The sequence below is a fragment of the Acipenser ruthenus genome, chromosome 35, assembly GCF_902713425.1.
Source record: "Acipenser ruthenus chromosome 35, fAciRut3.2 maternal haplotype, whole genome shotgun sequence".
Taxonomy (NCBI): domain Eukaryota; kingdom Metazoa; phylum Chordata; class Actinopteri; order Acipenseriformes; family Acipenseridae; genus Acipenser; species Acipenser ruthenus.
In genome coordinates, this window is record NC_081223.1 from 3,733,110 (window position 1) to 3,873,592 (window position 140,483).

General features: G+C 40.1%; 2 protein-coding genes and 54 non-coding genes across 57 annotated transcripts; 37 read left to right on the plus strand and 19 right to left on the minus strand.

The window, feature by feature from the left end:
• Positions 1-17,641: 17,641 nt before the first annotated feature.
• On the plus strand, positions 17,642-34,174 carry LOC131705210 (protein JTB-like). Of its 2 annotated transcripts, XM_059007492.1 has the most exons (7): positions 17,642-17,711; positions 18,221-18,378; positions 29,126-29,291; positions 29,929-29,969; positions 30,574-30,659; positions 31,577-31,656; positions 32,533-34,174. In XM_059007492.1, the coding sequence occupies exons 2-7, from the start codon at positions 18,252-18,254 to the stop codon at positions 32,687-32,689; spliced, it is 657 nt and encodes a 218-aa protein (XP_058863475.1). In that variant the 5' UTR covers positions 17,642-17,711; positions 18,221-18,251; the 3' UTR covers positions 32,690-34,174. The 2 variants fall into 2 exon arrangements, with proteins under 2 accessions (XP_058863475.1, XP_058863476.1); XM_059007493.1 differs by lacking the exons at positions 17,642-17,711; positions 18,221-18,378 and adding an exon at positions 25,343-25,611.
• Positions 34,175-44,946: 10,772 nt separating this feature from the next.
• trnav-uac (transfer RNA valine (anticodon UAC)) lies at positions 44,947-45,019 on the plus strand. The gene has a single exon. It is a non-coding gene; the product is annotated as a tRNA-Val (tRNA).
• A 508-nt stretch (positions 45,020-45,527) lies between these two features.
• trnaw-cca (transfer RNA tryptophan (anticodon CCA)) lies at positions 45,528-45,599 on the plus strand. Its single transcript has one exon. It is a non-coding gene; the product is annotated as a tRNA-Trp (tRNA).
• Positions 45,600-46,720: 1,121 nt separating this feature from the next.
• trnam-cau (transfer RNA methionine (anticodon CAU)) lies at positions 46,721-46,792 on the minus strand. Its single transcript has one exon. It is a non-coding gene; the product is annotated as a tRNA-Met (tRNA).
• Positions 46,793-47,324: 532 nt separating this feature from the next.
• On the plus strand, positions 47,325-47,397 carry trnav-uac (transfer RNA valine (anticodon UAC)). Its single transcript has one exon. It is a non-coding gene; the product is annotated as a tRNA-Val (tRNA).
• Positions 47,398-47,905: 508 nt separating this feature from the next.
• Positions 47,906-47,977, plus strand: trnaw-cca (transfer RNA tryptophan (anticodon CCA)). Its single transcript has one exon. It is a non-coding gene; the product is annotated as a tRNA-Trp (tRNA).
• A 1,120-nt stretch (positions 47,978-49,097) lies between these two features.
• Positions 49,098-49,169, minus strand: trnam-cau (transfer RNA methionine (anticodon CAU)). The gene has a single exon. It is a non-coding gene; the product is annotated as a tRNA-Met (tRNA).
• A 535-nt stretch (positions 49,170-49,704) lies between these two features.
• trnav-uac (transfer RNA valine (anticodon UAC)) lies at positions 49,705-49,777 on the plus strand. The gene has a single exon. It is a non-coding gene; the product is annotated as a tRNA-Val (tRNA).
• Positions 49,778-50,285: 508 nt separating this feature from the next.
• On the plus strand, positions 50,286-50,357 carry trnaw-cca (transfer RNA tryptophan (anticodon CCA)). The gene has a single exon. It is a non-coding gene; the product is annotated as a tRNA-Trp (tRNA).
• Positions 50,358-51,478: 1,121 nt separating this feature from the next.
• On the minus strand, positions 51,479-51,550 carry trnam-cau (transfer RNA methionine (anticodon CAU)). The gene has a single exon. It is a non-coding gene; the product is annotated as a tRNA-Met (tRNA).
• Positions 51,551-52,082: 532 nt separating this feature from the next.
• On the plus strand, positions 52,083-52,155 carry trnav-uac (transfer RNA valine (anticodon UAC)). Its single transcript has one exon. It is a non-coding gene; the product is annotated as a tRNA-Val (tRNA).
• A 508-nt stretch (positions 52,156-52,663) lies between these two features.
• trnaw-cca (transfer RNA tryptophan (anticodon CCA)) lies at positions 52,664-52,735 on the plus strand. Its single transcript has one exon. It is a non-coding gene; the product is annotated as a tRNA-Trp (tRNA).
• A 1,119-nt stretch (positions 52,736-53,854) lies between these two features.
• On the minus strand, positions 53,855-53,926 carry trnam-cau (transfer RNA methionine (anticodon CAU)). Its single transcript has one exon. It is a non-coding gene; the product is annotated as a tRNA-Met (tRNA).
• A 535-nt stretch (positions 53,927-54,461) lies between these two features.
• Positions 54,462-54,534, plus strand: trnav-uac (transfer RNA valine (anticodon UAC)). The gene has a single exon. It is a non-coding gene; the product is annotated as a tRNA-Val (tRNA).
• Positions 54,535-55,042: 508 nt separating this feature from the next.
• On the plus strand, positions 55,043-55,114 carry trnaw-cca (transfer RNA tryptophan (anticodon CCA)). The gene has a single exon. It is a non-coding gene; the product is annotated as a tRNA-Trp (tRNA).
• A 1,121-nt stretch (positions 55,115-56,235) lies between these two features.
• On the minus strand, positions 56,236-56,307 carry trnam-cau (transfer RNA methionine (anticodon CAU)). Its single transcript has one exon. It is a non-coding gene; the product is annotated as a tRNA-Met (tRNA).
• A 531-nt stretch (positions 56,308-56,838) lies between these two features.
• Positions 56,839-56,911, plus strand: trnav-uac (transfer RNA valine (anticodon UAC)). Its single transcript has one exon. It is a non-coding gene; the product is annotated as a tRNA-Val (tRNA).
• Positions 56,912-57,419: 508 nt separating this feature from the next.
• Positions 57,420-57,491, plus strand: trnaw-cca (transfer RNA tryptophan (anticodon CCA)). Its single transcript has one exon. It is a non-coding gene; the product is annotated as a tRNA-Trp (tRNA).
• A 1,121-nt stretch (positions 57,492-58,612) lies between these two features.
• On the minus strand, positions 58,613-58,684 carry trnam-cau (transfer RNA methionine (anticodon CAU)). Its single transcript has one exon. It is a non-coding gene; the product is annotated as a tRNA-Met (tRNA).
• Positions 58,685-59,214: 530 nt separating this feature from the next.
• On the plus strand, positions 59,215-59,287 carry trnav-uac (transfer RNA valine (anticodon UAC)). The gene has a single exon. It is a non-coding gene; the product is annotated as a tRNA-Val (tRNA).
• A 508-nt stretch (positions 59,288-59,795) lies between these two features.
• trnaw-cca (transfer RNA tryptophan (anticodon CCA)) lies at positions 59,796-59,867 on the plus strand. Its single transcript has one exon. It is a non-coding gene; the product is annotated as a tRNA-Trp (tRNA).
• A 1,121-nt stretch (positions 59,868-60,988) lies between these two features.
• Positions 60,989-61,060, minus strand: trnam-cau (transfer RNA methionine (anticodon CAU)). Its single transcript has one exon. It is a non-coding gene; the product is annotated as a tRNA-Met (tRNA).
• A 534-nt stretch (positions 61,061-61,594) lies between these two features.
• trnav-uac (transfer RNA valine (anticodon UAC)) lies at positions 61,595-61,667 on the plus strand. Its single transcript has one exon. It is a non-coding gene; the product is annotated as a tRNA-Val (tRNA).
• A 509-nt stretch (positions 61,668-62,176) lies between these two features.
• On the plus strand, positions 62,177-62,248 carry trnaw-cca (transfer RNA tryptophan (anticodon CCA)). The gene has a single exon. It is a non-coding gene; the product is annotated as a tRNA-Trp (tRNA).
• A 1,121-nt stretch (positions 62,249-63,369) lies between these two features.
• trnam-cau (transfer RNA methionine (anticodon CAU)) lies at positions 63,370-63,441 on the minus strand. Its single transcript has one exon. It is a non-coding gene; the product is annotated as a tRNA-Met (tRNA).
• Positions 63,442-63,945: 504 nt separating this feature from the next.
• Positions 63,946-64,018, plus strand: trnav-uac (transfer RNA valine (anticodon UAC)). Its single transcript has one exon. It is a non-coding gene; the product is annotated as a tRNA-Val (tRNA).
• Positions 64,019-64,526: 508 nt separating this feature from the next.
• On the plus strand, positions 64,527-64,598 carry trnaw-cca (transfer RNA tryptophan (anticodon CCA)). Its single transcript has one exon. It is a non-coding gene; the product is annotated as a tRNA-Trp (tRNA).
• A 1,116-nt stretch (positions 64,599-65,714) lies between these two features.
• trnam-cau (transfer RNA methionine (anticodon CAU)) lies at positions 65,715-65,786 on the minus strand. Its single transcript has one exon. It is a non-coding gene; the product is annotated as a tRNA-Met (tRNA).
• Positions 65,787-66,316: 530 nt separating this feature from the next.
• trnav-uac (transfer RNA valine (anticodon UAC)) lies at positions 66,317-66,390 on the plus strand. The gene has a single exon. It is a non-coding gene; the product is annotated as a tRNA-Val (tRNA).
• Positions 66,391-66,898: 508 nt separating this feature from the next.
• On the plus strand, positions 66,899-66,970 carry trnaw-cca (transfer RNA tryptophan (anticodon CCA)). The gene has a single exon. It is a non-coding gene; the product is annotated as a tRNA-Trp (tRNA).
• Positions 66,971-68,091: 1,121 nt separating this feature from the next.
• trnam-cau (transfer RNA methionine (anticodon CAU)) lies at positions 68,092-68,163 on the minus strand. The gene has a single exon. It is a non-coding gene; the product is annotated as a tRNA-Met (tRNA).
• Positions 68,164-68,663: 500 nt separating this feature from the next.
• On the plus strand, positions 68,664-68,736 carry trnav-uac (transfer RNA valine (anticodon UAC)). The gene has a single exon. It is a non-coding gene; the product is annotated as a tRNA-Val (tRNA).
• A 508-nt stretch (positions 68,737-69,244) lies between these two features.
• trnaw-cca (transfer RNA tryptophan (anticodon CCA)) lies at positions 69,245-69,316 on the plus strand. The gene has a single exon. It is a non-coding gene; the product is annotated as a tRNA-Trp (tRNA).
• Positions 69,317-70,437: 1,121 nt separating this feature from the next.
• On the minus strand, positions 70,438-70,509 carry trnam-cau (transfer RNA methionine (anticodon CAU)). Its single transcript has one exon. It is a non-coding gene; the product is annotated as a tRNA-Met (tRNA).
• A 505-nt stretch (positions 70,510-71,014) lies between these two features.
• Positions 71,015-71,087, plus strand: trnav-uac (transfer RNA valine (anticodon UAC)). Its single transcript has one exon. It is a non-coding gene; the product is annotated as a tRNA-Val (tRNA).
• Positions 71,088-71,595: 508 nt separating this feature from the next.
• Positions 71,596-71,667, plus strand: trnaw-cca (transfer RNA tryptophan (anticodon CCA)). Its single transcript has one exon. It is a non-coding gene; the product is annotated as a tRNA-Trp (tRNA).
• Positions 71,668-72,787: 1,120 nt separating this feature from the next.
• On the minus strand, positions 72,788-72,859 carry trnam-cau (transfer RNA methionine (anticodon CAU)). Its single transcript has one exon. It is a non-coding gene; the product is annotated as a tRNA-Met (tRNA).
• Positions 72,860-73,389: 530 nt separating this feature from the next.
• trnav-uac (transfer RNA valine (anticodon UAC)) lies at positions 73,390-73,463 on the plus strand. Its single transcript has one exon. It is a non-coding gene; the product is annotated as a tRNA-Val (tRNA).
• A 508-nt stretch (positions 73,464-73,971) lies between these two features.
• On the plus strand, positions 73,972-74,043 carry trnaw-cca (transfer RNA tryptophan (anticodon CCA)). The gene has a single exon. It is a non-coding gene; the product is annotated as a tRNA-Trp (tRNA).
• A 1,120-nt stretch (positions 74,044-75,163) lies between these two features.
• trnam-cau (transfer RNA methionine (anticodon CAU)) lies at positions 75,164-75,235 on the minus strand. Its single transcript has one exon. It is a non-coding gene; the product is annotated as a tRNA-Met (tRNA).
• A 534-nt stretch (positions 75,236-75,769) lies between these two features.
• trnav-uac (transfer RNA valine (anticodon UAC)) lies at positions 75,770-75,843 on the plus strand. Its single transcript has one exon. It is a non-coding gene; the product is annotated as a tRNA-Val (tRNA).
• A 508-nt stretch (positions 75,844-76,351) lies between these two features.
• Positions 76,352-76,423, plus strand: trnaw-cca (transfer RNA tryptophan (anticodon CCA)). Its single transcript has one exon. It is a non-coding gene; the product is annotated as a tRNA-Trp (tRNA).
• A 1,121-nt stretch (positions 76,424-77,544) lies between these two features.
• On the minus strand, positions 77,545-77,616 carry trnam-cau (transfer RNA methionine (anticodon CAU)). The gene has a single exon. It is a non-coding gene; the product is annotated as a tRNA-Met (tRNA).
• Positions 77,617-78,115: 499 nt separating this feature from the next.
• On the plus strand, positions 78,116-78,188 carry trnav-uac (transfer RNA valine (anticodon UAC)). The gene has a single exon. It is a non-coding gene; the product is annotated as a tRNA-Val (tRNA).
• Positions 78,189-78,696: 508 nt separating this feature from the next.
• trnaw-cca (transfer RNA tryptophan (anticodon CCA)) lies at positions 78,697-78,768 on the plus strand. The gene has a single exon. It is a non-coding gene; the product is annotated as a tRNA-Trp (tRNA).
• Positions 78,769-79,889: 1,121 nt separating this feature from the next.
• trnam-cau (transfer RNA methionine (anticodon CAU)) lies at positions 79,890-79,961 on the minus strand. Its single transcript has one exon. It is a non-coding gene; the product is annotated as a tRNA-Met (tRNA).
• Positions 79,962-80,485: 524 nt separating this feature from the next.
• Positions 80,486-80,558, plus strand: trnav-uac (transfer RNA valine (anticodon UAC)). Its single transcript has one exon. It is a non-coding gene; the product is annotated as a tRNA-Val (tRNA).
• Positions 80,559-81,066: 508 nt separating this feature from the next.
• Positions 81,067-81,138, plus strand: trnaw-cca (transfer RNA tryptophan (anticodon CCA)). The gene has a single exon. It is a non-coding gene; the product is annotated as a tRNA-Trp (tRNA).
• A 1,121-nt stretch (positions 81,139-82,259) lies between these two features.
• On the minus strand, positions 82,260-82,331 carry trnam-cau (transfer RNA methionine (anticodon CAU)). Its single transcript has one exon. It is a non-coding gene; the product is annotated as a tRNA-Met (tRNA).
• A 524-nt stretch (positions 82,332-82,855) lies between these two features.
• On the plus strand, positions 82,856-82,928 carry trnav-uac (transfer RNA valine (anticodon UAC)). The gene has a single exon. It is a non-coding gene; the product is annotated as a tRNA-Val (tRNA).
• A 508-nt stretch (positions 82,929-83,436) lies between these two features.
• Positions 83,437-83,508, plus strand: trnaw-cca (transfer RNA tryptophan (anticodon CCA)). The gene has a single exon. It is a non-coding gene; the product is annotated as a tRNA-Trp (tRNA).
• A 1,120-nt stretch (positions 83,509-84,628) lies between these two features.
• On the minus strand, positions 84,629-84,700 carry trnam-cau (transfer RNA methionine (anticodon CAU)). The gene has a single exon. It is a non-coding gene; the product is annotated as a tRNA-Met (tRNA).
• A 523-nt stretch (positions 84,701-85,223) lies between these two features.
• trnav-uac (transfer RNA valine (anticodon UAC)) lies at positions 85,224-85,296 on the plus strand. Its single transcript has one exon. It is a non-coding gene; the product is annotated as a tRNA-Val (tRNA).
• Positions 85,297-85,804: 508 nt separating this feature from the next.
• Positions 85,805-85,876, plus strand: trnaw-cca (transfer RNA tryptophan (anticodon CCA)). The gene has a single exon. It is a non-coding gene; the product is annotated as a tRNA-Trp (tRNA).
• Positions 85,877-86,997: 1,121 nt separating this feature from the next.
• On the minus strand, positions 86,998-87,069 carry trnam-cau (transfer RNA methionine (anticodon CAU)). The gene has a single exon. It is a non-coding gene; the product is annotated as a tRNA-Met (tRNA).
• A 31,255-nt stretch (positions 87,070-118,324) lies between these two features.
• Positions 118,325-123,960, minus strand: LOC131705225 (cocaine- and amphetamine-regulated transcript protein-like). The gene is made up of 3 exons (XM_059007559.1): positions 123,642-123,960; positions 119,988-120,065; positions 118,325-118,712 (listed from the first exon to the last, which is right to left on the minus strand). The coding sequence occupies exons 1-3, from the start codon at positions 123,789-123,791 to the stop codon at positions 118,605-118,607; spliced, it is 336 nt and encodes a 111-aa protein (XP_058863542.1). The 5' UTR covers positions 123,792-123,960; the 3' UTR covers positions 118,325-118,604.
• Positions 123,961-140,483: the final 16,523 nt, after the last annotated feature.

Consider the following 140,483-nt stretch of genomic DNA (forward strand, 5'->3'; position numbering starts at 1 on the left):
TGAGTTAAGGAGTTCCAACTAAGAGAATGATTGGAATTGTGAAACCCAAATCTCTGAATGTGAGTTCAACTTTTCCATTCCAAGCAGACTTGACAGTAGCAAACCACTGATCGATTCCATATTAACTAACACATAGAATGGTTGACATCTCATCTCTTCCCTCGTTTCCAGAAAATGGAGCACAAAGGGTGCTGAGCTTCCCCAGCAGTCAATTTACACATGTTCGTTCAGTTCCAGCTGCCACCTCAACCTTCAGTTCCAGCTCCCCTTCTGCCTCAATCATGGTATCCAAGTTCCGTCAGCTGGTCCCATCTGCTTCCCCAAACCCCCTCCAGACCCCACAGTTTCATCAGCTGCTTTTCGACTGAACCCTACCCTCCGCAACCTTCTTCAATCTTCTCCACACTACATGTCTGCAGCCCTCACCCCTTCTTCAAGTGCTTCTTATTCTACAGCCTGGTCAGCATTCTTAACCTTCTGCACTCATAATCATATCCACCCTATTCCCTTCAATCAAGACTGGATCCTGGCCTTCATTGTCCATGCTAAGGAATCTCACCCTCTCTCCCCAGCATCCATTAAATCTTACATTTCAGGAATCCAATATCACTACCGCATCATGTCTGTGCCTTCTCCCGCCATCCTCTCCGTGGAATCTTTAAAAGCTCCCACCATGCTGCACCTTCCCGCCTGCCTATATCAACGGACATTCTCCATTCACTCATCTCTACTCTTCGGAAAGGTTGATTCTCCCCCTACGAGAATCTACTCATGGAGACCATCTGCCTCCAGTTCCTTCAGCTTCTAGTTTCCCCGCAGCAGGTATTCGTTTATGTAACAACACTTCTATTTCCAACTCCTACTTTATAATTTGACTGTGTACCTCAAAGACAGATCAACTCTGGCGTGGTCAGTTCATTCAGCTCTCAAGGATTGAATTTTCTATCTGCCCTTTCTCAGCAATGTCAAGATATCTCTCCATCAGGAAACCCTGCCCCCCCCCCGGACCCTCTATTCATCAATTCTTCTTGCTCAACCCACCTCTCCACCCTTCTCTCCAGAGCAGGCCTCCCTCCTCAGCTTTATACTCCCCATTCATTCCATATAGGTGCAGCCACCTCCACCGCAAAGGCCAGCATCAGTCAAAGCCTGATCTAGACCATGGTGCACTGGTCCTCTTCTGCAGTGGATTCTTATGTTCATTCATCTACCTCCGATATAGTTGCAGCCCATTTTAAAATTGCTAGTATGCCTGGAGTGTGGGTTACCTGACTGCCGGGGCCACCAGAGGTTTTCCCTTAATCGGCCTCAAGGGGTTTTTTCCTATCCACTGAGCGGCAGGTATACACATAATCACATCCTACTAATATAATCACTAACCATCCCTCTGTTTGTCTCGTTTGTCCTTCTGGTCTTTTGTTTATGTTATGCGTTGGCATGTGCTGTCTTTTGTTTGTCTCACGGTGTGGGAGTTTTCGTGAGGTGCCGGGGGTCCATCCTTTGGGGGGCAAGTGAGTCTCACTTCCCCAACCTCAGGGCTAGGCATCCACCTCCCTTACCTTCAGGGGAGTTCATGTGAGTCAGAGCGGACCCCCGGCCACACTGTCCTGTTGCAGCTCTTGCACTTATCTTACCTCACTTGAGGCTCTGTTCTATTCTGCCTTTCTTTCAGGACGTGGCCCTCGTACTCGAGTCCCATACTAACCTCTATGCTTTGTCCTTATTTCAGGTCCCAGGCAGCGTGACGTCTCGGCCAATTGGGGGTTTAACGAGCGCCCCTTTACAGAAGTCTCAGATGCTGGGTACCTCTCTCCCTCATCTCCTCTCGTGTCCTGGCCTTCTGGGACCGACTTCGTCTCAAGGGGCGGCTTCCCGAGTCATAACCCTCATATGTGTTTTTGGTCGCTGGGTCCTTTGCCCCTGGGATGTGTCGGCATCATCGCCCTCAGTCAGTTACCACTGTCTGTCCTACTAACTGCTCCTTTCTGCTTCTTCTGCCCTATCCTTACACCCCCCAGCTCACGCCCCGTGAATAGTTTAATATTGTCAAACCAGTTGTAAAGAAAGACTTGTCTATAGTGACCACATCCCATAACAGGATTTCTATGAAGACCAACTGTAATGCATAGCAATATTTGACTGTAATTTTAGAGTATATAATTACTGTCTAACTGTGGTAACCGTCTATACCACTAGCTCGCAGCAAAACTAATAATCCAGATTTAAATGTATTTCCAGTACCAGTAGATGGCGCTCCTCCTTCGAGTAATTTAATTGTGTGCAAAAAAGTCCAAGATTTTAGGAAACCAAACACTCAACTAACCTGGCTGTTGTAAACCTGGTTTATTTTCTTCAATGAAAGTTTTTAACATGTTGAATTCATTGGGCTGATGCAAAAGTTTTTAACATGTTGAATTCATTGGGCTGATGCAAAAGTTTTACATGTTTTGTAAAAATCTTTTTTTTTTTTTTTTTTATCAAACTACAAGTTAATGACACACATAGGTTTGAACTTCACTAGATTAGTTGCTTTGTCACGAAATCCGCGTGGTCAGATTTCTTTACGTACTCTTATGAACTGCTCAGCATACACTCTTATCTCTGGGGAGACGTTAGGAGGAAAGAGATGTTATTACTCCTAGTGGGATATAGTTCGTGCTCTGGACCCGCAGTATATCCAGATGACTAATATAGAACTCAAGAAATTGACAGACTCATGTATTTAAAGTTTTTTACGAATCGGAGTATGATCAGTACTCGTTCGGTTTATTAACGGTTAAATATTGGACAGAGTAGCTACAGGCTACGTCGTATCCCCAGCTGAAAGACACACTGGGCAGTCCAGTGTCTTAACAGATATCAACGTTAACACTTTAATACATGTATATATGTGTTAATCAAGGCCGACAAGCAGGCTCATTGATCTTGCAGTACTGGCTCACAGTTTCCTCTGCTTTCTGCTGCTCTGATATAAAGACATTACAATATCATATATTGATGTGGTGAGCACGTGGAGTTAAGTGTCATTAATCATCAAACCTGGTTAAAATTCTCAAAGCTATTTACTCCAAATCGTCATTAGCATTTTTTTCCTCAGTGGAAAATATTTATGAGAATTACTTATCACAAAATGAATAAAGAAACAAAGTTATACTACTGTAACAGGGGAGATCTGGACTGACTGTCTGGCACATTTGTATTACTGCAGGTAGAGGGCAGCAGTCTCGTGGGTCTTGGCGATGACACGGAGAGAAGAGGGTGTGTGTGCTTTCCCTCTCTCTGAGTGGCTGAGGGGCGGGCCTTGGGAGACTGCTCGGCCCATAAGATCTGGTTTGGTTGGGCGCTCGGGGGGCCGTGTTTGGGGAATACCCAGTGACACTGACGAAATACGTCAGTTTTAAAATAAAATGAGGCAAAACTGGCTGAGAAAAACAGCCGGCCTTAAAAGAATTTAAAGAGGAACAAAATAGCAGAAATCACCACGTACCCGAGGGGACGTGCTTAGTTGTACGGGGAACTCCGGCCATCCCAGTGTATAGAGGGTAACAGAGCGTAGGACAGAGGCTCGTTCTGACCGGCTTAGCGGCAGTGGGGGCACTGCGTAAGCAGCACTTTTTGTTTGTAGTTTTATTACTGTGTTTTATTTTCCCTTTTTCTTTCGTCTGGTTTTCATTATTATTTACGAGCACTTGTGCCTGTACCTGAATTGGTAAACACCGTGGTTCTGGCTACTGTTGTCAGTATCCAGTCCACGGACAACAGCGCCATCTACTGTACCAAATAAATCAGTGTGCCTGAGCGGCGTTACAAATAAAGTACTGTCTCCTTGTGTCAGTGAATTGCCCAACACCCTTCCACAACTACTTAAACACGAACATTAAACTTCCGTGTTGATTTCTGGGTTGCTGACTTCATTAGAAGTGTTTTTTTTTCTGCGCGAATGAAAAATTCGAGTAAAGAATACAGCACTATGTGTGTTAACACTGAAATATATAGCATAAGCAAGCGGGTCAGTAACAGACTTAACCCCCGTCACGTAATAAATACAACATTATTAGAGATATCAATATCATAAAAAAGTAAAATGATGAAAAAAAGAAAGTAAAGACATCATTTAACGTTATAAAACTAGGAAATTTAACTAACTTCAGTGGGTGTTTTGTTCTCGTTTCAGAAGGAAATTGTGCAGAGTAAATGGCTGTGTATGTATGCATAGGCTACTAATGAATCAATGGAAGGGTTTACCTTGGGTTTTCAGCTCTCCAGGTCTCAGCCGAGGAATCTGCAGTCATGAGAACATAAGAACATAAGAAAGTTTACAAACGAGAGGAGGCCATTCAGCCGATCTTGCTCGTTTGGTTGTTAGTAGCTTATTGATCCCAGAATCTTATCAAGTAGCTTCTTGAAGGATCCCAGGGTGTCAGCTTCAACATTTCTGGGGAGTTGGTTCCAGACCCTCACAATTCTCTGTGTAAAACAGTGCCTCCTATTTTCTGTTCTGAATGCTCCTTTATCTAATCTCCATTTGTGACCCCTGGTCCTTGTTTCTTTTTTCAGGTCAAAGAAGTCCCCTGGGTCGACATTGTCTATTCCTTTCAGGATTTTGAATGTTTGAATCAGATCGCCGCGTAGTCTTCTTTGTTCAAGTCTAAATAGATTCAATTCTTTTAGCCTGTCTGCATACGACATGCCTTTTAAACCCGGGATAATTCTGGTTGCTCTTCCTTGCACTCTTTCTAGAGCAGCAATATACTTTTTGTAACGAGGTGACCAGAACTGAACACAATATTCTAGGTCTTACTAATGCATTGTAAAGTTTTAACATTACTTCCCTTGATTTAAAGTCAACACTTCTCACAATATATCCAAGCACCTTGTTGGCCTTTTTTATAGCTTCCCCACATTGTCTAGATGAAGACATTTCTGAGTCAACATAAACTCCTAGGTCTTTTTCATAGTTCCCATCTTCAATTTCAATATCTCCCATATGATATTTATAATGTACATTTGTATTGCTTGCATGCAATACTTTACACTTGTGTCTATTAAATGTCATTTGCCATGTGTCTGCCCAGTTCTGAATGCTGTCTAGATCATTTTGAATGACCTTTGCTGCTGCAACAGTGTTTGCCACTCCTCCTCTTTTTGTGTCGTCTGCAAATTTAATGAGTTTGCTTACTATACCAGAATCTAAATCATTAATGTAGATTAGGAATAGCAGAGGACCTAATACTGATCCCTGTGGTACACCACTGGTTACCTCGCTCCATTTTGAGGTTTCTCTTCTAATCAGTACTTTCTGTTTTCTACATGTTAACCACTCCCTAATCTTTTTAATCTTAATCTTTTATGTGGGACTTTGTTAAAAGCTTTCTGGAAATCTAAATAAACCATGTTGTATGCTTTGCAATTATCCACTGTCGATGTTGCATCCTCAAAAAAGTCAAGCAGGTTAGTTAGATACGATCTCCCTTTCCTAAAACCATGCTGACTGTCTCCCAGGATATTGTTACCATATAGGTAATTTTACATACAATAGAAGTCAGGCTTATTGGTCTGTAGTTACCTGGTTCGGTTTTGTCTCCCTTTTTGTGGATCGGTATTACGTTTGCAATTTTACAGTCTGTCGGTACAACCCCTGTGTCAAGAGACTGTTCATGATCTCGGTTAGCGGTTTGTAAATAACTTTTTTCATTTCTTTGAGTACTATTGGGAGGATCTCATCTGGCCTAGGGGATTTGTTTATTTTAAGAGCGCCTAGTCCCTTTAACACTTCTGCCTCTGTTATGCTAAAGTTATTTAAAACTGGATAGGAACAGGTCAACATGTGGGGCATGTTGTCCATGTCCATTCACAAATTATCTTAAAAGTATTTAAATCTCATAATCATTTACAAGCATACTGTAATCTAGAGCAAATAATTAGAATTTAGCGTTGTCAATAACAGATATGAATGAAAATGGATAATAGATTCATAATTATTAATACTGACAGAGTTTGGAGTCCCCACTTGGATAGTGTGAAACGACGCTCACACAGGGCTGTGTGTGTTTGTGCAATATAAGTACACTATGCAAGTACATTGTAGGTAACTGGTATAAAATAGTTAATAGTAATTAGGCTGCTAACTGTGCTTTCAATTTTCTATCAATATAAAACTTTACCAGGTTCCCCCCCACCCCGCACCACACTGCACATTATAGTCCCCACTTAGATAGTATTGAGTGACACAAGTCCCCACTTACATAGTACAGAATGATGCTCACACACTGAAATAGAAATTACTTTCTCCATTTAGATTTTTTTGTATATAGTGACATATAAATAAATTAATGTATTTTAAAATTGTCATGTGAATATTATGATTTAGATATTAAAATGATATATTTATTGATAGGTATGATAAAAAATAGTTAATTAAAATTAAGTTGAAATAATCTTATGGTTATAATTAGTTTAGCTAAATATTGCCTTTTTAAAACATTCTCATAATCATTTGCAAAGATTCTGTAAAGAGTAAAGAATTAGAACTTAAACTATTAAATGCTGAATGGTAAGAAAGAGGAAGATGAATCTGCAACATGTCTGTGTAATGGTTGTGAACAGCAGGACTCGGAGTGGCTGCGGCTCAGACACAGTCCTACTGCAGGCTGTGCAGGACCCCACTTTGTAGCGTAAACGTGGTTTAAGTCCCCACTTGGTTGTTTATTTTTTAAATGTATTTTTTCTAATTTAAACAAATATTATCAATGTTGAGCTTTTTTCTATATATTTTTTGATTAAAGAATATGTTGGGAAGTCGAGTGTGTGTGTATGTGTGAGTGTGTGTATGTGTGTGTGTCTGTGAGGGTGTGTGTGTGTGTGTGTCAGTGTGTGCGTGTGTGCGTGTGTGACAGTGTGTGCATGTGCGTGTGTGTGTGTCAGTGTGTGCGCGTGTGTGTGTGTGTGAGTGTGTGTGCGTGTGTGTGAGTGTGTGTGCGTGTGTATGTGTGTGTCAGTGTGTGTGTGTGTGTCTCAGTGTGTGTGTGCGTGTGTGTCAGTGTGTGTGTGTGTGTCAGTGTGTGTGTGTGTGTGTCAGTGTGTGTGTGTGTGTGTCTCAGTGTGTGTGTGTGTGTGTCAGTGTGTGTGTGTGTCTGTGTGTCTGTGTCAGTGTGTGTGTGTGTGTGTGTGTTTGTGTGTGTGTGTGAGTGTCTGTGTGTGTGTGTGTGTGCGTGTGTGTCAATGTGTGTGTGTGTGTGCGTGCGTGTGTGTGTGTCAGTGTGTGTGTGTATGAGTGTGTGTGTGTCTGTGTGTCTGTGTCAGTGTGTGTGTGTGTGTGTGTGCGAGTGTGTGTGTGTGTCTCAGTGTGTGTGTGTGTGCGTGCGTGTGTGTGTGTGTGTGTGTGTCAGTGTGTGTGTGCGTGTGTGTCAGTGTGTGTGTCAGTGTGTGTGCGCGCGTGTGTGTGTGTGTCAGTGTGTGTGTGTGTGTGTATGAGTGTGTGTGTGTCTGTGTGTCAGTGTGTGTGTGTGTGTGCATGTGTGTCAATGTGTGTGTGTGTGTGCGTGTGTGTGTGTGTGTCAGTGTGTGCGTGTGTGTGTGTGTGTGTGTCAGTGTGTGTGTGTGTCAGTGTGTGTGTGTCTCAGTGTGTGTGTGTGTCAGTGTGTGTGAGTCAGTGTGTGTGTGTCAGTGTGTGTGCGTGTCTCAGTGTGTGTGTGTGTCAGTGTGTGTGTGTGCGTGCGTGTGTGTGTCAGTGTGTGTGTGTCTGTGTGTGTGTGTGTGTCTGTGTGTCTGTGTCAGTGTGTGTGTGTTTGTGTGTGTGTGTGTAATTGTGTGTGTGTGTGTGCGAGTGTGTGTGTGTCAGTGTGTGTGTGTGTCTCAGTGTGTGTGTGTGTGCGTGCGTGTGTGTGTGTGTGTGTGTCAGTGTGTGTGTGTGTGTCAGTGTGTGTGTGCGTGAGTTCGTGTGTGTGTGTGTGTCAGTGTGTGTGTGCGTGTGTGTCAGTGTGTGTGTCAGTGTGTGCATGCGTGTGTGTGTGTCAGTGTGTGTGTGTGTGTGTCTGTGTGTGTGTGTGTGTGTGCGTGCGTGTGTGTCAGTGTGTGTGTGTGTGTCTCAGTGTGTCTCAGTGTGTGTGCGTGTGTCAGTGTGTTTGTGTGTGTGTATGTGTGTATGTGTGTGTGTCAGTGTGTGTGTGTATCAGTGTGTGTGTGTGTCTGTGTGCGTGTGTCAGTGTGTGTGTGTCAGTGTGTGTGTGTATGTGTGTGTCTCAGTGTGTGTGTCAGTGTGTGTGTGTGTGTATGGGGGGGGTCATTTTATGACACTACAAGTTTCTCACTTTTTATTTACCCTCTCAGTCAAAATTTCAAGTTTCTCAGATTCTAAAACACTACGCTAGTAACATGGTAAGTGTGCATTTACGTCATAGTTTTTAAACAGACCTAATACTATGTAAAATAAAAAATGACTGAAAGGAAAAGTTTTCAATAACAATTAATTTATTAATAGGATTTAGAAAATAAATTCAATAACAAAATTAGAAAACAAATATTGCATTTAAAAGTAAACATTTCAAAAACTAAATGAAATAAATAACACACATTACTTTAAAATATATCAAATACATACTATACATATCTTAATCAACATTTCAAAAACTACATGAAATAACAGGAACATTACTTTGAAAGCAATATATTAAATATATACATATCTTAATCAACATTTCAAAAACTACATGATAACAAACATTACTTTAAAAGTAATGTATCAACATAGATATATTACATACAGTAAAAAATACATAAATTAATTATTAATGATGTCTTTCTTATCTGCTTGCTTGAAAAAACACATTGTGATGTTTCTTGCTTTAATTTCAACAGATTACTCATTTAAAAATATATATTTTTGTCAATTATACTCGTGATACTAATATTATAAGCGGGTAGGCATGAGTGACCAGGGTGTGACTTGGCTAATTTTAAAATCAATAAAATTATTTTAACTGATACCTTATGAACCTAAAATGAATATTTACAGGTGGAAGGTCCCTTGGTCGATAACCTGCTGCAGGCAAAGGCTGAACAGCGAGGCATACTGTTTAAATGAATAGAGAATTTAATACACAAACTATAGCAGGAAAGGTTTTGTTGGGTGTGGTAATATGGCCACGGCAAACTTCCAGTGATTTCAACTCTTGCCATAGCCTGCCAGTGGCATGCGCGATCCAGTGTTTATAGATCAGTGGTAGTAGCCTACTGTGGTTATAGAGATAGGAGTTTATAACGAGGCTCTGATGAAAAAAGCTGTCTGGGTTTCTCCAATTTTAACCCCTGCTCAGATCACATGATCTGCTAGTGCCAGTGCAGCATACTAAAATACCTTCTAAGATCATCCCTGGGGCCGCTGGCCCAGCCTCTCTAGCTGTAAGTCCCACCCCTTACACAGGGTGTATAAATTGCAAGGCTTTGAAAGCTTTATTTAACATGTAGCACAATAGTCAGTAATGAAGGTCCAGAGTCTCTTTGAAAAGTACGAGGCTCCAGGGGCTCTATTACCACTACGAGGCCCCGGGGGCTCTATTACCACTACGGGGACTCTATTACCACTACGGGGTCCCGGGGGCTGTATTACCACTACGGGGCCCCAGGGGCTGTATTACCACTATGGAACCAGGGGGCTGTATTACCACTACAGCTGCTGGGGGACCGGATGCACACTGATGGGAGGAATTTTCAGAACTTGTTTTCTGTATTACGGAGGGTTCTGTTTAAAACTATTCTGATTCTATAAACAAAGCAACAGTAGAACAGTTATGAGACAGCCACACACACTGAACAGGATTAGCATCAGGAGCAGCAGTGTGGAGTATTGGTTAGGGCTCAGGACTCCTGACCAGAGGGGCGTGGGTTCAATCCCAGGTGGGAGACACTGCTGCTGTACTCTTGAGCAAGGTACTTTACCTAGATTGCTCCAGTAAAAACCCAACTGTATAAATGGGTAATTGTATGTAAAAATAATGTGATATCTTGTAACAATTGTAAGTCTCTCTGGATAAAGGCGTCTGCTAAGAAAATAAATAATAATAATGACACCAGGTGGCGCATACTGCAGAATGGAAATGGCCTACTGGCATTACTTCCCTTCCTCAATGCCAAAAGGCTCTGGTCATCTCCTGTATGCAAGGGGGAGTTGACACACATGGGGTCATACTGAGCAAGTAACACTGGGGAGGTCTGGAGAGTAGCTGTGTGCTCTGAAAAATTGATTAAATACCAAAAAAAAATATTTATAAATAGTTGGATTGAGTTTAATATATTGTTTTGTTTGTATTGTTTATTTCTTGCTTAAGTTTTTTTTACTTTCTGATTGAAGTTCAGCAATAAATATTTACATTTTATTACTTCTGTCTGCTTCCTGCATAACATCAGCCACGTGACCTCACTTTCTTACAGTAACCATTAACCTATATACACTATATAAGGAGTTATAAGCTAGATTTACATTTAAACTTAAGGAGAGGTCATTTTAGGATAGGTCACATATGGTTTCCTATATGTGTTCCATAGTAACCATTAACCTATCTGCACTTTGTAAGAATTATAAGCTAGTTTTACATTTGACCGAAGATTTTAAAATGTTTTTAAAGAAGTGCGTCAGGTGGCTATATTGGTTTAGGCATGAATACCATTTTTGAAAAAAGTCAATTGCATTGACACAGGGATGATGCTTGTCAACTTTGGAGTTAATCAAATAAACCATTTTCAACTGAAGTGGTTTTAAATTTAAGAAGAAAATATAGGTCTGGCAGCCATCTTGTTTTAAAAAAGAACACCAATTTTGCCATATTTGAATCCCACTGTCCCCAGGATGACACCTACCAGGTTAGGAGTTGGTTGGTTAAACGGTATGTAAACAGAAGGAATTTGATGTTTAGGCGTGTTTTGGCAAATTTGGTGACAGCCATTGTGATAGTAAAATTTATCGCAGCAACTTTTGCTTTGCAAACTTGAAGCAGGTTTTGTTGCTGATGACATATGCGACGTTTCAGATCAATCGGTTCACCGATTCCCAAGAAGAAGATTTTGAAAGGCTGTTCCAAAAAGTGTGTCAGGCCGCCATTTAGGTTGATGCAGGAATGTAATTTTTTTTAGCTTCTGAACTGTAATCTACACAGGATGATAACTGCCAAGTTTCATGTTGATTGGTTACACCACGTGTGAACAGGAGCAGTTTAAGTTTTTGGGAGGAAAAACGACAATTAAAAAAAATCTTTACAATAACAGGCTTCCCAAGCCAACTTGAAAGCCTGAAAATTACAACCTCTAACTTTTCAAGATGCTTGTGGTCTTTCTGGGTGGTTCTTGTTGCATATCTTTATTATGGGTTCAGAAGATGTTCATCATAGACTTAAATAATGTAGTTACATCAGCCACATTGTATTTATATTAGTGAGTGTCAGCGCTATCTAGTGCACAGCTAGTATATTGCCAGCAAAGCAAAAGGAAACTTGATCCATAGTGGCAGATCACTAGATGGCGCTGGTGTCTACTTCTATAAAGACACTGTCTGGTCTAGCCTGTTTTTATATTTCGATTGCAGATAACCAGCACTGAGGAACAGCTCCTGATAAAAAAAAAAAAAAACCATTAAAAATTACTCCCAGTCGATCAGATCAGTGAACATGGTCATGTTTGTTTCTTGTCATTTGGGAACTAACACTGCGGGCTCAGAGTCTGGCACAGACTGATTTACAGAAAAATGAAAATCGCTCAATACTGGAGGATTTTAAATGCAAACCTAATATAACAGTCATTTATTTGTGGATTAATTTATAGACCTCCACAAAAAAATATCTGCAAATATTTAGATTTACAGTAATGGCCAAACATTTTGCATCACCTAGAATTTTAGGCTTCAGACAAAAAGAAAAAAAAAAAACAACACGTAATCAAAGAAACTGAAAATGAGATCACAAGAGTCTCCCGGAAGCCATAATATTAGCACAGTATTTCATGTTATCAGTTTTTCGTTAATATGCAAAACTACAAAGCAGCACAACATTATTCATAAGGTTTCATTCGACTTTATGAAGCAAAATGAGTTAATTCTATAGGGTACTGCTAAACTTTTAGGCATAGCTGCTGTACACTGATATAGTGTACAATGCACAGGATAGAATGCAAGCTTTGTAGTTGAAATAAGAGCACAGGTTTCAGTCCAGTTAATTCCTCTTCGACACACGATGCATTGCGGCTATTATTATAATAACTGCCGTGAGAAATGAAACTATTTCCAAACTTCCATCATCAGCAAAGTGAAATCAACGCGACCATGTTCTGTAAGAAAACGAGACCAAACACAAAAATAAAATTAAACATCACAACATTACTGTTATAGAGCAGCTTTTAGCATTAGCCAATTTAGTAGGGTTCCAGATAAACACCCAAATTACAATGGTCAATCCTTGAATCGTAATATCCAGACCAGTTGCTTCATTGTGGCGTTTATGGTAGTCCAGCAGAACTTGATTCATATAAAAAAAAAAAAACACATTGTCAACTAAATCACTTCCAAAGAAATAAATACAATTGCACCTAAAGCAAACTAGCCAATAACGTTTGAATAACTTCCACAAAACAAACATTGCAATGACGCCGCAACATGTAGCTAGAAGGGATCACTTGGAACAGCGAGCATGTACGGAAAGCGAGCATGACCAAAAAAAGCGCTCCCTCGAACCAAAATAACGCTAGTCCTCACTTCTACCTTTTTCAAACTTCTCATCAGTAGTAAAGTGAAGTCAAGGGCGGCCATGTTCTGTAAGAAAACGAGACCAAACACACACACACAAAAACACAAATTACTATTATTAATCATGACATCACTCTCATCCAGTAAAACCCCTTACCAATCTTTGTCACGGTTTTCTGTCTCCACTACACACGTGCACACGGCCCCGCTGCTCCAGACCTCGACCGGAATGGTGATCTGATTCCTGATAAAGTCCAGAGTGGACTCACTGGAATCTTCGGACCCGGAGTCGGTCAGTCCGTGTCGAACACTCCCCGCTATGTCCCAGTAGACGCGAGCCTGCTCGGATACCCCGAACACCAGACACACTAAAGTAGCGGAACCGCCGGACTGGACTTCCACGGCAGAGGGGGAGAGGATTGCAATGGATGATGGGGGTCCGAGAGAGCTCTCTACAGAGTGAGAAAAAATTAAATTAAATTAAAATATCAAAGTACTTCATGCTTTAAATTTACTACAGGCTGCACCTCAGTAGAAAAACATTCCTATGAAAAAATAAAAAAATAACCTTTGATGATTAAACCTCTAAACTTTACTTCCAGAACAATCCTACACATTACTTTTGATATAGTGAGAAATCAGCGATGCCGCGTAAAATAAACAAAAACAGCAATGGTGCTTTTATATTGTCTACATAATATTATATTTTTCCTGTTTACTATTCTAGTTTATGAGTCTTCAAACAATGAGTAAAAGGGAATGTCACCCCCAGCAGCGTTCTCTTTTCTTACTCGTCACTATCAGTGCTGATCCATTCCCCAGGTAGATGGAGGAGCCCTTCACGAAAGCGCAGTAGAAGGTAGCCGAGTGCCGTACGCTGGTCAGGGTCAAGGAACACATTCTCTCCGCCTGATTATCCATGAAGTGATCCCCAGAACCAGCGTTCATGAAGGGCTCCATTACCGGGGTGAGGCGCTGCACCCGGAACCACATGATGGAGTAGCAATAGCCGGTGAAGTCTCTCATATCACAGGTCAAGATCACAGTGCTCAGCTCGCACTACCGACGGGTACTGCCAAACCTGAGCCGCCACTACTGCAACACAAACAACAATAATAATAATAATAATAATAATAATAATAATAATAAAATGTTACGTTATTTACCGTAACCCTGGTTCCCTGAAAAAGAAGACGACCACCAATGACATTACATATGGGATATGCCTGCCCATTCAGTAGGTATCACTGAGCTCCTTATACCAGAGCTGCCGTTAGGCCCCTTCCTGGGATGATGCACTCGATCCCGCGCTCCAAAGGGATAAAACTGTCATCCTAAGGAAGCCAAATTCTCTTTTTCCATTGAACCCGTGAGGGCAACCGATGTGACCTCGTGGTTGGCTGTTGTCTTCTCTTTCAGGGAACCAGGGTTACAGTAAGTAACCTAACATTCCCTTTCAATTCGAAGACGACCACCAATGACATTACGTATGGGATCATGTATACCAGAGCTGTCGCAAGAGAGAAGGAATGGCAGCATATGATGCCTAAGCGGTGGAGGGAGTACCATAGGGGGCAACGCGTCATCTCTGCCGAGGCGAAGAGCTCGACCCGAGCCTTCCCAAAACGTTCCCAAATGCGCTCCACTGTCTGAGGGTGGAGTTGCCTCTCTGACAGATGCGGATCATTCGTGGAGAGGAGGTCCGCTGCCCAGTTCATTTCTCCAGGAATGTGCGTCGCCCGTAGGGACAGCAAGTTCCTCTGAGCCCCTGTCAATAGCCTGAAGGCCATGCGATGCAACCCCGGGGAACGTACGCCACCTTGGTGGTAGACATACGTCAATACTGTCGTGTTCTCTGTCCGGATCAACACATGTGTACCGCTCAGCACTGGGAGTAAGTGGTGGAGAGCAAGGGATACCGCTTGCAACTCCAGCATATTTATGTGCAGGGATGTCCAGTCTGGCCAGGATCTGCATACTCCTCTGCCTTCCCAGACCACTCCTCAAACCAAGTTGGAGGTGTCTGTCGTCACAACTTGGCGGTTCAACACTACACCCGTTCGCAAACCTTCGTACAGGTGAGAGGTTGTCCTCCACCAGCGTAGGGCTGCCGGGCACGCATGAGACACACTCAGCCGACGGCTGGCCCAAAGGTATGTCCTGGTGATATAGGTGCGTCAAGCAGTGCAGCCTTATCAGCATCAGAAACTCTGACTTGTGACAGCCACAGCTGTGTATGAGCCACGATCAAGCTAGCCAGGCTCCGACTAGGAGCTTGCCCTAGGAGCACGGTGATCTGCAGCAGCGTGCTGGACAGGAGATGTAACACCGTGGCCACCGGCTCAGGGAGTGGAGCCTCACGCAGTACACCGTCCATATAAGCAGTAAGCACACTCGCTGTATTAGACAGGAGAGTTGCCTGTGCCTCTGCTGCACACGCCTGCTTGAGATGAGGGCGAGGAGCCATCGTCTGCATCTGGAAAACGGACCGACGTGGTTCTGCCGTTGGCCTCCAGGGGACCTCTAATTGTTAACATATAGAAAACAGAAAGTACTGATTAGTGGAGAAACCTCAAAATGGAGCGAGGTAACCAGTGGTGTACCACGGGAATCAGTATTAGGTCTTCTGCTATTTATAATCTACATTAATGATTTAGATTCTGGTATAGTAAGCAAACTTGTTAAATTTGCAGAAGACACAACAATAGGAGGAGTGGCAAACACTGTTGTAGCAGCAAAGGTCATTCAAAATGACAGCATTCAGAACTGGGCAGACACATGACAAATTACATTTAATAGAGAAAAGTGTAAAGTATTGCATGCAGGCAATAAAAATGTGCATTATAAATATCATATGGGAGATACTGAAATTGAAGAAGGGAACTATGAAAAAGACCTAGGAGTTTATGTTGACTCAGAAATGTCTTCATCTAGACAATGTGGGGAAGCTATAAAAAAGGCCAACAAGATGCTCGGATATATTGTGAGAAGTGTTGACTTTAAATCAAGGGAAGTAATGTTTAAACTTTACAATGCATTAGTAAGATCTCACCTAGATTATTGTGCTCAGTTCTGGTCACCTCGTTACAAAAAGGATATTGCTGCTCTAGAAAGAGTGCAAAGAAGAGCAACCAGAATTATCCCGGGTTTAAAAGGCATGTCATATGCAGACAGGATAAATGAATTGAGCTGAAGTTCAGTCTTGAACAAAGAAGACTACGCAGCGATCTGATTCAAACACTCAAAATCCTAAAAGGTATAGACAATGTCGACCCAGGGCACTTTTTTGACCTGAAAAAAGAAACACGGACCAGGGGTCACAAATGGAGATTAGATAAAGGGGCATTCAGAACAGAAAATAGGAGGCACTTTTTTACACAGAGAATTGGAACCATCTCCCCAGTAGTGTTATTGAAGCTGACACACTGAGATCCTTCAAGAAGCTGCTTGATGAGATTCTGGGATCAGTAAGTTACTAACAACCAAACGAGCAAGATGGACTGAATGGCCTCCTCTCGTTTGTAAACTTTCTTATGATCTTATGTTCTTACTTATCATTGCCTAGTTAGTTTCCGCTCGTCTCTGCTCCACCTTACACAGGATAAAGCGTCGGGGCTTGCAGTTATATATGACACTCCAGAAAATCGCACATATCTCTTCAAAGGAGAGCAATTTTAAGCTCTTTGTCAGCATTCGACCAATTCTGTTCACTCAAGCCCTTCGACTAAACTAAACTCTTTAAAATGTGTGCAAATTTGTTTTGCGATGTTAACCAATGCACTACAACAACTTACTTTAAGAATGCACATTAAAACAAACGTCTGGGACTTTTCAACAGACTCAACAGATCTGCGCCAGCTGCCTCACAAGCTGTCAATCAAACGTGGCTTACACATGATTCGTTGTGTGAGAGGAAGATCCGATCCAAATCTTGCATTACAATTACTACTTTGATTTGATTGGCTAAAGCCTACGGCATTTAAAAAACAGAAGCCTATTTGATCTAAACTTAAACACCCGCCTTTGGGGCGCACAGTTGACGTTTATTATTATTATTTTTATATACAAATGTACTTAAACTTGGCATTCACATAGGCGCAGATTTGGGTGGGCCTATGTACAAACTGGGCCCACCCGTGGCTACGCCACTCGTTTGAACAGTGGGAGACGCGAGGACTATTGATTTGTTTTATGGCGAGTGCTTGAAAATCGGCTTCTGTTTAATTGCATCGAGACGTTTTCTCTGCTTGTGCCGATTACGCTATTTTACAACCTTGGAGATCCACAGCTGAAGTATTCTGTATAGATAAGTACTAAATTAAAATTATTGCTGAGAAACCTTACCCTCCACGCTCTGTGTTAGGGTAATGTGTATTGAGTATGTGTTTTTACTTATTGTGTGTAACTATTTTAAGGTTGTAACAACAAGGAATTGCTTATTTTAAACTTGTAATTGTACTCCTGTGCATTGATTCTGATACAGACAGTTTGTTAATGTGATAGCCTGACCAGTCTAAAGTACCAGTTGCTTGGTGGTAGTTAATTAATTATTTGTAGTGTCAGTGCACGTTATATTGTTGTGTGTGAATCCATGTTTGAGATTTGGTTGCTGTTTTATTTGTTTATTTTCTTTATTTCACTGGTTATTATTTGATTTGTGTTTTGTTTCACATTTGATATTTATTTTGGTTTGATTGTGTTTTGTAGTATGCACTGCTGCTAAGGGCTGAGCCTTTCTACTCGTCACCTGATTGCTGCTACTTTGAAACAGTCGCTGCTACACGAATACTATTGCTGTTAAATGGAATAGTTGCCCTTTGTGATAATAAACTTCTGTCAATTTTTAATTGGTCTCTTGGTCACGTGCTTGGGAGTGGTGCTGGTAATGTGTTTTATAAGTCCTTGCTCAATAAAAAAAAACCTTAACGAGGATTTTCCTCTTCTCTCTACTACCATCTTGGGAGCAGCGTAGCGGCTCAACTAAGTATATTTTCGAAATAATTAATAGGTGTTAAAACCGGTTACACTTAAAGAAACTTATTTATAATTCTTTTCATTAATTTTTTCACAGTAAATTATTAAGCCAAATGCACACAAGTAGTGAAAGAGATTCAGGTTGTGTAGATCAATCACTACGGTGATAATTCTGTTCTAACATTTAAAAGAGATACATACACGGTCAGTCTGTACATAACCTATATATTACATAAGAACGGTTCTTTAGAGAAGCTACAATGCAAGGATTCCCACGAAACTCACAGAAACCCAAACAGGGTTCTAGATAAATATTTAGGAAATAAACTGAACTAATAGAAAACATATATCCAAAAAATCAAACAAAAACCCACTGACATTATTAACACTGAACTGTACTTCCCCGAAAAACGTATTGTATCGTAGACACGTTACCGTGTTCATTTAAACACTCAATTTAATGCAAAATGACAAACATGACCAAAGAATGAATAAAACGGTCCGTGTTTTACCTTGCAGGCTGAGAGATGACAGAATCACAAAGGCGAGCATGATGAAGACGGGTGGAAACAATACTTCTTGGCAACTTCACACTTGCAGCGCGTCTTGCTTCTGTTCTCAAGAATTTGTGGTCAAACCGGACAACAGACTGCCAAGTGACATCAGTGGGTGTAAAGGTAATGATGCATACATGTTGTCCGTTTATCTTGGACATATACAATATAACGTACAGATCAGTAAATGTTTTTTTTTCAAACATGATATAGGCCAGTATTACATATTGTCTAATATATATATATATATATATATATATATATATATATATATATATATATATATAATTTAAATACACAAGTGACCTAGATAAAGCAGCACACTCATGTTGATTAACATGAAAAGAAAAAGGGCGCTAACTATTCATTAGAACTAGACCAGGTCTTAACCACAAACCTTCAAAGATTTAACTGACCCGAGCAAGGAAGAGTGAAAATGACAAGATAGTTCGCACTCCTATATAAACTTTAAGAACATAAGAAAGTTTACAAACGAGAGGAGGCCATTTGGCCCATCTTGCTCGTTTGGTTGTTAGTAGCTTATTGATCCCAGAATCTCATCAAGCAGCTTCTTGATGAATCCCAGGGTGTCAGCTTCAACAACATTACTGGGAAGTTGGTTCCAGACCCTCACAATTCTCTGTGTAAAAAAGTGCCTCCTATTTTCTGTTCTGAACGCCCCTTTATCTAATCTCATTTTTTGACCCCTGGTCCTTGTTTCTTTTTTCAGGTCGAAAAAGTCCCTTGGTTCGACATTGTCAGTACATTTTAGAATTAAATGCTTGAATCAGATCACTGCATAGTCTTCTTTGTTCAAGACTGAATAGATTAAATTCTTTCAGCCTGTCTGCATATGACATGACTTTTAAACCCAGGGTAATTCTGGTCGCTCTTCTTTGTACTCTTTTAGAGCAGAGATATCCTTTTTGTAATGAGGTGACCAGAATTGAACACAATATTCTAGGTGAGGTCTTACTAATGCATTGTAAAGTTTTAACATTACTTCCCTTAACATTTAACATTCATCCCAACACTGCATAAGGTTTTTATTTTTAAATGCAGAATTTCTGTTATCTAAAGGTGAGGAGAACTACTTCTTCTAACCTCTATCATATACGTGATATTATTCTATTAATAAATATATATTTCTATTGTGATTTCAGAGGGATGTGAAGCAGGCTTCCTCTGTGCTCTATAATCTCTTAGTGTTTACAATGTATTTATTCTCTATTGGTTAATATGTGACACTGCAGGGGATTTCTAATGTCTAAAGATCATCTTCTGAACCACTGTGGGAGATTCTTCTACTGTAGGCATTATAGTATATGGGTTACAGATTATACTATATGGATTATAGTTTATACTGTAAACTATATTTTGGATGTAATTAAGAATGTGGATTTGTTACCTTAAACATAAACAGGGCTTTCTTCTGTTTGATTTCTGATGGGACATCTACAGGCTTTTGGAATGTCTTTTTTAACTAAAGTCCCGCGGTGCAAATGTGAACATGGAAGGCTCTTTATAGGGCAGTGACTGTAATTGTCAGGACTGGATTGCCAACTATTGTTGAACAGCAACAAGACATATTTTCCATTACACCCCTTCCTGTCAACCTATGGTTCGTGTGGTCAGTGAGAACAGAGACATTTTACAGAGTATGGCACTGAACAAACACATCGCTTTACAACTTACACAACAAGCAGGTATCCGGTTCAATATAAGAGCACCGCGTGTTTCTTTATGGCTATGTCTGAAAGTTTTGCATCACATAGACTTTTATGATTGAGTCATAATTAAAAAAATAAAAAACTACTGTGTATAAACAATTTAGATCTGTTATTTAACATATGTAAGCAAAGAAAGTGCAAGATTATATCGGAAAAGCCGTACAGTATTTCATGTTAGATTTCAACGTCACATTTTTGCATTTATATTAGTTTTTAGTATAATGGAAATAATAGAAAGCCAATATCAGAGACAGCTTATTAAAATCCTAAAAGGTATAGACAATGTCGAGCCAGGGGACTTCTTTGACCTGAAAAAAGAAACAAGGACCAGGGGTCACACATGGAGATTAAATAAAGGGGCATTCAGAACAGAACATAGGATGCACTTTTTCACACAGCGAATTGTGAGGGTGTGGAACTAACTCCCCAGTAATGTTGTTGAAGCCGATACCCTGGGATCCTTCAAGAAGCTGCTTGATGAGATTCTGGGATCAATAAGCTACTAACAACCAAATAAGCAAGATGGGCCAAATGGCCTCCTCTTGTTTGTAAACATTCTTTGTTCTTATGTTCTTAACACAATTATACAGTTGATAAGGTTGCAAAACAAGGTGCCCTAACCAGATCTCTGTGGAAAACACCGGTAGCAGCACTTGACACAAGTACATCCACGCCACTTGACCTTAAAGCAACACAAAAGGAGCTCTGGGCACCGGAAGGTGAACTAGTACCCTCTGTTAAAAAGGCCTCCCTCGTTCGGGTCTCCCAGGGTCTCTTGATGTGGAAGTACACTTGGGTGATTCCACCCTCACTGCAGTACACTCACACAATTGTATCATGAATACCCTCATGGGGGGGGGGGGGGTAGTGCTACTTTGGCTCTGCTGCAACACCACTTCTGGTGGCCTAACATGCATACAGACATGGTGAATGTCTGTAAGCTGTGTTTGATTTGTGCTCAAGTTAAGTCTGCCTGTCTAGACCAGTGGCCCTTGGGAAAGGTTACAAATTGACTTCTTTGGGCCTTCACCAATGGCTAAATGGGGATTACAATACAGGCTTCTGATACTGGACCAATTTACAAAAGGCCCTGAAATCTTTCTGACCAGAAATAACACTGCACTGACGGTAGCGCGTACCCTATGGGAAATATTGATACCCATTTGGGGGATGCCCCTGGAGATCAATTCTGACCAGGGACCGCACTTTACCAGAAAATTGTTTTAAGCATTGTACAAAATGCTAAACATAAAACAAAAATGGCATGTCTCTACCATCGAGTTCTGAGATGGTCGAAAGCATGAACTGCACAATCAAAGAAAGCATGACAACAATAATGCTACAAAAAGGAAATAATTGTCCTCAAACCATTCCAATAATTTTGGCCAAAATACGGGCCACACCCTCCAGATCAACAGGGATTAGCCCACATGAAATGATGACAAGAAGAATAATGAGGCTACCAATAGATCATAATCCAATTGACCTGGTAGTGCTCTCCACAGAATAACGAAAGCCAGATGGGACCCTCCTACTACCATGGTGACGAAGACAAAGTGCATTAAACAAGGGCAATGTGTACAACTGCAGCTCAAACGTGCACTGGGACTACAGATGTGGAAACTTCCCAATCAAAACAGACAATTTTAAAATTTGGAAAATTTTACTTCACGATGCCCCTGACAATGTTTGGAGTTAAAGGTAGGGCTATGGTCCAATAATGATGCTCCAAATGTTTTTATGGTCAGAACAATATGAAGGAACGTATGATGAGGGACAATGCCCGCACCAAAAGAATAAGAACATAAGAACATAAGAACATAAGAAAGTTTACAAACGAGAGGAGGCCATTCAGCCCATCTTGCTCATTTGGTTGTTAGTAGCTTATTGATCCCAGAATCTCATCAAGCAGCTTCTTGAAGGATCCCAGGGTGTCAGCTTCAACAATATTACTGGGGAGTTGGTTCCAGACCCTCACAATTCTCTGTGTAAAAAAGTGCCTCCTATTTTCTGTTCTGAATGCCCCTTTATCTAATCTCCATTTATGACCCCTGGTCCTTTTTTATTTTTCAAGTCAAAGAAGTCCCCCGGGTTGACATTGTCTATACCTTTTAGGATTTTGAATGTTTGAATCAGATCACCGCGTAGTCTTCTTTGTTCAAGACTGAATAGATTCAATTCTTTTAGCCTGTCTGCATACGACATGCCTTTTAAACCCGGGATAATTCTGGTTGCTCTTCTTTGCACTCTTTCTAGAGCAGCAATATCCTTTTTGTAACGAGGTGACCAGAACTGAACACAATATTCTAGGTGAGGTCTTACTAATGCATTGTAGAGTTTTAACATTACTTCCCTTGATTTAAATTCAACACTTCTCACAATATATCCAATCATCTTGTTAGCCTTTTTTATAGCTTCCCCACATTGTCTAGATGAAGACATTTCTGAGTCAACATAAACTCCTAGGTCTTTTTCATAGTTCCCTTCTTCAATTTCACTATCTCCCATATGATATTTATAATGAACATTTTTATTGCCCGCATGCAATACTTTACACTTTTCTCTATTAAATTTCATTTGCCATGTGTCTGCCCAATTTTGAATGTGGTCTAGATCATTTTGAATGACCTTTGCTGCTTCAACAGTGTCTGCCACTCCTCCTATTTTTGTGTCGTCTGCAAATTTAACGAGTTTGCTTACTATATCAGAGTCTAAATCATTAATGTAGATTAGGAATAGCAGGTTGGTTGGATGGTTGGATAACACCTATCTCTTGAAAAATAATGAAACATTTTATGTAGACGAATAACTATAATATGAGCAATCAAAACTGTATTTGGAAATCAATTTGAAATATAGCACTGACCTCCTGCAAAATGATCAACCAAGGTAGTGCCCAAAAATGCACCCACTACTGGAGGAAGACATCATTAAAAACTGTTTTTAATAATGCAATATGGTATTAACACATGTTATGTTTAATCTTACTAATCTTACTGTTATGTTTGATCAGCATTGCAAGTCACATACCAATATCAGACAATCAATTATGAATTACAAAGAAAGGATAGTGGTGTGGTGCACAAAGTATGCTGTTATGAAACTAATACACATGTGGTATGCCAATGTCCTGCAGTCACCCCACTTACCTAGTATCTGAAACGTTTGATTAAAAAGCAGAAGCCAGGTTTGATATTGGTAAAGGTAATTGCATACAACAGACCCCACGTTTAAGCTCAGAAGTTTGTATAAATGACATTGCAAGCATCTGAAATGTTTGCAGTTAATTAATAACTGTCAATATGATTTGATGGACTTAATCCAAGGCCGTAGTGATCAAACAGTGCTGTGGTCATGACATTAAAGAGTGTCACTTAAACTATGATTTTCAGACAGGATATAAATATTGCACATCATTTTAAAAATCCTGATTCAGCAGACTGTAGGTGGAAAGCATCACCACCCCAACACGAGGAGGAGGGGGAAGGAACCCACCCCCCCCCCCCCCCGAGCCAAGAACAAGCGAGAGGTCCAGAGAGGCTCGCTGCCAACAAAGGGTCAGCTGAACTTTGATTACTAAAAGCATGTAATGAGTCCCAACCCGATGGAACAGTAGCCCACTTTCAATGAATGGCTTTATGCATAATTTATTAATCACGTAACAGATTATTGATTTATACGTTTTTTCATTATGTTTAGATTGTGTTTCAATGTGCTTTTCTAGTTACGTTGTTAAGGGTACATAAGGACCTTTTTATCTTATTGTGTTACATGTTCCCGTGTGTTACTACAATTGTTTACATAAGGTATGTGTTTTATTTATTTATTTTTGTTTTTACATTTTTACCACATTTTTTTTAAATGGCGCGGCCATGCGGGTACATGAGAAGCCATCTTGAGGCAGGGAATGCAATTTAAAAGTTTAAAAAAGTGGTCAAAATGTATAAATAAATAAAATAAGAAATAAAACAACACACACGCCTTACATTGTAGCAACACGTTGGAACATGTAACACAATAAAATAAAAAGGTCCTTATGGACCCTTTAATGTGTTCACTAACTCTGCTTTTATATTAAGTTTCTATACATTATTGTGTAAGTTTCGAGTTCTTTCATTTCACATCGGCAAAACCAGCTACGTGCAGTTTTGCATAGCCGAACATGAAATAAAATAACAGACAAGCAGATATAGTGTGAGATGGGGCAGGGGAACTGAGAGACAAAATGGATGCGCTCTGCTATGTACAAAGTGGTATGCAATACGTCATGGACAGAGTGCAACCCCCCTCCCCTCCCTTTCCCCCGCAGAGGGAGTGTGCAGTGATAGAGTGGAAACCCAATCATTGGACAGAAGTAAGACAAATGGGAGGGGAATCACCAGTTGCTTTCGAAGGTATAACTATAAAATCTTGTAAAGTCTGTTTGTCTTTTCATCTCTTTTGAACTTCCGAGGCAAACATATGCACTGAGATGTACTAAGACCTGATTCGAAGTCATTTTGTAACTCGTGCTGATATGATTGTATTGGAGGTATACCTTTCTTTTATATAATGTGTTTTTGAATCAACAAACGTTTGTCAGCTTATTTTTCTAGTACAATCTAAAGAATAACGTTCAGTGTAGACTGTAATGTGGGTATTTGGAACTAATAAATGGTAAACATTTTTAAGATTTAAAACCTGGTCTGTTCTCCTCCTTATAGCATAACAATGTAGTTAATTTTATGTTTACCTTCATTCATAAACATCCCTTACGGAACGAAAATATAGTTTTAATATATTTTCGTTCCGTAAGGATTTTGTAATATATTTATTACAAAATGTATTCTAGAATATTTGCACAATTGTACAATATATAAATCATACTCTAATATTATTGTTTTTGACATGTGAATACTTTTAAAGTAGTTATAGAAATGCAAAAAAAAAAAACGTTCAAGACTATTAAAAACCTTAAGACTAAAATGACAATATATTGTTTGTCAATATATTTACAAAATATATTTTCCTTCCATAAGGGCTTACAACATTCCAGCTCACACACTAGAATATTCTGCATTCTTATATTTGGGAACTACATTAGCGCAATCAGTTGTTCAGTTATCACCAAGTGCAATAAAAACGTAAACTGTAAAATGCAGATTGTTTGATATTACATAAAAAAAATGTGTGTTTTGCAGTATCAATTCTGCAGTAGTAGCTTATGTAGGTTTATTTAGTCTATTTTTTATTGTTTGTGAACTGTGAAAAACAGTGTAAAATATTTATAGTAACTGATGATTTCTTTGACATATTTTTTGATGACCGGTATAAAAAAAAAAAAATGAAACAAAAACAGAAGAATGAAATTCCGTTATTGTACCGCAGTGTGGACACCACGCGCTAGGTGTCTCCCTCCCCGGAGTTTGTAGTTGGAATGTCAAGACCGAGCGGCCTCCACTACAAAGCAAATTTCAAAATGGCTGCAGTTCGAACAAGGAGACGATAATATGAGATAAACTTTCGTTTTCACAGCAAACACAATTATTGACATTAAGAAAATAAAGTAAAAGAAAAAGGATGTCTGGATGCTACGACTGAATGTAAAAAGATGACATTTCCCGCGTAACGTCACTAGTTCAGTCTGGTGAGTTTGTGTACATTGTGTGTTTTAAACTAGTCGCCCGGATATATTTTTATCCGGACAGGTGAACAACGGATTTATTTAAAATATTGGGGTAGAAAAAGTTTTTCAGACTTACGTCTTATATGCTAAGAAATGTAACAATGCTATTGTTTAAAAAGTTGAAATACATTAAATGTGTTATTATTTTTCGAATCATATCTTTTCACACACATATTTTAACTACAGTCAATTTCTGACCTCGCAGCAGTAAATAAATAGATAGCGAATGCAATATCATAAATAACCAGAACGATTAATTCATGTGAAGGATTGGGTGTGGGTGTTTGTGTTTCGTGTTTGTGTTTGAGAATCTGTTATATTGTTTGCAGTAGTTGAGTCATGAGAACGGTACAATCACTAGATATTTAGAGGGGAGGGGTAAGTTTTCTTATATTATTATTATTATTATTATTATTAGCTGAGTAAATAATGTAAAATTAACTAAATATCAGATTTGTAAAAACGCAATGACAGTCGGGGGTAGGCCTAAATGTATCCCGGCTCTACGGTTTTATAAGAACATAAGAAAGTTTACAAACGAGAGGAGGCCATTCAGCCCATCTTGCTCGTTTGGTTGTTAGTAGCTTATTGATCCCAGAATCTCATCAAGCAGCTTCTTGAAGGATCCTAGTGTGTCAGCTTCAACAACATTACCGGGGAGTTGGTTCCAGACCCTCACAATTCTCTGTGTAAAATAGTGCCTCCTATTTTCTGTTCTGAATGCCCCTTTATCTAATCTCCATTTGTGACCCCTGGTCCTTGTTTCTTTTTTCAGGTCAAAGAAGTCCCCTGGGTCGACTTTGTCTATACCTTATAGGATTTTGAATGTTTGAATCAGATCGCCGCGTAGTCTTCTTTGTTCAAGACTGAATAGATTCAATTATTTTTGCCTGTCTGCATACGACATGCCTTTGAAGCACGGGATAATTCTGGTTGCTCTTCTTTGTACTCTTTCTAGAGCAGCAATATCCTTTTTGTAACAAGGTGACCAGAACTGAACACAATATTCTAGATGAGGTCTTACTAATGCATTGTAAAGTTTTAACATTACTTCCCTTGATTTAAATTCAACACTTCTCACAATATATCCAAGCATCTTGTTAGCCTTTTTATAGCTTCCCCACATTGTCTATATGAAGACATTTCTGAGTCAACATAAACTCCTAGGTCTTTTTCATAGTTCCCTTCTTCAATTTCAATATCTCCCATATGATATTAAAATGCACATTTGAATTGCCTGCATGCAATACTTTACATTTTTCTCTATTAAATTTCATTTGCCATGTGTCTGCCCAGTTCTGAATGCTGTCTAGATCATTTTGAATGACCTATGCTGCTGCAACAGTGTTTGCCACTCCTCCTATTTTTGTGTTGTCTGCAAATTTAATGAGTTTGCTTACTGTACCAGAATCTAAATCATTAATGTAGATTAGGAATAGCAGAGGACCTAATACTGATCCCTGTGGTACACCACTGGTTACCTCGCTCCATTTTGAGGTTTCTCCTCTAATCAGTACTTTCTGTTTTCTACATGTTAACCACTCCCTAATCCATGTGCATGCATTTTCCTTGAATCCCAAGCGTTCAGTTTGAGAATTAATCTTTTATGCGGGACTTTGTCAAAAGCTTTCTGGAAATCTAAATAAACCATGTTGTATGCTTTGCAATTATCCATTTTCAATGTTGCATCCTCAAAAAAGTCAAGTAGGTTAGTTAGACACGATCTCCCTTTCCTAAAACCATGCTGACTGTCTCCCAGGATGTTGTTATCATATAGGTAATTTTCCATTTTGGATGTTATTATAGTTTCCATAAGTTTACATATAATAGAAGTCAGGCTTATTGGTCTGTAGTTACCTGGTTCGGTTTTGTCTCCCTTTTTGTGGATCGGTATTACGTTTGCTATTTTCCAGTCTGTCGGTACAACCCCTGTGTCAAGAGACTGTTGCATGATCTTGGTTAGCGGTCATGGGTTATTCGACAGCGCAATTTTTTTGTGGTGGTGACGTGTCTTCTTTTCTTCTTCTTATTGATATCATTAGATATATTTATGTTGCACATTTTAATTAATAGCATTAGCTAATAAGATGTATGGGAGAATGTATTTTCAACTTGTTTCTTATTTTTCAGGTATATTGCCTTGCATGGAACTGTTTGTTTGTCATGTTATATACATGTCCTGTCTTCTTGTGGGGTGGGAATGTGAGGCAGCCTGCCCTGGACTGGAGAGAGCACCCTTTCTCTCAGGGGGGTGAGGCAGCAGTTCAGTCTCCATGCCTCAAGCCTGCCCTGGACTGGAGAGAGCACCCTTTCTCTCAGGGGGGTGAGGCAGCAGTTCAGTCTCCATGCCTCAAGCCTGCCATGGACTGGAGAGAGCACCCTTTCTCTTAGGGGGTGAGGCAGCAGTTCAGTCTCCATGCCTCAAGTCTGTCCTGGACTGGAGAGAGCACCCTTTCTCTTAGGGGGTGAGGGAGCAGTTCAGTCTCCATGCCTCAAGCCTGCCCTGGACTGGAGAGAGCACCCTTTTTCTCAGGGGGGAGAGGCAGCAGTTCAGTCTCCATGCCTCAAGCCTGCCATGGACTGGAGAGAGCACCCTTTCTCTTAGGGGGTGAGGGAGCAGTTCAGTCTCCATGCCTCAAGCCTGCCCTGGACTGGAGAGAGCACCCTTTATCTCAGGGGGGTGAGGCAGCAGTTCAGTCTCCATGCCTCAAGCCTGCCCTGGACTGGAGAGAGCACCCTTTCTCTCAGGGGGGTGAGCCAGCAGTTCAGTCTCCATGCCTCAAGCCTGCCTTGGACTGGAGAGAGCACCCTTTCTCTTAGGGGGTGAGGCAGCAGTTCAGTCTCCATGCCTCAAGCCTCCCCTGGACTGGAGAGAGCACCCTTTCCCTTGGGGTGAGGGAGCAGTTCAGTCTCCATGCCTCAAGCCTGCCCTGGACTGGAGAGAGCACCCTTTCTGTTAGGGGGTGAGGCAGCAGTTCAGTCTCCATGCCTCAAGCCTGCCCTGGACTGGAGAGAGCACCCTTTCTCTTAGGGGGTGAGGGAGCAGTTCAGTCTCCATGCCTCAAGCCTGCCCTGGACTGGAGAGAGCACCCTTTCTCTTAGGGGGTTAGGGAGCAGTTCAGTCTCCATGCCTCAAGTCTGCCCTGGACTGGAGAGAACACCCTTTCTCTTAGGGGGGGTGAGGCAGCAGTTCAGTCTCCATGCCTCAAGCCTGCCCTAGACTGGAGAGGGCACCCTTTCTCTTAGGGGGTGAGGCAGCAGTTCAGTCTCCATGCCTCAAGTCTGCCCTGGACTGGAGGGAACACCCTTCAGTCTCCTATTTTTTCTTGTGTTGTACATTTAATCTCAGCTGAGGGCTAAATTTAGACCACCAAACTCCTTTGACTTAATCTAAATTAAGTACACAATTCCCATCTTTTGCTACCCAGCCAATTCGATGTACCATTTTCAGTTAATTGTCTTTGATCTTCTCCAGGCTGCTTTGAAAAGGGAGTCCCTGTTGAAGAGGCAGTGGAGAGAATGGGGAGCGACTGCAGAATTCAGCCAATGTGGCTGTTCAGCACAAGACTGACTCCAGGACTGAGCTGCAGCCCCCGAAGCATTGCTCTGTATACTGTGCTGTGGCTTTTAACTGCTGCTAGGTGAGAGCATCGTATGAATCAATTTCAGTTCTCCTGCTGTGATACACTGCAGCCAATTTCACTGTGTCCATCAGAGATAAAACCCAAAAAGCAAATTAGGAATCCACGTATTTCAAATTCTGCTTGGTATGATGTGTGTGCAGGGTAGGGGTCAATTCCTGTTTTTCAATTCTGATTCCATTTCCTTTTCCTTTTGAAGGAATTGGAATTGATATTTTAGAGACATTAATATTTGTTGTGAGTGTACAACTGATTTAATTAAGCTAATTTAAGTGACTCGCAAACTGACTTCGGTTAAAGTAATTTGTTGTCACTGTGTGAGGCTCATTTTAACAGAATACTGCTAATTGCAATTGTGATCAATGATGTGTTGATTTAAAAGGGAATTGATTTTAAAAAGGAAATGTTATTGACAAACAGAAATTGATGTGATTTGTAATTCCAATAAGTAGCTAGCTAGGCTTCATGTAGCACTTGAATGCAATAATTAAGTTTATTTTATTTCACGGTGTTTCAAAGATGAGCCAGATGCTTTCATCTAAAAGGGTTTAAAACAATTGATTTCTGGATGTCTTGGTCTTGTTTAGATTCGTTCTAAAAGCCGCTTTTCTCACTTCCTCCTTGAAATTCTTTGTAGAATCTGTGGCGCAGCTGTGCGGAGTGAAGACCGATCACCAGGTGCAGATACTTTCTCATTCATTTCTGCAGAGGGGCGTAATGATTCGCTGTGTATTGATTGAATCGGGATGCTTTATCAAGATAAATGTTATTGTTATTGTTATTATTCATTTCTTAGCAGACGCCCTTATCCAGGGCGACTTACAATTGTTACACGATATCGCATTAATTTTTACATACAATTACCCATTTATACTGTTTGGTTTTTACTGGAGCAATCTAGGTAAAGTACCTTTCTCAAGGGTACAGCAGCAGTGTCCCCCACCTGGGATTGAACCCACGACCCTCAGTTCAAGAGTCCAGAGCCCTAATCACTACTCCACACTGCTGCCCGTGCTGTCAAATGTATCTTGGTGCATAACGCATCGCGACCTGCATCTCGTGATGTTAGTGTATCATTACACCCCTGTTCGCACTCCATTACTGTGTTTCTAACAGCCCTGGCTCTGTGCTTCGTTGCTGTGTATCGAACAGCCCTGTCTCTGTGCTTCATTGCTGTGTATCTACAGCCCTGTCTCTGTGCTTCATTGCTGTGTATCTAACAGCCCTGTCTCTGTGCTTCGTTACTGTGTGTCTAACGGCCCTCTCTCACTTTGCTCTCCAGCGATGGCTGCTGGATCTGCCCCCTGCTGGCAGGTGGAGGAGTTTGTTGTGGCTCAGGAGTGTTCTCAATGCACCGCCTTCGAAGCTGTGAGTACCACTGAATCAAGTGCCGGGTCTCAAGAGGGGGGTCAGGCAACAAGTCATAGCCAAAAATAAAATATTTACAATTGAAATATCAACTTGTCCCTCAGTGGACTCTAATGCAATGCACGAAATAACCAGAAGTTCAGTCTCCTTGCCTTAGAGTAAGTAGCGTAAGTTCCAAAAATTTAGCGTTGTATGTCTCCATGTTGCTACAACTGTTTAAATGACGTACCTGTAATTTCTTTTCATTGTTAACATCCAACAACATTTTACACTTAAAATTTGAAGGTCTGTTTCAAAGGTATTTAACATGTCTGCGCTACTGCACTCTGGTTTGAGGTGAGCCTCTGAGCACTGCAAGAAGAGCGATTAGAAAAAAATTAATAAACTGAATCCAGTCTATAATGCTGAGGTAAACCGAACACATTTAAAAGTTTTGCACATATATATTTAACAGAAAGCTGTTTTTGCTTGTTTGCAGACCCCATAATTTTGTACAGTAAACAAACCAAGACTAAAATTATTATTATTATTATTATTATTATTATTATTATTATTATTATCATTATTATTATTACAGATACTGTAAGGATTATTGCCAAACAGGTAACACAGCAATAACGACTGATGATGTCACACGGAACACAAAGCCAGAGCACTTGAAGCTGCATGTAGACGGTGTTCACATTTAAAACAAATGGATCAGGAAAATAACCTTACAATGAGCTGCTCAAGTGTACCAGAATAGGATTCGATTCCCATGGAGACCGTGGCAGTAGACAAGTTTTACAAACCGGGCAGCTCCATGTCAAGTGAAATAACTTCCACTGTGAATATTTAGTCTTGGTCTGTGTCTTGCATGTAGAATTCCCGTCTTGTCGAGCCGTATCCTTTCTGAAAGGTTGCTCGTGTTTTTTCAGATGTCCTGGCTTGCATGCAGCACAACGGGCTATGTGGAGAAAATCAACTGCGCCAAGTCCAAGAAGGACGAGTACAAAAGGTGAGCTTTCCTTGATAGTCATTATTGTTCACCAGTAATCAAACATATACTTACCTTTTATACATTGAACTAATGAAAGCCTGGTCCCTTCCTTAAACCAGCACCATTTCAGTTTACCTGTTAACTACACTCTCGTACCCTGTTCACTAGACCTGCACCAACTGGTTATTCAATTATTCACATCAAGCTCTCCACATAACTCGGGCTGATAGTCAGGGGAGGGTCATTGGTGTCGATCGGGCTAATTTACCATTCCAAGTGAAACGAGTGAAGAAAAGGCTGCTTGGGTTTGTGATGATTGCTTCTTTTCTTAGACACCCAAGCAGCTGTTTCTTCCCTTTTCACTTGGAATGGTGAATCAGCCTGATCTACACCAATGACCCTCACCTGTGGCGAGCTTGATCCAATAATCAAATAATTGTTTTGTGCAGCTCTGCTGTTCCTGCATTTACACAAGTGCAGTATCTTGTATTAACAGGGGGTTGGATTATATATATTTTCAGGAGGTTTCTTGATTGTGGAAAGTTACATTTTCAGCTGTAATTCGACTATCTGAACCTCCCTGGATCCCAGTTAGTTTGAATCATAGATGATACACTAAATTAACCCTTTAACGCATGGCGACCTCATGGGGACAAATAAAAACAACTTGCTTCTAGTCTTGGGTAATTGATCCCTACTTAATTTTTGTTTATAACCGGGTGTTACATTGTTGTGTCTAATGATAATTCTTAAGCAAATGTATGTATTATTGGAATCGAAAAAAGGAAACGGATACATAAATCAATTAGTTTCATCTCCTTGCATCTCCCCTCCTCTCTCCCCTCTGCCCTCCTCCTTTCTTCTCCTCATACTTCCTCTCCTCTCCTCTCCCAGCTGCCGCTCTGCTGTGATGGAGGAGCGTCTCTTCTGGCAGTTCGAGGGCTCCGTGGTGGGTCTGACCTTCGTCTTTGCCTTCCTTGTGGTCGTCAGGCAGCGGGCGCTTGACCGGCTGGCTTCAGAGAAAGTTCGCAAACAGATTGAATCCATTTAAAAAAAAAAAAAAAACACCTTCCCCAGGACTCACAGTGCTGAGAAGCGGACATGTTCTCAATGAGCCAGCTGCAGCTGGATTTGAAACTTCAGGGGGAAGGATTTCAAAGTGAGTTTGATTACGACTGAAGATGTTTAAGTGTGCAGACCGCAGAGGAGACAGCAACAGGCAAGGCTGCTTGAACATCTCTGAGTGTTTGATGGATAACACTGCCCTCTGCTGTTGGGTTGAGGTGACTCTTCGGGAGTAAACTTGAGGGAGACTTGCGATCAAATCACTTTTTGCTTTTTAAGTTGAATTTAATAGACTGAGGACATTATATAATGAATGGTAACTCAGCCCTGTTTTTACTGTGTATATGTCTCAATTGTGGAGGAGGGGGATGCATTTTAACAGCCTGATGTTTCAATAAAGTAATTGTAGCAAATTTTAACCCATTTTGCTCTTCCATTTGCTACATATTAGTGGTTGGCAAGGATATGAAAATTTGTTTGATGAGTGTTTTGATATTGATAGTATTCTTCCAAAACAGAGAAGCACAACTGAAATAGTCAGGTAAGGCTGCCACTGTGCCCTTACCGGAGCCATGTTCTGACACAAGGCTTCCAGCACACACTGCTTAACTGGAAAAGTTGGCGGGTTCACTTCAGACATGTGTCGTCACCAGTGGGCAGATCAGGTCTAATACCAGAACATTTTTTTTTGTGTGTTTTTTTTGTTTAGTTTTCCAAGTCAACTGTCATGACCATTTCAGTTTTTTTCTTTATTTTTTTTTATTGGGGGGGGGGGGGGGGAGTTGGTTTTGTTTATGACGGACACAAAAACATGTGTTTGATATGGTGGAAAATAAATGTGATGTATGTGTGGCATGGTAATGAACGGAACCCCTAAAGGTACATGGTGTATAAATTATAATGGGAGGGTACAATGTTGTGCGCATGACTTACTAAAATATCTTGTGCTCATGAGATTGTAAGTCGTGTGCTCAAGACAGTAGCCTCCCTTTTTAATTTACATCATGTACCTTTGAGTTCTGTAGTAAGAAGACAAATAATGTTAAACAAGCATTTTTTTTATAAGCAATCAATTGTAAAGGATATCTATTAGGCTGTTTCAGAGAACTTTTGAATCCTTATCTGCCCACTGGTGACAACACATGTTGTCTGAAGTGGCCGTCTTTCCTGACAATTTCCAATCTTTTTCAGAATTGTCAGCTCTTACTGTTAAGTAAAATGCAGTTTTTTGTGTGTTTTAATATCCATTATTCTTTCACTGGAAGGCTGATTTTAAAACAAGATATTTCTATGCAATGGAAAGTAGATCCCTCCATTTATATATTGTAGTCCTCTCTGTATATGCAATGGAAAGTAGATCCCTCCATTTATATATTGTAGTCCTCTCTGTATATGCAATGGAAAGTAGATCCCTCCATTTATATATTGTAGTCCTCTCTGTATGTTAAATACGTTTTTGGTTTGCTATTTATTTGTGGTGCAACTCCAAGTTTTTGTATAAGACAAATATTCTCAATTATGACCACTTTTTAGATACCTTATACACTATACGTAGACTTCTCATACATAAAACAAGCTATTATTAGGCTATTACATTTAACAATTTTAAAATATTAATACTTGTTATGCTTATTAGCCTAGCTATCTGATTGATTATTAATAGCATGAATATATTGATAAATGTATTTATATTTATACCTTGTTTAAAAATGTACATTGATTCAAATGGCGTCATTAGGAGGAGAACGGGACATTTCTATACAATCTATTCAACCATTTTATCGTTTATTATAAACAAGATAATAGCCTAATACTCATGAACAACATGATCTCTCTGATTCGTGTAACTCTGTTAACTAGGGATTTCAACATGTAAACAAAACGCAGGCGTAAATCACTTACAAAGAAAAAAGAAAAACACAAGCGCTGTGTTTTTTTTTTTCTTCTTCAAATGTAGCTACCCAAGTGTATTCACAACTATACTGTATGGATTGTGTGTCACAGTTCACACAGAAGGACTGTTCTGAACATAAATGATCAGTCAAATGCTGCAAATCCATAATTGTTTGTGAGGAATTACGTGATTTGTGTGTTCGGAAACAAGCCCTCAAACGTTTGGTAATATTAATTATGCCCATTATATTGTTTGTAATACGTTATCGTACACAATATTAGTATTACAAATATAGATCTTTTATGTGTATGTTTTAAAGTATTGTAGAAAGGGCGGCGTCGCCTTTAAGAAATGGCGACGCCAGTTGAGAATCTATACAACCCAGGAACCCTAGCATTAATTGGGAAGGCGGGGTTGCTGGGTATAAAGGGAAGTGGAGCGGGACAACGGGGGTGATCGTGGGGAGCACCGCCGGTGTAGACTGCTGACAGGGCGCAAAGAACTGAAAGTGCAATACGTGTTTACGGGAAGGTAAAGTGAACGTTTGATTTCGTTTGAGCAACAGCTGTAATTTGTTTTACCGTGAGCGTTTATCCTCTTGGTGAGGTAGTCTTTTGTTTTGTTAGGGTTTCTTTTGTTGTTAAGAAGTATTGGACTCGAGACGCTGTTAAACGGTAACAACTTTAAAATAATGCCGCAGTTTCCGTGACGATTGGGAACTGTCACAACTGCCGCGGGTGTATGTGGAAGTATGTTTATTTCGGAACTCAGAGGGAAGCGCGCATGAAGGCGCAGCACGATTAGCGATCTGTAACAGTAAGAACGGAGGCAACAGTCTGGAGTTTTGGATGTGGCTTTTATTATACAGACAGGAATAACAGTTTCCACAGGTGGTGTAAACAAACAAGAATATTGTGTTTGAACTCTGAGACACCCCGTATTTCTGTGAAGCACTGGGACATTGGTTGCAGGGGTTCACCCCACAACCTGGATATAATTCTATTTCATTCTTGTGGATCCTTCCCAGTCTTGCAGCGATACTCCAGCAGTGGGTGTCCACGTTGTTCTTATAAATCACCTGTGTTCAGAGATACTCCAACAGGGAAAGGGGAGTCTCTCTGTTCTTATCTGTGTTACAGCCAGATCCCAGCAGAGGGAGTCTGCGTGATCCTGACCTTGTGTTCTTACCTGTGTTACAACAAGATTCCAGCAGAGGGAGTCTGTCATCCTGACCTGTGTTGCCGAGAGATTCCAGCAGAGGGCGCCGGTTCCCTGCTTACCTGAGTGGTGGGAGTACTCCAGAGGAAAGGACGTGCAAAGGCCGCGGCCTGCTGGACTCAGCATTCTGAAACAGTTAGTGAGGGGCGAAGAAGTGAGCCAGTTAGTGACCCGTACAGGGCTATACGCAACATAAAGGAAGTGATAACTTCTGTGTAAATATTGTAAATAAAAAGTCCTTACCTGAACGTTCCTTGTGTGTGCCAGTCGGTGGAAGCGAAAGTAGAGTTTTACACGGGGGTACTCTACGGGTTTGTTACAGTATATATAATGCATATAAACTAAATATATACTGACTAATATCTTGGCTGTAAATATTTAAAAGAGGTACTATTTCATCAACTTCTGGAGACCCCATTGGAGATAGCACTGTCAATCATGGTACTAAGGTCGGAATCAGTTAAAAAAAAAAAAAAAAAAAAAAAAAAAAAAAAAGTTGAAAAAATGAAATGGATAAAGTCAGGATCCACGAAGAACCACAACATAAGTGGCCTAAGGAGTTGAAATTAAATTACCCACAGAGAATTAGTAAACTGACGAATCCCCGCTAACTTACTCTTGGTGGTGGAGCCTGACTGCGCAAGCATAACTTATGAGTTAGCAAAAAATGAACTGCATGCGCAAAGAAAAATATTATATAACTTGCTGAATACTTTATCCATTTTTTCAGTTCCCAAAAAAGGCACTCCTAGCCAGTGAGTACTATCCACCTGCCAGGTATGGTGTTCAAACATGCAGCCGTTTTTTAGTTATTTTTACGCAAATATAAAAACCTGATGACTTTGTCAAAACCCATTTTTCTGTGATTCTGTAACCTGTAAACTATCACACAGATTTTCACAAAACTTGGACATAAAAATGCTCCATCACACGGACGCGGAGCTTATGAAATACTGTCCCAGTAAGTTTTAAAAATGGTCAAGAAAACATACCCCTCAAAATCGAGTTTATACAAGGCTCTGCAGTGTGTGTGTATATATATATATATATATATATATATATATATATATATATATATATATATATACCGTATTCTTTCAAATTTAAGAGGCACTTTTTAAACCATTTTTTTCTTCACAAAAATATCTTGTCTTAAATTCGAGTACAGTATAGTAATGTGTGTAAAATTGCCAAAATTGTGACTACCCTAGTACACAACATGTGACTTACTGCTGAGAAAAGACTAACCAAAATGTTACTGCCCAATCTTGAATAACACATGACACAGGCAGCCATTTTCAAAGAAGCATCATTAGCTTCCTGATAAATGTGAAGGTTTTTACAATTTCAGCGTTTCTAACAAACAGGACCAGCTTGGACAGATCGGAAATGCTGATCAGACCCCAGTATTTTTCGACATGTCAAGCAATACCACAGTTCACAAATTGGGAGAAAAACAGGTGTGAGTAATCATGACTGGAAATGAGAAGCAGCACATACATTGGTTTGCAGAAGTATTCACCCCCCTGCAAAGTTTTCACATTTTGTTGGCACCTTAGTGTACTCCACGATGCTTTCAAATTAAACTTTATATGTAGAATCTACACAAATTACTCCACATGATAAAGTTAAAAAATGCATATAGAATATAAATAAGTAAAATTTACAGAGAAAAACAGATTAATCTGAGTTGCATATGTATTCAACCCCTTTCCTACTGCAGCCCTAAATCAGCTCAGGTGCAAATGATTTGTTTGAAAGGTCACAACATTAGTGAAATGGTTTCAGCCTGTGTGTACTCAAAGTGGTTTAACTTGTAGATAATTTCCCTCAAGTATATAAAGACTTTCAAGTGATCCAACAAAGCAACCATGAAGACCAAGGAGCTTTTGAAACAAGTCAGGGATAAAGTGGTAGAGAGGCACAGAGCAGGAAAGGGTACAAGAAAATTTCAAAGGCGCTGATTATCACTCTCAGCACAGTGAAGTCCATCATTAAGAAGTGGAAGATGTATCATACCACCCAGACACTACCCAGAACAGGTTGTCCTCCCAAACTGAGCAGCCGGGAAAGCAGGAAACTGGTTAGTGATGTCACTCTGAAGCCAGCAATGACCTTGAGAGATCTGCAAAGTTCTGTGTCTATACAAAGCTTGCCTGTATGGACGGTTGGCAAGAAAGAAGCTATTACTCAAAAAGCCTCATCTTAAAGTACGTATGGAGTTTACGAAACAGCATGTAGATGATGCTGCAGACGTAGAAAAAGGTTTTGTGGTCAGACAAGAGAAAAATTGAACTTTAAATTCCAAGCCCAACAATGCACATCACCCAGTCAACACCATCCCAACTGTCAAGCATTGTGGTGGCAGCATCATGTTATGGGGATGCTTCTATTCAGCAGGGAAGCTTGTCAGGATAGAGGGGAGAATGGATGGTGCAAAGTACAGGCGAATCCTTGAGGAAAACCTGTTTGAGTTAGCCAAGACTCTGAAACTTGGGAGGTAATTCACATTTCAGCAGGACAATGACCCAAAGCACAAAGCCAAAGACACACTAGAGTGGTTGAACAAGAAGAGAATTAATGTTCTTGAGTGGCCCAGTCAAAGTCTTTACTTGAATCCAATCAAAAATGTATGGGAAGACTTGAAGATTGCAGTCCATCGATGATCCCCAACAAACTTATCAGAACGGGAGCAATTTCCACATGAAGAATGAGCAGAAATTTCACCATCCTACTGTGCAAAGTTAGTGGAGACCTATCCAAAAAGATTCATAGCAGTACTTGCTGCAAAAGTGCTTCTACCAAGTACTGACTTAAGGGGCTGAATACTTATGCAACCAGTAAATTTCATTTTGTACATTTTCTTTGCAAGTTCTGCTGACATTTAACCTTATAGCGTTCAGTTTAACCACTACAGCTTTGAATAAAAAAAGTTTGTTTGAAAAACTGTGCATACATTATTTGTAATTCAACAAAATGTGACATTATTGGTAGGGGGTGAATACTTCTGCAAACCACTGTAACTGTAATGCTCTGTGTGATAGCAGACAGAAGCAATCTGACTCCAGATGTGTAATTGGTTATGTCTTTGTAAATGCATATTTGATGTTTTATTTTTTCCTCAAATTGAGGGTGGAAAATTTGGGCTATGTCTTAAATTTGAAGTAAACGGGTATATATACATAAGACATTTACATATGAAAAGCAATAACTTACTTTAACTTAGTGATCCTTTGCTTCATAATATCCATGGAGTAACACCCTATGTACACCAGTAGTGCCAACCTTAATGCAGAATGCCAATCAATCAAATAAAGTGCTTCAATAATACTTTAGTGTATGGTGTGTCTTTGCCTGCGAGACTGACAATGATTGGTATGTACAGAGTTTGTTGTATCTCAATATAAAATAAACTTGATTACACTGCTTTGGTATTTCAGCAGCATTAACAATAAAAAGCCTGTCTCTGCAAGCTGGTATTTCCGGTTTCACTATGCTGAAAAATGAATCTGTTCTCTTTAAAAATAAATCCATTATAGTACAGCAAATTAATACTTTTATTAAGTTATTGATTGAAGCAAAAATTAAAAACCCATGATATTGTAATATACAAATTATTATTGATATATATATATACAGCTCTGGAAAAAATTAAGAGACCACTGCAAAATTATCAGTTTCTCTGGTTTTACTATTTATAGGTATGTGTTTGGGTAAAATGAACATTTTTGTTTTATTCTATAAACTACTGACAACATTTCTCCCAAATTCCAAATAAAAATATTGTCATTTAGAGCATTTATTTGCAGAAAATGACAACTGGTCAAAATAACAAAAAAGATGCAGTGTTGTCAGACCTCGAATAATGCAAAGAAAATAAGTTCATATTCATTTTTAAACAACACAATACTAATGTTTTAACTTAGGAAGAGTTCAGAAATCAATATTTGGTGGAATAACCCTGATTTTCAAGCACAGCTTTCATGCGTCTTGGCATGCTCTCCACCAGTCTTTCACATTGATGTTGGGTGACTATGCCACTCCTGGCGCAAAAATCCAAGCAGCTCGGCTTTGTTTGATGGCTTGTGACCATCCTTCTTCCTCTTGATCACATTCCAGAGGTTTTCAATGGGGTTCAGGTCTGGAGATTGGGCTGGCCATGACAGGGTCTTGATCTGGTGGTCCTCCATCCACACCTTGATTGACCTGGCTGTGTGGCATGGAGCATTGTCCTGCTGGAAAAACCAATCCTCAGAGTTGGGGAACATTGTCAGAGCAGAAGGAAGCACGTTTTCTTCCAGGACAACCTTGTACTTGGCTTGATTCATGCCAAATCTGCCCAATTCCAGTCTTGCTGAAGCACCCCCAGATGAGTCCAGTTTTCAGCTTTGCCCAACACCTGGTCGTCTAATGGTTAGACGGAGACCTGGAGAGGCCTACAAGCCACAGTGTCTCGCACCCACTGTGAAATGTGGTGGAGGATCGGTGATGATCTGGGGGTGCTTCAGCAAGGCTGGAATCGGGCAGCTTTGGCATGAATCAAGCCAAGTACAAGGTTGTCCTGGGAGAAATGTTGTCAGTAGTTTATAGAATAAAACAAAAATGTTCATTTTACCCAAACACATACCTATAAATAGTAAAACCAGAGAAACTGATAATTTTGCAGTGGTCTCTTAATTTTTTCCAGAGCTGTATATATATATATATATATATATATATATATATATATATATATATATATATATATATATATTGGGATGGGTGCCCAATCACTACTACATAGGTCTCACATGTGCAGCTTTTAAACAAATGCATGCAAGCGTGCATTTCATTTTAAAGCAGGCCTGTGGCACTGCACGGGGTAAAAAAAAGGTTTTCAGTTTGCTGGCCTTGCCTTCTAGGAAGCCTGCTACTGCTATACTTCCTTCTGCAGTGTCTTCTTGGTCACATCATGTTACTGGTTGAAAGCATGTCACCCAGTATGGGGAAGCAGCTGATTGGTTATTGACAGGAAAGTAGCCAGGGACAATTTCACCCTCAAAGTCTGACCCAGGAAGTGCAAATAGAGATGTCTTGATCTTTTAACCATTTGCTAAAACATGTGTTTCTTTCAAAACTGCACATATACGGCCTATATACGGTAATACATGCATGTGCATGACTTGCAGAATTCATGGATCTGTTTTGTTGGTTACAATTACTTCCAAGGTGGGTGATTGAACTGTGGATCATGTCATTGCCGGAACGGGTGTATTGTGGTTTTTAAATGATTCAGTAATACTGAAAGAGACTTCACTGAAGACACTGAGAAAGACTTGAATTAAGTTTTGGAACTTTGTTTTGGTACAGCTCTGTATGATTTGAATGTTGAGATTGGTGACCCAGTGGATCTTGTCATTAAGTGTCAGTCGAGGGTGTTGCTTCAGTTCTCCTGACTGACTTTTTGGATATTACCAGAGACCTTCAAGAATACATTTCACATGAGGGGATAAAAAGACAATGTTGTAGTAATATATGGACAGCTGCTTCTTTTGAGCAATATTGATTCGTAGACGTAAGTAATATAGAGTAGTAGCTAAAGTGTCATTATATTCGGAAACATTAGCACTATCCAGTGCACAGCTCATCAGCACTATCCAATGCACAGCTCATCAGCACTCTCCAATGCACAGCTCATCAGCACTATCCAATGCACAGCTCATCAGCACTATCCAATGCACAGCTCATCAGCACTATCCAGTGCACAGCTCATCAGTACTATCCAGTGCACAGCTCATCAGCACTATCCAGTGCACAGATCATCAGTACTATCCAGTGCACAGCTCATCAGCACTATCCAGTGCACAGCTCATCAGCACTATCCAATGCACAGCTCATCAGCACTATCCAATGCACAGCTCATCAGTACTATCCAGTGCACAGCTCATCAGCACTATCCAGTGCACAGCTCATCAGCACTATCCAGTGCATGCCTCATCAGCACTATCCAGTGCATGCCTCATCAGCACTATCCAGTGCATTCCTCATCAGCACTATCCAGTGCAAAGCTCATCAGTACTATCCAGTGCATGCCTCATCATCACTATCCAGTGCACAGCTCATCACCACTATCCAGTGCACAGCTCATCAGCACTATCCAGTGCATGCCTCATCAGCACTATCCAGAGCACAGCTCATCAGCACTATCCAGTGCATGCCTCATCAGCACTATCCAGTGCACAGCTCATCAGCACTATCCAGTGCATGCCTCATCAGCACTATCCAGTGCACAGCTCATCAGCACTATCCAGTGCATGCCTCATCATCACTATCCAGTGCACAGCTCATCAGCACTATGCAGTGCATGCCTCATCATCACTATCCAGTGCACAGCTCATCAGCACTATCTAGTGCATGCCTCATCATCACTATCCAGTGCGCAGCTCATCAGCACTATCCAGTGCACAGCTCTCTATTGTCGGCAATAAAACTTGATCCAAAGTAACTGATCACTAGATAGTGCTCACTGGAGAACACTTTAGCTGATCTAGCCTAGGTTACATATGTCTTTGGCAGGAAACTACAGCTAAGACCAAAACTTTTGCATCACCTAGAATGTTAGGATTGAGGCATCATTGAATAATAATAATAATAATAATAATAAACTTTATTTGTTGAACACCTTTCTTACCAAGAGGTTCAAGGCACTTCACACAGACTTACAAAAAGCAGTAATTACAAAAAATATTGTAAAAAGAAAAAGAAAATAATAGTCAATCTAATATAAAAAGACAGGTATATATATATATATATATATATATATATATATATATATATATATATATATATATATATACAGACGTGCTCAAATTTGTTGGTACCATTACAGCTCATTGAAATAATGCTTCATTCCTCCTGAAAAGTGATGAAATTAGAAGCTATTTTATCATGTATACTTGCATGCCTTTGGTATGTCATAGAATAAAGCAAAGAAGCTGTGAAAAGAGATTAATTATTGCTTATTCTACAAAGATATTCTAAAATGGCCTGGACACATTTGTTGGTACCCCTTAGAAAAGATAATAAATATTTGGATTATAGTGATATTTCAAACTAATTAGTTTCTATAATTAGTATCAAACATGTCTCCAATCTTGTAATCAGTCATTCAGCCTATTTAAATGGAGAAAAGTAGTCACTGTGCTGTTTGGTATCATTGTGTGCACCACACTGAACATGGACCAGAGAAAGCAAAGGAGAGAGTTGTCTGAGGAGATCAGAAAGAAAATAATAGACAAGCATGGTAAAGGTAAAGGCTACAAGACCATCTCCAAGCAGCTTGATGTTCCTGTGACAACAGTTGCAAATATTATTAAGAAGTTTAAGGTCCATGGAACTGTAGCCAACCTCCCTGGGCACGGCCGCAAGAGGAAAATTGACCCCAGATTGAACAGAAGGATAGTGCGAATGGTAGAAAAAGAACCAAGGATAACTGCCAAAGAGATACAAGCTGAACTCCAAGGTGAAGATACGTCAGTTTCTGATCGCACCATCCGTCGCTTTTTGAGCGAAAGTGGGCTCCATGGAAGAAGACCCAGGAGGACTCCGCTTTTGAAAGAAAAACAGAAAAAGCCAGACTGGAATTTGCTAGAATTTGCTAGAAAATTGTGCATTCTTCGTTTTTTGTGGAGGGGTACCAACAAATTTGAGCATGTCTGTATATATATATATATATATATATATATATATATATATATATATATATATATATATATATTATATATACAGTATATATATATGTATATACTGTAACAAAGCTTCACTCTCTGCGGTTTGTTGCCCCTTTAAAATCAGACCCAACAGACAGGAATGGAGGTTTTAAAGTGCTTTTGCGCTATTTTTTAATAATAACAAAAACAAAATAAACAAAACAAACATCTAGCTCTGTTCTTGAGCACTAACTAAAACACAGAACAGGAACCTAAACTATCTTGCAGGACAGCTAAGCCATTTACCTGCCAATCAAACAAAACAAACCACACAGGTTTAACAAAGATCAAAAAGGTATTCACTACCTTTTCCTTTTTATACACTTATGCACACAGTCAAGCAGGCTCTCCACACAGCAGCAGCAAACATGCTATCTGCTTTCTTTAAATACCCTGCACCTGGCTCTGATTTACAATGATAGCCAGGTGCAGAGGATAATTACTAATAACCCAATTACCAAATGTAATTAAACAACTAAAGAAATGAAGGCTTTTCAGCCTGTGACCTTCTGGGAGATGTAGTCATTTGCTCCCCAGGACTACACTTTCTCACAATACATAAATTCAGTAGGCTAAATTATAAATATAGGTATGTGGCGGAGTGTCCCGCCCCTATATATTTATTTATTATTATTTATATTATTGTTTGCGGCACGGATAACAGCGCCACGTATTTCTTATTGTTTTTGTATTTTTAAAAACCTCGTGAGGATGCGTGGCAGATCAGCTACTGATTATTTAACTAGCTGACAGTCACGCATCCTTACTAAACGCGTGCAGACTGTGGCCGAGGGGTAATAAGATAATTAACAGCTAGTTAACCCCTCGGCCAGAGTATAAGAACCTGCAGCAGTCCGTGCTGTGAGGTTGAGTGTACAGAGGAGAGTACTGGGAGCAAAGAGAGCGAGGCGAGAGAAAACAGCTAAGAACAATTGCTATATGTAAATATACTTGTTTCTGTTTATTTGTTTGGCCAACGCGCCTATTTGTTTTGTGTTTTGTTTGTTTAAATTATATCAATCCCTGGTCCACTTTGATCACAGGCAGTTTTATTCCCCAGTTTCGGCGGCCAATTCCAATATTCTGTCTCTCGAAAGCATCTTAAATCGTGGAAAGCGCTCTTTGTTTAAAATTACACAGAAGACTTCTTTTGTTCGACCAGGCTTACAATTAGATATTTTCTTCTTTTCAAATAGATTTTTTGAAGCGCATATGGGGCGCTATAGAAAATATATATGATTAATTGATTGAATGTTGGCCTGCGTTCGGTCTGGCAGGGTTAATTCTTAAAAAGACAACGCCGAAGGGTCTGATAAATGATTGCAATTATTTGAGATGCTGCATGTAGACAATAATGTAGGAGCACCACCACTGTTTCGACAAGGTTCCATAGTGTAGTGGTTATCACGTCTGCTTTACACGCAGAAGGCCCTGGGTTCGATCCCCAGTGGAACCACTGCAGTTTGTTTTTAAATTATATCAATCCCTGGTCAAGACAAAGTCTCTCTGGGGTTGGCCTGTCATTAGATTGCCGATGTAAGATCCCTGGTCCCATCGTAGAAGCAGGATAGTTTATTCACAAATAAATACATACACGTTTGTTTATGTTTCTTTTGTTGGTAAATTAACCCAATACATTATTACATTCTGCCACGTAATTAGACAATCAAAGCCCATTTGTGCCAGTGCGCATTCAAAGGAGACGCGCTGAGAGAATCCTAGTTAAATACTAGTTTTACTGATTTAAACTAGTTGATTAATGTTTTCTTTACTTTTAAAGCTGAGAATTAAACACACTTGCGACAACTTCATAGCCCTGCTGGCTACGAACACGTATCGAGTCGGCTGTTTCCTATAACCCTGGTGATAGCGAGTGTTTTCCAAGTATCAGCATCGGCATTACCATGCGTTTGGCATGCTTGCTGTGCACTCTAGCATTGCATAACAAGCATGTAGTATGCCCGGACTTCGTGGCGCAACGGTAGCGCGTCTGACTCCAGATCAGAAGGTTGCGTGTTCAAATCACGTCGAGGTCAAAGCCTTCTTTGTTTCTATTCCGCACTATTTCGTTTTTTAACGTGTTTGGATTTGAATGTTTCCGTGCATTTATTTAAACAATTTAGCCTACACAACATATCGATTGTATAGCGATCAAACAGAGATTTATTGTATTGTGATTCTTTTTTATGTTTCAGTTGATACTGCACAATAAATTAAAGTGACTCCCAAATTAATGTTGGCCAGTCTTCAATGACATAGTTGGGCAATAAAGTCATATTAACACTTCCTTGCATGTTATTTTGAAAACAGCTCTACAAATACTAGTTTTGAAGAAACTTAAAGTACAGCAAGTAATGATTGATGCCTTAAAGCTTAACAGACCTTTACAAATTAACAAAGAAAACATAAAAAAGGGGCACATAGTCGGCAGGATGTGAACATGAGCGGGGAAACTCCAACATCTTTTAAGTCCATCACCTTAACTACTTGGCCAAAACTACGTTGTGTAAAGTACCAAGTTCTATAAACATATCACAGACCAAGAACAAATACACACAGTTTGTTTTTAATAAAACATTGACCAAACCACAATCCCTGGTTTAGGAGGCTAGTGCCTTATCCTTTAGGTGACTGCGGTACTTTCATATGGATAGTAGTCAGCGTGACAAAATACGACCAGAGGGAAAAAAGCAGTGGTTTCCCTGTCGTTCCATTGCCATATTACATTGTGCATGTTCAGAATATGCGGGAATCCTGAAAACAGCATTGTAATATGTGAACAAATCAATAACCGAATTTAATTAACGCATGGATTAAACGCTATTGAGTGTTACGGTTGTTAATTAACTTGCAAAGCAAACGTTTTAGAGCTCAATTTTTAAGAGAGTTCAAGAGCTGACATATGCAGGAGCTGGCAATATTGACGTATTCCCAAGGGCTTTATCTTTTGGTCTTTCTGGGAACAATTTAAAAAGAAAAGAAAGCAATGTCATTTGTAAAGAAACGAATTTGATAGAAAACCTAACGTTTTCGAGGTTAGTTGTCGATTTAAATGTTCCAGTAATGTGCACATTTCCCTGATTGCGAATATAATACGAAGTCTTGCCTTCAGTTAATATTTTAGAAAAACTGCTTTGCAAACAGAAGAAAAACAAGCTAGCAGAGGATGGTTTCGATCCATCGACCTCTGGGTTATGGGCCCAGCACGCTTCCGCTGCGCCACTCTGCTGCTGTTGCCGCATAACTGAATTACCAAGCAGCAGAAAAAAAAAAAAAAAAAACTGAACTCATCGTTTTAACCAGCCACACGGCAGTGGCCGGGCCAAACCATGGAAACGTCGTAAATCAGAGATGATCCGTTTTCTTTTCTCCCAAATACGTTATGCAAAGTATGCAACTTTTCTGCCCACTTTGATCACAGGCAGTTTTATTCCCCAGTTTCGGCGGCCAATTCCAATATTCTGTCTCTCGAAAGCATCTTAAATCGTGGAAAGCGCTCTTTGTTTAAAATTACACAGAAGACTTCTTTTGTTCGACCAGGCTTACAATTAGATATTTTCTTCTTTTCAAATAGATTTTTTGAAGCGCATATGGGGCGCTATAGAAAATATATATGATTAATTGATTGAATGTTGGCCTGCGTTCGGTCTGGCAGGGTTAATTCTTAAAAAGACAACGCCGAAGGGTCTGATAAATGATTGCAATTATTTGAGATGCTGCATGTAGACAATAATGTAGGAGCACCACCACTGTTTTGAGAAGGTTCCCTAGTGTAGTGGTTATCACGTCTGCTTTACACGCAGAAGGCCCTGGGTTCGATCCCCAGTGGAACCACTGCAGTTTGTTTTTAAATTATATCAATCCCTGGTCAAGACAAAGTCTCTCTGGGGTTGGCCTGTCATTAGATTGCCGATGTAAGATCCCTGGTCCCATCGTAGAAGCAGGATAGTTTATTCACAAATAAATACATACACGTTTGTTTATGTTTCTTTTGTTGGTAAATTAACCCAATACATTATTACATTCTGCCACGTAATTAGACGATCAAAGCCCATTTGTGCCAGTGCGCATTCAAAGGAGACGCGCTGAGAGAATCCTAGTTAAATACTAGTTTTACTGATTTAAACTAGTTGTTTAATGTTTTCTTTACTTTTAAAGCTGAGAATTAAACACACTTGCGACAACTTCATAGCCCTGCTGGCTACGAACACGTATCGAGTCGGCTGTTTCCTATAACCCTGGTGATACCGAGTGTTTTCCAAGTATCAGCATCGGCATTACCATGCGTTTGGCATGCTTGCTGTGCACTCTAGCATTGCATAACAAGCATGTAGTATGCCCGGACTTCGTGGCGCAACGGTAGCGCGTCTGACTCCAGATCAGAAGGTTGCGTGTTCAAATCACGTCGAGGTCAAAGCCTTCTTTGTTTCTATTCCGCACTATTTCGTTTTTTAACGTGTTTGGATTTGAATGTTTCCGTGCATTTATTTAAACAATTTAGCCTACACAACATATCGATTGTATAGCGATCAAACAGAGATTTATTGTATTGTGATTCTTTTTTATGTTTCAGTTGATACTGCACAATAAATTAAAGTGACTCCCAAATTAATGTTGGCCAGTCTTCAATGACATAGTTGGGCAATAAAGTCATATTAACACTTCCTTGCATGTTATTTTGAAAACAGCTCTACAAATACTAGTTTTGAAGAAACTTAAAGTACAGCAAGTAATGATTGATGCCTTAAAGCTTAACAGACCTTTACAAATTAACAAAGAAAACATAAAAAAGGGGCACATAGTCGGCAGGATGTGAACATGAGCGGGGAAACTCCAACATCTTTTAAGTCCATCACCTTAACTACTTGGCCAAAACTACGTTGTGTAAAGTACCAAGTTCTATAAACATATCACAGACCAAGAACAAATACACACAGTTTGTTTTTAATAAAACATTGACCAAACCACAATCCCTGGTTTAGGAGGCTAGTGCCTTATCCTTTAGGTGACTGCGGCACTTTCATATGGATAGTAGTCAGCGTGACAAAATACGACCAGAGGGAAAAAAGCAGTGGTTTCCCTGTCATTCCATTGCCATATTACATTGTGCATGTTCAGAATATGCGGGAATCCTGAAAACAGCATTGTAATATGTGAACAAATCAATAACCGAATTTAATTAACGCATGGATTAAACGCTATTGAGTGTTACGGTTGTTAATTAACTTGCAAGCAAACGTTTTAGAGCTCAATTTTTAAGAGAGTTCAAGAGCTGACATATGCAGGAGCTGGCAATATTGACGTATTCCCAAGGGCTTTATCTTTTGGTCTTTCTGGGAACAATTTAAAAAGAAAAGAAAGCAATGTCATTTGTAAAGAAACGAATTTGATAGAAAACCTAACGTTTTCGAGGTTAGTTGTCGATTTAAATGTTCCAGTAATGTGCACATTTCCCTGATTGCGAATATAATACGAAGTCTTGCCTTCAGTTAATATTTTAGAAAAACTGCTTTGCAAACAGAAGAAAAACAAGCTAGCAGAGGATGGTTTCGATCCATCGACCTCTGGGTTATGGGCCCAGCACGCTTCCGCTGCGCCACTCTGCTGCTGTTGCCGCATAACTGAATTACCAAGCAGCAGAAAAAAAAACAAAAAAACAAACTGAACTCATCGTTTTAACCAGCCACACGGCAGTGGCCGGGCCAAACCATGGAAACGTCGTAAATCAGAGATGATCCGTTTTCTTTTCTCCCAAATACGTTATGCAAAGTATGCAACTTTTCTGCCCACTTTGATCACAGGCAGTTTTATTCCCCAGTTTCGGCGGCCAATTCCAATATTCTGTCTCTCGAAAGCATCTTAAATCGTGGAAAGCGCTCTTTGTTTAAAATTACACAGAAGACTTCTTTTGTTCGACCAGGCTTACAATTAGATATTTTCTTCTTTTCAAATAGATTTTTTGAAGCGCATATGGGGCGCTATAGAAAATATATATGATTAATTGATTGAATGTTGGCCTGCGTTCGGTCTGGCAGGGTTAATTCTTAAAAAGACAACGCCGAAGGGTCTGATAAATGATTGCAATTATTTGAGATGCTGCATGTAGACAATAATGTAGGAGCACCACCACTGTTTCGACAAGGTTCCATAGTGTAGTGGTTATCACGTCTGCTTTACACGCAGAAGGCCCTGGGTTCGATCCCCAGTGGAACCACTGCAGTTTGTTTTTAAATTATATCAATCCCTGGTCAAGACAAAGTCTCTCTGGGGTTGGCCTGTCATTAGATTGCCGATGTAAGATCCCTGGTCCCATCGTAGAAGCAGGATAGTTTATTCACAAATAAATACATACACGTTTGTTTATGTTTCTTTTGTTGGTAAATTAACCCAATACATTATTACATTCTGCCACGTAATTAGACAATCAAAGCCCATTTGTGCCAGTGCGCATTCAAAGGAGACGCGCTGAGAGAATCCTAGTTAAATACTAGTTTTACTGATTTAAACTAGTTGATTAATGTTTTCTTTACTTTTAAAGCTGAGAATTAAACACACTTGCGACAACTTCATAGCCCTGCTGGCTACGAACACGTATCGAGTCGGCTGTTTCCTATAACCCTGGTGATAGCGAGTGTTTTCCAAGTATCAGCATCGGCATTACCATGCGTTTGGCATGCTTGCTGTGCACTCTAGCATTGCATAACAAGCATGTAGTATGCCCGGACTTCGTGGCGCAACGGTAGCGCGTCTGACTCCAGATCAGAAGGTTGCGTGTTCAAATCACGTCGAGGTCAAAGCCTTCTTTGTTTCTATTCCGCACTATTTCGTTTTTTAACGTGTTTGGATTTGAATGTTTCCGTGCATTTATTTAAACAATTTAGCCTACACAACATATCGATTGTATAGCGATCAAACAGAGATTTATTGTATTGTGATTCTTTTTTATGTTTCAGTTGATACTGCACAATAAATTAAAGTGACTCCCAAATTAATGTTGGCCAGTCTTCAATGACATAGTTGGGCAATAAAGTCATATTAACACTTCCTTGCATGTTATTTTGAAAACAGCTCTACAAATACTAGTTTTGAAGAAACTTAAAGTACAGCAAGTAATGATTGATGCCTTAAAGCTTAACAGACCTTTACAAATTAACAAAGAAAACATAAAAAAGGGGCACATAGTCGGCAGGATGTGAACATGAGCGGGGAAACTCCAACATCTTTTAAGTCCATCACCTTAACTACTTGGCCAAAACTACGTTGTGTAAAGTACCAAGTTCTATAAACATATCACAGACCAAGAACAAATACACACAGTTTGTTTTTAATAAAACATTGACCAAACCACAATCCCTGGTTTAGGAGGCTAGTGCCTTATCCTTTAGGTGACTGCGGTACTTTCATATGGATAGTAGTCAGCGTGACAAAATACGACCAGAGGGAAAAAAGCAGTGGTTTCCCTGTCGTTCCATTGCCATATTACATTGTGCATGTTCAGAATATGCGGGAATCCTGAAAACAGCATTGTAATATGTGAACAAATCAATAACCGAATTTAATTAACGCATGGATTAAACGCTATTGAGTGTTACGGTTGTTAATTAACTTGCAAAGCAAACGTTTTAGAGCTCAATTTTTAAGAGAGTTCAAGAGCTGACATATGCAGGAGCTGGCAATATTGACGTATTCCCAAGGGCTTTATCTTTTGGTCTTTCTGGGAACAATTTAAAAAGAAAAGAAAGCAATGTCATTTGTAAAGAAACGAATTTGATAGAAAACCTAACGTTTTCGAGGTTAGTTGTCGATTTAAATGTTCCAGTAATGTGCACATTTCCCTGATTGCGAATATAATACGAAGTCTTGCCTTCAGTTAATATTTTAGAAAAACTGCTTTGCAAACAGAAGAAAAACAAGCTAGCAGAGGATGGTTTCGATCCATCGACCTCTGGGTTATGGGCCCAGCACGCTTCCGCTGCGCCACTCTGCTGCTGTTGCCGCATAACTGAATTACCAAGCAGCAGAAAAAAAAAAAAAAAAAACTGAACTCATCGTTTTAACCAGCCACACGGCAGTGGCCGGGCCAAACCATGGAAACGTCGTAAATCAGAGATGATCCGTTTTCTTTTCTCCCAAATACGTTATGCAAAGTATGCAACTTTTCTGCCCACTTTGATCACAGGCAGTTTTATTCCCCAGTTTCGGCGGCCAATTCCAATATTCTGTCTCTCGAAAGCATCTTAAATCGTGGAAAGCGCTCTTTGTTTAAAATTACACAGAAGACTTCTTTTGTTCGACCAGGCTTACAATTAGATATTTTCTTCTTTTCAAATAGATTTTTTGAAGCGCATATGGGGCGCTATAGAAAATATATATGATTAATTGATTGAATGTTGGCCTGCGTTCGGTCTGGCAGGGTTAATTCTTAAAAAGACAACGCCGAAGGGTCTGATAAATGATTGCAATTATTTGAGATGCTGCATGTAGACAATAATGTAGGAGCACCACCACTGTTTTGAGAAGGTTCCCTAGTGTAGTGGTTATCACGTCTGCTTTACACGCAGAAGGCCCTGGGTTCGATCCCCAGTGGAACCACTGCAGTTTGTTTTTAAATTATATCAATCCCTGGTCAAGACAAAGTCTCTCTGGGGTTGGCCTGTCATTAGATTGCCGATGTAAGATCCCTGGTCCCATCGTAGAAGCAGGATAGTTTATTCACAAATAAATACATACACGTTTGTTTATGTTTCTTTTGTTGGTAAATTAACCCAATACATTATTACATTCTGCCACGTAATTAGACGATCAAAGCCCATTTGTGCCAGTGCGCATTCAAAGGAGACGCGCTGAGAGAATCCTAGTTAAATACTAGTTTTACTGATTTAAACTAGTTGTTTAATGTTTTCTTTACTTTTAAAGCTGAGAATTAAACACACTTGCGACAACTTCATAGCCCTGCTGGCTACGAACACGTATCGAGTCGGCTGTTTCCTATAACCCTGGTGATACCGAGTGTTTTCCAAGTATCAGCATCGGCATTACCATGCGTTTGGCATGCTTGCTGTGCACTCTAGCATTGCATAACAAGCATGTAGTATGCCCGGACTTCGTGGCGCAACGGTAGCGCGTCTGACTCCAGATCAGAAGGTTGCGTGTTCAAATCACGTCGAGGTCAAAGCCTTCTTTGTTTCTATTCCGCACTATTTCGTTTTTTAACGTGTTTGGATTTGAATGTTTCCGTGCATTTATTTAAACAATTTAGCCTACACAACATATCGATTGTATAGCGATCAAACAGAGATTTATTGTATTGTGATTCTTTTTTATGTTTCATTTGATACTGCACAATAAATTAAAGTGACTCCCAAATTAATGTTGGCCAGTCTTCAATGACATAGTTGGGGAATAAAGTCATATTAACACTTCCTTGCATGTTATATTGAAAACAGCTCTACAAATACTAGTTTTGAAGAAACTTAAAGTACAGCAAGTAATGATTGATGCCTTAAAGCTTAACAGACCTTTACAAATTAACAAAGAAAACATAAAAAAGGGGCACATAGTCGGCAGGATGTGAACATGAGCGGGGAAACTCCAACATCTTTTAAGTCCATTACCTTAACTACTTGGCCAAAACTACGTTGTGTAAAGTACCAAGTTCTATAAACATATCACAGACCAAGAACAAATACACACAGTTTGTTTTTAATAAAACATTGACCAAACCACAATCCCTGGTTTAGGAGGCTAGTGCCTTATCCTTTAGGTGACTGCGGCACTTTCATATGGATAGTAGTCAGCGTGACAAAATACGACCAGAGGGAAAAAAGCAGTGGTTTCCCTGTCATTCCATTGCCATATTACATTGTGCATGTTCAGAATATGCGGGAATCCTGAAAACAGCATTGTAATATGTGAACAAATCAATAACCGAATTTAATTAACGCATGGATTAAACGCTATTGAGTGTTACGGTTGTTAATTAACTTGCAAAGCAAACGTTTTAGAGCTCAATTTTTAGAGAGTTCAAGAGCTGACATATGCAGGAGCTGCAATATTGACGTATTCCCAAGGGCTTTATCTTTTGGTCTTTCTGGGAACAATTTAAAAAGAAAAGAAAGCAATGTCATTTGTAAAGAAACGAATTTGATAGAAAACCTAACGTTTTCGAGGTTAGTTGTCGATTTAAATGTTCCAGTAATGTGCACATTTCCCTGATTGCGAATATAATACGAAGTCTTGCCTTCAGTTAATATTTTAGAAAAACTGCTTTGCAAACAGAAGAAAAACAAGCTAGCAGAGGATGGTTTCGATCCATCGACCTCTGGGTTATGAGCCCAGCACGCTTCCGCTGCGCCACTCTGCTGCTGTTGCCGAATAACTGAATTACCAAGCAGCAGAAAAAAAAAAAAAAAAAAAAACTGAACTCATCGTTTTAACCAGCCACACGGCAGTGGCCGGGCCAAACCATGGAAACGTCGTAAATCAGAGATGATCCGTTTTTTTTTCTCCCAAATACGTTATGCAAAGTATGCAACTTTTCTGCCCACTTTGATCACAGGCAGTTTTATTCCCCAGTTTCGGCGGCCAATTCCAATATTCTGTCTCTCGAAAGCATCTTAAATCGTGGAAAGCGCTCTTTGTTTAAAATTACACAGAAGACTTCTTTTGTTCGACCAGGCTTACAATTAGATATTTTCTTCTTTTCAAATAGATTTTTTGAAGCGCATATGGGGCGCTATAGAAAATATATATGATTAATTGATTGAATGTTGGCCTGCGTTCGGTCTGGCAGGGTTAATTCTTAAAAAGACAACGCCGAAGGGTCTGATAAATGATTGCAATTATTTGAGATGCTGCATGTAGACAATAATGTAGGAGCACCACCACTGTTTTGAGAAGGTTCCCTAGTGTAGTGGTTATCACGTCTGCTTTACACGCAGAAGGCCCTGGGTTCGATCCCCAGTGGAACCACTGCAGTTTGTTTTTAAATTATATCAATCCCTGGTCAAGACAAAGTCTCTCTGGGGTTGGCCTGTCATTAGATTGCCGATGTAAGATCCCTGGTCCCATCGTAGAAGCAGGATAGTTTATTCACAAATAAATACATACACGTTTGTTTATGTTTCTTTTGTTGGTAAATTAACCCAATACATTATTACATTCTGCCACGTAATTAGACGATCAAAGCCCATTTGTGCCAGTGCGCATTCAAAGGAGACGCGCTGAGAGAATCCTAGTTAAATACTAGTTTTACTGATTTAAACTAGTTGTTTAATGTTTTCTTTACTTTTAAAGCTGAGAATTAAACACACTTGCGACAACTTCATAGCCCTGCTGGCTACGAACACGTATCGAGTCGGCTGTTTCCTATAACCCTGGTGATACCGACTGTTTTCCAAGTATCAGCATCGGCATTACCATGCGTTTGGCATGCTTGCTGTGCACTCTAGCATTGCATAACAAGCATGTAGTATGCCCGGACTTCGTGGCGCAACGGTAGCGCGTCTGACTCCAGATCAGAAGGTTGCGTGTTCAAATCACGTCGAGGTCAAAGCCTTCTTTGTTTCTATTCCGCACTATTTCGTTTTTTAACGTGTTTGGATTTGAATGTTTCCGTGCATTTATTTAAACAATTTAGCCTACACAACATATCGATTGTATAGCGATCAAACAGAGATTTATTGTATTGTGATTCTTTTTTATGTTTCAGTTGATACTGCACAATAAATTAAAGTGACTCCCAAATTAATGTTGGCCAGTCTTCAATGACATAGTTGGGCAATAAAGTCATATTAACACTTCCTTGCATGTTATTTTGAAAACAGCTCTACAAATACTAGTTTTGAAGAAACTTAAAGTACAGCAAGTAATGATTGATGCCTTAAAGCTTAACAGACCTTTACAAATTAACAAAGAAAACATAAAAAAGGGGCACATAGTCGGCAGGATGTGAACATGAGCGGGGAAACTCCAACATCTTTTAAGTCCATCACCTTAACTACTTGGCCAAAACTACGTTGTGTAAAGTACCAAGTTCTATAAACATATCACAGACCAAGAACAAATACACACAGTTTGTTTTTAATAAAACATTGACCAAACCACAATCCCTGGTTTAGGAGGCTAGTGCCTTATCCTTTAGGTGACTGCGGTACTTTCATATGGATAGTAGTCAGCGTGACAAAATACGACCAGAGGGAAAAAAGCAGTGGTTTCCCTGTCGTTCCATTGCCATATTACATTGTGCATGTTCAGAATATGCGGGAATCCTGAAAACAGCATTGTAATATGTGAACAAATCAATAACCGAATTTAATTAACGCATGGATTAAACGCTATTGAGTGTTACGGTTGTTAATTAACTTGCAAAGCAAACGTTTTAGAGCTCAATTTTTAAGAGAGTTCAAGAGCTGACATATGCAGGAGCTGGCAATATTGACGTATTCCCAAGGGCTTTATCTTTTGGTCTTTCTGGGAACAATTTAAAAAGAAAAGAAAGCAATGTCATTTGTAAAGAAACGAATTTGATAGAAAACCTAACGTTTTCGAGGTTAGTTGTCGATTTAAATGTTCCAGTAATGTGCACATTTCCCTGATTGCGAATATAATACGAAGTCTTGCCTTCAGTTAATATTTTAGAAAAACTGCTTTGCAAACAGAAGAAAAACAAGCTAGCAGAGGATGGTTTCGATCCATCGACCTCTGGGTTATGGGCCCAGCACGCTTCCGCTGCGCCACTCTGCTGCTGTTGCCGCATAACTGAATTACCAAGCAGCAGAAAAAAAAAAAAAAAAACTGAACTCATCGTTTTAACCAGCCACACGGCAGTGGCCGGGCCAAACCATGGAAACGTCGTAAATCAGAGATGATCCGTTTTCTTTTCTCCCAAATACGTTATGCAAAGTATGCAACTTTTCTGCCCACTTTGATCACAGGCAGTTTTATTCCCCAGTTTCGGCGGCCAATTCCAATATTCTGTCTCTCGAAAGCATCTTAAATCGTGGAAAGCGCTCTTTGTTTAAAATTACACAGAAGACTTCTTTTGTTCGACCAGGCTTACAATTAGATATTTTCTTCTTTTCAAATAGATTTTTTGAAGCGCATATGGGGCGCTATAGAAAATATATATGATTAATTGATTGAATGTTGGCCTGCGTTCGGTCTGGCAGGGTTAATTCTTAAAAAGACAACGCCGAAGGGTCTGATAAATGATTGCAATTATTTGAGATGCTGCATGTAGACAATAATGTAGGAGCACCACCACTGTTTTGACAAGGTTCCATAGTGTAGTGGTTATCACGTCTGCTTTACACGCAGAAGGCCCTGGGTTCGATCCCCAGTGGAACCACTGCAGTTTGTTTTAAAATTATATCAATCCCTGGTCAAGACAAAGTCTCTCTGGGGTTGGCCTGTCATTAGATTGCCGATGTAAGATCCCTGGTCCCATCGTAGAAGCAGGATAGTTTATTCACAAATAAATACATACACGTTTGTTTATGTTTCTTTTGTTGGTAAATTAACCCAATACATTATTACATTCTGCCACGTAATTAGACGATCAAAGCCCATTTGTGCCAGTGCGCATTCAAAGGAGACGCGCTGAGAGAATCCTAGTTAAATACTAGTTTTACTGATTTAAACTAGTTGTTTAATGTTTTCTTTACTTTTAAAGCTGAGAATTAAACACACTTGCGACAACTTCATAGCCCTGCTGGCTACGAACACGTATCGAGTCGGCTGTTTCCTATAACCCTGGTGATACCGAGTGTTTTCCAAGTATCAGCATCGGCATTACCATGCGTTTGGCATGCTTGCTGTGCACTCTAGCATTGCATAACAAGCATGTAGTATGCCCGGACTTCGTGGCGCAACGGTAGCGCGTCTGACTCCAGATCAGAAGGTTGCGTGTTCAAATCACGTCGAGGTCAAAGCCTTCTTTGTTTCTATTCCGCACTATTTCGTTTTTTAACGTGTTTGGATTTGAATGTTTCCGTGCATTTATTTAAACAATTTAGCCTACACAACATATCGATTGTATAGCGATCAAACAGAGATTTATTGTATTGTGATTCTTTTTTATGTTTCATTTGATACTGCACAATAAATTAAAGTGACTCCCAAATTAATGTTGGCCAGTCTTCAATGACATAGTTGGGGAATAAAGTCATATTAACACTTCCTTGCATGTTATATTGAAAACAGCTCTACAAATACTAGTTTTGAAGAAACTTAAAGTACAGCAAGTAATGATTGATGCCTTAAAGCTTAACAGACCTTTACAAATTAACAAAGAAAACATAAAAAAGGGGCACATAGTCGGCAGGATGTGAACATGAGCGGGGAAACTCCAACATCTTTTAAGTCCATTACCTTAACTACTTGGCCAAAACTACGTTGTGTAAAGTACCAAGTTCTATAAACATATCACAGACCAAGAACAAATACACACAGTTTGTTTTTAATAAAACATTGACCAAACCACAATCCCTGGTTTAGGAGGCTAGTGCCTTATCCTTTAGGTGACTGCGGCACTTTCATATGGATAGTAGTCAGCGTGACAAAATACGACCAGAGGGAAAAAAGCAGTGGTTTCCCTGTCATTCCATTGCCATATTACATTGTGCATGTTCAGAATATGCGGGAATCCTGAAAACAGCATTGTAATATGTGAACAAATCAATAACCGAATTTAATTAACGCATGGATTAAACGCTATTGAGTGTTACGGTTGTTAATTAACTTGCAAAGCAAACGTTTTAGAGCTCAATTTTTAAGAGAGTTCAAGAGCTGACATATGCAGGAGCTGGCAATATTGACGTATTCCCAAGGGCTTTATCTTTTGGTCTTTCTGGGAACAATTTAAAAAGAAAAGAAAGCAATGTCATTTGTAAAGAAACGAATTTGATAGAAAACCTAACGTTTTCGAGGTTAGTTGTCGATTTAAATGTTCCAGTAATGTGCACATTTCCCTGATTGCGAATATAATACGAAGTCTTGCCTTCAGTTAATATTTTAGAAAAACTGCTTTGCAAACAGAAGAAAAACAAGCTAGCAGAGGATGGTTTCGATCCATCGACCTCTGGGTTATGGGCCCAGCACGCTTCCGCTGCGCCACTCTGCTGCTGTTGCCGCATAACTGAATTACCAAGCAGCAGAAAAAAAAAAAAAAAACTGAACTCATCGTTTTAACCAGCCACACGGCAGTGGCCGGGCCAAACCATGGAAACGTCGTAAATCAGAGATGATCCGTTTTCTTTTCTCCCAAATACGTTATGCAAAGTATGCAACTTTTCTGCCCACTTTGATCACAGGCAGTTTTATTCCCCAGTTTCGGCGGCCAATTCCAATATTCTGTCTCTCGAAAGCATCTTAAATCGTGGAAAGCGCTCTTTGTTTAAAATTACACAGAAGACTTCTTTTCTTCGACCAGGCTTACAATTAGATATTTTCTTCTTTTCAAATAGATTTTTTGAAGCGCATATGGGGCGCTATAGAAAATATATATGATTAATTGATTGAATGTTGGCCTGCGTTCGGTCTGGCAGGGTTAATTCTTAAAAAGACAACGCCGAAGGGTCTGATAAATGATTGCAATTATTTGAGATGCTGCATGTAGACAATAATGTAGGAGCACCACCACTGTTTCGACAAGGTTCCATAGTGTAGTGGTTATCACGTCTGCTTTACACGCAGAAGGCCCTGGGTTCGATCCCCAGTGGAACCACTGCAGTTTGTTTTTAAATTATATCAATCCCTGGTCAAGACAAAGTCTCTCTGGGGTTGGCCTGTCATTAGATTGCCGATGTAAGATCCCTGGTCCCATCGTAGAAGCAGGATAGTTTATTCACAAATAAATACATACACATTTGTTTATGTTTCTTTTGTTGGTAAATTAACCCAATACATTATTGCATTCTGCCACGTAATTAGACGATCAAAGCCCATTTGTGCCAGTGCGCATTCAATGGAGACGCGCTGAGAGAATCCTAGTTAAATACTAGTTTTACTGATTTAAACTAGTTGTTTAATGTTTTCTTTACTTTTAAAGCTGAGAATTAAACACACTTGCGACAACTTCATAGCCCTGCTGGCTACGAACACGTATCGAGTCGGCTGTTTCCTATAACCCTGGTGATAGCGAGTGTTTTCCAAGTATCAGCATCGGCATTACCATGCGTTTGGCATGCTTGCTGTGCACTCTAGCATTGCATAACAAGCATGTAGTATGCCCGGACTTCGTGGCGCAACGGTAGCGCGTCTGACTCCAGATCAGAAGGTTGCGTGTTCAAATCACGTCGAGGTCAAAGCCTTCTTTGTTTCTATTCCGCACTATTTCGTTTTTTAACGTGTTTGGATTTGAATGTTTCCGTGCATTTATTTAAACAATTTAGCCTACACAACATATCGATTGTATAGCGATCAAACAGAGATTTATTGTATTGTGATTCTTTTTTATGTTTCATTTGATACTGCACAATAAATTAAAGTGACTCCCAAATTAATGTTGGCCAGTCTTCAATGACATAGTTGGGGAATAAAGTCATATTAACACTTCCTTGCATGTTATATTGAAAACAGCTCTACAAATACTAGTTTTGAAGAAACTTAAAGTACAGCAAGTAATGATTGATGCCTTAAAGCTTAACAGACCTTTACAAATTAACAAAGAAAACATAAAAAAGGGGCACATAGTCGGCAGGATGTGAACATGAGCGGGGAAACTCCAACATCTTTTAAGTCCATCACCTTAACTACTTGGCCAAAACTACGTTGTGTAAAGTACCAAGTTCTATAAACATATCACAGACCAAGAACAAATACACACAGTTTGTTTTTAATAAAACATTGACCAAACCACAATCCCTGGTATAGGAGGCTAGTGCCTTATCCTTTAGGTGACTGCGGCACTTTCAAATGGATAGTAGTCAGCGTGACAAAATACGACCAGAGGGAAAAAAGCAGTGGTTTCCCTGTCATTCCATTGTCATATTACATTGTGCATGTTCAGAATATGCGGGAATCCTGAAAACAGCATTGTAATATGTGAACAAATCAATAACCGAATTTAATTAACGCATGGATTAAACGCTATTGAGTGTTACGGTTGTTAATTAACTTGCAAAGCAAACGTTTTAGAGCTCAATTTTTAAGAGAGTTCAAGAGCTGACATATGCAGGAGCTGGCAATATTGACGTATTCCCAAGGGCTTTATCTTTTGGTCTTTCTGGGAACAATTTAAAAAGAAAAGAAAGCAATGTCATTTGTAAAGAAACGAATTTGATAGAAAACCTAACGTTTTCGAGGTTAGTTGTCGATTTAAATGTTCCAGTAATGTGCACATTTCCCTGATTGCGAATATAATACGAAGTCTTGCCTTCAGTTAATATTTTAGAAAAACTGCTTTGCAAACAGAAGAAAAACAAGCTAGCAGAGGATGGTTTCGATCCATCGACCTCTGGGTTATGGGCCCAGCACGCTTCCGCTGCGCCACTCTGCTGCGGTTGCCGAATAACTGAATTACCAAGCAGCAGAAAAAAAAAAAAAAAAAAAACTGAACTCATCGTTTTAACCAGCCACACGGCAGTGGCCGGGCCAAACCATGGAAACGTCGTAAATCAGAGATGATCCGTTTTCTTTTCTCCCAAATACGTTATGCAAAGTATGCAACTTTTCTGCCCACTTTGATCACAGGCAGTTTTATTCCCCAGTTTCGGCGGCCAATTCCAATATTCTGTCTCTCGAAAGCATCTTAAATCGTGGAAAGCGCTCTTTGTTTAAAATTACACAGAAGACTTCTTTTCTTCGACCAGGCTTACAATTAGATATTTTCTTCTTTTCAAATAGATTTTTTGAAGCGCATATGGGGCGCTATAGAAAATATATATGATTAATTGATTGAATGTTGGCCTGCGTTCGGTCTGGCAGGGTTAATTCTTAAAAAGACAACGCCGAAGGGTCTGATAAATGATTGCAATTATTTGAGATGCTGCATGTAGACAATAATGTAGGAGCACCACCACTGTTTCGACAAGGTTCCATAGTGTAGTGGTTATCACGTCTGCTTTACACGCAGAAGGCCCTGGGTTCGATCCCCAGTGGAACCATTGCAGTTTGTTTTTAAATGATATCAATCCCTGGTCAAGACAAAGTCTCTCTGGGGTTGGCCTGTCATTAGATTGCCGATGTAAGATCCCTGGTCCCATCGTAGAAGCAGGATAGTTTATTCACAAATAAATACATACACGTTTGTTTATGTTTCTTTTGTTGGTAAATTAACCCAATACATTATTACATTCTGCCACGTAATTAGACGATCAAAGCCCATTTGTGCCAGTGCGCATTCAAAGGAGACGCGCTGAGAGAATCCTAGTTAAATACTAGTTTTACTGATTTAAACTAGTTGTTTAATGTTTTCTTTACTTTTAAAGCTGAGAATTAAACACACTTGCGACAACTTCATAGCCCTGCTGGCTACGAACACGTATCGAGTCGGCTGTTTCCTATAACCCTGGTGATAGCGAGTGTTTTCCCAAGTATCAGCATCGGCATTACCATGCGTTTGGCATGCTTGCTGTGCACTCTAGCATTGCATAACAAGCATGTAGTATGCCCGGACTTCGTGGCGCAACGGTAGCCCGTCTGACTCCAGATCAGAAGGTTGCGTGTTCAAATCACGTCGAGGTCAAAGCCTTCTTTGTTTCTATTCCGCACTATTTCGTTTTTTAACGTGTTTGGATTTGAATGTTTCTGTGCATTTATTTAAACAATTTAGCCTACACAACATATCGATTGTATAGCGATCAAACAGAGATTTATTGTATTGTGATTCTTTTTTATGTTTCATTTGATACTGCACAATAAATTAAAGTGACTCCCAAATTAATGTTGGCCAGTCTTCAATGACATAGTTGGGGAATAAAGTCATATTAACACTTCCTTGCATGTTATATTGAAAACAGCTCTACAAATACTAGTTTTGAAGAAACTTAAAGTACAGCAAGTAATGATTGATGCCTTAAAGCTTAACAGACCTTTACAAATTAACAAAGAAAACATAAAAAAGGGGCACATAGTCGGCAGGATGTGAACATGAGCGGGGAAACTCCAACATCTTTTAAGTCCATCACCTTAACTACTTGGCCAAAACTACGTTGTGTAAAGTACCAAGTTCTATAAACATATCACAGACCAAGAACAAATACACACAGTTTGTTTTTAATAAAACATTGACCAAACCACAATCCCTGGTTTAGGAGGCTAGTGCCTTATCCTTTAGGTGACTGCGGCACTTTCATATGGATAGTAGTCAGCGTGACAAAATACGACCAGAGGGAAAAAAGCAGTGGTTTCCCTGTCATTCCATTGCCATATTACATTGTGCATGTTCAGAATATGCGGGAATCCTGAAAACAGCATTGTAATATGTGAACAAATCAATAACCGAATTTAATTAACGCATGGATTAAACGCTATTGAGTGTTACGGTTGTTAATTAACTTGCAAAGCAAACGTTTTAGAGCTCAATTTTTAAGAGAGTTCAAGAGCTGACATATGCAGGAGCTGGCAATATTGACGTATTCCCAAGGGCTTTATCTTTTGGTCTTTCTGGGAACAATTTAAAAAGAAAAGAAAGCAATGTCATTTGTAAAGAAACGAATTTGATAGAAAACCTAACGTTTTCGAGGTTAGTTGTCGATTTAAATGTTCCAGTAATGTGCACATTTCCCTGATTGCGAATATAATACGAAGTCTTGCCTTCAGTTAATATTTTAGAAAAACTGCTTTGCAAACAGAAGAAAAACAAGCTAGCAGAGGATGGTTTCGATCCATCGACCTCTGGGTTATGGGCCCAGCACGCTTCCGCTGCGCCACTCTGCTGCTGTTGCCGCATAACTGAATTACCAAGCAGCAGAAAAAAAAACAAAAAAAAACTGAACTCATCGTTTTAACCAGCCACACGGCAGTGGCCGGGCCAAACCATGGAAACGTCGTAAATCAGAGATGATCCGTTTTCTTTTCTCCCAAATACGTTATGCAAAGTATGCAACTTTTCTGCCCACTTTGATCACAGGCAGTTTTATTCCCCAGTTTCGGCGGCCAATTCCAATATTCTGTCTCTCGAAAGCATCTTAAATCGTGGAAAGCGCTCTTTGTTTAAAATTACACAGAAGACTTCTTTTCTTCGACCAGGCTTACAATTAGATATTTTCTTCTTTTCAAATAGATTTTTTGAAGCGCATATGGGGCGCTATAGAAAATATATATGATTAATTGATTGAATGTTGGCCTGCGTTCGGCCTGGCAGGGGTAATTCTTAAAAAGACAACGCCGAAGGGTCTGATAAATGATTGCAATTATTTGAGATGCTGCATGTTTCGACAAGGTTCCATAGTGTAGTGGTTATCACGTCTGCTTTACACGCAGAAGGCCCTGGGTTCGATCCCCAGTGGAACCACTGCAGTTTGTTTTTAAATTATATCAATCCCTGGTCAAGACAAAGTCTCTCTGGGGTTGGCCTGTCATTAGATTGCCGATGTAAGATCCCTGGTCCCATCGTAGAAGCAGGATAGTTTATTCACAAATAAATACATACACATTTGTTTATGTTTCTTTTGTTGGTAAATTAACCCAATACATTATTGCATTCTGCCACGTAATTAGACGATCAAAGCCCATTTGTGCCAGTGCGCATTCAATGGAGACGCGCTGAGAGAATCCTAGTTAAATACTAGTTTTACTGATTTAAACTAGTTGTTTAATGTTTTCTTTACTTTTAAAGCTGAGAATTAAACACACTTGCGACAACTTCATAGCCCTGCTGGCTACGAACACGTATCGAGTCGGCTGTTTCCTATAACCCTGGTGATAGCGAGTGTTTTCCAAGTATCAGCATCGGCATTACCATGCGTTTGGCATGCTTGCTGTGCACTCTAGCATTGCATAACAAGCATGTAGTATGCCCGGACTTCGTGGCGCAACGGTAGCGCGTCTGACTCCAGATCAGAAGGTTGCGTGTTCAAATCACGTCGAGGTCAAAGCCTTCTTTGTTTCTATTCCGCACTATTTCGTTTTTTAACGTGTTTGGATTTGAATGTTTCCGTGCATTTATTTAAACAATTTAGCCTACACAACATATCGATTGTATAGCGATCAAACAGAGATTTATTGTATTGTGATTCTTTTTTATGTTTCATTTGATACTGCACAATAAATTAAAGTGACTCCCAAATTAATGTTGGCCAGTCTTCAATGACATAGTTGGGGAATAAAGTCATATTAACACTTCCTTGCATGTTATATTGAAAACAGCTCTACAAATACTAGTTTTGAAGAAACTTAAAGTACAGCAAGTAATGATTGATGCCTTAAAGCTTAACAGACCTTTACAAATTAACAAAGAAAACATAAAAAAGGGGCAGTCGGCAGGATGTGAACATGAGCGGGGAAACTCCAACATCTTTTAAGTCCATCACCTTAACTACTTGGCCAAAACTACTTTGTGTAAAGTACCAAGTTCTATAAACATATCACAGACCAAGAACAAATACACACAGTTTGTTTTTAATAAAACATTGACCAAACCACAATCCCTGGTTTAGGAGGCTAGTGCCTTATCCTTTAGGTGACTGCGGCACTTTCATATGGATAGTAGTCAGCGTGACAAAATACGACCAGAGGGAAAAAAGCAGTGGGTTCCCTGTCATTCCATTGCCATATTACATTGTGCATGTTCAGAATATGCGGGAATCCTGAAAACAGCATTGTAATATGTGAACAAATCAATAACCGAATTTAATTAACGCATGGATTAAACGCTATTGAGTGTTACAGTTGTTAATTAACTTGCAAGCAAACGTTTTAGAGCTCAATTTTTAAGAGAGTTCAAGAGCTGACATATGCAGGAGCTGGCAATATTGACGTATTCCCAAGGGCTTTATCTTTTGGTCTATCTGGGAACAATTTAAAAAGAAAAGAAAGCAATGTCATTTGTAAAGAAACGAATTTGATAGAAAACCTAACGTTTTCGAGGTTAGTTGTCGATTTAAATGTTCCAGTAATGTGCACATTTCCCTGATTGCGAATATAATACGAAGTCTTGCCTTCAGTTAATATTTTAGAAAAACTGCTTTGCAAACAGAAGAAAAACAAGCTAGCAGAGGATGGTTTCGATCCATCGACCTCTGGGTTATGGGCCCAGCACGCTTCCGCTGCGCCACTCTGCTGCTGTTGCCGCATAACTGAATTACCAAGCAGCAGAAAAAACAAAACAAAACTGAACTCATCGTTTTAACCAGCCACACGGCAGTGGCCGGGCCAAACCATGGAAACGTCGTAAATCAGAGATGATCCGTTTTCTTTTCTCCCAAATACGTTATGCAAAGTATGCAACTTTTCTGCCCACTTTGATCACAGGCAGTTTTATTCCCCAGTTTCGGCGGCCAATTCCAATATTCTGTCTCTCGAAAGCATCTTAAATCGTGGAAAGCGCTCTTTGTTTAAAATTACACAGAAGTCTTCTTTTGTTCGACCAGGCTTACAATTAGATATTTTCTTCTTTTCAAATAGATTTTTTGAAGCGCATATGGGGCGCTATAGAAAATATATATGATTAATTGATTGAATGTTGGCCTGCGTTCGGTCTGGCAGGGTTAATTCTTAAAAAGACAACGCCGAAGGGTCTGATAAATTATTGCAATTATTTGAGATGCTGCATGTAGACAATAATGTAGGAGCACCACCACTGTTTCGACAAGGTTTCATAGTGTAGTGGTTATCACGTCTGCTTTACACGCAGAAGGCCCCTGGGTTCGATCCCCAGTGGAACCACTGCAGTTTGTTTTTAAATTATATCAATCCCTGGTCAAGACAAAGTCTCTCTGGGGTTGGCCTGTCATTAGATTGCCGATGTAAGATCCCTGGTCCCATCGTAGAAGCAGGATAGTTTATTCACAAATAAATACATACACGTTTGTTTATGTTTCTTTTGTTGGTAAATTAACCCAATACATTATTACATTCTGCCACGTAATTAGACGATCAAAGCCCATTTGTGCCAGTGCGCATTCAAAGGAGACGCGCTGAGAGAATCCTAGTTAAATACTAGTTTTACTGATTTAAACTAGTTGTTTAATGTTTTCTTTACTTTTAAAGCTGAGAATTAAACACACTTGCGACAACTTCATAGCCCTGCTGGCTACGAACACGTATCGAGTCGGCTGTTTCCTATAACCCTGGTGATAGCGAGTGTTTTCCAAGTATCAGCATCGGCATTACCATGCGTTTTGCATGCTTGCTGTGCACTCTAGCATTGCATAACAAGCATGTAGTATGCCCGGACTTCGTGGCGCAACGGTAGCGCGTCTGTCTCCAGATCAGAAGGTTGCGTGTTCAAATCACGTCGAGGTCAAAGCCTTCTTTGTTTCTATTCCGCACTATTTCGTTTTTTAACGTGTTTGGATTTGAATGTTTCTGTGCATTTATTTAAACAATTTAGCCTACACAACATATCGATTGTATAGCGATCAAACAGAGATTTATTGTATTGTGATTCTTTTTTATGTTTCATTTGATACTGCACAATAAATTAAAGTGACTCCCAAATTAATGTTGGCCAGTCTTCAATGACATAGTTGGGGAATAAAGTCATATTAACACTTCCTTGCATGTTATATTGAAAACAGCTCTACAAATACTAGTTTTGAAGAAACTCAAAGTACAGCAAGTAATGATTGATGCCTTAAAGCTTAACAGACCCTTACAAATTAACAAAGAAAACATAAAAAAGGGGCACATAGTCGGCAGGATGTGAACATGAGCGGGGAAACTCCAACATCTTTTAAGTCCATCACCTTAACTACTTGGCCAAAACTACGTTGTGTAAAGTACCAAGTTCTATAAACATATCACAGACCAAGAACAAATACACACAGTTTGTTTTTAATAAAACATTGACCAAACCACAATCCCTGGTTTAGGAGGCTAGTGCCTTATCCTTTAGGTGACTGCGGCACTTTCATATGGATAGTAGTCAGCGTGACAAAATACGACCAGAGGGAAAAAAGCAGTGGTTTCCCTGTCATTCCATTGCCATATTACATTGTGCATGTTCAGAATATGCGGGAATCCTGAAAACAGCATTGTAATATGTGAACAAATCAATAACCGAATTTAATTAACGCATGGATTAAACGCTATTGAGTGTTACGGTTGTTAATTAACTTGCAAAGCAAACGTTTTAGAGCTCAATTTTTAAGAGAGTTCAAGAGCTGACATATGCAGGAGCTGGCAATATTGACGTATTCCCAAGGGCTTTATCTTTTGGTCTTTCTGGGAACAATTTAAAAAGAAAAGAAAGCAATGTCATTTGTAAAGAAACGAATTTGATAGAAAACCTAACGTTTTCGAGGTTAGTTGTCGATTTAAATGTTCCAGTAATGTGCACATTTCCCTGATTGCGAATATAATACGAAGTCTTGCCTTCAGTTAATATTTTAGAAAAACTGCTTTGCAAACAGAAGAAAAACAAGCTAGCAGAGGATGGTTTCGATCCATCGACCTCTGGGTTATGGGCCCAGCACGCTTCCGCTGCGCCACTCTGCTGCTGTTGCCGCATAACTGAATTACCAAGCAGCAGAAAAAAAAAAAAAAAAAACTGAACTCATCGTTTTAACCAGCCACACGGCAGTGGCCGGGCCAAACCATGGAAACGTCGTAAATCAGAGATGATCCGTTTTCTTTTCTCCCAAATACGTTAAGCAAAGTATGCAACTTTTCTGCCCACTTTGATCACAGGCAGTTTTATTCCCCAGTTTCGGCGGCCAATTCCAATATTCTGTCTCTCGAAAGCATCTTAAATCGTGGAAAGCGCTCTTTGTTTAAAATTACACAGAAGACTTATTTTGTTCGACCAGGCTTACAATTAGATATTTTCTTCTTTTCAAATAGATTTTTTGAAGCGCATATGGGGCGCTATAGAAAATATATATGATTAATTGATTGAATGTTGGCCTGCGTTCGGCCTGGCAGGGGTAATTCTTAAAAAGACGCCGAAGGGTCTGATAAATGATTGCAATTATTTGAGATGCTGCATGTTTCGACAAGGTTCCATAGTGTAGTGGTTATCACGTCTGCTTTACACGCAGAAGGCCCTGGGTTCGATCCCCAGTGGAACCACTGCAGTTTGTTTTTAAATTATATCAATCCCTGGTCAAGACAAAGTCTCTCTGGGGTTGGCCTGTCATTAGATTGCCGATGTAAGATCCCTGGTCCCATCGTAGAAGCAGGATAGTTTATTCACAAATAAATACATACACGTTTGTTTATGTTTCTTTTGTTGGTAAATTAACCCAATACATTATTACATTCTGCCACGTAATTAGACGATCAAAGCCCATTTGTGCCAGTGCGCATTCAAAGGAGACGCGCTGAGAGAATCCTAGTTAAATACTGGTTTTACTGATTTAAACTAGTTGTTTAATGTTTTCTTTACTTTTAAAGCTGAGAATTAAACACACTTGCGACAACTTCATAGCACTGCTGGCTACGAACACATATCGAGTCAGCTGTTTCCTATAACCCTTGTGATACCGAGTGTTTTCCAAGTATCAGCATCGGCATTACCATGCGTTTGGCATGCTTGCTGTGCACTCTAGCATTGCATAACAAGCATGTAGTATGCCCGGACTTCGTGGCGCAACGGTAGCGCGTCTGACTCCAGATCAGAAGGTTGCGTGTTCAAATCACGTCGAGGTCAAAGCCTTCTTTGTTTCTATTCCGCACTATTTCGTTTTTTAACGTGTTTGGATTTGAATGTTTCCGTGCATTTATTTAAACAATTTAGCCTACACAACATATCGATTGTATAGCGATCAAACAGAGATTTATTGTATTGTGATTCTTTTTTATGTTTCATTTGATACTGCACAATAAATTAAAGTGACTCCCAAATTAATGTTGGCCAGTCTTCAATGACATAGTTGGGGAATAAAGTCATATTAACACTTCCTTGCATGTTATATTGAAAACAGCTCTACAAATACTAGTTTTGAAGAAACTTAAAGTACAGCAAGTAATGATTGATGCCTTAAAGCTTAACAGACCTTTACAAATTAACAAAGAAAACATAAAAAAGGGGCACATAGTCGGCAGGATGTGAACATGAGCGGGGAAACTCCAACATCTTTTAAGTCCATCACCTTAACTACTTGGCCAAAACTACGTTGTGTAAAGTACCAAGTTCTATAAACATATCACAGACCAAGAACAAATACACACAGTTTGTTTTTAATAAAACATTGACCAAACCACAATCCCTGGTTTAGGAGGCTAGTGCCTTATCCTTTAGGTGACTGCGGCACTTTCATATGGATAGTAGTCAGCGTGACAAAATACGACCAGAGGGAAAAAAGCAGTGGTTTCCCTGTCATTCCATTGCCATATTACATTGTGCATGTTCAGAATATGCGGGAATCCTGAAAACAGCATTGTAATATGTGAACAAATCAATAACCAAATTTAATTAACGCATGGATTAAACGCTATTGAGTGTTACGGTTGTTAATTAACTTGCAAAGCAAACGTTTTAGAGCTCAATTTTTAAGAGAGTTCAAGAGCTGACATATGCAGGAGCTGGCAATATTGACGTATTCCCAAGGGCTTTATCTTTTGGTCTTTCTGGGAACAATTTAAAAAGAAAAGAAAGCAATGTCATTTGTAAAGAAACGAATTTGATAGAAAACCTAACGTTTTCGAGGTTAGTTGTCGATTTAAATGTTCCAGTAATGTGCACATTTCCCTGATTGCGAATATAATACGAAGTCTTGCCTTCAGTTAATATTTTAGAAAAACTGCTTTGCAAACAGAAGAAAAACAAGCTAGCAGAGGATGGTTTCGATCCATCGACCTCTGGGTTATGGGCCCAGCACGCTTCCGCTGCGCCACTCTGCTGCTGTTGCCGCATAACTGAATTACCAAGCAGCAGAAAAAAAAAAAAAAAAAAAACTGAACTCATCGTTTTAACCAGCCACACGGCAGTGGCCGGGCCAAACCATGGAAACGTCGTAAATCAGAGATGATCCGTTTTCTTTTCTCCCAAATACGTTATGCAAAGTATGCAACTTTTCTGCCCACTTTGATCACAGGCAGTTTTATTCCCCAGTTTCGGCGGCCAATTCCAATATTCTGTCTCTCGAAAGCATCTTAAATCGTGGAAAGCGCTCTTTGTTTAAAATTACACAGAAGACTTCTTTTCTTCGACCAGGCTTACAATTAGATATTTTCTTCTTTTCAAATAGATTTTTTGAAGCGCATATGGGGCGCTATAGAAAATATATATGATTAATTGATTGAATGTTGGCCTGCGTTCGGCCTGGCAGGGGTAATTCTTAAAAAGACAACGCCGAAGGGTCTGATAAATGATTGCAATTATTTGAGATGCTGCATGTTTCGACAAGGTTCCATAGTGTAGTGGTTATCACGTCTGCTTTACACGCAGAAGGCCCTGGGTTCGATCCCCAGTGGAACCACTGCAGTTTGTTTTTAAATTATATCAATCCCTGGTCAAGACAAAGTCTCTCTGGGGTTGGCCTGTCATTAGATTGCCGATGTAAGATCCCTGGTCCCATCGTAGAAGCAGGATAGTTTATTCACAAATAAATACATCCACATTTGTTTATGTTTCTTTTGTTGGTAAATTAACCCAATACATTATTGCATTCTGCCACGTAATTAGACGATCAAAGCCCATTTGTGCCAGTGCGCATTCAATGGAGACGCGCTGAGAGAATCCTAGTTAAATACTAGTTTTACTGATTTAAACTAGTTGTTTAATGTTTTCTTTACTTTTAAAGCTGAGAATTAAACACACTTGCGACAACTTCATAGCCCTGCTGGCTACGAACACGTATCGAGTCGGCTGTTTCCTATAACCCTGGTGATAGCGAGTGTTTTCCAAGTATCAGCATCGGCATTACCATGCGTTTGGCATGCTTGCTGTGCACTCTAGCATTGCATAACAAGCATGTAGTATGCCCGGACTTCGTGGCGCAACGGTAGCGCGTCTGACTCCAGATCAGAAGGTTGCGTGTTCAAATCACGTCGAGGTCAAAGCCTTCTTTGTTTCTATTCCGCACTATTTCGTTTTTTAACGTGTTTGGATTTGAATGTTTCCGTGCATTTATTTAAACAATTTAGCCTACACAACATATCGATTGTATAGCGATCAAACAGAGATTTATTGTATTGTGATTCTTTTTTATGTTTCATTTGATACTGCACAATAAATTAAAGTGACTCCCAAATTAATGTTGGCCAGTCTTCAATGACATAGTTGGGGAATAAAGTCATATTAACACTTCCTTGCATGTTATATTGAAAACAGCTCTACAAATACTAGTTTTGAAGAAACTTAAAGTACAGCAAGTAATGATTGATGCCTTAAAGCTTAACAGACCTTTACAAATTAACAAAGAAAACATAAAAAAGGGGCACATAGTCGGCAGGATGTGAACATGAGCGGGGAAACTCCAACATCTTTTAAGTCCATCACCTTAACTACTTGGCCAAAACTACTTTGTGTAAAGTACCAAGTTCTATAAACATATCACAGACCAAGAACAAATACACACAGTTTGTTTTTAATAAAACATTGACCAAACCACAATCCCTGGTTTAGGAGGCTAGTGCCTTATCCTTTAGGTGACTGCGGCACTTTCATATGGATAGTAGTCAGCGTGACAAAATACGACCAGAGGGAAAAAAGCAGTGGTTTCCCTGTCATTCCATTGCCATATTACATTGTGCATGTTCAGAATATGCGGGAATCCTGAAAACAGCATTGTAATATGTGAACAAATCAATAACCGAATTTAATTAACGCATGGATTAAACGCTATTGAGTGTTACAGTTGTTAATTAACTTGCAAGCAAACGTTTTAGAGCTCAATTTTTAAGAGAGTTCAAGAGCTGACATATGCAGGAGCTGGCAATATTGACGTATTCCCAAGGGCTTTATCTTTTGGTCTATCTGGGAACAATTTAAAAAGAAAAGAAAGCAATGTCATTTGTAAAGAAACGAATTTGATAGAAAACCTAACGTTTTCGAGGTTAGTTGTCGATTTAAATGTTCCAGTAATGTGCACATTTCCCTGATTGCGAATATAATACGAAGTCTTGCCTTCAGTTAATATTTTAGAAAAACTGCTTTGCAAACAGAAGAAAAACAAGCTAGCAGAGGATGGTTTCGATCCATCGACCTCTGGGTTATGGGCCCAGCACGCTTCCGCTGCGCCACTCTGCTGCTGTTGCCGCATAACTGAATTACCCAGCAGCAGAAAAAACAAAACAAAACTGAACTCATCGTTTTAACCAGCCACACGGCAGTGGCCGGGCCAAACCATGGAAACGTCGTAAATCAGAGATGATCCGTTTTCTTTTCTCCCAAATACGTTATGCAAAGTATGCAACTTTTCTGCCCACTTTGATCACAGGCAGTTTTATTCCCCAGTTTCGGCGGCCAATTCCAATATTCTGTCTCTCGAAAGCATCTTAAATCGTGGAAAGCGCTCTTTGTTTAAAATTACACAGAAGTCTTCTTTTGTTCGACCAGGCTTACAATTAGATATTTTCTTCTTTTCAAATAGATTTTTTGAAGCGCATATGGGGCGCTATAGAAAATATATATGATTAATTGATTGAATGTTGGCCTGCGTTCGGTCTGGCAGGGTTAATTCTTAAAAAGACAACGCCGAAGGGTCTGATAAATTATTGCAATTATTTGAGATGCTGCATGTAGACAATAATGTAGGAGCACCACCACTGTTTCGACAAGGTTTCATAGTGTAGTGGTTATCACGTCTGCTTTACACGCAGAAGGCCCTTGGGTTCGATCCCCAGTGGAACCACTGCAGTTTGTTTTTAAATTATATCAATCCCTGGTCAAGACAAAGTCTCTCTGGGGTTGGCCTGTCATTAGATTGCCGATGTAAGATCCCTGGTCCCATCGTAGAAGCAGGATAGTTTATTCACAAATAAATACATACACGTTTGTTTATGTTTCTTTTGTTGGTAAATTAACCCAATACATTATTACATTCTGCCACGTAATTAGACGATCAAAGCCCATTTGTGCCAGTGCGCATTCAAAGGAGACGCGCTGAGAGAATCCTAGTTAAATACTAGTTTTACTGATTTAAACTAGTTGTTTAATGTTTTCTTTACTTTTAAAGCTGAGAATTAAACACACTTGCGACAACTTCATAGCCCTGCTGGCTACGAACACGTATCGAGTCGGCTGTTTCCTATAACCCTGGTGATACCGAGTGTTTTCCAAGTATCAGCATCGGCATTACCATGCGTTTTGCATGCTTGCTGTGCACTCTAGCATTGCATAACAAGCATGTAGTATGCCCGGACTTCGTGGCGCAACGGTAGCGCGTCTGTCTCCAGATCAGAAGGTTGCGTGTTCAAATCACGTCGAGGTCAAAGCCTTCTTTGTTTCTATTCCGCACTATTTCGTTTTTTAACGTGTTTGGATTTGAATGTTTCTGTGCATTTATTTAAACAATTTAGCCTACACAACATATCGATTGTATAGCGATCAAACAGAGATTTATTGTATTGTGATTCTTTTTTATGTTTCATTTGATACTGCACAATAAATTAAAGTGACTCCCAAATTAATGTTGGCCAGTCTTCAATGACATAGTTGGGGAATAAAGTCATATTAACACTTCCTTGCATGTTATATTGAAAACAGCTCTACAAATACTAGTTTTGAAGAAACTCAAAGTACAGCAAGTAATGATTGATGCCTTAAAGCTTAACAGACCTTTACAAATTAACAAAGAAAACATAAAAAGGGGCACATAGTCGGCAGGATGTGAACATGAGCGGGGAAACTCCAACATCTTTTAATTCCATCACCTTAACTACTTGGCCAAAACTACGTTGTGTAAAGTACCAAGTTCTATAAACATATCACAGACCAAGAACAAATACACACAGTTTGTTTTTAATAAAACATTGACCAAACCACAATCCCTGGTTTAGGAGGCTAGTGCCTTATCCTTTAGGTGACTGCGGCACTTTCATATGGATAGTAGTCAGCGTGACAAAATACGACCAGAGGGAAAAAAGCAGTGGTTTCCCTGTCATTCCATTGCCATATTACATTGTGCATGTTCAGAATATGCGGGAATCCTGAAAACAGCATTGTAATATGTGAACAAATCAATAACCAAATTTAATTAACGCATGGATTAAACGCTATTGAGTGTTACGGTTGTTAATTAACTTGCAAAGCAAACGTTTTAGAGCTCAATTTTTAAGAGAGTTCAAGAGCTGACATATGCAGGAGCTGGCAATATTGACGTATTCCCAAGGGCTTTATCTTTTGGTCTTTCTGGGAACAATTTAAAAAGAAAAGAAAGCAATGTCATTTGTAAAGAAACGAATTTGATAGAAAACCTAACGTTTTCGAGGTTAGTTGTCGATTTAAATGTTCCAGTAATGTGCACATTTCCCTGATTGCGAATATAATACGAAGTCTTGCCTTCAGTTAATATTTTAGAAAAACTGCTTTGCAAACAGAAGAAAAACAAGCTAGCAGAGGATGGTTTCGATCCATCGACCTCTGGGTTATGGGCCCAGCACGCTTCCGCTGCGCCACTCTGCTGCTGTTGCCGCATAACTGAATTACCAAGCAGCAGAAAAAAAAAAAAAAAAAAAACTGAACTCATCGTTTTAACCAGCCACACGGCAGTGGCCGGGCCAAACCATGGAAACGTCGTAAATCAGAGATGATCCGTTTTCTTTTCTCCCAAATACGTTATGCAAAGTATGCAACTTTTCTGCCCACTTTGATCACAGGCAGTTTTATTCCCCAGTTTCGGCGGCCAATTCCAATATTCTGTCTCTCGAAAGCATCTTAAATCGTGGAAAGCGCTCTTTGTTTAAAATTACACAGAAGACTTCTTTTCTTCGACCAGGCTTACAATTAGATATTTTCTTCTTTTCAAATAGATTTTTTGAAGCGCATATGGGGCGCTATAGAAAATATATATGATTAATTGATTGAATGTTGGCCTGCGTTCGGCCTGGCAGGGGTAATTCTTAAAAAGACAACGCCGAAGGGTCTGATAAATTATTGCAATTATTTGAGATGCTGCATGTAGACAATAATGTAGGAGCACCACCACTGTTTCGACAAGGTTTCATAGTGTAGTGGTTATCACGTCTGCTTTACACGCAGAAGGCCCCTGGGTTCGATCCCCAGTGGAACCACTGCAGTTTGTTTTTAAATTATATCAATCCCTGGTCAAGACAAAGTCTCTCTGGGGTTGGCCTGTCATTAGATTGCCGATGTAAGATCCCTGGTCCCATCGTAGAAGCAGGATAGTTTATTCACAAATAAATACATACACGTTTGTTTATGTTTCTTTTGTTGGTAAATTAACCCAATACATTATTACATTCTGCCACGTAATTAGACGATCAAAGCCCATTTGTGCCAGTGCGCATTCAAAGGAGACGCGCTGAGAGAATCCTAGTTAAATACTAGTTTTACTGATTTAAACTAGTTGTTTAATGTTTTCTTTACTTTTAAAGCTGAGAATTAAACACACTTGCGACAACTTCATAGCCCTGCTGGCTACGAACACGTATCGAGTCGGCTGTTTCCTATAACCCTGGTGATACCGAGTGTTTTCCAAGTATCAGCATCGGCATTACCATGGGTTTTGCATGCTTGCTGTGCACTCTAGCATTGCATAACAAGCATGTAGTATGCCCGGACTTCGTGGCGCAACGGTAGCGCGTCTGTCTCCAGATCAGAAGGTTGCGTGTTCAAATCACGTCGAGGTCAAAGCCTTCTTTGTTTCTATTCCGCACTATTTCGTTTTTTAACGTGTTTGGATTTGAATGTTTCTGTGCATTTATTTAAACAATTTAGCCTACACAACATATCGATTGTATAGCGATCAAACAGAGATTTATTGTATTGTGATTCTTTTTTATGTTTCATTTGATACTGCACAATAAATTAAAGTGACTCCCAAATTAATGTTGGCCAGTCTTCAATGACATAGTTGGGGAATAAAGTCATATTAACACTTCCTTGCATGTTATATTGAAAACAGCTCTACAAATACTAGTTTTGAAGAAACTCAAAGTACAGCAAGTAATGATTGATGCCTTAAAGCTTAACAGACCTTTACAAATTAACAAAGAAAACATAAAAAAGGGGCACATAGTCGGCAGGATGTGAACATGAGCGGGGAAACTCCAACATCTTTTAATTCCATCACCTTAACTACTTGGCCAAAACTACTTTGTGTAAAGTACCAAGTTCTATAAACATATCACAGACCAAGAACAAATACACACAGTTTGTTTTTAATAAAACATTGACCAAACCACAATCCCTGGTTTAGGAGGCTAGTGCCTTATCCTTTAGGTGACTGCGGCACTTTCATATGGATAGTAGTCAGCGTGACAAAATACGACCAGAGGGAAAAAAGCAGTGGTTTCCCTGTCATTCCATTGCCATATTACATTGTGCATGTTCAGAATATGCGGGAATCCTGAAAACAGCATTGTAATATGTGAACAAATCAATAACCGAATTTAATTAACGCATGGATTAAACGCTATTGAGTGTTACGGTTGTTAATTAACTTGCAAAGCAAACGTTTTAGAGCTCAATTTTTAAGAGAGTTCAAGAGCTGACATATGCAGGAGCTGGCAATATTGACGTATTCCCAAGGGCTTTATCTTTTGGTCTTTCTGGGAACAATTTAAAAAGAAAAGAAAGCAATGTCATTTGTAAAGAAACGAATTTGATAGAAAACCTAACGTTTTCGAGGTTAGTTGTCGATTTAAATGTTCCAGTAATGTGCACATTTCCCTGATTGCGAATATAATACGAAGTCTTGCCTTCAGTTAATATTTTAGAAAAACTGCTTTGCAAACAGAAGAAAAACAAGCTAGCAGAGGATGGTTTCGATCCATCGACCTCTGGGTTATGGGCCCAGCACGCTTCCGCTGCGCCACTCTGCTGCTGTTGCCGCATAACTGAATTACCAAGCAGCAGAAAAAAAAAAAAAAAAACTGAACTCATCGTTTTAACCAGCCACACGGCAGTGGCCGGGCCAAACCATGGAAACGTCGTAAATCAGAGATGATCCGTTTTCTTTTCTCCCAAATACGTTAAGCAAAGTATGCAACTTTTTTGCCCACTTTGATCACAGGCAGTTTTATTCCCCAGTTTCGGCGGCCAATTCCAATATTCTGTCTCTCGAAAGCATCTTAAATCGTGGAAAGCGCTCTTTGTTTAAAATTACACAGAAGACTTCTTTTGTTCGACCAGGCTTACAATTAGATATTTTCTTCTTTTCAAATAGATTTTTTGAAGCGCATATGGGGCGCTATAGAAAATATATATGATTAATTGATTGAATGTTGGCCTGCGTTCGGCCTGGCAGGGGTAATTCTTAAAAAGACGCCGAAGGGTCTGATAAATGATTGCAATTATTTGAGATGCTGCATGTTTCGACAAGGTTCCATAGTGTAGTGGTTATCACGTCTGCTTTACACGCAGAAGGCCCTGGGTTCGATCCCCAGTGGAACCATTGCAGTTTGTTTTTAAATTATATCAATCCCTGGTCAAGACAAAGTCTCTCTGGGGTTGGCCTGTCATTAGATTGCCGATGTAAGATCCCTTGTCCCATCGTAGAAGCAGGATAGTTTATTCACAAATAAATACATACACGTTTGTTTATGTTTCTTTTGTTGGTAAATTAACCCAATACATTATTACATTCTGCCACGTAATTAGACGATCAAAGCCCATTTGTGCCAGTGCGCATTCAAAGGAGACGCGCTGAGAGAATCCTAGTTAAATACTAGTTTTACTGATTTAAACTAGTTGTTTAATGTTTTCTTTACTTTTAAAGCTGAGAATTAAACACACTTGCGACAACTTCATAGCCCTGCTGGCTACGAACACGTATCGAGTCGGCTGTTTCCTATAACCCTGGTGATAGCGAGTGTTTTCCAAGTATCAGCATCGGCATTACCATGCGTTTGGCATGCTTGCTGTGCACTCTAGGATTGCATAACAAGCATGTAGTATGCCCGGACTTCGTGGCGCAACGGTAGCGCGTCTGTCTCCAGATCAGAAGGTTGCGTGTTCAAATCACGTCGAGGTCAAAGCCTTCTTTGTTTCTATTCCGCACTATTTCGTTTTTTAACGTGTTTGGATTTGAATGTTTCCGTGCATTTATTTAAACAATTTAGCCTACACAACATATCGATTGTATAGCGATCAAACAGAGATTTATTGTATTGTGATTCTTTTTTATGTTTCAGTTGATACTGCACAATAAATTAAAGTGACTCCCAAATTAATGTTGGCCAGTCTTCAATGACATAGTTGGGGAATAAAGTCATATTAACACTTCCTTGCATGTTATATTGAAAACAGCTCTACAAATACTAGTTTTGAAGAAACTCAAAGTACAGCAAGTAATGATTGATGCCTTAAAGCTTAACAGACCTTTACAAATTAACAAAGAAAACATAAAAAAGGGGCACATAGTCGGCAGGATGTGAACATGAGCGGGGAAACTCCAACATCTTTTAAGTCCATCACCTTAACTACTTGGCCAAAACTACGTTGTGTAAAGTACCAAGTTCTATAAACATATCACAGACCAAGAACAAATACACACAGTTTGTTTTTAATAAAACATTGACCAAACCACAATCCCTGGTTTAGGAGGCTAGTGCCTTATCCTTTAGGTGACTGCGGCACTTTCATATGGATAGTAGTCAGCGTGACAAAATACGACCAGAGGGAAAAAAGCAGTGGTTTCCCTGTCATTCCATTGCCATATTACATTGTGCATGTTCAGAATATGCGGGAATCCTGAAAACAGCATTGTAATATGTGAACAAATCAATAACCGAATTTAATTAACGCATGGATTAAACGCTATTGAGTGTTACGGTTGTTAATTAACTTGCAAAGCAAACGTTTTAGAGCTCAATTTTTAAGAGAGTTCAAGAGCTGACATATGCAGGAGCTGGCAATATTGACGTACTCCCAAGGGCTTTATCTTTTGGTCTTTCTGGGAACAATTTAAAAAGAAAAGAAAGCAATGTCATTTGTAAAGAAACGAATTTGATAGAAAACCTAACGTTTTCGAGGTTAGTTGTCGATTTAAATGTTCCAGTAATGTGCACATTTCCCTGATTGCGAATATAATACGAAGTCTTGCCTTCAGTTAATATTTTAGAAAAACTGCTTTGCAAACAGAAGAAAAACAAGCTAGCAGAGGATGGTTTCGATCCATCGACCTCTGGGTTATGGGCCCAGCACGCTTCCGCTGCGCCACTCTGCTGCTGTTGCCGCATAACTGAATTACCAAGCAGCAGAAAAAAAAAACTGAACTCATCGTTTTAACCAGCCACACGGCAGTGGCCGGGCCAAACCATGGAAACGTCGTAAATCAGAGATGATCCGTTTTCTTTTCTCCCAAATACGTTATGCAAAGTATGCAACTTTTCTGCCCACTTTGATCACAGGCAGTTTTATTCCCCAGTTTCGGCGGCCAATTCCAATATTCTGTCTCTCGAAAGCATCTTAAATCGTGGAAAGCGCTCTTTGTTTAAAATTACACAGAAGACTTCTTTTGTTCGACCAGGCTTACAATTAGATATTTTCTTCTTTTCAAATAGATTTTTTGAAGCGCATATGGGGCGCTATAGAAAATATATATGATTAATTGATTGAATGTTGGCCTGCGTTCGGTCTGGCAGGGTTAATTCTTAAAAAGACAACGCCGAAGGGTCTGATAAATGATTGCAATTATTTGAGATGCTGCGTGTAGACAATAATGTAGGAGCACCACCACTGTTTCGACAAGGTTCCATAGTGTAGTGGTTATCACGTCTGCTTTACACGCAGAAGGCCCTGGGTTCGATCCCCAGTGGAACCACTGCAGTTAGTTTTTAAATGATATCAATCCCTGGTCAAGACAAAGCCTCTCTGGGGTTGGCCTGTCATTAGATTGCCGATGTAAGATCCCTGGTCCCATCGTAGAAGCAGGATAGTTTATTCACAAATAAATACATACACGTTTGTTTATGTTTCTTTTGTTGGTAAATTAACCCAATACATTATTGCATTCTGCCACGTAATTAGACGATCAAAGCCCATTTGTGCCAGTGCGCATTCAAAGGAGACGCGCTGAGAGAATCCTAGTTAAATACTAGTTTTACTGATTTAAACTAGTTGTTTAATGTTTTCTTTACTTTTAAAGCTGAGAATTAAACACACTTGCGACAACTTCATAGCCCTGCTGGCTACGAACACGTATCGAGTCGGCTGTTTCCTATAACCCTGGTGATAGCGAGTGTTTTCCAAGTATCAGCATCGGCATTACCATGCGTTTGGCATGCTTGCTGTGTACTCTAGCATTGCATAACAAGCATGTAGTATGCCCGGACTTCGTGGCGCAACGGTAGCGCGTCTGACTCCAGATCAGAAGGTTGCGTGTTCAAATCACGTCGAGGTCAAAGCCTTCTTTGTTTCTATTCCGCACTATTTCGTTTTTTAACGTGTTTGGATTTGAATGTTTCCGTGCATTTATTTAAACAATTTAGCCTACACGACATATCGATTGTATAGCGATCAAACAGAGATTTATTGTATTGTGATTCTTTTTTATGTTTCAGTTGATACTGCACAATAAATTAAAGTGACTCCCAAATTAATGTTGGCCAGTCTTCAATGACATAGTTGGGGAATAAAGTCATATTAACACTTCCTTGCATGTTATATTGAAAACAGCTCTACAAATACTAGTTTTGAAGAAACTTAAAGTACAGCAAGTAATGATTGATGCCTTAAAGCTTAACAGACCTTTACAAATTAACAAAGAAAACATAAAAAAGGGGCACATAGTCGGCAGGATGTGAACATGAGCGGGGAAACTCCAACATCTTTTAAGTCCATCACCTTAACTACTTGGCCAAAACTACTTTGTGTAAAGTACCAAGTTCTATAAACATATCACAGACCAAGAACAAATACACAAAGTTTGTTTTTAATAAAACATTGACCAAACCACAATCCCTGGTTTAGGAGGCTAGTGCCTTATCCTTTAGGTGACTGCGGCACTTTCATATGGATAGTAGTCAGCGTGACAAAATACGACCAGAGGGAAAAAAGCAGTGGTTTCCCTGTCATTCCATTGCCATATTACATTGTGCATGTTCAGAATATGCGGGAATCCTGAAAACAGCATTGTAATATGTGAACAAATCAATAACCGAATTTAATTAACGCATGGATTAAACGCTATTGAGTGTTACGGTTGTTAATTAACTTGCAAAGCAAACGTTTTAGAGCTCAATTTTTAAGAGAGTTCAAGAGCTGACATATGCAGGAGCTGGCAATATTGACGTATTCCCAAGGGCTTTATCTTTTGGTCTTTCTGGGAACAATTTAAAAAGAAAAGAAAGCAATGTCATTTGTAAAGAAACGAATTTGATAGAAAACCTAACGTTTTCGAGGTTAGTTGTCGATTTAAATGTTCCAGTAATGTGCACATTTCCCTGATTGCGAATATAATACGAAGTCTTGCCTTCAGTTAATATTTTAGAAAAACTGCTTTGCAAACAGAAGAAAAACAAGCTAGCAGAGGATGGTTTCGATCCATCGACCTCTGGGTTATGGGCCCAGCACGCTTCCGCTGCGCCACTCTGCTGCTGTTGCCGCATAACTGAATTACCAAGCAGCAGAAAAAAAAAACTGAACTCATCGTTTTAACCAGCCACACGGCAGTGGCCGGGCCAAACCATGGAAACGTCGTAAATCAGAGATGATCCGTTTTCTTTTCTCCCAAATACGTTATGCAAAGTATGCAACTTTTCTGCCCACTTTGATCACAGGCAGTTTTATTCCCCAGTTTCGGCGGCCAATTCCAATATTCTGTCTCTCGAAAGCATCTTAAATCGTGGAAAGCGCTCTTTGTTTAAAATTACACAGAAGACTTCTTTTGTTCGACCAGGCTTACAATTAGATATTTTCTTCTTTTCAAATAGATTTTTTGAAGCGCATATGGGGCGCTATAGAAAATATATATGATTAATTGATTGAATGTTGGCCTGCGTTCGGTCTGGCAGGGTTAATTCTTAAAAAGACAACGCCGAAGGGTCTGATAAATGATTGCAATTATTTGAGATGCTGCATGTAGACAATAATGTAGGAGCACCACCACTGTTTCGACAAGGTTCCATAGTGTAGTGGTTATCACGTCTGCTTTACACGCAGAAGGCCCTGGGTTCGATCCCCAGTGGAACCACTGCAGTTTGTTTTTAAATTATATCAATCCCTGGTCAAGACAAAGTCTCTCTGGGGTTGGCCTGTCATTAGATTGCCGATGTAAGATCCCTGGTCCCATCGTAGAAGCAGGATAGTTTATTCACAAATAAATACATACACGTTTGTTTATGTTTCTTTTGTTGGTAAATTAACCCAATACATTATTGCATTCTGCCACGTAATTAGACGATCAAAGCCCATTTGTGCCAGTGCGCATTCAAAGGAGACGCGCTGAGAGAATCCTAGTTAAATACTAGTTTTACTGATTTAAACTAGTTGTTTAATGTTTTCTTTACTTTTAAAGCTGAGAATTAAACACACTTGCGACAACTTCATAGCCCTGCTGGCTACGAACACGTATCGAGTCGGCTGTTTCCTATAACCCTGGTGATAGCGAGTGTTTTCCAAGTATCAGCATCGGCATTACCATGCGTTTGGCATGCTTGATGTGCACTCTAGCATTGCATAACAAGCATGTAGTATGCCCGGACTTCGTGGCGCAACGGTAGCGCGTCTGACTCCAGATCAGAAGGTTGCGTGTTCAAATCACGTCGAGGTCAAAGCCTTCTTTGTTTCTATTCCGCACTATTTTGTTTTTTAACGTGTTTGGATTTGAATGTTTCCGTGCATTTATTTAAACAATTTAGCCTACACAACATATCGATTGTATAGCGATCAAACAGAGATTTATTGTATTGTGATTCTTTTTTATGTTTCATTTGATACTGCACAATAAATTAAAGTGACTCCCAAATTAATGTTGGCCAGTCTTCAATGACATAGTTGGGGAATAAAGTCATATTAACACTTCCTTGCATGTTATATTGAAAACAGCTCTACAAATACTCGTTTTGAAGAAACTTAAAGTACAGCAAGTAATGATTGATGCCTTAAAGCTTAACAGACCTTTACAAATTAACAAAGAAAACATAGAAAAGGGGCACATAGTCGGCAGGATGTGAACATGAGCGGGGAAACTTCAACATCTTTTAAGTCCATCACCTTAACTACTTGGCCAAAACTACTTTGTGTAAAGTACCAAGTTCTATGAACATATCACAGACCAAGAACAAATACACACAGTTTGTTTTTAATAAAACATTGACCAAACCACAATCCCTGGTTTAGGAGGCTAGTGCCTTATCCTTTAGGTGACTGCGGCACTTTCATATGGATAGTAGTCAGCGTGACAAAATACGACCAGAGGGAAAAAAGCAGTGGTTTCCCTGTCATTCCATTGTCATATTACATTGTGCATGTTCAGAATATGCGGGAATCCTGAAAACAGCATTGTAATATGTGAACAAATCAATAACCGAATTTAATTAACGCATGGATTAAACGCTATTGAGTGTTACGGTTGTTAATTAACTTGCAAAGCAAACGTTTTAGAGCTCAATTTTTAAGAGAGTTCAAGAGCTGACATATGCAGGAGCTGGCAATATTGACGTATCCCCAATGGCTTTATCTTTTGGTCTTTCTGGGAACAATTTAAAAAGAAAAGAAAGCAATGTCATTTGTAAAGAAACGAATTTGATAGAAAACCTAACGTTTTCGAGGTTAGTTGTCGATTTAAATGTTCCAGTAATGTGCACATTTCCCTATTGCGAATATAATACGAAGTCTTGCCTTCAGTTAATATTTTAGAAAAACTGCTTTGCAAACAGAAGAAAAACAAGCTAGCAGAGGATGGTTTCGATCCATCGACCTCTGGGTTATGGGCCCAGCACGCTTCCGCTGCGCCACTCTGCTGCTGTTGCCGCATAACTGAATTACCAAGCAGCAGAAAAAAAAACTGAACTCATCGTTTTAACCAGCAACACGGCAGTGGCCGGGCCAAACCATGGAAACGTCGTAAATCAGAGATGATCCGTTTTCTTTTCTCCCAAATACGTTATGCAAAGTATGCAACTTTTCTGCCCACTTTGATCACAGGCAGTTTTATTCCCCAGTTTCGGCGGCCAATTCCAACATTCTGTCTCTCGAAAGCATCTTAAATCGTGGAAAGCGCTCTTTGTTTAAAATTACACAGAAGACTTCTTTTGTTCGACCAGGCTTACAATTAGATATTTTCTTCTTTTCAAATAGATTTTTTGAAGCGCATATGGGGCGCTATAGAAAATATATATGATTAATTGATTGAATGTTGGCCTGTGTTCGGTCTGGCAGCGTTAATTCTTAAAAAGACAACGCCGAAGGGTCTGATAAATGATTGCAATTATTTGAGATGCTGCATGTAGACAATAGTTTAGGAGCACCACCACTGTTTCGACAAGGTTCCATAGTGTAGTGGTTATCACGTCTGCTTTACACGCAGAAGGCCCTGGGTTCGATCCCCAGTGGAACCACAGCAGTTTGTTTTTAAATTATATCAATCCCTGGTCAAGACAAAGTCTCTCTGGGGTTGGCCTGTCATTAGATTGCCGATGTAAGATCCCTGGTCCCATCGTAGAAGCAGGATAGTTTATTCACAAATAAATACATACACGTTTGTTTATGTTTCTTTTGTTGGTAAATTAACCCAATACATTATTACATTCTGCCACGTAATTAGACGATCAAAGCCCATTTGTGCCAGTGCGCATTCAAAGGAGACGCGCTGAGAGAATCCTAGTTAAATACTAGTTTTACTGATTTAAACTAGTTGTTTAATGTTTTCTTTACTTTTAAAGCTGAGAATTAAACACACTTGCGACAACTTCATAGCCCTGCTGGCTACGATCACGTATCGAGTCGGCTGTTTCCTATAACCCTGGTGATACCGAGTGTTTTCCAAGTATCAGCATCGGCATTACCATGCGTTTGGCATGCTTGCTGTGCACTCTAGCATTGCATAACAAGCATGTAGTATGTCCGGACTTCGTGGCGCAACGGTAGCGCGTCTGACTCCAGATCAGAAGGTTGCGTGTTCAAATCACGTTGAGGTCAAAGCCTTCGTTGTTTCTATTCCGCACTATTTTGTTTTTTAACGTGTTTGGATTTGAATGTTTCCGTGCATTTATTTAAACAATTTAGCCTACACAACATATCGATTGTATAGCGATCAAACAGAGATTTATTGTATTGCGATTCTTTTTTATGTTTCATTTGATACTGCCCAATAAATTAAAATGACTCCCAAATTAATGTTGGCCAGTCTTCAATGACATAGTTGGGTAATAAAGTCATATTAACACTTCCTTGCATGTTATATTGAAAACAGCTCTACAAATACTAGTTTTGAAGAAACTTAAAGTACAGCAAGTAATGATTGATGCCTTAAAGCTTAACAGACATTTACAAATTAACAAAGAAAACATAAAAAGGGGCACATAGTCGGCAGGATGTGAACATGAGCAGGGAAACTCCAACATCTTTTAAGTCCATCACCTTAACTACTTGGCCAAAACTACTTTGTGTAAAGTACCAAGTTCTATAAACATATCACAGACCAAGAACAAATACATACAGTTTGTTTTTAATAAAACATTGACCAAACCACAATCCCTGGTTTAGGAGGCTAGTGCCTTATCCTTTAGGTGACTGCGGCACTTTCATATGGATAGTAGTCAGCGTGACAAAATACGACCAGAGGGAAAAAAGCAGTGGTTTCCCTGTCATTCCATTGCCATATTACATTGTGCATGTTCAGAATATGCGGGAATCCTGAAAACAGCATTGTAATATGTGAACAAATCAATAACCGAATTTAATTAACGCATGGATTAAACGCTATTGAGTGTTACGGTTGTTAATTAACTTGCAAAGCAAACGTTTTAGAGCTCAATTTTTAAGAGAGTTCAAGAGCTGACATATGCAGGAGCTGGCAATATTGACGTATTCCCAAGGGCTTTATCTTTTGGTCTTTCTGGGAACAATTTAAAAAGAAAAGAAAGCAATGTCATTTGTAAAGAAACGAATTTGATAGAAAACCTAACGTTTTCGAGGTCAGTTGTCGATTTAAATGTGTCCAGTAATGTGCACATTTCCCTGATTGCGAATATAATACGAAGTCTTGCCTTCAGTTAATATTTTAGAAAAACTGCTTTGCAAACAGAAGAAAAACAAGCTAGCAGAGGATGGTTTCGATCCATCGACCTCTGGGTTATGGGCCCAGCACGCTTCCGCTGCGCCACTCTGCTGCTGTTGCCGCATAACTGAATTACCAAGCAGCAGAAAAAAACTGAACTCATCGTTTTAACAAGCCACACGGCAGTGGCCGGGCCAAACCATGGAAACGTCGTAAATCAGAGATGATCCGTTTTCTTTCCTCCCAAATACGTTAAATCCTTTGGTATATTGATAATTTACCCCTAATCCTTGCACTGTGTCTAAAAATAGTTTTTTTGCTGCTGTGCTTAAGACCAAGCATTCAACTCTCAAGTGGTTCTAAGAATTCCAACTACTTGCTATATTCGGTGTAAATGGATCTCAATAAAGAGGGTGAATAAAGGAGACTCAGTGACAGGCTGTTCCAGCCCCGGTCCCAGACAAGACGTCTGCTAATGTGGTAGATCATAAAGTTGCTATCCGAAAGGTTTTACACCTAGCAAACGATTTTCTGGGTCAACTTCCTCTAACAAATGCTATCTGCGTTTTTTAGACCCCCAGTTGTTCCACTCTGCTCATAAGGTGTAAATTCATATATATATATATATATATATATATATATATATATATATATATATATATATATATATATATATATATATATATATATATATATAAAGCAACTCAGACTTTAGGTAAGAGACTCAAAATGCACATTTATATAATTAAAATAGCCTGTAACAGAATGATCCAAATATCCTCAGGATGAGGGTGCTTAGAGTTGTATAAATCTGTGTTTGTCAATTTGGCAAACAATGAATCAAGTATATTTACAAACTAACTATTCCAAAGAATGTTACTGTTCTTTAAAAATCCAATCTAAATTATTATTATTTATTTCTATAAAGTACCTTGCTCAAGGGTACAGCAGCAGTGTCCCCTACCAGGATTGAACCCATGACCTTCCGGTCCAGAGCCCTAACCACTACTCCACACTGCTGCCCTGCTACCATGTAAAAGATAACCGCTCCGTCTTTCAAATGTTTTGCCCCATTTACCCCCAGTCCAGAGCTCTAACCACTACTCCACACTGCTGCCCTAGCATTGTGGTTTTTTTATTTTATTTTTTATTTTTATTTTTATTTTTTACCTTAACGTCTAAAAGTGTCAAAATATTTTCTTCAAAATGTAAGCTTATAAATCTGCGGGATAACTTTGGGGTTTAAAAGTGGTTGTCTTACCATATATCATCTGTTAAGATGCATAGCTTTCTTAACATGGAGGTAAACAATTCAAAGAATGAATGCTTACAGAATGATTCTTTTTACTTCCAGGGAGGGAGGTGTGACCGTGTTCGGAACAGCCTGTCACTGAGTCTCCTTTATTCAGCCTCTTTATTGAGATCCATTTACACCCGAATTTAGCAAGTAGTTGGAATTCTTAGAACCACTTGAAAGTTGAATGCTTGGTCTTAAGCACAGCAGCAAAAAACTATTTTTAGACACAGTGCAAGGATTAGGGGTAAATTATCAATATACCAAAGGATTTTTAAGGATGACAAATAATACAACCCAAATAAATAAATAAATAAAATAGAAAGAATTATCTGCATGATGGTGTTTAGATTTGCAGCCTTGCCATCCATATTGTCTCATTAACATTAGGTTTTGATCAAAACGTACACTTGTGTTAAAAAATAAAAATAAAAAAATAAATAATAATAATAATAATAATAATAATAATAATAATAATAATAATAATAATAATCAATTGAATAGAAAGAGTGTTGCTATGGACCAGTGGGTTGTGGTGAAATGTAAAACCCAATGAGATGTTTCAGGAGGATGATGGGAGCCTGAACCCTAACCACCACAGCTACCTGTGAGTTTATTTTTACTGCTTCTGTCACCTGCCTGCTTATTGAAATTTATAATTAAAGTTCGGGAGGAGGGTCAGACACCAATCTCCGCATCACCAAATTGAATCATTCCAATTTACACATTAGCTAATTTAAATTGTTAGCACTATAAATACCCTCTTCACTTATCTCTCAGTTGCGTTTTGATTTCATCGTACATGCACGCATCATGGGCTGCATTCTGGATTATTCCGTTTCGACGAATGATGATCTGTTTGCTGTTTCCCCGGAGCCGAGATCCACGCAACCAGTTCAACCAGCCCTTCCCGGGCCAACTCCACAACAACTTCGGTCGGCGGTATTACCACTCCAAACTTCTCTGCCCAGATGTCTGCTTCTCCTGTCTGCTGTAGCTCCCGCCTGGGCACTCGTTCCTCCGCAACTCCTGAAATCAGAGACTGGACGATCTCCCGGCTACAGCTTTATCTTCGTAGCAACAACATCCCATTCAAATCTACAGCACGTAAGGAGAATTTGTTTACTTTATTTCATCCGTCCCGTCGCAGGCGCTATGACGTCAGCACTGATCGTTGCTTTACCCAGTGTTGCCAAGTCTCACGACAAAACAAGCCCAACCCATGTCAGTATGGGTGTTTTTTTACAAATTCCAACCCGCGACTCAAGAAACTAGCCCTATTTCCGCGTATTATAAGCGGACTTGAAACACCTCGCCCGCACCGACTGCATCTCCACGAAGCGCGTCTACTACCGGAAAAATCCGAAAGCAGGACCATCGCACCTGTCAATCAAAGGCTCATTTACCAGTTCCTGAGCATTCTGGCTCCAACTATAACCCTTCAGGTTACCTCCCCTCACTGCAGGCGTCCAGCAGGCCCCTGCAGTGACCTCTTTGGCCACTATGGGCGTCCAGCAGGCCCCCATAGTGCTCCCTTCACCTCCAACTATAACCTTTCTGGTTCCCTTCCCTCAGTGCAGGCGTCCAGCAGGCCCCTGCAATAACCTCTTTGGCCACTATGGGCGTCCAGCAGGCCCCCATAGTGCTCCCTTCACCTCCAACTATAACCTTTCTGGTTCCCTTCCCTCACTGCAGGCGTCCAGCAGGCCCCTGCAGTGACCTCTTTGGCCACTATGGGCGTCCAGCAGGCCCCCATAGTGATTCTTTCTCTGTGAAATGCTTTTCTTTCTGCTCATCGGCAGTTTTGAGCATTTGTATCCAGAGATTGTTTTGCCAGATTTGTAATAACTTCATTGAAGGAACCTGTGCTATTCCGCTTGTAACTTCCTTCATTTCCGCTCACCGTAACTCCATCACACCCAGCATCAACAGTCCCTCACGAAGATTGCTCCCTGCAATATGCAAATCGACCACGCCATATTCTTAATCAAAATTGCTGGGAAAAACGCATGACTGGCTAAAGCCAATATATCAAACACATTTAAAATCATGCCCATTGAGCCTGTCCTCAGGGGATTGTATTTTTTATATTTCCACTTTTCTGTCCAGTCCCCCTCCTACTAAACGCAATCTTCTGTCCCTCCTAGGCCATTTAATCTACATGGGAGCATGGGAGGATTTGCAAACAAGAGGATGCCATTCAGCCCATCTTGCTCGTTTGGTTGTTAGTAGCTTATTGATCTCAGAGTATCAAGAAGCTTCTTGAAGGCTGTCGGCTTCAACATTACTAAGTTGGTTCCAGACCCTCACAATTCTCTGTGTAAAAAAAAAAAAAAAAAGTGCCTCCTATTTTCGGTTCTGAATGCCCCTTTGTCTAATTTCCATTTGTGACCCCTGGTCCTGGTTCAAAAAGTCTCCTGGGTTGACTTTGTCAATAACTTTTAGGATTTTGAATGCTTGAATCAGATCACCGCGTAGTCTTTGTTCAAGTCTGAATAGCTTCTTTTCTTTTGGCCTGTCTGCATACGACATGTCTTTTAAATCCGGGACAATTCTGGTCGCTGTTCTTTGCACTCTTTCTGGAGCAGCAATATCCTTTTTTTTTTTTAATGAAGTGTCCAGAACTGAACACAGTATTCTAGGTGAGGTCTTACTAATGCATTGTACATTTTTAACATTACTTCCCTTGATTTTAAATTCAAAACTTTTCACAATATATCCGAGCATCTTGTTGGCTTTTTTACAGCTTCCCAACATTGTCTAGATGAAGACATATCTGAGTCGACATAAACTCCTAGGTTTTTTTTTTTTCAAAGATTCCTTCAATTTCAATATCTTCCATATGATATTTATAATGCACATTTCTTGCCTGTGTGCAGTACTTTACACTTCTCTATTAAATGTCATTTGCCATGTGCTTGCCCAGTTCTGAATGCTGTTTAGATCATTTTGAATGACCTTCGCTGCTGCGACAGTGTTTGCCACTCCACCTAATTTTTGTGTTGTGTGCAAATTTAACAAGTCTGCTTACTATGCCATAATCTAAATCATTATGTAGATTAGGAATAGCAGAGGACCTAATACTGATCCCTGTAGTACACCACTGGTTACCTTGCTCCATTTTGATGTCTCCTCTAATCAGTAATTACAGTTGGGAGCGGCTGCTCCCGCGTTCCCCACCCCCCATCACTGCAGGCCCCTGCAGTGACCTCGCTGGCCACTATGGGCGTCCAGCAGGCCCCCATAGTGCTCCCTTCATCTTCAACTGTAACCTTTCTGGTTACCTCCCCTCTCTGCAGGCGTCCAGCAGGCCCCTGCAGTGACCTCACTGGCCACTATGGGCGTCCAGCAGGCCCCCATAGTGCTCCCTTCTCTGTCAAACGGTTTTCTTCCAGCTGCGCGCTTCAACAGGGCCCAACAGCCCCCTTCTATTCCTTACCTCCGCGGTCTTCCAAATGTAACCTTTTAGGTTACCCTCCCCTCACTGCAGGCATTCAGCAGGCCCCTGCAGTGACCTCCCTGGCCACCATGGGCGTCAATCACGACCCCATAGTGGTCTCTTCTCTGTGAGGTGCTTTTCTTTCAGCTTATCGGCAGTTTATTGAAACACTTTCAAAACCGTTCCCATTTCTTTGAATATCAGTCAGGGCCACAATACTGCATACTCTGGAGGCCTTCTGTTTTCTACATGTTAACTACTCCCTAATCCATGTGCATGCATTTCCTCGAATCCCTACTGCGTTCAGTTTGAGAAATTAATCTTTTATGTGGGACTTTGTCAAAAGCTTTCTGGAAATTTAAATAAACCATGTCATATGCGTTGCAATATGGATAAATCCTCGAGGCAGAGCTTTTATCTCCTACCTTCTCTCTATTTGATCCTTTCTGTCGATTCCCTCAATGATGTCATACTCATGGTTTGGTTCTTTTTTTTTCCGCAAGGAACTCCGCCTGTGGGAGCTCCTACTAAAAGAAAGGAATGGCAGTACTTTCTTTTACGACAACTGTCTCCTGCTGCACAAAGACATTCAGCCGTTCAAAGATGCAGCTCCCTCTCTTGGCTTTGGAGGATACTACAAGGGAAAATTGGTTTTCTGCTCCATGGCCCAACGAATTCAGCATTATTCCTATAACTGATCACTCCTTGTCATTGCGCAAAATGTGTCCATTTGCTGTAGACGCACTCCTTTTGGGGGTCTTCCTGGGCTCAAAATCCATTCTTCTCCACTCACAATTCACCTACAGTCTAAATCTTTAACAAGATCGTTCATTCTCCCACCATATAATGAGAATATTCAGAAGGATTACCTGTTTATCTGTTACTCATCAGTTCATTTTCAGAGCTCAACACATTCTCAGCCACCTGAATATAATCGATTCTCTTTCTTGTTTCCAAATGCAGAGATTCAGAGCATTGGCTTCCGAAGACGACCTCCTGCAAACTCAGATTCCTCATTTTTCAGACCTGACATTCATGTGAGCCACCTGTTGCATTCCCTGATTTCTGCAGGCTCAAGAAACAACTCTTCTCAGCATCACTCCCCGCTCACTGCAAATGTACTGGTCATCCTGGAATTGCTTTAAAATTTCACTTTGCATTCAACATTCCTTTCCATCATTTTCAGTGCCCGTAGCGTCATCCTATTTTATGTCCCTTAAGAACAGAGCTATAAGATTTGAATTTCCGGCATCAAGTTTTTCTACAAACTCAACTTAATTTCAGTGTCCCAGCTCTACACTCTGCAACTCACAAATTTCACTAATCCTGAAAGGGCTTCAACTATCAGAATCTCTTTCTCCTCCTGCTTGCCTACCTATTGCCATCAACGTACTCTCTTGGTACCTCTCATCTGCTCCAGCTACTCCTACCTGTTTTAGATAAAACCTTTAAAGCTCTTTCTCTTAGCCTTCTTGGGTTCCCATAGGTGCTGGGAGTCTACATCGCTCTCAAATTCAACCCCCAGATTCACCCCTTAATCTCTGACCTAGCAATCCCCTCATCTGATACCCTTTCCTTCCTGCTCAAAAGAAGTAAAACGGACCAGGAAGATTAGAGAAAGCTTTTCAATTTTGTTTATAAATTAAACTCCCATGTTGGCCCATATGACCCCTTTCTCTCTTGTCCATCTTTCTCAGGGTGCATCACCCTCAGGCCCGCTGTTTAATAACGAAAACTGAACAATCGTCACCCAACATTTGTTCTTCTTTCACCTTTTCATCTGATTTATTTCCAGGTCCGGATTCGCAGCTGATCAGTTTTCCGGTCCTTCCTTCAGAATCGTAGCAGCTTTTTCCCACTGAGTTCCAGACTCTCTTATCAAACGGTTAGGTTGTTGATCCTCCAGTGCTTACCAAGTTTACATTATAACAAATATTATGGAGCCTAAAAATGCTTTTACAGAAATGTGCTCTTAAGTGTTAGTAGCCTGCCTGGAGGAAGGGCAATCAAATCAGCCATGGATTCCCAGAGGTTTATTTCCCAAAAATGGGTTTTGTTTTCCTCTCCTGCGTGCTGATGATCATTTGTTAAAGGTTGGCTAAACCTTCAAGTGGGCTATATTCAATTCTAATTGTGGCATTGAGACCGGCTTGTTCTTTTTGGGGGTCTCAGCCTTGTCCAGTTGGCCAGGCAGCGAACCCTCAAACCAAGTTAGGTTTGATGCCAAATGAATGTGTATATACAGCATACTTTTCTGTTAAATCGCATACTCTGCATTCTCTACAATAAATATTTGTACTAAAACATTTTGTGATTGGTGTTTGTCCTGAACTACTGAAATGAAATTTATAATTAAAGTTCGGGAGGAGGGTCAGACACCAATCTCCGCATCACCAAATTGAATCATTCCAATTTACACATTAGCTAATTTAAATTGTTAGCACTATAAATACCCTCTTCACTTATCTCTCAGTTGCGTTTTGATTTCATCGTAACCCACCACCTCCCCATCTCCACCTTTCTTAATAACAGTTTTTATGTTTTATCAAATGGGGGTCTCAGCCTCGTCCAGTTGGCCAGGCAGCGAACCCTCAAACCAAGTTAGGTTTGATGCCAAATGAATGTGTATATACAGCATACTTTTCTGTTAAATCGCATACTCCGCATTCTCTACAATAAATATTTGTACTAAAACATTTTGTGATTGGTGTTTGTCCCGAACTACTGAATTTAACTTTAGCAATTGAGAAAACTGTAATCTCTGCATTTAGATTTTGCACCGAAAACATATTCCATCAACAGTTTCACTTCCCAATACAATCATTCTATTAACCTGAAATATAAACAATTTAACACATTCAACCAGACCTCTAAATAGGTCAAGGGAAAATATCTCCTCTCAGCTGGGCCCCCTGTTTTTGTAAGTAGAATTATTTTGTCTTTTTCCCTACAAGTAATAGTTCTAATTTGTTTTGTCTTACAATATTTATTAGTAAAAGCATATGGTGAATAAAGCAATTAAACATTTTCATTTAGGGACAACATGTGAGATGTTTTTACTATCGATCATAACACTTTATTGTTGTATGTCTTTCTGTTGTCATGTGACCAAAAACATGTTAAATGTATAAAAGGCAGGTTAGACAAATAGACAATCTATTGCAATTTAGACGTTATATACCTATCTATGTATTATTAAAGCAGTTTAAAAAAGGGATGTGTTAATGAAGACGCTGTGGTACTAACTTGCCTGATGACCTTACCACGATAACATTTTTTAAGACGAGACATGTTCAGGTGCTAGACATGTACTAGCCTAGTAGGCTACTTGTAGTTAACAACTCTATATAATCAACAGTTTAAATATTGTCTTTCAGAAATTATCCTTTGTAATTAATTTATTATCTTTTTATACTGTAGCTATTCAACAATAAGTTAGTATTCCTTAATTTAGTTGCATATTATTACTCTCATTGCATACTACAATCGATAACTTGATGACCTATGATTAATATTATGATTATTTATTATTATTATTATTATTATTATTATTATTATTATTATTATTATTATTATTATTATTTACCGGCTGCCTTTATCCAAGGAGCTGTTTTCATACTAAATAAAAGCAAATACAATTGTATCTCCCAGCTCAACACCTCAAAACACCCAATCTATTTATTCATTATTGCTTATTATGTGTTTATTTTGCTTCAGTCTCAAATAACTCTTAAGATATTTAAATAGGTAGACTACAGTATTTGTAATGTTGGATTGATACATTAAGGTTTAGGCTTTTATTTGAATATGAACAGAAAGAAACAATATGAATAATGTATAAAGACAGAAGATATCTGAACCTGCTTCTGAACAAGATAAATCTATACCTTATTTTTAACAGTAAAACATAAGCAAATAGTAGTTCTGTAGTCCTATACTGTACATGTTTGATATGCATCAAATAAAAATAACCACGTCCCCAACGTTACATAAGATTCTTTGGTACCGACTGGTGTCAAGAAACCTTTTCTTTCATAATAATACATCACAAAGTACCATTTGTAACACTTTGAGAAGTTTAAACAGACAGTAGACTACAATCTACTAAGATTATTCAAATATACACATAACTCTTCTCCTTGTTTCCCTCTATTTTTGTGGCTCTGGCATAGGACCAGTAAGTGGTATATAATCAGAATATGGTATGTGTACCGCAACTTGACCTGTGTAGCGTCAGAAAATGGGACGCTGTCCTTGCTTTGATTGACTACTGCATAGGTCACTAAGAACAAGCCAAATTATAGTTCATCTCCCAAATCCTAGATGTTTACAATGTAACCCTATTTGTTGCTCATCAGTTAAACTCACATACATTTGATGAATTGTGAAATATTATATAAAAATTACTTTAAGGGACCAACTCAGTACATCGTACCCCTTTCAGGTGGACATTTGCTTGTTTTCTGAGCTAAAATCATTTACACATACCCAGGTCAAGCGCAGTACATGGTGGACCATTTCTAAACACCAACCCCCCAAAATAACACCGACCCGGTGTTACAAACCTACCAACATAACAATTTTGGGGGAATATGAAGTTAAACAAATCTACGCATCAATCCATTATTAAAAAATTAAAGTATGTATAACTTAAAGTATGGATATTTTTAACACAACCTTTGGGGCGACCTGTCATATTCTGACATTCACAATACCGGGGAGCATTTAATTATTTTGTATATAAATAAATTCAATTTAATGAGAGCTCAACAATAAAGAGTGTATACAATAATTTAAAGAGATAAGGCATTCTGGGCGTATAGATATCTGCGTTTATCATGTAAATAAGGATGTATTTATTTATGTAATTATTGACACCTAAGGTTCAAACCTGTATATCCACATGCATTAAAAAAATAAAACATAACACCTGGAACACATTGTAAAAGCATATTGTAATTATGTTCAGTAAAATAACACATTGAAAACGTATCTATAAAGGAGGAGTTTCTAATTTGAGGTACATGATGTCTGCACCTATCATCTCACAAATACCAGGGTTTGTTCATGATTCTTAAATACACAAAGTAAAAATAATGCACTTGTGTTCTTTGGGTGTATATAGAGCGTTCCAAATATTGTAAAACATGTACCTCAAGAAAATAAATCCACAATAAAGTATTGGAGACTGACCCCATTTCTTTGGAAAGATATAGGCAGGTTCACCAGACCACTCCCCCGAAGAAAGGGATGTCCCTCATTTCAGAAAAGATCTTTGGTTAGAGCTGGGGTCTCTCTCTCTAAAAAAACTGTTCCGTGCCTTTTTCAGGGAATCTAAATACATTACAAAAACCGTAGGCCTTATTCTTTAGTGGAATGCTATACTTTACTTATATTTTCTTTACTCTATATTTAACATGTTTAGAACATGTTAAACTCTGTTCTGTTTTATTCAGTTATATTCAATTCAATAAGCTTTTATTGGTATGACAAGAATAAACAAGAATTGCAAAAGCAAATACATATACCTGTTTGTTTGTTTATAGTTAAATGTCGGCTTAGTTATTTCTATTTTCTTTACGCGGTATTACATGAAAAAAATATGCTCGCATTTTGTTAATGTTCATGCGTTATATTTTTAAAATGTCTTTCATTTTAGCATTTTTAATTTTATTTGCTTCAGGATAAAAATGTTCTCTCATTTTTAGCTTTTTTAAAAAAAAAAAAAACAAACAAACAAACATGATTAAACAGTTTTTGTTCATAGAATTGTTTCCAGGTTTTAATCTTAACGAAAATAAACAATCTCCTTAATGATAATGTTTATTTCCTCCAAATAACCCCTTCAGTTGTATTTATTTAATTTAACCCAAAACTCTAATATACCTATTTGGAAGGCTCTGCATCTCTTAGGCTCTGAAACAGCCCCGCACACATACCGGTCATTTTGGCTCAATGACCTTTGCGCCTTCTGCCTTTCTGGCTAATTTAGACCAGATGTATTCTCCAGTAGCCTGTAAAATGGGCTGGAGACCCTTCTGGTCAAATGCTGTGTTAACTCATTAGAGTGAATCCTCCGTGTCTCCCTTCACTCCTTTGGGTCCCGACAGGATAGCCTTATCTGATAAAGCCATGCATTCTAAAAACCTCCTTTGATTTCCCCTCACCCATGTGTTGTTCTACCTTGCCTCCATGCTGGGCCTGTGAGCTAGGGCCCTGGGCCATCCCTATGATGGGAATACATGAGGACAAAATAAGACCAAGTTTTTGTGCAGTACTTCAAATAAACATTACCATTAAAATGTAAGGATGTAGTTAATGCATACCCTATAAGAAACCTTTCAAATATTTATTGGAAGTATACATGACTTCAAGGCAATGTTGCATTTTTTATTCAACCAAAATACAGAAATGCACATAGGTTAATATGCATTAAAACATACAAACACTTGCACACACCCTTTATTTAGGGTATATATATATATATATATATATATATATATATATATATATATATATATATATATATATATATATATATAGTGTTGGTTAAGAAAACAAAAATGTGAAAGGGCTATATAATCCAACTGGATGGTGAACAAAGTACTCAAATAATGGAAAGTGTCTGGGATTTAAACTAAAGAGGGGTTAATGAATACATTTGTAAATGATCATGGGGTGTAAATTAAGGTACAGTAAAAAATAAAAAGTTTGGTTTAAAATAATTATTATTATAGGACATATACAATACTTTGGGGCATTAGGACCCTGCAGTCACGGGTGAAAACATTTCTGTCTATTCTTTTGAAGGCCGCGGTATTTTCAAGTGAGATAACCACTGTTTTCCAAACAACAAAACTAGACTACACGACTCCAGGATTGATGATTTTACAAAAGTAACTTCCTATCTAATTATTATCGGCTTTCAGCACATATATACCCCCCAGTCTGTTCATTACGTGTAAAATCGAATGGCACATATTCTCACTGGTTGTGTGTTTTGTGCGCATGTGCGGTGTAAAGGAACCGCCACCCATTTTAAGTCACAGAACGAGTTTTTTTAGTCATTTAGCGGCTGAATCTTGAAGCGGGCGGATGTTTTGAGAGGGAGAGAATTCGGGCTGTACTTGTGCAGGGCAGGTGTTTTTTTTTTTTGAAAAACGGAGAGAGAGAGAGAGAGAGAGAGAGAGAGAGAGGAGAGAGAGAGAGAGAGAGAGAGAGAGAGAGAGAGAGGAGAGAGAGAGAGAGAGAGAGAGAGAGAGAGAGAGAGAGAGAGAGAGAGAGAGAGAGAGAGAGAGAGAGAGAGAGAGAGAGAGAGAGAGAGACTTTTTTGACTTTTAACAATCCTTTATTAAATAATATAACAGTACTACATTTTCGTTAGAATGCTAAAGGAAAAAGAAAGTCTAAAAAACTATTAAAAAGCAGACTATGATTAAAAAATAAATAAATAATAAATAAATTATTTGTTTTATAAAATCACAATGAGCTCTCCCTCCTCACTGAGCGAGCAGACAGCCTCTCCCACACACCACCTCTCCTGGAAGCTCTGTAGGTCATTAAAAAGTTTTAAAATAGGCAAAATCAACCTTTAACCTGCTAACCACTAGTACTCTGAAGAGTCTGACCACATCTGTCTGCCCTATGCCTGTCCGCTTATTCCTTCTGGATATTAAAATGGCCAACTTTGCCAAACCTAAAAGGAAATTTATCAGCACACAAGTATGCTTGTTTTTTGCCTATAGGGGACCCCAAAATAAAAAGTGTCAGAGTAAAAACTGCTCCCAGCTGTTGCAGTCTCTCTTGCAGGAGGCTGAAGAGGGGCTTCAGTCTCCTACACTCGCTGTACATATGGAAAATTGTGTCTTCCTGCTGACAGAAGTCACAGACCGAGCTGATTTCATAGTTGATTCTGTGCAGAAACCGGCCTGTGGCCAGGATACCATGCAGGAGCCTCCACTGGAGATCTCCTGCTCTCTTGTCTAAGGGGGGTTTGTACAGCACCCTCCATTCTGGGGTCCCCTCATCTCCCAGAGACAGATGAATCCTCCATTTGGTATCAACCATCCCTCTCAGTTTGCTGCAATGGGTTGCCTTAATACACAGTTTATACATCTCTTTACTATTTAAATTTACAAAATCTATATTTCTAAGTTTTTGTAGTTTTAAGAGCTTTCCTTTCTCTTCCTCCTCCCCCTCATCTTCTTTAATCTCTACTGGAGTTACCAATAACACAGGAAAAGCAGCACCCTGTCTCTGATCCCCCTGTTCTTGAGCCATCTCCTCTCTCAGAGCCTCACTGAGCTCCGGGGAGAGACAGCTCCTAACCTGACTCACCATCCTTTCCACCTGCCTCTCGCTGCGCCAGCCCAGCCTGGCAGCCAGCTCAGCCGCACTGAGCCAGCGAGAGAGTTCAGGGGTCATCAGGTGAGCCAGCCTGACTATTCCAGCCCTCACAAAGCTGGTCTGCAGAGCCTGTGAATGAAGGCACTGCACTGAGAAGAGGGGATTGAAAAGAATGGGCTCCTCTAGCAGCCTCTGGGCTGTCATTGAAGCTTCCTCTCTTCCCACCCTCACTGTTCTCCAAGTCTGTAAAACACTTTGATAAAAAGACGGCAGGTCAGAACTGTCCAGAGCACCGTGGTCAATTAAAAACAGGTCATATTTAAACCCCAGCCCTCCTACTTTACTTAAAAAAAAACAGGCAAGCTGCTTCCAGTGAGCCCCCTCCCCAGTGTACAAGAGTCTCTGTACTGTTAATAAACGAAAAGCTGCCACCCTGCCTGCGATACTGACCAACCCCTGCCCCCCCTCATCCCGGGGGAGATAGAGCACAGCCGGCTTCAGCCAGTGATTCCCACCCCAGAAAAACTCTACAAGGAGCCTCTGCAGACTGGTCACCAAGTCTCTAGGAGGATCCAGACAAACCAACCTATGCCATAGCATTGAGGCCACAAGATTGTTAATGACCAGGACCCTCCCTCTATAGGACAGCTGAGCCAGCAGCCCCCGCCACTGACCCAGTCGGCCTTTCACCTTCTCAATCAACCCCTCCCAATTCCGCTCCATGTAAGTATCAGTACCAAGGAACACGCCCAGCACCTTCATCCCTGTCCTACCCCACCTCAAAACCTGGGGCAAAACAGGAGGGCCACCCTCCTGCCAGCTCCCTGACAGGAAGGTGTCACTCTTGGCCCAGTTAATTCTTGCGGATGATGCTCTCTGAAACACACTTAAACTCTGATGCAGTTCCTGGACGTCTCTTTTATTACTAATAAAAACAGTGATATCATCAGCATATGCTGACACCCTCACTATAGCAGGAGGTGCTGAGAAAGGCACCGTCCAGCCCGCCAGCTTGCTTCTCAACAGAGCCAGCAGGGGCTCAATGGAGATGGAGTACAGCATCCCAGACAGGGGGCAGCCCTGCCTGATTCCCCTGCACACTGAGAAGGGTTGACTCAGCCCACCGTTTATTTTTAAAACGCTAAAAACATTACTATATAAAAGTTTAATAAATTTAATAAACTGAGGGCCGAACCCAAAGGCTTCCAGGGTCTCAAAAAGGTAGTGGTGGTCGACGCGATCAAAAGCTTTCTCTTGATCCAAAGAGACCAGTCCCACATTAAAATCACCCTTCTTAGCTATCGATAAAAAATCCCGGATTAAAAAAATATTATCGAATATTGTTCTCCCAGGTACACAATAAGTCTGATCAGGGTGAATTATTTTATCCAAACAGTTCCTCAGTCTCATCGCTAAACTTCTAGAAAATATTTTTAAATCGGTACATAACATTGAGACAGGTCTCCAGTTTTTAAGCACGCACAAGTCCCCTTTCTTGGGCAGCAGTGTGATGACGGCCCTGCGGCAGCTTAGAGGCAGCTCCCCCGCCTCCAGGCTCTCTTGCAGCACCAACAGCAGGTCTGGCCCCAGCTCCTTCCAGAAGTGCTGATAAAACTCCACTGACAGTCCATCGATCCCTGGTGCTTTACCTCTGGCCAGCTGCTTGACAGCAGTGGTCAGCTCTTGAAGAGACAGTCCCATTTCCAGACTCTGCTGCTCCTCCAAGCTCAGACTGGGCAGTCCCTCCAGTAATGTATTGATATCAGTCTGGTTACATGACTCACTGCAATACAGGTCAGTGTAGAATTGCACCGCCGCAGCTAATCAGTAAGAGAAACAGGTTAAAAGCCACGTAGGCTCTGAGAGAGAGAGGAGAATAGTCTCATCAACAGTGTCAAAGAGCAGTGCCTGAGATCCCCAGTTCAGAGAGAGAGAGAGAGAGAAGAATAGCTTGATCAACAGTGTCAAGGAGAAGTGCCTGAGATCCCCAGTTCAGAGAGAGAGAGAGAGAGAGAGAAGAATAGCTTGATCAACAGTGTCAAGGAGAAGTGCCTGAGATCCCCAGTTCAGAGAGAGAGAGAGAGAGAGAGAGAGAGAGAGAGAGAGAGAGAGAGAGAGAGAGAGAGAGAGAGAGAGAGAGTGCACTTTTTCAGAAATTGTACTCTGGTAGAATTCGTTTTGTTTTTGTTCTTTTTTATAAATATTTAATTTAATATCTGTTTTATTTTGTGATACGCTGTTTTAAACTTTCTTTTTCATTAAGTATGTGTGTGTGTATATATATATATATATATATATATATATATATATATATATATATATATATATATATATATATATATAATGAGATAACAGTGACAATATCTAAAAAATATAAATTATAAAAGGGGTTATTACATCAGGATATGCAATGTGATTACTGTGTGTAATGTTAGTTTAAATGCTTTCAGGGAATTCTGACTGTAAAGCGTTTTGTCCGGGGAGTTTCACCGTTTTTCCAAAAAAAAAAAAAAATGAGAGAGAGAGAGAGAGAGAGAGAGAGAGAGAGAGAGCACTTTTTCAGAAATTGTATTCTGGTAGAATTTGTTTTGTTTTGTTCTTTTTTATAAATATTTAATATATATATATATATATATATATATATATATATATATATATATATATATATATATATATATATATATATATATATATATATATTGTAAAAGGATTGCACTCACTTGCGTTCATTGCCCCTTTAAGAATCTGACCCAGCACACAGAAATTGGATTTTCAGTGCTGACGCGCAATTTTTTTAATAACACACAATAAAACAAAATACAAAATAAACACCTAGCTCTTTCTGAGCACTACCTACACACGCAGGAACCTAACTACCACAGGACGACTAAGCCGTTTCCCTGTCCCAAAACTTAACCACACAGGTTTGCACTATACCTTTTTACCTCGTGACTGCCAGGAAGCAGAGCACTCCTTTCTGCCTCCTTCTCCTTAGCAGCCCCGAGCAGACTGCGTGCTCTCCTTTTAAACACCGCACCTCGGCCTAATTTCCAATAACGCCCAGGTGCGGATGATAATTAATAATAAAACAATTAAACAATTAAACTAAACAATAATACAATTAAGAAAATAAAATGAAACAATAAAGCAACACAAATCAAAACGGTGCGTCTCTCTCGCAGGGAGGTTTTAACCCCCTCCCTACTGTCTCTCACAACCCGCTACGTTACACACCTCCCCTCTTGTCTTTACAAGACACAGGCCATGAGACGGCCACCTCCTCCCCTAAAACACAACCACCCACCCTCAAGTCCATAAATGTCCTTTCTTGCCCTCTTCCACGGGCAGGCTTGAGGGTGGATCGGTCCACATCCCGGCTCAGCCAGGTAAGGACCGCGCACCGGCGACAAGGGGTCCCAACGGTTCGACAGGGGCGACCGGAGCGTAGACCGTGGCACTGGAGGATGCAGCAGTGGACAGAGATCTTGCCCTGGGAACCGGCGCAGTGATGTCCGATCACCCAGGGGAAGCGAAGCAGCGAACAGGGGGAGTGACAGCGACGTCTGGCAGCAACCCAGCGACGTCTGGGTGCTCGGGGAGAGCGGAGCAGGGAACCAGGGGCAAAGCTGTGGCCAGTGCTGCAGACTCCTGGGCTCTAGGTCCAGCGCAGGAAGGTCCAGGAAGACCGGCCGGGTGTCCTGGAGCAAGGAGTGAGGGACTGGACGCAGCAGCGCCGGACTGGACCGTAGGGGTGGTGGTCAGGGCTGTGGTGGAGGTATGCGTTCCCCCTCCTCCCCGGGCTCCAGAAGCAGCGGCTCCTCCCCTCTGGGCTCTGGCAGCGGCAGCTCCTCCCCTCTGGGCTCTGGCAGCGGCAGCTCCTCCCCTCTGGGCTCTGGCAGTGGCAGCTCCTCCCCTCTGAGCTCTGGCAGCGGTAGCTCCTCCCCTCTGAGCTCTGGCAGCGGCAGCTCCTCCCCTCTGGGCTCTGGCAGCGGTAGCTCCTCCCCTCTGGGCTCTGGCAGCGGCAGCTCCTCCCCTCTGGGCTCTGGCAGCGGTAGCTCCTCCCCTCTGAGCTCTGGCAGCGGTAGCTCCTCCCTTCTGGGCTCTGGCAGCGGCAGCTCCTCCCCTCTGGGCTCTGGCAGCGGTAGCTCCTCCCCTCTGAGCTCTGGCAGCGGTAGCTCCTCCCCTCTGGGCTCTGGCAGCGGCAGCTCCTCCCCTCTGGGCTCTGGCAGTGGCAGCTCCTCCCCTCTGGGCTCTGGCAGTGGCAGCTCCTCCCCTCTGGGCTCTGGCAGCGGTAGCTCCTCCCCTCTGAGCTCTGGCAGCGGTAGCTCCTCCCCTCTGGGCTCTGGCAGTGGCAGCTCCTCCCCTCTGGGCTCTGGCAGTGGCAGCTCCTCCCCTCTGGGCTCAGGAGACTGTGGAGATACGCTAGCCTGCTCCCATTCCAGGAGTAACCGCTCCAATTCTGTTGGCTCCCTCCTCTTCACTGGAGCCAACCCCATCTCTCTCTCCCATCTCTCCAGCTGCTTCTTCTGAGCAGCGGCATTTCTATTGATCTGCTCGATCAGGTCCCATAAATCCATCTTTCTCTGGGTCGTAGGGGCGCCCACACTCTCTGCCACCATATGTAAAAGGATTGCACTCACTTGCGTTCGTTGCCCCTTTAAGAATCTGACCCAGCACACAGAAATTGGATTTTCAGCGCTGACGCGCAATTTTTTTAATAACACACAATAAAACAAAATACAAAATAAACACCTAGCTCTTTCTGAGCACTACCTACACACGCAGGAACCTAACTACCACAGGACGACTAAGCCGTTTCCCTGTCCCAAAACTTAACCACACAGGTTTGCACTATACCTTTTTACCTCGTGACTGCCAGGAAGCAGAGCACTCCTTTCTGCCTCCTTCTCCTTAGCAGCCCCGAGCAGACTGCGTGCTCTCCTTTTAAACACCGCACCTCGGCCTAATTTCCAATAACGCCCAGGTGCTGATGATAATTAATAATAAAACAATTAAACAATTAAACTAAACAATAATACAATTAAGAAAATAAAATGAAACAATAAAGCAACACAAATCAAAACGGTGCGTCTCTCTCGCAGGGAGGTTTTAACCCCCTCCCTGCTGTCTCTCACAACCCGCTACGTTACAATATATATATATATATATATATATATATATATATATATATATATATATATATATATATATATATAATGAGATAACAGTGGCAATATCTAAAAATATATAAATTATAAAGGGGTTATTACATCAGGATATGCAATGTGATTACTGTGTGTAATGTTTGTTTAAATGCTTTTAAATGGTGAATATGGCGTTTTCTTTTTTTGGTTTTTCTTTTTGCTTTTAATAACTTCTTTTTAAACTTTCTCCTTTTTCATTAAGTGTCTTATGTAAAAAAAAGACTTTAATGTTGTCTGCACAAAGCATAAGTTAACATAAGCATTTATAAAAACTTGGGTAGCCCACTATCCCCTGATTACATATATAACATATTAAATACAGATTTTTTGTCCATATCTTATAAAAGACGTGCCATAAGTTTATAGGGATATATATATATAATATATACCTATATTCAATAAGCATATATGTCTTGTAACCATAATAAAATCCACGGCCCCCTCATTATATATTCATAAATCCACGCACCCTCATTATATATTCATAAATTCATAAATCCACGCCCCCTCATTATATATTCATAAATTCATACCTATAAGGTCAAAAAAAGGTCAAAAGGGTCATAAATTAGACTTTTGACATAAGCTATAGTAATATTACTACTATGCTTGTCTATTATTTTCTTTCTGATCTCCTCAGACAACTCCTTTGCTTTCTCTGGTCCATGTTCAGTGTGGTGCACACAATGATACCAAACAGCACAGTGACTACTTTTTTTCCATTTAAATAGGCTGAATGACTGATTACAAGATTTGAGACATGTATGATACTAATTAAAGAAACTAATTAGTTTGAAATATCACTATAATCCAATTATTTATTATCTTTTCTAAGGGGTACCAACAAATGTGTCCAGGCCATTTTAGAATATCTTTGTAGATTAAGCAATAATTCATCTCTTTTCACAGTTTCTTTGCTTTATTCTATGACATACCAAAGGCATGCAAGTATACATGATAAAATAGCTTTTAATTTCATCACTTTTCAGGAGGAATGAAGCATTATTTCAATGAGCTGTAAGGGTACCAACAAATTTGGTATATATATATATATATATATATATATATATATATATATATATATATAGAACAAAGCAAATATGAACTTTCAAACATTACAAATTCAGTTACTACCAGCAAAAGGAAACAACGTGTAGATTAACATTGCTGACCATGTCAACGCGCAAAACCTCAGAACAAAACGCACCCCAGAAAAGGTAAAAAAAAAGAACTTTGCATTTTGAAAAGATATTATGAGATACATGATGTCTCCATGTTTGTGGGCGATGGTGTGGAAATGTCATTGGATTGCCAGGATAGTTAATCAGCCTTCATCGTGACCTTCTGGTTCACACATGTAGGTGTTGCTGGAACAGCATCCTCTCATTATTCCAGGCTCTGCAGAAATGCCAGAGTAAATCACTAAATAATCAACTGGCACTTCATATTATTCTTTAGGGAGAACTCCCCTCTGATCTTGGTAGATTCACATACGATAGCAGTAAAAAAAAGTTACGAGACCAAATCGCTCCTCGTATTTCAGACCATTTCACTCACATGACCCTCACAAGCTCTTAACCCTTAAATTAAAATTAAAGTTTTTTTTTTTTTGTTTTGCAATGAGGAGTACGAAACAGGGTTTAAAATGTACTGACATGTTCGAAATGTCCGTTTCCTCCTCGTGATGCTCGAGTCGCTCTCAAATGTATTTTAAGAAGAAACGCGTTTGAACAGGCACTGATTCCTTGTGTATCTTAAGAATGTGTTTAATTTTGTTTTATAACATTGTTTCCTGATTAAAACCTAGAATCAGAAACCCTAGTTTTAAAATCTCAACTGCCAAAGACTTCCAATCGCCCCGGAGCCTTTTAAGATTTGATGAAAAGAAGCATGGTTTGGAGCTGATCAGCCATAGCAGGGGCTGTCTGGGTCAAAAAGTGTGGAGATGAGAGGCCACGTTAATGCCAGTGGAATTCTATATCTCACTTTGTTGCTGCTTTCCATGAGTTTGGGAACGAGTTATGCGCTGAATTCAATGTTCAAAGCATGAATCACACAGTACATATCGAGCAGGAGTTCCACTTTCCACTTCTTGGGTGAGATGAACTGGTTTCATTTGAGTCAGTAAATGAAGTATTGAGCGTCAGACAGGCTAGCTTCCAGGGTGATGTATATCTAATCAGGGGAATGCAGAGAGGGACAATGCTTGACAACGGGACTCTGTGGAAATGCACACTTCTAAAAGACTTTACTTTTTTGTTGGTTCTCTAGCAATTAATAATGTGTATATCTCATTTACTATTCTGTGTCTTATAACCATCCAATTTGAGGTATGGAGACTGAACTGCTCACCCCCTAAGAGAAAGGGTGCTCCCTCCAGTTCTGGGCAGGCTTGAAACTATGACCCAGTACACACTACTGTGCCCCTCCCCAAATGTAAACCAAAAAAATCTCTGACATCATAGAAATCTGTGTTTTTCCTTGTTATTCCGCAGCAAACAGATTCCTAGGATCCCTGCTACTGAGCTATAAAATTGAATTGGTCATGTGATACGAAAATGCGGTCCTAAGTCTGCTTTGAGTCCATATATATGTAAAGGCCGGCCCTGGGCCGCATCAAAACGGGGGTCTAAATCTAGGCCGTCCCTGGGCTGCCTTTTCTTTTTTGGAGCGTTGTCTGCTTCCTTTGGCTTGTGTGGGGGTGGGAATGGCGAACTGGGGTTACAAACCATAACACCACATTTCCTTGCTTTTATGGCAATGAGTTCAACCCTAACTGCTGCATTAATGTAGTTTTTTGCAATGATATATATACAGTGCCGTGAAAAAGTATTTGCCCCCTGTCTGATTTTCTGCATTTTTGCATATTTTTGACACTGAATGTTATCAGATCTTCAACCAAAACCTAATATTAGATAAAAGGGACCCTGAGTGAACAAATAACACAAAAATGTGATACATATTTCATTTATTTATTAAAGAAAGTTATGCAACACCCAATGCCCCCGTGTGAAAAAGTAATTGCCCCCTTAGACTCAATAACTGGTTACGCCACCTTTAGCAGCAATAACTGCAACCAAACGCTTCCTGTAGTTATTGATTAGTCTCTCACAGCGCCGTGGAGGAAATTTGACCCACTCCTCCATGCAGAACTGCTTCAACTCAGTGACATTTGTGGGTTTTCGAGCATGAACTGCTCGTTTCAGGTCCTGCCACAACATCTCAATGGGGTTTAGGTCTGGACTTTGACTAGGCCATTCCAAAACTTTAAATTTCTTGTTCTTCAACCATTCTGATGTAGACTTGCTTGTGTGTTTCGGATCATTGTCTTGCTGCATGACCCAGCTGTGCTTCAACTTCAGCTCACAGATAGATGGCCTGACATTCTCCTGTAGAATTCTCTGATACAGAGCAGAATTCATGGTTCCTTCAATGATGGCAAGGCGTCCAGGTCCTGGTGCAGCAAAGCATCCCCAAACCATGACACTACCACCACCAGGCTTGACCGTTGGTATGAGGTTCTTATTGTGGAATGCAGTGATTGGTTTTTGCCAGACATAACGGGGCCCATGTCCATCAAAAAGTTCCACTTTTGACTCATCTGTCCATAGAACATTGTTCCAGAACTCTTGAGGATCATCCAGGTGCTTTTTGGCAAACACGAGATGAGCATTCATGTTCTTCTTAGTGAGCAATGGTTTCCGCCTTGCTACTCTCCCATCAATGCCATTTTTGCCCAGTGTCTTTTTGATGGTGGAGTCATGAACACTGACCTTAGCTGAGGTGAGAGAGGCCTGCAGATCCCTGGATGTTGTTCTAGGGTTCTTTGTGACTTCCTGGACGATTTTACGCCTTGCACTTGGAGAGATTTTGCAGGACGGCCACTCCTGTGAAGATTCACTACTGTCCCAAACTTTCTCCATTTGGACAATATGGCTCTGACTGTGGTCGGTGGAGCCCCAGAGCCTTAGAAATGGCTTTGTAACCCTTTCCAGACTGATAGACATCAACAACTTTTTTTCCGGAGGTCTTCAGGAATTTCTTTTGTTTGTGGCATGATGTGCCTCTAGAACCTGTGTGCTGACAACTTCCCTCTGATGGTAAGGGCCAAAGTTAGTCAGATTTATATTGGGCAGGGCAGGCCCAAATCAGGCATGGTTGTTAACCAAAGTACTCAAACAGCTGACCCTAATTATCCCTTTAATTCTGTTGAGTTAACTCTTATTTTCATTTTTTTGTAATAAGTTGAAAAAAAAACATAACATAATAAGTGCTTTAATGTTCAACACTTGGTGTTATTGCCATGGTGTTATTCGAGTAAGCTTGTTGGTTACCATGATTGCCATGGTGTTATTCGAGTAAGCTTGTTGGTTACCATGATTGCCATGGTGTTATTCGAGTAAGCTTGTTGGTTGGCAATGAATTTTTTTTTTAGTCATCAACAAAAGTGTTCAGGAACAGTTTTTTTTAATCCAGGGTGCCTTGTCCTGGGATACAGATAAATAGAAGTCTCCTCCACTGAGAAATCCCATTGAAGGAGAAATTTAGACAGCAACTCCCGTTTCAATTAAGTCCAAAGCTCCAAGGAATTCTAAATAAAAGCAATAGTCTTTATTTAAACATATTTAAAACCACAGTAAACATAATATTGGCTTACGCGTTTTGAGCCATAAGCCTTCCTCAGAGCACAATAGAGATTCTGAACAAGGAAGGACCCACTTCCCTTAAATAGCATGAATAACAGTCATTAGTAGTGAAAGTAGCACACTACAAACTACTGTGTTCATAAAATTAACTGATTGTAACTCTTTATTACTTGCTAAAAGGCAACACCCCCGCCGCCTGATTAAAAACATACCAACAGGACAGTTCTTACACGTAGAAGGAACTGCAGCACAGAATCTCAATTTGATTCAAAATCAGAAGAAATGCTTCACAAATTTAAAGTTAGCAATTCAAGAAGATAAAGATACAGAATGGAATTATATTCTTAGAAAGAAAACAAAGATTAAAGTGACCAAACAATTTGCTTTTCTATTGAGTTTAATTATCTATCGAATTATGTTAGGGGGATAATTTTAAAACACTGGCACATTTTGAAGAGCGATATTTCCCTTAAGGAGATTATACAGGATAGTCCACCACGTATTGCATTCAAACGTGCCACGAATATTAGAGATATGTTAGTTTATTTGTTTAGCCCTAAAATTGATCAAATTAAATTGTGGTTGCCAACCCCTGCTGATGGTAATTTTAAGTGCGGACATTGTATACATTGTTCCAATATAACTAACTCTAAGTATTTTGTTCACCCCAGATCTGGCAGAAAAATAAAAATTAAATGTTTTATTAATTGCAATACCACTGGCGTAATTCACATGCTGACATGCCTGTGTGGACAGGTTTATGTGGGCCAAACAAAAAGAGCTTAAAAATGACATATTGCTGAACATAAAGCAACAATTAGAAATAATAACCAAGATTATTCTATTGTGAAACATTATAGGAAAGCTGGAGATGGATCTTCTCCACATTCACTAAGATTTGTGGGTGTGGAGAAGATCACTGTCCCTACTCTGGGTGGCAATCTAGTGGACCTCCTTCTGCGACGAGAGGCACAGTGGATACTTGCATTACAAGTGCTAGAACCATTTGGACTTCATGAGGAGTTGAATTTGTGTCCCCTAATTTTAATCGCAATGACTGTGTTTTATGTTATGTCATATTTGATGGATCAAACTAACTGAATGACATCGGAAAGTAACAATTCTACTGTGTGTCATCTGGGTAATGTGCTAAATGATTGTTGTTCCTTATTAAGAAATGCGTACTAGGTGTTTGAACGATAAATATTAGAACTAGTATTGTATTTCTTTTATATAATACCAACCCAGAGCTACAGCGTCAGAGGACAATGCAGCTCTGGGAAGCTTACAGGTAAGCCTGCAGGCGCCTGGCCAGACTACAGGGGTCACTGATGCGCGGTGAGCCAAGGACACACCAGCCAAACCAAGCCCTCCCCCCCAGCCATGCTCAGCCTTTGCTGTGACACCCCTAAATAAGCTCTGGTGCAACCAATTGCCTTCAGAAGTCACATAATTAGTTGAATGGAGTAAACCTGTGTGCAATTAAAGTGTCACATGATCTCAGATTAAATACACCTGTTTCTGGAAGGCCCCAGAGTTTGTTAGAGAGCATATCTAAACAAACAGCATCATGAAGAACAAGGAGCTATCAAAACAAGTCCGGGATAAAGTTCTGGAGAAGCACCAATCAGGGTTGGGTTATAAAAAATATCCCAAACTTTGAACATCCCCTGGAGCACCGTTAAATCCATTATTAAAAAATGGAAAGAATATGGCACAACCGTGACTCTGCCTAGAGAAGGCCGTCCATCAAAACTCAGTGACCAGGTAAGGAGGGCATTAGTCAGAGAAGCAACCAAGAGGCCAATGGTAACTCTGAAGGAGCTGGAGAGATCCACAGCTGAGATGGGAGAAACCATCCATGGGACAACTATAACCCGGATGCTCCACAAAGCTGGGCTTTAAACCATTGCTGAAAAAAACCCATATCAAATCCCGTTTGGATTTTGCCAAAAGGCATGTGGGAGACACAGCAAACATGTGGAAAAAGGTTATCTGGTCTGATGAGACCAAAATTGAACTTTGTGGCCGTAGCGCAAAATGCTATGTGTGGCGCAAAGCCAACACTGCTTATCACCCTGAGAACACCATCCCCATGGTGAAGCATGGTGGTGGCAGCATCATGTTATGGGGATTCTTTTCATCGGCAGGGACTGGGAAACTGGTCAGGATTGAGGGCAAGATGGATGGAGCCAAATACAGGGAAATTCTAGAGGAAAACCTGTTTCAGTCTGCAAGAGACCTGGGACTGGGGCGGAGGTTCACCTTCCAGCAGGACAATGACCCTAAACACACAGCCAAAGCCACACTGGAGTGGTTTAAAAACAAGAAACTGAATGTCTTAGAATGGCCCAGTCAAAGACCAGACCTCAATCCGATTGAGAATCTGTGGCAAGACTTGAAAATTGCTGTTCACCAACGGTCTCCATCCAACTTGACAGAGCTTGAGCCATTTTGCCAAGAAGAATGGGCAAAAATTGCAGGATCCAGATGTGCAAAGCTGGTAGAGACTTACCTAAAAAGACTCACAGCTGTAATTGCTGCCAAAGGTGCTTCTACCAAGTATTGACTCAGGGGGGTGAATACTTATGCAACCAACAAATGTCTTTTTTTTGTTTAATTAACTTTTGTGTCACAATAAAAAAAATATTTTGCACCTTCAAAGTGTTAAGTATGTTGTGTAAGTCAAATGGTAAAAATCCCAATGAAATCCATTTTAATTCCAGGTTGTAACACTACAAAATGTAGAAAAGTCGAAGGTGGGTGAATACTTATGCAAGGCACTGTACCTGTATTCACATCTACAGCACGCTAGTGGATCAGGCTGGATTTACCTGTATTCACGTCTACAGCATGCTAGTGGTTATATACAATATAATATAAAACATATATTAGGTGTTTCTTTAGTCTCTGAGATGCGTCAAATCAGATGCCAACTTTAGCCAGGCTAAGCTTTTCCTATGCTTTGCCACCTTATAGAGACAGCTACAGTGGTAACACCTTGATATTTTGACACAGCAATGGTACCACAAAAATATATTAAACCTAAAAGTATCCAATTCTTTCACAAATGTGAAGACTTTCACCCCAATTTAGAATGTCCAATTACATCCCTGCACAGTAGCAACTCCCCACTGCAGCTCAGGAGAACTGAAGGTCGGCAGGACGTCCTCTGATCCCCAAGCCAATCACCTCTTTACACCCAGGAACTCCACAGCGGATGTGAGCTACCGCCTCCTAGTGGACAAACTCCAGACCTGCAGGACTCAGTGTGTGCCTGGCCAATAGGGCCCACTGCAGTGCAGTGAGGAGAAACAGTCCCTGACAATTTTTCCTCTCTAGCCTAGTGCCAGAGCCAGTGCTCATGGAGTCCGCAGAAAAGATCGACAGATTGGTACAGCCAGGAAGTGAACCTGCACTCCTCTGGTTGTGTGACTCACCCTGCACACCACACGGCTGTACCTTTACCAGGTGAGACCCTTGGGGACCCCTGCACTCCCCTGACTGTACGACTCACCCTGTACACCACATGGTAGTGCCTTTACCAGGGGATACTCTCGGGGACCAAATGTTTTTCTGTATGTTAAAAGGAGTTCACGTTCTTAGACCAACATTTATGCATTTATTGAAATCATTTATTTATTTGTACCTAATAAATTATTCCTTTTATTTACTTAATTAGATAAGGAAGCTACATGCAACTCTCGTGTACAATTCCATTCTATGGTATCTACCAAACAAACAGGAAACTGGATATTTTCAAACAGGAAATAGAACATTTCTAGAATCGAACAGAATCTTCAAGTTTTCAGCGATAGCTGGTCAGGCATGAATGTAAGCTTAAAAAATGAATGTATTTCAACAACTGTGCAGTGGCACAGTGGGCAGGTCGGGTGCTCTTCAAGGACCTCATATTGCAAGTTCAAACAACTTTATTTGTATTAATTTTTTTGTGCGATATGTGCTGTTTTAAAACATAAAGAAATTGTTTAATATAAATGGTGTGGATATCAAACTGCTTGCGTTCCCTGGTTTATTTTGTTGTGGGCAAACATGTGAAATCACATGATTGGTAAATGTCCAGTTATTTAGCTTTTCTGTTGCTACACACTAATAAAAAGTAAGAAACAGAAGAAGAACAAGGAGGAAAATAACAATTTTACCTTTGTTTGATGACTTATAGCACATTTGATGTAAGAAAGTTTCAAACTTTTGGTACATAAGAACATAAGAACATAAGAAAGTTTACAAACGAGAGGAGGCCATTCAGCCCATCTTGCTTGTTTGGTTATTAGTAGCTTATTTATCCCAGAATCTCATCAAGCATCTTCTTGAAGGATCCCAGGGTGTCAGCTTCAACAACATTACTGGGGAGTTGGTTCCAGACAATCACAATTCTCTGTGTAATAAAGTGCCTCCTATTTTCTGTTCTGGATGCCCCTTTATCTAATCTCCATTTGTGACCCTTGGTCCTTGTTTCTTTTTTCAGGTCAAAGAAGTCCCCTGGGTCGACATTGTCTATACCTTTCAGGATTTTGAATGTTTGAATTAGATCGCTGTGTAGTCTTCTTTGTTCAGGACTGAATAGATTAAATTATTTTAGCCTGTCTGCATACGACATGCCTTTTAAACCCGGGATAATTCTGGTTGCTCTTCTTTGCACTCTTTCTAGAGCAACAATATTATTTTTGTAACAAGGTGACCAGAACTGAACACAATATTCTAGGTGAGGTCTTACTAATGCATTGTAAAGTTTTAACATTACTTCCCTTGATTTAAATTCAACACTTCTCACAATATATCCAAGCATCTTGTTGGCCTTTTTTATAGCTTCGCTACATTGTCTAGATGAAGACATTTCTGAGTCAACATAAACTCCTAGGTCTTTTTCATAGTCCTTCTTCAATTTCAGTATCTCCCATATGATATTTATAATGCACATTTTTATTTCCTGCATGCAATACTTTACACTTTTCTCTATTAAATGTCATTTGCCATGTATTGCCCAGTTCTGAATGCTGTCTAGATCATTTTGAATGATCTAAATCATTAATGTAGATTAGGAATAGCAGAGGACCTAATACTGATCCCTGTGGTACACCACTGGTTACCTCGCTCCATTTTGAGGTTTCTCCTCTAATCAGTACTTTCTGTTTTCTACATGTTAACCACTCCCTAATCCATGTGCATGCATTTCCTTGAATCCCTTCTGCATTCAGTTTGAGAATCAATCTTTTATGTGGGACTTTGTCAAAAGCTTTCTGGAAATCTAAATAAACCATGTTGTATGCTTTGCAATTATCCATTGTCAATGTTGCATCCTCAAAAAATTCAAGCAGGTTAGTTAGACACGATCTCCCTTTCCTAAAACAATGCTGACTGTCTCCCAGCATATTGTTACCATATAGGTAATTTTCCATTTTGGATCTTATTATAGTTTCCATAAGTTTACATATAATAGAAGTCAGGCTTATTGGTCTGTAGTTACCTGGTTCGGTTTTGTCTCCCTTTTTGTGGATTGGTATCTCGTTTGCTATTTTCCAGTCTGTCGGTACAACCCCTGTGTCAAGAGACTGTTGCATGATCTTGGTTAGCGGTTTGTAAATAACTTCTTTCATTTCTTTGAGTACTATTGGGAGGATCTCATCCGGCCCAGGGGATTTGTTTATTTTAAGAGCTCCTAGTCCCTTTAACACTTCTGCCTCTGTTATGCTAAAGTTATTTAAAATTGGATAGGAACAGGTCGACATGTGGGGCATGTTGTCCGTGTCCTCCTTTGTAAAAACCTGTGAAAAGTAATCATTTAATATATTTGCTATTTTTTTTCTTCATCTATGATTTTGCCATTTGTGTCTTTTAGACATTTAACCTCATTTTTGAATGTTCTCGTACTGTTATAATATTGGAAAAACATTTTGGAATTGGTTTTAGCTCCCTTAGCAATATTGATTTCTATCTCTCTCTTGGCATTTCTAATTTCCTTTTTGACTTGTATTTGCAGTTCCAAGTACTCTTTCTGTGTACTTTGTTTTTGGTCCCTTTTAAACACCCTGTAAAGTGCCTTTTTTTGCTGAATATTTTTTTAATTGATCTATTACCATTTTGGCCATTTTGTTTTGGATTTAGATTTCTCTACTTTTGAGATGTAATTATTTTGCGCATCTAGTACTACATTTTTTAAAAAACAGCCATCCTTTTTCTGTGGATGTTTTCTTTATTTTACTCCAATCTACTTCTGTTAGTCTCTGTTTCATACCTTTATAGTTTGCTTTTCTAAAATTGTAAACCTTAGCTTTAGTCATTACTTTTGGGGTTTTAAAAAATACTTCAAATGAGACCATGTTGTGGTCTGAGTTTGCCAATGGCTCTCTGACCTCTGTTTTAGTTATTCTGTCTTCATTATTTGAAAAGACTAAATCAAGGCATGCCTCCCCTCTAGTCGGTGCCTTGACAAATTGTACTGGTACAGATGGTAATTCTAAGTGATTTAGTTTTGCCGCTGCAATATGGTGAAAACAGCAAAACTCTTGGAGCATGTGGCAGGATGGCAGGATGAAACCAAAACAGTGGATGGGCGGGTGAAGCTGAATGCTACTGCACTCAGTGTTTTTAATGAATAAATAAACAAAACAAAAGATTTAAACAAACAACAAAACACAAAACAAAAAGGCACAAGGGCCAAACGAATAAACAAATACTGTTTAGCAGTCGTTTTTTTAAATGCTGTTATTTCTTCTCTCTCTCTCTCTCTCTCTCTCTCTCTCTCTCTCTCTCTCTCTCTCTCTCTCTCTCTCTCTCTCTCTCTCTCTCTCTCTCTCTCCGCTCCCCGTACTCTCCTCTGTACACTCCACCCTGCAGTACGGACAGCTGCAGGTTCTTATACTCTGGCCGAGGGGTTAACTAGCTGTTAATTATCTTATTACACCTCGGCCACAGTCTGCACGCATTTGGTAAGGATGCATGACTGTCAGCTAGTTAAATAATCAGTAGCTGATCAGTCATGCATCCTCACTGTTTTTTTTTAATATAAATATAAAAAACAATAACAAAAGACGCGGCGCTTTTATCCGCGCCACAAACAAATACAAATAATAATAAATAAATACATAGGGGCGGGACACTCCGCCACAGAGCTGTATAGAGAGTCTCAGTAGTTTCCAACAAGCTTTTTCTAACTTGCACGAGGAACTACCGTTCCTCTCACTCTCATTAGGCTATTTGGCCATTTCTTTATTATAGGCACCTGTATGTTTAGTAGGGGTCATATTTTGTGAAGAGCGGAGAGAGAAGAGTGTGTGTTAGAAAAAGTATATTCTAATCTACCTCTGTAAAAAAACTCAGGAAAGAAATTTAATCAATTCAGTTTTGCTAGAAACTTTAGCTGAGTTTATATTCACCACAGCGAATTCATTTAGAAATATTCAAGTCTGTTATAATCAGTCTTTGGATACCTGGCTACCATCTCGCCAATCAGTTCTTGTTCTTCCCTGGAATTTGAAAGAAAACTTACTTTACAAACTACATTACAATTGGGGAAATTGTTTGTTGTAAGTTTTCCATAGCCAGGGAGTTGCTGCCATTACGATTCCTGCACTGGGTGAGATCAAGCCATTTTATTCACTTATTGTGCTGGATCCATTTTTGCCGTTCAAATAAGTATTGTTTATTTATTGGGGTTAAACGAGCATCTCAGAACAGAAGGCTCAGTTTGATTTTTAGTGTTCTCTTTTCTTTATTATGCCCAGTTAAGTTCACTGGACACTTGTTGGACATTTTTTTTCTTATTCTGTTTGTTTTTTTTAAGGACTCTGCCTATTTGGGCAAACGAGGACTCAAAGTTGCCCGATAAGTTAATTTTGTGGAATCAACTGTCTCAAACATGTTGTAAATATGTTGTAAATATTGTGTCTTATAAGACAGGTCCTATTGGGACTCAATAATTTATTTGTTCTAATTGTTTCTTATTCCCCTTGTCTTCCTCATTGATTACTTTTACTCTTGTTCTCTAGTATTTCTATTCTATCTTGGTGTTTTTTTTTAACTTCCATAATATATTATTATTGTAATGAAGCCTGACTTACCCAGTGTGTATTTTCTTGGATCTCGTACTCAACTCTTCCTCTAATATATGCTTTATTGCCTGTGGTTCTCTTATCGTCAATTATTTAAAACTATTTGACTTTCCCACTAGAGTTGAGATTGTTACAGTGTGAGTGGAAGTTGTGCAAAACTTTTGGCTATAGCTGTAGACTGTAGAGAATTTAGAAATATATTTTTTTCAATGTCATCTAAAACTCTGCTGCTATAACTTGCTTGTTGGTGGCTCCTGCATAAATCAAATGTTACTTTAATATAACTTAATAACCAGAAACACATTAATCATGTTTAGCATAAAATTGAAAATGATCGTGGGACATACCGCAACTCACAAATGTGGATAAACTTGAATGCACTTTGTTTTTATTAAGGAAACATTTAAAGGTGATTCATCATTAATGTATACTGTGTAAAATATACCAAGGTACAATACACACCTTATCAATCCATTCTTTTTAAATAATCAATTTATAGGGCTTAGTTAAAATCACATATACATATTCAAAACAAAACAAAAAAGAAAACAGAATACATTGAGCAGCACAATCTATTTTAAAACAAGAGTTAAGATGGCGGGGTTTCCGTTCTGGCAGGAAGTCTCCCCGGTGGTCGGCGCGTGGTTTAGTAGCACCTCAGGAGGAAGGTGTTGCACGCGGCACCCCGGAGACAGTCGCATAGTTTGCCGATCCTGGGCCCGTATTTAAGGGCACATCGCTCGCCAACATCACACTGTTATTGAACAAAAACAAGGCAATAGACAAATAGCATATTATTATAACTCTACATGTTTCACTCAGGTCCCTTCCCTTATTCTCCGGAAGCACTTCCGCTGTGGTCGCTGTAACCACGAATTGTATGCATTACTAATGTATGTTGGAAGTCGTACCAGTCAAATCCTACTAATTGGTGTTGTGTTGAATTTCGTCTGCTTTATTTGTGTACTAGTTTTATGACGTCAAAATGAAAAGAGCACCACAAACTAGGAGCAAATAAAATATAAGTTAATTTATTTATTTATTTTTGGCGTGCCAAAGAAGTCTAAGATTTGAACACTTGAGAGACGATTTCGACAGTTTGTACAACACAAAAACATCAGACCTACACAAAATCGGCACCAAGCCCGAACTAAATCAACAAACTTGTCATCAGCCAGGATTTTCAATATTTGCACAAGAACGAAAAAAAAAACATCCGCAAGTTGCATTCTGTTGATTACCCTGATTGTTGAATAAACAACACTATCTGGAATACAAAGATAACTATAAATAGTGAAATCCCGTTTGGAAGAACCCCAAAACTTCAACAGCAGTATATATATATATATATATATATATATATATATATATAATTTATATGGACGTTTTTGTGATGCGTAATCTAAAAGCAATTGCCATGTTTTCGTCCTATAACATTTAATTTTTTTTTTTTTAACCAGCACGTTTTTCAAATCACTGACACTGGAGACGTGTAGTTTATAGTAGTACTGTAGTTAAAGACAGCTACACATTTTGTGGAGTAATTAATCCATGTTAGCATTCACATCCCATACCCTGTATATAATACTAAAATATTTGTTGTAGCATTCTTTGAAATGCGTTTTGACTGGGACTCGATCTCACTTAACATACATTTACCGGTCTGTAGACCAGTGTAGCAGATTAACCCATTCATAAACTAATAAAATACTAAAAAGCAACATTATGTAATGTGGAAGCACAGTTAGTAAACCAAAACAATTGATCACAGCGTTTTAGAAGCAGTACTAACGGGTCGGTACAATTGAAACACCTTGCATTCCAAATCCGTCGGCAAGCGGAACTTGCCCCTGATTTTTGTAGATTTTCACTCAGTGTAAAGCAGGAGACAGACATGACTCTCTCCGCCGTCTACAGTAATACTGCACCCTGTTGATGGCTGTATGGCATGTGTATGGAGCGGCTGCATTGGGCCTCTCCCCCTTGCGTGTTACTGCGCTGATGGCGGGGAGACAAAAGGAGCCCTTACCCGCGGGATCTGACTGGCCTTCTTCTCCACTGCAATTGTGTCGCTGTTGTTCTCCAGCAGCCCTTCCAACGCGTCTACCTGTGAAAACAAACGCAACAGTAACAGACACGCTACAGGGTCTGCTTGTACAGTTTCCCAATCAGTCATCTTCTAAAGATGGGGATCACCTTGATGTTTATGGGACAAAATTGTTTTTACACATATACCGTCACATATAATGATGAATTATTAGTGGTCTATTATAGCGTACCACTCTAGTCTGGCCAGGCATTCTAAATAGTTACTCTGAAAAATAAAAAGTGTTATTTTTTTATTATTAATGGCTTCTGTTGGGTTAGGAAGGCATTTCTCCTTAACGAAGTTTTGGGGATCCGCCTTTCAAAGATCCTCGATCTGTTTTGCTTTATGTTCAGGGGTGGCTCCAGAAATAATTCCTAGGGGGGAGGGGGGGGGGAGCCTCTGGGGAGTGGAGCCAAGGAGAACATTTTGGTTTTAATGAGCTCTGACAACCCAGAGCAACCTCATTTTTGCTTCTGTAGCAGTTGTTATCCTTGAAGTCATTATCATGACGGAGCAATAATATAAATACACACATTGCTAATGTAGCTGATCCTTTATATTTTGCTGTGGCTCCCGATCACCGCTCGCATCCAGTTCAAGACTCTGGTACTAGCCTACAGATGCCTTGACCAGACTGCACCCAGCTACCTCCAGACCCTCATCTCTCCCTACACCCCACTCGACCTCTCCGCTCCGCCTGCACTAGAAGACTGGCTCTACCTCCTCTACGCTCCCCTGCCTCCAGAGCCCGCTCCTTCTCAACCCTCGCTCCGCAGTGGTGGAATGACCTTCCTACAGATGTCAGGACTGCCCAGTCCCTGACCACATTCCGGCGCCTCCTTAAGACTCACCTCTTCACACAGCACCTATAGAACTCTGTTTTTCCCCTGAGACACTTATCACCCTTCCTTAAATGCGCTTTATTTGCTCTTATCTACCCCCTATTTTACTGCATTTAATCCTGTACTTCAGAGTACTATAATATGCCAAGTGTTTAATCTGTAGTATTTTGTATTTAATCATATCCTGATGTAACTATCACTGACACTGTTATCTGCTGTATTTTTTAATTGTATTTTGTCACACTTGTACTTGCTTGAACCAAAGTCATTGTATTTATCTTGCTCTTAATTGTATTAATACTTGAAATGTATTTTTGTTTACGACTGTAAGTCGCCCTGGATAAGGGTGTCTGCTAAGAAATAAATAATAATAATAATAATAATAATAATAATAATAATAATAATAATAATAATAATATGGGAAATAACTTTAACCAACACATGCTAAGTAATGCCACATAAGGTAGAAACGAGAAATAAAAAGACAGCATTTGTTTTACAAGTAAATGCATATAATAATAATAATAATAATAATAATAATAATAATAATAATAATAATAATAATGTGTAAAATATAATGTAATTGTATGTAAAAAATAATGTGACATCTTGTAACAATTGTAAGTCGCCCTGGATAAGGGCGGAAATAAATAATAATAATAATTATATTGCCTTATTAAACTAAAATTAAATTAACAAAACACATTTGTTGTGTTTAAATGTTCTATAAGATTTTTCAATGTGCAAAATTGCATATAAACTTTTGTTCAACTTACCAGGTAAAAAAAGTATGTGTTGGGTTGTTTAAAAAACAAACAAAAAAACAAAACAAAACAAAAGAATATCCCTGATGCCTGATTTTAAGAGTGTTGTGATAAAGCTTAATTAAAAAAAAGGCTATGTAGAACAATAAAACATACGCATAAGATTTGGGTAAAACTGATGTACAGCGCATCCATTCTTATAATCAGTTTTCAGAACATTTCTGCAGTAAATGTCCACTAATACCGCCAAAATCTTAAGGTACAATGTCATTAAGTCTTTCAGCACTAAGGAGTTACACTACCCTATAGGGCAATTAAATAAACAGAATCCATACTGGAAAAAAATAAAAATAAAACAGCCACAGATATACACATCGTATATGAGATCGGTTTACTGCTATGTTATTTTCCTAGACTTGTATACAGGTCTGCAGTGTCGAAATAATAGTTAAAACATGAAATACCTTTACATGATTTGCCTACATCGCTAAACGGTAAAATCTAACGGTAAAATGCACTACACACATATTGTTTACAAATCTGATTAGCTACTTAGTTAAACAAAATGTAAATTAATATATAAAAGGCAACAAGAACACGAACCTGATAAAATCAAACTCATGAAATTAAACTGATATACAGCATATGATCTCTTACCGTTGTGTCTGGTTCATTTATTTATCTACATTCCGAAGACGTAACTCTCTGGACCCCGCGCGTTGAGTTAATCCTGTACTTTAGAGTACTGTAATCTGTCACAAGTGTTATTTAATCTGTAGTATTTTGTATTTAATCATATCCTGATCACTGACACTGTTATCTGCTCCGTTATTGAATCGTATTTTGATATACTTGTACTTGCTAGAACCAAAGTCATTGTATTTTTATCTTGCTCTTATGTATTATTACTTGTACTGTGATTCTTGAAATGTATTTTTGTTTACGACTGTAAATCTGCTAAGAAATACATAATAAAATAATAATAAATTACAGGCAATACAAATGCAAAAACAAACATAGCCTATATATAAAATAAAGGAAAATACATAGGAATTTACAAAGAAAGATTGAATAAGTGGTTTTTGAGAAGACGGCAGAAAGCAGTAAAAGACTGAACAGTCCTGAGGTTAACCGATTGCTGGGTCCACCACAGGGGGGACACGGGAAAAGAACAAGTCGGCCAGGGGAGGGTGATGGAGAAGGCGAGAGGGTATATAAGGAGACATGAGAGATTGAAGATAGAAAGGGGCAGTATGACAAATTTTAGCCCAGGTTAATTCTCACCCCTAGGCTAATTACAACGACGGGGATGGGAATTAGCCCAAACTAAAATTCGCGGGGGTGAGAATTAGCATAGGTTAGCCGGGGGTGAGCATTAGGCTGTGACACCTGGCAGAACCGCCCCTGTTATGTTGCATTGTAAACATACTAATTAAGCAGCGTTGCTGTCTCAAGTGTGTGCATGAATTCAAGGAAAAAGAAACCTTCACTGTAATAACGCCATTATGGGGATTACAGTTTGTCTGTTGGGTTCATTCTACCTCGCAGAGGATTAATGGGCAGTTTTGCCGACTTCCTACTGGTGAGATCAAACCGATTATTAGATATTATTTTGGCTGTGTGGGTTATGTTGCACTTATTATTTAGATTTTTTTTATTTTTCGTGCTGTTCCATTTGATGAAGTATTTACAACAGGCAATTAATTAAGTTGTTTATTCAATATTTGTGCCTCCAGGAATAAATTGCGTTGTCTATTTACGAACCTAGCGTTTCCTTATTCGCTGTCAAGCAGCCTTTCCTTTCTGACCACAAGCAACGCTATTTAATTGTGATTTGGTTAGTAACTCATTCTAATTCTGGGAATATAAGGGTTGGCACTTTGTTAAAGGTTGTTTGGTACAAGACCAACACAAAGTTGTTCTGATATACAATTCCCCCATGCTTTTAATACGTATTGTCCCCATTGAAACTAGCCTTTGCCGCTTACCAGTTCTCGGGCTGCATATCTCTGCTGAGGATACTGCTCCTCCTGTGATTGTGTTCCGTCCTCGAGTCCCGTCTGTCCCTGGCAGGCAATGACGAGAATAGATAGGCAGATGCCCAGACAGAGAGCCGTCCTCACTGTGAAGCTGTCCATGATTCTGAGCTCTGCAGCGCTGGAGTAGAATGCTGTTGAGCTCTGTCTTGATTTTGAAATTTAAAGGCTAATTCTTACAATTACGTGGTCTCTTCCCCTTTTCAAAGTGCTCTAGCTAACAATCTAGTCCTGCCACTCAGCCCTTTGCCTGGATATTCCTGTTGCTTGGAAACTTTCTCTATTTATAAGCTAGTCGTTCCGCTCGTTTCTCTGAGAATAACGTCATTACACTTCTCACATATAGACAGTATCCCCAGAGCCACACACCTGGGATTAAGAGGTTTGTTTTTTAATCAATGGGTTTTAACTACTGACCTCTTACAAGCTACTCAGACAGTTTAAGTTGACGTGATATGTTTTACTTATTAAAACAATATTAATACAACTTTTAATAAATCATTGTGTTTTTACATCACTAAAAATTAACCATCCGTCAAGTAGACTAGGTAAATATACTGTATAAAACGGGTCAAAACGTTATATGTGTAATATCATTGCCTATGGAAAAAAACATATAGGTATTTCAATATGTGATAATGTAATGTATTTTTCGATATATTTTAATATACTTGATTGTCCGTAGAGTAAAGTTGTTATTTTATACATTTCTGATCGTTTTTATTATATTATAAAACGATTATATAGGGAAACATATTCATGAATAAATTATGACATTATTGTATTGAGCCTGTGAAACTGAGATTAGAAAGTCTCTCACTGCATATATGAACGGGTACAAAGTAGAGATTCTGATATTGTTTTCCCATTCTTTTAAAGTTAATGTATGTGAACGCGTTACATAAACTGTGTTTTATTTATTTATTTGTTTGTTTATTTATTTATTTATTTTAACATAAATGTTGTGTGCATTTCTTCTTCTTCTTCTTCTTCTTCTTCTTCTTCTTCTTCTTCTTCTTCTTCTTCTTCTTCTTCTTTAAGTTCATCTTGATGATACCTAACAACTAAATAATTGACTATTGCCATTTGTCTCATTGGATTCTTGGATATTAATAGTATATGCATTCCCCCAGAATCCAATATTGACGATATTATCCACAATAGTCCCTAGCGGTTTTGACAAGGGGTTTAAACATAAGTATAACTGCGTACAGAATAAGTCCTGTAACACAATGGTGTGCAGATACGTTGACAATCTGAAACAATCATGGGGTTTCCATGCGGGTCAATTCACACGTGAAATGGCGATGTGCGTGCACGTTTGGGAGAATTACTCGGATAAATCAGGTTTTTTGTCAAAAAAAAAACGGCCAAAGAGAGCGATAGGATAAATCTCATTTACTCGTGTAAATGACGAAACACACAACCACGCCGCTTCGCATGGAAACCGGCACGCGTAAATGTTAATGAGCGTGTTTATTATTAACTATAAATATTGCAAGGGATCAGGTCTGTTGTTATTGTGAATTCCAAGACTGCAGAAAGTAGTGGCTGATGGGCGATTTTATGGTTAACAGTAGAGTAGTTCACCTTAATGGTAATGCTAATGCAGGCAGTCTTTTTTTTATTGTTTTTTGCTGTGTCTTGTCAGTCATGTTGTATATATGTTGTGGGTTTACAGTTCTGTATAAAACCACTTACCACGAACTGCGTTATGCAGTTATAGTATTAAAGCAGCTGTAAAAACTACGCTAAAGTTAAACACGAAGAGCAAGTGAGCTGCTTAACTGAATTAATTCCCGTCCTTTTTTGATCCCAGCTATATCCAAAGACAACGCGCGTCTGCCCTCCACGTTAATAAATATAGTTTGTGAACTGGATGTCATAAGCCAGCTGGATCGCCCAAAACAGCGCAACAACATCCAAGTTGTTGATGCCCTCTCAGAACTGTGTTTTATTTGTTTGCATCATTAATATTTAACACAACAGTAAACAGCAGTGTGGAGTAGTGGTTAGGGTTCTGGACTCTTGACCGGAGGGTCGTGGGTTCAATCCCAGGTGGGGGACACTGCTGCTGTATCCTTGGGCAAGGTACTTTACCTAGATTGCTCCAGTAAAAACCCAGCTGTATAAATGGGTAATTGTATGTAAAAATAATGTGATATCTTGTAACAATTGTAAGTCGCCCTGGATAAGGGCGTCTGCTTAGAAAATAATAATAATAATAACACAACTTAAAAGAAAGGAGAGCATCTCTGACAGCAAGAGCCACCTCAAATTGAAAAACAATTTGGTCAAGAGCAGTAAAGCACATTATTAACCAAGCAGGCACGGGGTATTTTGCTTTATTACAGCAGCTTAGATTCATTCGTGTATTAGTTCTCTTTGCATGGAAACCAAATTTTCACAAAATGTCCCTAGTAATCTTCAAAAACAGCACGAGTACTTTACGCATAGTTAATTTACATATCAACCCCCACCTTTCCCATTCATTTGCATGACGTCGGGTGAAAAGCCCGGTTTACTCGAGTAAAATAAACTGACCGAATGGAAACCCAAAAAAGCATTTTACACGAGACGTTTTTCTCTTGTAAATGTCTCGAGTTAAAAAAAAAACTGCATGGAAACCCCATGATTGCTGCATGAGCTACTAAAATGCAAATGATTAATATCGCCATATGTGAAATATATGTGTTCTGTGTTGAATTAAAAGTTTCACTTCATGACTATGTTAAAAATGTATACATTTGCATCTAATTGCTACCGTTGGTTAAGAATCATTCAAAAAAGGAACGCCTATTTCATTTCCTGATGGGTTTATAGAAACTAGCAGTCAAGCAGTTTAAACATCCACGTGCACCAAGTTATCTGTTAATCTGTCCATCGCTGTTCCAACAGAAATAATAGATCATCAAATTTCCTGACTAATCCTTTAAAGTAGCAGGGAGGTTGCTAGTGCAAAGTAAATGAATATTGGGAGTCCCTTCACAATCAGAGAACCTGCTTATTGAGTAGTATTCTCCTGCATTAATGCTTCATCGTTAATTAGTATTGTGACTAGCATATAATTCAATAACATTTCCAACAGAGTATAAGCGGCAAAGCAATATACAGCTATGGCCAAAAGTTTTGCATCATCTAGAATTTTAGCATTGAGACATAATTTTAAAAATATGATATTTTATTTATCATGTAATCAAAGAAACTCTAAAATGATATTGCAAAAGTCTACCGGAAGCTATTATGTAGTACAGTATTACGTTATATTTCGAAAAGTCAAATCTTTCAATTTTGGCAGTTTTTCATTAAATATACTACAAACCGGTATGTAATTCAATATGTTAACATAACATTATTTATTTAATTATATAGTGATGCAAAACGTTTGGCAATAGCTGTTCAGCCACCATTGTATTAAACGACTTCTTAAGAATGGCTATATCTCCAGCACTGTAGAAGACTTCTATATAGAGGTGCAATTAGCAAATCAATTTCTTAAATCAATCATCAATGCATTAAGAACCATTTATTATTCAACAGCAATGTATAGATTCTTCTACGAGCCTTCCAATGCCACTGACATGTACAAGTAATGTGATGCATAGTGAGACCCCAGACTGATTAATCGATGAATGAATGTTCAATTAAGGCTAGCAAAACGAAAGCCATGGTGATTAAAAATCGATTAACTGATTACCGGCAGTTGCTGCCCCTCTACTGATAATATTTATTGTTTCATATGTGAGCATTACAGTTAGATACATTTCTCAATAAGTATAGGAAAGACATTGAATATCTATCTATCTATCTATCTATCTATCTATCTATCTATCTATCTATCTATCTATCTATCTATCTATCTATATATATATATATATATATATATATATATATATATATATATATATATAAAAATGATTTCCATTACATGAGAGTAGGTGTTAAAACTTCATGCTGGTATTGGACTCAGCTCTTGCCAAGATAAGCACTTTCTTGGAAGCTGCTGCCCTGGACGTAGGAATGTTGTTCTTTGTGTGTCATACACTGGTGGCAACCTGTTGGTCATGCAGCACTTGTCTTCCAATGCTAAAGCCAAATATCACAGCAACTGGTCATGACGCCAAGTAAACTGTCCTTGGTTAAGACCCACCTTACATCCTATCAAAATGTGTCTTAATGTAGCTGGCGATGAACACAAAGGACACAATGGATCCTCTCCTACCTATAGATTAAGGTTCTGTGGTGATGGGAGAACATCATATGTTGACCTGATAAGGAAACTGATCCTGCTCTGTTCCATTGTCCATAGATCTCGGCAGTCGATCTTGCGTTGTTCCACACCCTCCCATCTCGTCCATTCTCCCTGCATGGCCTGGGAAACTGCCTTTACACACCTCATTCTCTCCTGCTTTTGCACCTCGTTGACTTCCAGCTTCCTCTGTGGAGCTGGGGCTGACCATTTAGGAGGAACTCAACTGAGACCAAGGCCTCCTCTTCATTGCTGTATTTGCCCCATGATATCACTGCTATGAAGGGCAGCCTTTGCATCTTCCACAGCTTCCTTTGCCACCCACTGTCTTCCAGTTTTCAACACAGGTGCTGCCTCCCTCATACATTCGTTGGAGACTCTATCAATGTCATTTCCAATTGACCATGGCGCATTTAAACTCCTAGGTTAAAGCTGAGATTTGCAGCTGCAGTATCCCTTTACCATACAGTCCCACTCTGCTGAGGCAGCATGGAACTCCTAACCATTTCCTGACGTATGAACTGATTAGCACTTCCAGCTTCTCTACTGTTGTCAAGGAAACCTCATACACAGTGAGTGGCCACAGAAGTCTTGGCAGTAGACCAAACTGAAAGCACCAGAGTTTAAGTTTGCCCAGTAAAGCGCTGTTGTCTGTGCTCTTCAACCCTTGCACTGCTTGTTGTCTCACTTCTCCCACATGAACTGTGCCCTTTAGGTTTCCATCATACCATCTCCAAAGACTTTTTACAGGATTCTCAGACACTGTTGATATTGCCTCACAGTTAATGTAGAACCTCTTATCCACTACTTTACCTTTTAATTATAGAAATGCTCCTTGACTTAGTGGGCTTGAATTGCATTTGTGCCCATTCAATGTTATTGATTAGTTTGTCTAATAACCGATTAGTGCTGGCTACTGTTATAGTCATGATTGTCATGTTATCAGTGTATGCTCCAACTGGTGGAAGTTGCATTCCAGAAGCCATGCGTTCTCCTCACACTACCCATTTTGATGCCCTAATAATTACTTCCATTGGAGAAATGGTACATACTGCCATGTAGTGGTGAATTCTAATTTTGATTTTGTAAAACTAAATTGCAAATCTCCGAAGTAGGCTTTCACTAAGTTTGTTATTGTTCTCAGTACACTGAAAAAATCAAATGCTGCTGAAAGAAGCTCATGTGGTGCTGAACTGTATGCATTAGCTAAATCCAGAAATGTCATTGGAGCTCCTTCCTTTCCTTTTTAGCTGTTTGAATTTGCTGCCAGATCACAATGATTTGCTCTAAGTATCCTGGGAAATCTGGAATACCGACTTTCGGTACTGAAGTGTCAATGAAGCAGTTCTTTAATAGGTAAGCTGACAACCTCTGAGCAACAATGCTGAAGAAAATCCTGCCTTCCACCTTTAACAGGAAAACTGACCTGACCGGTACTCGTAGAATCTTTTTCTTTGAGTATAAAGACCCCACCTGCTTGGCGCCATGCTATTGATACAACCTGTTTTCCAATGCTACTTTCATCAATTTTCACAGGATACATAGAGCACCAGGGGCACTCTTGTACAATCTTTACGTTAGGCCCTGGAAATGAGGTGCCCTTTCCTTTTTCACAGCTTGTTCTTCTTTCCACTTAGGTGCACAGTCCTCCATTTGGTATTCTGGTAGATTGATAGGTGGGATGTTTGAAGGAATCGACATAGGCTCCTGCCTTTTTGAATCTGTGTGTGTTTCCTTGACATCTCTCCAGCTCAGATTTAGTTGCTTTTAGTGTGCCATTTTTCTCCCTGTGAATAACTTCTTTGCAAATTGGAATGGGTCTTTATAAAAGTTAGTTTTCACACGCTCTGTTTTGCAACGTTTCCGTAGGCGCTCAGCTCTGCACAACGTTGCAAGCTTATCTTTTATAACCCTTTGTAATAGATTGAGTGCCTCCTTCCGACTTTGTTCTGCTCTCCTCCATTGCTTCCTCAGCTGCCTCCTTTCTCTAACTAAGCTCTCAATCTTCTGCTGCCATCTAGACTTTTCAGCAATAGTTTGTACTTTCTCCTGTCTTTTTCAACTCCAAATCTCTCGCTTCCATACGCATCAATGGTAGCCCCAAATTTATCCAGCTTATTTGACTTTTCCACCTAACTTCAAAACAGAGATCTGTGTTTACTGTGCCCCACATTGTTTTCTCAGAAGCATTTGGCCATTTAACTCCAGGCTTGTGCCCATGGAGGTTCTTTTCTCTCTTATGCTGGTTCATCTGACCGGGTTCACAAGGATCATTGATTTCATCACTATTTGTGTTTATGCAAGTCCTCCTCTCATCTATGACAGGGCTGCTGATATCCTGCAAACTGTGGTTTGCTTCCTGTTGCTGGATTTCATTTGACTGACTTCGTAAAAAGTACTGATCAATGCAAGGCCCTTGTCCCTTCTCCCTAAGCATTCATTCTCCCCTGATGAATCTTCAACCCCCTAACCACAGACACAAACCTGGAGCTCCATGTCTTTGCTAACTGCAGATCTTGAGCTAGTCCTTTGCAAAGTACTTTCCATTCTCCTATCCATTTCCTTTCCTAAGTCATTAACTGTGTTGTCAGACCTTGATTCATCTTCTACCCCCACTCTCGCAGACTCTAGGGGTATTTTTTCTTATTAATTTCTTAGAAGCCTTGGGCGAGTGTCTCCAGCATTCTGTTCCATTTGAAAACAGAGCTGGATACTGCCAGCTAGGGTGGCTAACCCTTGCTAGCCCCAATGGGGTCTATTTCCTCCTGTCAGTTGTCTCCCCAGGCTGTCACAAGGTCTTTCCCTCGTCGCCAGCTGCACTATTCACAGTAGTCACTGGACGTATCCACATCGTTATGATTTCCATTACATGAGATTAGGTGTTAAAACTTCATGCTGATATTGGACTCAGCTCTCTCCAAGATAAGCACCAACTAAGACATAGCTTCTTTTATTATAAACTAATGTGATCCATCTGTGTTTCCTTCCATCTGATGATGTAGATATCCTTCTGCCTGATATTAATGGCTGAAGTGTAATGCTAACTCCAGGGATCAGCCTATTTTGCCTCCCCAGCGCATCAGCACACACAATGGCTGCAGTGCTGGCTCCAGGGATCAACCACATTGTGGCCTCCCTAGTGCATCACCATGTCAACCGTCTGGACCGAGGCGAGTAGGGTATATATATATATATATATATATATATATATATATATATATATATATATATATATATATAAAGTTGTAGTCAAAAGTTTAAATATCCCAATGGAAATTTTTCATTTCTAGACATTTCTCAAACAAAGAATTTTAACTAAAATCTTTTGTAGCAAAAGTTTTGCTTTTGTGGATGAGGAAAATGTTACAATAAATAGATAGCTACATTTATTTCAGCCACTTCTTTTTTTTGCAAAACTCAAAAAATGCTAATTCAAAAGTATTTATGAGATATGATAATATTATCTACAAGGTGCTAGAAATTTCAATATGATAATGCAGAACCTGATTCTAGAAAAGTCTAAAAAAATACTGAATTGTAGGTGAACATCCGTAGAGAGTATAAAAGGGTTAAGCATAGGATGATTGCTATGAGAAAAAGTAAAGAGCTATCTGAAGACCTTAGGCAGAATATTATTTATTGGCATAAAGCTGGAGAAGGATACAAGAAGATTTCCAAGCATTTGAGTATCCCAATTTCAGCTATTGTTTCTATTATCAAGAAGTACAAGACTCATGGTACTTTCACAACGCTCCCTTGGTCTGGAAGAAAGAAGGTTTTTTCACCAAGAACAAGTAGAAGTATTGTGAGGAAGGTTAATAACAATCTGAGATTGACTGCCAACAATATTCAAAGATAATTGGCTGCAAGTGGGACTGGGGTTTCCATTTCAACCATAGGTTGAGTATTGCATGGTGAAGGTCTTAATGGTTGCAAGCCAAGGACAATTGCTTAAAGTTTGCAAAACGGCATTTGAATGATGGATATGAGTTCTGGTCAAAGGTTTTGTGGAGTGATGAAACAAAAATCGAATTATTTGGTCACGCTGATAGTCGTTGCGTTTGGAGAACATCTGGTGAGGTGTACAAAGAAAAGAACACCATACCTACTGTCAAGCATGGAGGTGGTAATATCCTTCTATTATATTTAAACTTATGGAAACTATAATAAGATCTAAAATGGAAAATTACTTATATGGTAACAATATCCTGGGAGACAGTAAGCATGGTTTTAGGAAAGGGAGATCGTGTCTAACTAACCTGCTTGACTTTTTTGATGATGCAACATTGACAATGGATAATTGCAAAGCATATGACATGGTTTATTTAGATTTCCAGAAAGCCTTTGACAAAGTCCCACATAAAAGATTAATTCTCAAACTGAACGCAGTAGGGATTCAAGGAAATACATGCACATGGATTAGGGAGTGGTTAACATGTAGAAAACAGAAAATACTGATTAGAGGAGAGTGCAAAGAAGAGCAACCAGAATTATCCTGAGTTTAAAAGAAAAGGCATTTCATATGGAGACAAGCTAAAAGAATTGAATCTATTCAGTCTTGAAAAGAAGACTATGCAGTGATCTGATTCAAGCATTCAAAATTCAACCAAACGAGCAAGATGGGCTGAATGGCCTCCTCTCATTAGTAAACTTTCTTATGTTCTTATGTTCTTATGAGACAGGACGATAGTTCTGGGCAGAGGAAGAGTCAGGATAAGATTTCTTAAAAAATTGGAGGGTGACGCGAGCAGTTTTGAAGGCTAAGGGAAAGGAGCCAGAGAGCAGAGAGGTGTTAATGAGGGAGAAGATAAAAGGAAGAAGAGCTGGGTCAAATGATTAGAAGAACTAAATAGGAAGGGGATCCATCACGCAAGTAGTTGGCCTGGGGCCATATTACAAAAGCATCCTAAGTGACATTCTTATCTTATCTTCAGAGACAGAATGTCCTAACTACAAGTTTAAGAGAGTTGATATTACAGAAGATGCTCTCCTACTATAACAAGCGGCTCATATGTGAAATGAAATACACAATTATATTACACACTTTCTTTCACACCAGAAGCACGAACATCACTTTTCTTATTTTTAGCTCTACTGTAGCCAGTGAGATATTTTTTGTGTGTTGGCATACCTATTTATAAATAAAATGGTGCAATCTGCAGATTGAAGGTGGACATGTGTGTACCTCCTCAATCCAAGCTCTGCTTGTCTTGGTGCTGGTTGTGAGGATTTTCCACTCAATCAGATTGTTATACTTGCAGGTATATTTAGAGCTTGCATAACATTACATTATTTAGCACCATACCAGAAATGTTATTCTGCTATTATATGTATGTGTGGCAAAGTGGGTGGTAAGGGGAACAGGTGTAGCAGTGATGCGGTGCAGGAATGACGGGCAGACAACGGTAATCCAGGAAAACAAGCTTTTATTTACAGTCCGGGTCTAGTGACCACAAATAATAAGCCCCGGCAATACACAACGATGTGTAAAGCTCGGGGCTGAAGAACACAGGTTGCAGTCCTGACAAAGGAAACAAAAACACAGTCACCCGTCTCGGGTGCGTGCAGTCGTGATGGTGGTGCGTGAATATACTTTATTCCATGACAGTTCGTGAAGTGGTGATCCGGCTCGTGCTGGCCCAAGGCGACAGCTCCGGATGTGCGTTTAGCTGTCTAGTGATTTCAAAGACACAGACAGTTAGTTTACAGAGACGAACAAACACAAACCCACACACACACAACTCTTTGCAGAGTAATACAGTGCTCACGTCCTTCTCGGTCCTTGGCTTAACCCAAACGAAGGAAAAGAACAGCGTTACCCTGGCCCCTATATGTAATCCCGCATGATATCTAGGTAAACGGTTGCAGCTGCCTTATTACTTGCAGCTGCCCCTCGTTTACCTGTCAAATCAATACGGTCTTACAACAGAGTCTCGCTTCCTTCCAGGCTGACCCACTTTCCGGTCCCGGAAACGAACTGTCAGGCCAGCCCTTCCAGATACTTCTCCTCCCGTTCTTTAGCGCCCTCACAGGTCGGGAGGAAGATTTATCACCAGAACTCATTGTATTTCTGTCACATATCCCACCGCTCAGAGTGGAGCCGAAGGAACACTCGGCTAAATCTACCTTTCCCATTGCTCCCCCCTCCCGGGAAAAATAATCCGCATTTTGGTGGTCTTTCCCCGCACGGTGTACCATATGGTACATGAAGGGCTGCAATGCCAGATACCACCGAGTTATCCGGGCATTGCTGTCCTTCATTGTGCTTAACCACTTGAGTGGGGCGTGGTCTGTGACAAGATCAAATGAGTGTCCCAGCAGGTAGTATCGTAAAGAGTGAGTAGCCCATTTAATGGCCAAACACTCTTTTTCGACTACGGAGTAGTTACGCTCCCGAGGTAACATTTTTTTGCTCAGGTACAATATCGGGTGTTCTACTCCAGCTACTTTTTGGGACAAGACTGCACCCAACCCTACATCCGAGGCGTCGGTGTGGAGGATGAATCTCTTGGTGAAATCTGGGGTAATAAGAGTGGGGGCCTGGCAAAGTTTACGCTTAATCGTATCAAACGCCCCCTGACACTCAGCTGACCATTTAATTAAATTTGGCGCACTCTTTTTGGTGAGGTCGACTAACGGGTTAACCACTGTGGCGTACTCGGGGATGAAGCGGCGGTAATAACCGGCTAAGCCCAGTAGTGACCTCACCTGAGTCTTGGTTTTGGGGATCGCTGCATCAACCAAAGCCTGGATTTTGGTGACCACAGGTCTCACCCTTCCATTTCCCATTAAAAATCCCAAATATTGAGTCTCTGTCTTGGCAAACGCACATTTCCTCAAGTTAGCTGTCAGCCGGGCTGCCCTTAGAGACTGAAGAACGGCTGCAACCCTAGCCAAATGCTCTCGCCAGGTGGAGCTGTAAATCACCACGTCATCAATATACGCTGCTGCATATTCATGATGTGGGCGTAAAACCTGGTCCATCAGTCTCTGAAAGGCAGTGGGCGCACCATGTAGCCCAAATGGCATGGTTTTAAAGTGGAACAGCCCCTCTGGTGTTGAAAATGCGGTTTTCTCTCTGGAGCTGCGGGTTAGAGGGATTTGCCAGTATCCCTTCGTCAGGTCCAGAGTGGAAATAAACCTCGCTTTTCCCAGTCTGTCTAAAAGTTCGTCGACCCGAGGCATGGGATACGCATCGAACTTGGCAATAGCATTCACCTTTCTGAAATCTACGCAGAAGCGGTTGGTGCCGTCCTTCTTAGCCACTATTACAATAGGACTGCACCACTCGCTCCTGGAAGGTTCAATCACTCCAAGCTCGAGCATATCCCATACCTCTTTGCGAAGGCCACTTCGTCGACTTTCCGGGATCCGGTACGGTCTCTCTCGCACTGTGACACCTGGAGGAGAGATAATGTCATATTCAACTAAGTTCGTCCTGCCGGGCACATCAGAAAAAACATAGCTGAACTCCTCAATAAGCTTACGCAGCTCTCTTTGCTGATCCGGAACTAATTGTTCCCCCATTGAAATCGCTCTTGTGCTCGGGGTCTCTGGACAGGGACCTAAATCATCCTCCATATTGCCTGGGGCTATAAATAAGACCTCTCTTGCCTGCCAGGGCTTCAACAAATTAATGTGGTAAATTTCACGTTCATTCCGGCGATCGGGCTGTCTAATTTCATAATTTACTTTCCCTATAGCCCGAATCACCTCATACGGCCCCTGCCATTTAGCACACAGTTTTGACTCTGATGAGGGAAGTAGCAGCATTACCTTGTCCCCTGGTCGAAAGGTTCGAATCCGTGCATTTTTGTTATAATGCTGCTCTTGTCGGTGCTGAGCCGATCTGAGGTTGTCTTGGGCCAAACGACCGACCAAATCCAGGCGATCTCTGAGTAGGAGCACATACTTCACTACATTTTTAGACGAGCCTTTGTGCTCCTCCCACCCCTCTCTCAGAAGGTCGAGAATGCCGCGAGGCTGCCGGCCGTACAGGAGCTCAAAGGGGGAGAACCCCGTTGAACTCTGCGGCACTTCTCTCACTGCAAAAAGGAGGTAGGGGAGAAGTGATGCCCAATGTTTCTGCTCTTGTGTTACAAATCGCCTCAGCATCGACTTTAAGGTCTGATTAAAACGTTCCACCAGACCGTCCGATTGTGGATGATAAACGGACGTCCTGATGGGACGTATTTTTAATATTTTGTACACCTGCTGTAACGTATTGGACAAAAAATTAGTTCTGTGATCGGTCAAAATCTCCTTGGGGATCCCTACTCTGGCCATAATCTGTGCTAACTCGGTGGCTATTGCAGCGGCACTAGTGGACCTCAATGGAACTGCCTCCGGGTATCGCGTTGCATAATCCACCACTACTAAAATGTGCGTATACCCGGAGTCAGAAGGTAGCAAAGGGCCGACTATGTCCATTGCAATGCGCTCGAAAGGAGTGGAAATAATCGGCAGTGGGACCAAAGGGGCGGGGCGCACTCGACCCGGCGCTACTCGCTGGCAGTCTGGGCATGTGGCTACATATCTCGACACATCAGTATGAAGACCTACCCAATAGAATCGAGCCAATATCCGTTCCCTCGTCTTCTCGGCTCCGAGGTGCCCCGCAAAAGGGATATCATGCGCCAGCCTCATGACCTCCAGCCGACAAGACGGGGGAACCAATAATTGTGTTACAGGCTGTCCTGTGCCTGCGGCTAGGTTTACCCTATACAGTAATTGCCCCTTGATACTGAAGTGTGGATATACTAGCGCCCCAGCGCCGTCAACATCCTTACCTTCAATGGACCGGACCTGTCCCCAAGCGTGCACCAGTGACGGGTCGTTATGTTGGCCCCACACTAGGTCCGCGCTTGAGTACCATGGGTCCGGTACATTGAGAGGGGCTGGAATAACATCTGCTCTAGTCGGTCCAGTAACCTCGCTCTCTCGGTCACACTGCGTTCCCACTCCCTTCGACTGGCGTTTGTTACCATTGCAGCACTCTCCCACCAGACCCCAGCCTTGTCTCAACAACGCTCCCTCCCATTTTGCGGTCCGTCTCTCCTTATTCGTTTTTCTAGGACGGAAAAGAGGGGAAAACATTTCAGTGTGAAAAGGAAACACATCACCAATCCGTTCCTTTTTTTTTTCTCTGCCACATTTACGTGTGTGGCTGAGACTGCCATTTTTTCCATCAATTCTTTGAATTTTGGCCAGTCTCGGCCCAGAATAACTGGGTGTGGCAACCTTTCCGCCACCCCAACTACCAGGTGACGTTTTATCGGTCCTACCGATAAATATACTTTTAATGTGGGGTATGCCGCCGTGTCTCCATGGATACAGGAGATGGCCACCTGACCTCGTGGCCGCCACGACACACCACCCAGGAGAGCTGTCCTAATCAAGGTTTGCTCACACCCTGTGTCCACTAACGCGTGGGTTTTCACATTCCCTAACACCACATTAATCAGACAAGGCCCCTCCCGACCATTTTCCCCACGCTTACCAGTCTCAGGTGCCCAATTGCACGCAGCCACGTCACACTCCATGGCAGCGGGGCATGACCTGGCCAGATGTCCCGGCTGGTGGCACCTAAAACAGATAGGAGGGACAGAGGGGGCATGGGTTAGAAATCTGTCCCGCTGCTGGTATGGCAACGGGGCAGGGGCAGCACCTCTACCCCAGCTGGGGGCCAACCTTGGTCTCCATGGGGGGGAGGCAAGGGGGCCCAATGGGGTCGGTGCTCTGGGAGGTCTGGGTCCCTGGAACGAAGGGGGTGGTGGTGATGATGTTGGAGGAGAGGGAGAGAGAGCGCGGCTGCTCCGAAGGGCAGGGGCGGACAGGATCCCGATCCGGGCAGAGGTCAGGGAGTCCTCAAAATCTTCGGCCAATTTGACCGCCTCCTCCAGGGTGTCGGGGTTGTGGCGCCGTATCCACGCCTGGGTTTCGGCGCCGACCACATGGCAGAACTGTTCTACCACAATGGCTTCCCCCATCTGCTGGGCGGTCTTCCTCCCGGGGGTCAGCCAATGCACCATGTGGTCGCACAACCTCTCCGCAACCACCCTGGGGCGTGTCTCCGGGGCTCTCCGGTACTCCCGAAACCGCGCCCGGTGGGTCTCGGTAGTAATGTTGAGCCGGCGGAGGATAGCCTGCTTGACCAGGTCATACTCGGTGGCGTGCTGGTCGCTCATAGCCTGGTAAGCTGCCTGAGCCTTCCCAATCAGGCAGGGTCCCAATTGGCTGGCCCAGAACTCCCGCGGCCAAGCCGCCGCGGTAGCCAGCCGCTCGAATGCCACCAAGTACGCCTCCGGGTCATCCTCCGCCGACATCTTCATCGCCCGTGCCTTTGGGGGCGACATCACCGGTGTTGTAGTCGGGGCCGTTACTGCAGCCACGGCCAGTCCTACCCGTTCAATGAGCGCTGTATAGCGCTCCTCCCTCCTTCTCTCCTCTGCGTCCCATCTGCTCTCCAGTGCCTGCAGCAGCTCCGCCAGCGCGTTGCGGTCCATGGTCCCGTTTCTGACACCACGTGTGGCAAAGTGGGTGGTAAGGGGAACAGGTGTAGCAGTGATGCGGTGCAGGAATGACGGGCAGACAACGGTAATCCAGGAAAACAAGCTTTTATTTACAGTCCGGGTCTAGTGACCACAAATAATAAGCCCCGGCAATACACAACGATGTGTAAAGCTCGGGGCTGAAGAACACAGGTTGCAGTCCTGACAAAGGAAACAAAAACACAGTCACCCGTCTCGGGTGCGTGCAGTCGTGATGGTGGTGCGTGAATATACTTTATTCCGTGACAGTTCGTGAAGTGGTGATCCGGCTCGTTGCGGCCCAAGGCGACAGCTCCGGATGTGCGTTTAGCTGTCTAGTGATTTCAAAGACACAGACAGTTAGTTTACAGAGACGAACAAACACAAACCCACACACACACAACTCTTTGCAGAGTAATACAGTGCTCACGTCCTTCTCGGTCCTTGGCTTAACCCAAACGAAGGAAAAGAACAGCGTTACCCTGGCCCCTATATGTAATCCCGCATGATATCTAGGTAAACGGTTGCAGCTGCCTTATTACTTGCAGCTGCCCTTCGTTTACCTGTCAAATCAATACGGTCTTACAACAGAGTCTCGCTTCCTTCCAGGCTGACCCACTTTCCGGTCCCGGAAACGAACTGTCAGGCCAGCCCTTCCAGATACTTCTCCTCCCGTTCTTTAGCGCCCTCACAGGTCGGGAGGAAGATTTATCACCAGAACTCATTGTATTTCTGTCACAGTATGGTGATGCTTTTCATCAATAATAATAATAAAGCCTTATTTTTCCAGATCTTCATAAGTTGCAATTCTCATGTTCTTCAGCCTTATCATAATTGTGTTTAGTAATATTGCATTAATACATGATTAACTGTGTGTAATAAGAACATAAGAACATAAGAAAGTTTACAAACGAGAGGAGGCCATTCAGCCCATCTTGCTCGTTTGGTTGTTAGTAGTTTATTGATCCCAGAATCTCATCAAGCAGCTTCTTGAAGGATCCCAGGGTGTCAGCTTCAACAACATTACTGTCAGCTTCAGCAACATTACATTATTAAACCTGTAATTCTGAATCTGTTTGACTTTATAAGTTTGGGCTTCATTAAGCTGTCAGTATTAGTTTGATTTCTAATTATTCTTTTCTGATCCTCATAAAAAAAAAAAAAAAAAAACTTTTAATCTAGCTTTATTGCTTACTGGCATCTACATTACCTAAAGAAACTGGTCGGTAATGTTCAGTCTTATTAACCATTTTTCAAAGGCAAAAAACTGCTGCATACCATTCTTACAATGACTTTGGTTGTTGCTCCATAACAATCTATTACTTGTTCATCATACAATAGAACTCATTCGTCAAGGTAAAAAATAAAAAAGTTTATGTATTTGTTTTAAAATGTATATAACTATTCTATTTTTGATCATCTTACTGAAGGTAGGTAAGACAGATTTTGTTGTTTGTTTCTTTAAAGAATATGTCTTTATGAATTCCTGTAAATATATTGGCTTAAAAAAAACACTTGTCCCAGTTTCTATGGCAACCACAATGTCACTTAGACCTACCTGATAAAAAAAATTCTTCTGCCCTTTTGTCTCAGCGCTGTGTTTGTAAATCCAGGAGTTAATGATTTAATAAAAAATGGACTACCGTGGTAATACAAATGACAACCAATAAAGCTGCTTTATTCCTCAGAGCAGTTGTACTAATAAATTTTGAGTTCACAAAAAGGCTATGGGTCCACCTTTGTAGCCTCGACAAAGCTATAAATAATTCAGATCAAGCTTCCGAATCTCTTTCCTAGTAATGTCTATTTCAATCAGTTTCAATGGGCATCTTGGTACCACCATAGTTAAACACAGAAATCCTTTTCTTAACCACTTATGGTATGAGACATGTCAAATATCTAACCTCTTACCTTATTCAAGGTCTGACATGATGTCAACTGTCTAATATACAGTCCTGTTTGATGTGACACATGTTAATGTCACCCACTCCTTATTATTAAAACATTAAATATCCT

Bases quoted from the DNA above. Each gene is read 5' to 3' on its own strand.
- LOC131705210 (XM_059007492.1), top strand. From the start codon at position 18,252: ATGATGAAGACGGGTGGAAACAATACTTCTTGGCAACTTCACACTTGC. The intron at 29,292-29,928 runs GTGAGAGCATCG...AATTCTTTGTAG, and splicing joins TGGCTTTTAACTGCTGCTAG to AATCTGTGGCGCAGCTGTGC. The intron at 30,660-31,576 runs GTGAGTACCACT...GTGTTTTTTCAG, and splicing joins AATGCACCGCCTTCGAAGCT to ATGTCCTGGCTTGCATGCAG.
- LOC131705225 (XM_059007559.1), bottom strand. From the start codon at position 123,791: ATGGACAGCTTCACAGTGAGGACGGCTCTCTGTCTGGGCATCTGCCTA. The intron at 120,066-123,641 runs GTAAGCGGCAAA...TTGTTTTCACAG, and splicing joins GATATGCAGCCCGAGAACTG to GTAGACGCGTTGGAAGGGCT. The intron at 118,713-119,987 runs GTAAGGGCTCCT...GTTCAATAACAG, and splicing joins AGGCCAGTCAGATCCCGCGG to TGTGATGTTGGCGAGCGATG.